This window comes from Coptis chinensis, chromosome 6, assembly GCF_015680905.1.
Source record: "Coptis chinensis isolate HL-2020 chromosome 6, ASM1568090v1, whole genome shotgun sequence".
Classification (NCBI taxonomy): domain Eukaryota; kingdom Viridiplantae; phylum Streptophyta; class Magnoliopsida; order Ranunculales; family Ranunculaceae; genus Coptis; species Coptis chinensis.
The window spans coordinates 23,007,121-23,151,299 of NC_141461.1; the positions used below are offsets into that span (position 1 = coordinate 23,007,121).

A 144,179-nucleotide genomic window follows, 5' to 3' on the forward strand; every position below is an offset into this window, starting at 1 on the left:
TTTTCGAGACATTTAAAAGGTGGAAAGCAATGGTTGAGAAACATACAGAAAGAAAGGTGAAAACTTTAAGGTCTGATAATGGCATTGAGTATACCTATGGTCCTTTCAAGGAGTTCTGTGCGCAATAGGGTATTACTAGACACTGGACAGTAATGAGCACGCCGCAGCAGGATGGGTTAACAGAAAGAATGAATCGCACGTTGCTTGAAAAAGTTAGGTGTTTGCTTTCCAATGCCAATCTTGGCAAAGAGTTCTGGGCAGATGCAGTAGCCATGGTGTGTTGTATAATAGATCACCAGTTCTGGCGATAGACTACAAGACACCGTATGAGGTGTGGACAGGGAAACCAGCTGAATTATGATACTTTGCACATGTTTGGATCTAGTGCTTACTACCACATGAAGGATAGTAAGCTTGATTCTAAAGCTAAGAAAGCTATATTCTTGGGTTATGCAAATGGAGGAAAGGGAGTTTGTTGTCTTGATAACCACAAGTTCCTGGTCAGCAGCGAGGTTACCTTTGATAAAACTTCGGTGCTATATTTTAGCAGCCTGGAGAAGGCTGGAGATAGTGGTGATATTATAAAATCTCAAGTGATTGAGATGGAAGAGTCAAAGGAAGCTATAGAGAGTGAGGTTCTTAATGAAAGAACTATTCAACAAGAAGTAGAGCTACAACAACCTGAGTAGCAAGCTTTGGCTAGATCAAAGCCAAAGAGAAGTGTGAAACAAGTTACGAAGTATGGGCATGATAAACCAGTGAAGCATTATGGTCGACCGGACTCGGTTGCCTACGCACTGAATATCAATGGTGATGAACCAAACAACTTCAAAGAAGTTGTTAGAGATGGTCATTGCAAAGATTGGTCGGTGTCGGTGAATATGTAGAAAATGGTGGAGGCTTGTGACAAGTTTTGTACTTGGGAATTTGTTTCATTGCCTAAGGGCAAGAGGGATTTGGGTTGTAGAAGGTTCTCTATGCAGTTGAGTTCCACCATTGGATAGAGTCACTCCACTTCTTATATTGTTGATTGATGCCCTTTCATAGGCATGACCCTTCGTGGGCATTATTGCTCTTTGTGAGCATGACTCTCTGTGAAGATAGCCCTTTGTGGGCAAGACTCTTTGTGGGTATGGCTTTTTGTGGGCAAGGTCCTTCAAGGATGTTGACGGCGAGTTCGAGATGTGGTTTGAAGACTAGTGATTCTTGGTGGATCTTGTATTTGGCTCGGTTTTATGTGTTAAAACCTCACCGAGGTCGAGAATGTTGTTTTGGTTGTTTCGGTGTTGTTCGTATAAAGAGAAAAGTGCACGCGCGCGCTCAAATATGCCTAGCCTAAAGGGCGCACGCGCCCCATACCATGGAAAAGAAGTTAGTTTTTTTCCCTTTTCACGAAACAACAGTACTGGAAGTCGGTCAAGAAGAGGGAGTGCGCGTGCTCCAATATGCCTTGCCCAAGGCGCGCACGCGCCCTAGCCTCTACACACCAAGTTCTGAGATTTTGCCAGTAAATCGAGATTGTATTTTCTACACTGAAATTTCAGCCCACTATAAAAAGAAGAGTTAGGGTTTTGACTTAGGTAACAATTTCTTTGTGAGATTGTTGAGATGAACTTTTTCTTTGTGAGATAGTTGGAGAACAATTTCTTTGTGAGATTGTTGGAGAGAACAATTTCTTGGTGAGATTGTTGAAGAGTAATCTTTTCTAAGTGAGAGAGATCTTGAGAGAACAAACAAGAGATTTGAGAGAGAACATTCTTTATGAGTGTTGAGTGAATCATTCTAAGTGAGTGAAGAGAAAGTTTCTCTTAGTAATCTTCTATCTAATTCATCCAATATATCATAGAGCTCGCCGGTGGACGTAGGCACATTGCCGAACCACATATATCTAGTCCTGTGTGTGAGTATATTATTTACCTTATTCTCTACTATTGATTATGTTTATCTTGTTGTTGATATTGTGTTGATCTTGGGTTGTTGCTTGGAGAGTTGTTGAATACTTTGTTGGTAGAAAGTTCAAACCTTTAAGGGTTAAGCTAGTTTGTTGTTGATAGCTTCCGCACTTTTTCTCTTGCATGTGTCTAGGATGAGGCTTGTGCTTAGGAACCCAGTGCTCTTCCGTCCGTGTGTCTAAGATGAGGCTTCTGTTGAACATATTCATTTTGTTCTCAATCCAATTGAGCGTCTTCCATTCCTTCTATGTTTCTTTCGTGTTTCAAAAGAATACCCTGAAGTAAAATTTTGAACGCAACATACAATGTTAGTCATGAATCTTGAGTATAATACAATAGATGAATACGAAATAGTATTGTTGTTACCAACATCGTAGGATGAACTAGTTTTAATTTAATCATATCTTATTGGGGAAAAAAACAAAAAGATTCTCACAATCCAGGTAAAAGGAAACAACAAAAGTTTAAACAAGTTTCTTTCATTGCGGTGCCTTCCGAACAAGGTAAAAATCAATCATAGGAGAAGGTAACTTCTTAATCATACTAGTAATCTTACAGTAAGAGTTTGAACAATTATCAAATCATATAATGCCTGTCTGATTCAAACTTTACCCGATAATATAAGCACAATGAGCCAATGAATATCGATCAAGGTCGAAACTGAAGAGAAACACAAAAAAAAACAGTCCATAGAAAAAGGAACTTGTTGTGGACTCATAGCACTGAAAACCGAAGCAGCTAGCAGACTCTTGTTATGTATGCAGAATAATGTCGATGTGCAACTTTCTCCAACTACATAAGAGTGTTTAGTGTGTGTATGTCGGCAGACTTACAAGTTGAGAGTTGCACTTTAGAACTTAAACACAAAAAAATAGTTGACATAAGAGAACGAACAATGCATACCTGATTAAAACTGATGGAGATAGTAAAATGATGAACGCTTGGGACGATTGGTGTGGCGATTTAATAGGAGTTTGACGTGAGTCCTAATTTAGATCACAACCGACCGTTTCCTAGTCTGGGCTCGCTATTGATCCAGGCCTATTAGCCCAAATAGAGTCCACTATACTCGGACAAACCGCCCTCATTTTAAGCGGCCTATCCAATCAATCAGCCTTTAAGGAAGTGGTTTTGAGTTTAATTTCTTTCTTGCGTAAAATATTAAAATTAGTGCCCAATTCCCTCCACCATATACGTACTCCTCTTTTGGTAAAAGATCCTCTCCAAAGTATACTAATATATATCCTCTTTTTGGGGTGGCCAGTGGGAGAAAGATCCTGGAGAGGTCCAAAGTATACTATATCACCATAACCCCTCTGTCCAATATATCACCATACTCTGTCCAATACGGCAATACATACCTACCTACCCAAAACAACAATATAATAATGCCTTAATCAATCATCACCACTTCCCTACCTCACTAATTATTTTAATAGTAATCATCATATCAACCTTAATTTTCACATTTTTCTTATCCCACACTAATCAAATCTTTCTATTTGTCATTACTCAATTAATACTTTGTGTTTCATTCATCAACTTAATAAACAGTTTCCTTTATGTATAACAAATCTTAAAAAACTCAAAAATCTAACATAAAATGTATGTCCATTTAAAGCATGGCACTACATTTAAAAACAAAACTAGTGGGGAACCTATTATTCCAACAAGGTCCTACTCCTATCCTCATGACAGCTGCTACTACAGTAGTACCTCTTCTTCTTCACTCCCTTCCTACTTCTTCTCACTTATCCTCACAAGTACAACTGACCATTTCTTCTTTCTTGGGAAAAAAAAATGTCTGAATATAAAGCTGCATTTTTAAATGATCAGTTATCAAAAAGAACTTCAATATTTGGACTTAGACTTTGGGTTGTTCTTGGGATATGTGTTGGAGCTGCTTTTGTTCTCATTCTCTTTTTAATCTCACTATGGTTCACCAACAACAACAAGAAGAACAAAAAACAGGTACCATCTCTTCAGAAGACTAAAATTCCAAATGTGTCAAAAGAAATTCAAGAAATTAGAGTTGATCATGTGGTGCTACACCAGACTGAAATTCAAGCAAACCCAACACCTGAAAGTGCTCAAAATTTTACTAAAACTGAAAAGCAAGCATTGCTTCTTCACCCTGAAGAAGATACACAACTTGGGGCACATAGAATTCATATTGAGATAGGGAAAGATCATCGAATTTTGTACCCCGAACGCGGGAATGGAGGCGGTGGTGGAGGGTCTTCACATGGAAGTGGAGAAAGTAGATTAATTGATCAAGCTCCAATGGTGGTACCTGAAGTGTCACATTTGGGTTGGGGACATTGGTATACTCTTAGAGAGCTTGAGGCTTCGACGAATGAGTTTGCAGACGAGAATGTTATAGGAGAAGGTGGATATGGTATTGTTTATCGCGGTGTTTTGCCTGATAATAGTATAGTTGCTGTGAAGAATTTGCTAAATAACAGGTACTTCTGCTTGAATTATATGCATTATATTTGGTGTTTGTAATTTGATAAGAATTTGAGCTGTAGTGTAATTTTGAAGAAAACCCAAGTTGGTATTGGGAATGGATATATTGGCATTGACTGTTATTGGAGTTTTTAGCATGAACTTATAATTCAGCTGATTGGGGTTTTGTTTTGATCAAGGGGACAAGCTGAGAGAGAGTTTAAGGTTGAAGTTGAAGCAATTGGGCGTGTTCGGCATAAGAATCTAGTGAGGTTACTTGGCTACTGTGCTGAAGGAGCTCATAGGTACATTATTCTGTTACTCAATGTCATTGCAGTCTCACATTTTCAGATCTTGGTAGTGTGCTAGGTAGAGTAGCTGTTTCTTTTTGTTTTTTGATGCATCTGTGCTCAAAGAGCTAGTCGCAATGTTAGATTGGCTTCAACTGCAACGAGAAAGGGCATTATTTGATGTACTTGTTTGATTCTCTCTTAGGATGCTTGTTTATGAGTATGTAGACAATGGAAATTTAGAACAGTGGCTTCATGGAGATGTAGGTCCTTACAGTCCTCTTACATGGGAAATTCGAATGAACATTATCCTTGGAACGGCAAAAGGGTACGATGCATAGTTGATCTACTAACGTCATTGCTGAGTTCCTTACATCATCCAAAACCTGCATTCTTGGTTACTGACATTATGAATTTAGGTTGACATATCTTCATGAGGGGCTTGAACCCAAGGTCGTCCATCGTGATGTTAAATCAAGCAATATTTTACTCGATAGACAATGGAACTCGAAGGTATCTGACTTTGGACTTGCAAAACTTTTGGGTTCAGAGAGCAGCTACGTTACGACCCGTGTAATGGGAACATTTGGGTAAATTTAACTCTCTTTTAATATAATAACTATACTTGCACTTTCTTAAAATGTTGATGTAACATCCTAGACTCCTTAATTGAAAATGAGGATGATCCGAGGTTGCATCAAAAGTCAGTTGGCATGCATGAATTTGGACCAAGAGGGGGTAATGATAAACTGAAAACATTCAATTTCTGTATTTTGTAGCTATGTAGCTCCGGAATATGCTAGTACAGGAATGTTGAACGAGCGCAGTGACGTATACAGTTTTGGTATTCTTATTATGGAGATAATTTCTGGCAGAAACCCAGTTGATTACAGCCGGCCTCCTGGAGAGGTATGTATAGTTAAGTATGAACATTTGTTGCTTCTAAGAAATAAAGACCAGATATTCTATCATAGCATAGCTTCTAAAAATTTTCTAGACGGTTTTTTTTTTTATCCTCAATTTCTCAGACATTAGTGGTTTTCAGGTCAATCTAGTTGAGTGGCTTAAAACGATGGTTGCAAACCGGAATGCAGAGGGAGTGTTGGATCCTAAGATGCTTGATAAACCTTCATCGAGGGCATTGAAGCGGGCTCTTTTAGTAGCTTTGAAGTGTGTAGACCCTGCTTCGCAGAAGAGGCCGAAAATGGGGCATGTGATACATATGCTTGAGGCAGATGATTTCCCTTTCAGAGATGTATGGCCACAATCTTTTTCTTTTCATTTCATTTCAGAAGTTCCTATTTTGTTTCTTAAATTCCATTTCCTTAAAATGATTTGCACTTTCACTTCTTCTCCACAACTTATAGATGCAGAAAAAAAAAACTTGTAATTGAAGTATAACCTACTGTCCTTTTCCTCACTCAGCTAAATTCAAGAAAATCATTATTGTGGGGCATGTGTTTGTTGTGTTGTCTTTTTATTATTGTAGGATGTGTTTTTCAAGCAAAAAACTGGTAATTGGAAGATAGCCTTGTACAACCAAATTATGCTGAATTGCTGATATATACACCGATTTTGGGCAATATAAGATTAGATGTCATCTTTTTCCTTGAAACAAATTTATTAACTGACTGATTCGTTGATAAGTCGCAAGTGTTACATAGCGAGAGTACCACTTGTACATGAAACACAGCATGTAGGAGTATTCTCTTGACAACCCATTGGCTGTCTTTTGTGTACAATTGGCAATTTATTTTTGGTCTTTGATGACTTCATGTTACTATCATGCTCCATATTGTTCCAACTCTTGTCCTGTCCTTATTGTTGTTTTCTCACTCTATTTTGTTCTTTCCCGAAGCAGGATCGTCGAGGTGGGCGAGACCCTGGACGTCCATATCGTGACAGTCTGAGGCGGACGACTGAGTCAGGTGACAGTAGTGGGTATGATAGCGGCACCCTAGCTAGTGGGGCAAGATGGAAAAAGCAAGAAAGCCAAGAAGAGCGTTAGAGCAATCCCAAACTCGAGCTAAAGGTGAATTAAAACTCATCTGCTTCTCTCCGTCCAGCTGGCTTTTGCATATATCATTTGTATTATCTGTAAATGTGACTCTTTTATGTGCTAGTGATAATATATCCAATTTTTGTAGCTTTTCTCCATGCTCTATATATCACCAATAATTATTTGATGCAGATAAATGCATTTAAAGTATTTTTTTAGAAGATAAGCCTTATAGCGTGAGTCGTAATTGTCTAAAATTTCCAAGGTTGTTAGGTTGAATTGTAACTCACAGAGAACAATTACTCATCAGTTCTTTCTGCTTACGCAGTTTTTGTATATCATGTTCTTCAGAAACCCTATGAATCTTCTTGAAACAGCACTCGATTAAATATTTGTACTGTGATGTACGATACTTGAATCATATGTAGTTGTAAAACATAATTGATGAACTCTCAAATGTATGGATGGTAGATGTATGTCATCTTCTTAAAATCAAAGAAACAAATCAAGTACGTGTCCATTCATTTATTATCGATTTCATCCAGTACTCCACATAAAGAAAAATGTTTGGAGTAACTTTTTTCTTGTTAGTTCCCTTTGACGGAAGGTGTTTCTGCATCTTAGGTGGGCCGGTATATTAAGATATGGACCCCTGCATGGCTGCAAGCCTGCAAGCATATGGGTGGTTAGAATTTGTTTTTTCTTAGCCTTGATGAGTGTTGGTGGTGACAGGAAGAACCTTCACAGCTGGGTATACTATAATTTGGGGACCTCTGGACCCCTTTGTAGATCAAGGTTTCAGGGGGGGAAAGCCATGAGGGGTTTCTCATTTGGAACTTGGTTGCTGTTTATGAGTTGAGGTTCACATCAATTCCCCTCTTAATGGGGTGTTTCTGGATTTTGTCTGTATTTAATTTTTGAAAGAGAGCAATTGATTGGTGGCTTGTGTTGATTCATTGAATGTGCTCAAACATCATAAAGACTCAGTCTTGGTAAGGAAACTTTTAGGTGGAGCTGGAGAACAAACCGTGAGAGCGACATATGGCGGTTTCTTAGGTACCAGCAGGGCAGGGAAACCTCCCCACATTGGAAAATATTTAGAGATCTTTGCAGTATACATAAGAACAATTAAGGTACTAAACATTTTCAGAAAATAGGATAAGATCTAAGATAATAAAGGGAAATTAGTAAAATGATAAGAAGTATCTTGCAAGCAGCTGAGCTACTAGTTTCACCGGTAAAGCAGTGTTAATGTATCGGTTTGAGTCGGATTCTGGAAAATCTGAATCTGAACCCAAACCAATAAAAAAATTGGAAATTCAAAACCGAATTAAACCGATAAAAAAAAATTAGAATCTGAACCCAAACCAATAAAAAAATTGGAAATTCAAAACCGAATTAAACCGATAAAAAAAAATTAGAATTCGAAACTGAACCGATAATAATATTACAAACTGAAACCAAACCGATCCGAACTGAAAATTATAAAATTAATTAAATCTAAAATTAAATCGATTAATTTCAGCCAACCAAACCGATGATAAATATATTAATTAAATCTAAAATTAATCATAAATATTGATAAATATATACAAAAATTAATCATAAATATTACTAAAATGTCATCTTATCAATTTGGGCTCATATTGATTAGGTAGAGAACAAATCCAAAACCAAACCAGTATCTTATCAGTTCAGTTCGGTTTCGAATCAGTAGAGACCAAACCAAATTATCAAAATCCAAACCGTTTTTTATCGATTTAGTTCGAATCGGTTATTGGGTTATCAAAACCATAGACAGCCCTAGTCATAGAGCATCGTTGAACAACCGGAGGCACAGACAGCCTAAAATAGGAGGAACAAGAAAAAATATTGGGCCCCCTCCCGTCATTGTGTGGTTCGAGACTTGGAAGCTTTGTACGATAGCACTCCAAAATCCAAACTTTTCAAGGGACAAACGTTAAGTTGTGGATAATTTTCCCACCAAAGTTATTGCAGTGGTTAGAGACTTAGAGTAAGGTAACACCAACGCTACAGATGACAATTTTAGTTTGGATAGACAAGTACATAAATGGAGGCAATGGAAAATCTACACACGCTGCTTTCTCAATAACTATTTATAATTTTCATTTAAATGAATAGAGTAAAAGAAAGATAAAACTATATAATCTCAATGACGTATCCCTATCAATTGTAATTTTAACTAAAAAAACAAAAAACTATAAAAAAGAAAAAAATAACTCTTCAATATGAACATGGAGCAATCCATACCACCAAACTAGAATAATAGCATAGTCATGGAAATTGTTCCAAGAAAGCTCAGAACTGGAAATAGTGTGCTGTATAAGGAAGTAGCACTGGAGTGATGTTTTCCAGACAAAGACGGCCCAAAATTTCCTTGTCCAGCAATCCCAGCATCACACGTTCCAATCACCGAGTTCGCCTATTCATTAGCCATAACAAACAACAAACAATTATCAACAATGTTGATCATATTTACATTGAATCTTTATGTTTAAACGAATTAGTACGTACGTACTTTTAGTATTACTAGTTTTAGAAGATAGTAATTCATATGCAACAGTAACATACCTCGCAGTTAATGATGCTGCTGCATCCGCAAGCTAGATGACCATTTGCCTCATCCACAGCTTCAAAAGCACCCCCTCCATCACTCCTCTGTAAACCACAACACAGTAAGAACCACTTTGTTATTTTTTGTATTCTCTAAAGTTGACATTGTTGGAAATACTAAATTGGATTTAGTAGGTTATGCTAAAAAACTAATGATATTTTTGGAAATACTCCGGAAAAAAGTTGAGATTTAAACTCATTGACCAAGAATTACCGGGCCATTCAGTCTAGAAGTGGTTCTAAAACAAAAACTTAAAAAGAACTTAAAAGAGGCATGAATGCTTGTTAGATCTTTTACTTTGGTGCCTTCAAATTAATCTTAAATTAAGGGAGGCTGTTGAAATTAGTAACTTTAGATCTAGCTATTTTAGTTAAATTGGAGTTGTAGGTTAATTAATTAGAAAGTGGTGTAATTAGCAAGTATGAATTGCTATTAAGAACCAAATTTATATTAACAATACAAGTAAGATTAGAATTGAGTTGTTATTAGAAATTTCTAATTAATAGTTTAGTAGAATTTAGTAATTAGAGAAAATATATATATATATATATATATATCGAGCAGGTTCTGTTTACCACACTTTTTATACCATAGTTTATATTATGCCCCACAACTTTATAACCTAATTTTTTGGATGTGTTCAACTAACCATGAAGATCACATCTACTAAATTTCAACTTATTTGATAATGTTTAACTATGTCAAAAGATGATTGCAAAATCGAAAAATCTGGGCCGTTTAAAAAAAATCAAAATTGAGAACAATTTTTAACTAGGTTAGAGGTTTCGAAATGCGACAAATTTTTGCGGATATGTTATCAATGGTTAGTAGATTATATCCAAAAATTATTAGCACTTAACTCATCTTGTAGGGGGATGTGGTATAAACTATGGTATAAAAAGTATGGTAAACGGAACCTGCTCGTCCTTATTATATCAATTAAACCACTTATATTAAACTTGATAAATAAAAGAACTTACCCCTTCATACCAATGCATCTGTTTTCAACAATGCATCTCTCTTATTATTCTTTCACTTATTCTTAAGCTATATATATATGGTATTGTTGAAGTGAAAGAATAATAAGAGAGATGCATTGTTGAAAACAGATGCACTGGTATGAAGGGGTAAGTTCTTTTATTTATCAAGTTTAATATAAGTGGTTTAATTGATATAATAAAGTTTATTTAGTTCAAGTTTGTATTCTACGCGTATTATTCGATTTTGTGTGTTTGAATCAAAGTTTTAGATTCTATATATGGTATCAGAGTTGTAGGTTTTAAAGATCCAATATAGAAGATGATATGTGGATGGTTCCAAAATATGAGAGATTATGAATTTTGGGCATTGGAATTTCCAGATGGAGATTGTGTTTAAGTATTTGAATGTATAGGATGGTTCCAAAATATGAGAGATTATGAATTTTGGGCATTGGAATTTCCAGATGGAGATTGTGTTTAAGTATTTGAATGTATAGGATGGTTCCAAAATGGGAAAAGATTATGAATTTTGGGCATTGGAGTTTCCAGATGGAGATTGTGTTTAAGTATTTGAATGTATAAGAAGTTATTGATCAAGGAATTGAAGAAATTGAAGATGGAGCATTATTGACGGAAGAAGAAAAAAAATATTCTAAAAAAAACAAAAGAAGAGATGGTATAGCATTGCGATGTATGCATAAGGGACTAGGTGCTTCAAATTACAAGAAAATTGTTTCCGCTCAAACTTCAAAAAATGCATGGGAGATTTTACATAGTTGTTTTGATATTGGTAATGGTGAAAATAAAAGGATTGACAAATGTAAAGTTCGGTGTTACAAGTGTGAAAAAAAAGAGTTAGTTGGTTTCAAAAATAGAAATTGAGAAAAATATAGAATCTTTTGATCCAGAAGAGTCAATTGTCAGTCTTGATTTTGTTGATGACGAACATGGCATACATGATGATGAAGAAGAAAAAGAAGCAGAAAGAGAAGAAAACGAAAAAGAAAAAGAGCCAACGACGGAAGAAGAAGAAGAAGAAAAAGAAGAAGAAAACATTGAAATAGTTCATGAAAAAGAAAATATGATCGTATTTATGATGGAGAAAATCCATAGAGATGAGAAAATTGAGGCAATGAAGTTTACTGAGTTTCTTTGTGACAAAACGATATTTGATGTCAAACAGGTGCAAAATGAAAAATACAAGCAAAAAAAGAAGGTGAATGATTTAAAATCAAAAGTGGTAGAAGAACTACACAAACAACATTATTACAAGCCAGAAAAGGAGAATAGTTGTTTAAGAGGTAAATTGGTACAAAAGACATATAAACAAAATAGAAAAAGATACAAGATTAAAAAGGGAAAAAGTTTTGTGAAAATTTTAATGGTACCAAGAGTATGCAAACAAGATGATAGAAGATCCAAACCAAACTTGAGAAGATACAAGAAGAGTTCGGTATTTCGTGGGAAAAGTAAAAGTGTAGAATGGGAGAATTCATCAAGATCCAGATTGGTTCCAAGTGTTTGTAAGAAAAATAAAAAATGGTACAAGTCAAAATTAAAGCGGTACAAGTCTAAACCAAAACGATACAAGAAGGTTTTGATATTTCATGGGAGGAGTAAACACACAGAAGTCAAGTGTAAGTACAACATTAATGTTGTAATGGAATTTCATAAACTAGGATGTCAAGTAGCATATATCATCATGGAGCCGCTGAAAGTCGAAGAATTTATCAAGCTGAAGACGTTCTTAGGAATGACGACGATCCAAAATCTCAATTTAAGGGAAGCTGTTAGAATTACTAAATTGAGATTTAGTACTTGTTGTTCGATCTTAAATTAAGAGAGACTATTGGAATTAGTAATTTTAGATCTAGCTATTTTGGTTAAATTGGAGTTGCAGGTTAATTAATTAAAAAGTTGTGTGATTAGTAAGTATGAATTGCTATTAGGAACCAAGTTGATATTGACTAGGGGTGTGCATGGGCACCCAATTACCCGAACCCGAATCGAAACTGGAACCATTTATAGCGGTTCTGGGTCCAAAAATGTTAGACCCATTTAAAGTGGGTCTTCAAGAACCGACCCGATAAAGGACCGAATAGTAAAAAACCGATGGGTACCCCAACCGAAACCAGAACCGATTAGTTTGATTTTGATATATAGAATTTAGTATTATATTATACTAAATAAAGACAAACCCAAACATTATTATTATATATAGTCTATATTTGTTAGGTGTAAAATTATACTAAATATATATAACATTTAGCATAATAGTGAATGTGTATTATTAAATGCATCTTTTATAATATTATATTAAATATGTGTATTATAAATATTAATAATAATATTTACGTGTCTAAGTCTACACGTATAGTCGTATACTATGAATTAACTAATGCACTGTCTATATTAACTAATGCATGAACGTATACGTTCTTGATATATTACATGTATATATATTAGATAACGAATACGTGCAATGTTAACTAACAATTGTGGTACATGTGGTATTTATTCTATATATGACGCATTACGTATAGTATAATATACATATGTTCGATTTAAAATATACACATGCGTATAATGTATGAGAATGTATTTAAAATTTTTAGATAACTTTCAAATATTATTATTGAATTTAGGACCATTACTTCTTATGAGAGGACAAAAATATCGATGACAAGTGTTATAGTCGGCGTAAACCAACTTTTATATCGGTTATATAACTAAAAAAAATAATTTTAGCAATAAAAATGTATAACCCGATAAGGAACCGGAATCGGAACCGACTTAATTAATGGGTATGGGTCTGGGTTTTCAAAATATAAGAAAGAACCCGAAAGAACCGAACCCGATAGGAACCGCTAAAAATAGACCCAAAATCGAAACCGATAAGAACCGACCCATGAACACCCCTAATATTGACAATACAAGTAAAATTATAATTGGGTTGGTATTAGAGGTTTCTAATTAATAGCTTAGTAGAAATTAATAATTGGAGAAACTATATATATGCGTGAGTGCCTAGACATTAGTTTAATAAGAAGTAAGAGAATAATAAGAGATATGCATTGTTGAAAATAGAAGCACTGGTACTGTAATATCCTGAACTAACTTTTTTCTTATAGTTTTTATTAGCATATAGTTATAATTGATGGTGTAAGGGTAATATAAGTTTTAAGAATATGAGGAAAACCTTAGTGGATTACACGTGAGTGAAGTGTTGCTAAAGAGTTGAACTAGTCTCAAGACTAAGAGTCTTAATAACTTGGGAGACTTCAAAACTTAACTGAAAAAGAATATGGGGTCATACATACAGGGTGTTAGTTAGAGAAAATATAGGAGAACTCAAAAAGATATAGATACTAGAAATATATCTCTAGTGTGGACGCACAATACACAAGGACTGTTTGTGGAAGCTTTCACAAGAAAGGGTTAGTTCATTTGCTCATGTTGTCAGCACTGCATATAAGCACTCTTGAAATCATCTTGCTGGTTTTGTAGTATCTATTGGTTTTGTAGTATCTATTGCTAGTATTGCCAAGGTGAATTCTACACCTTTCTTACTTTCAGTTACTTAGAAAGAATGTTACTTCTATCATTCTATATAGGTTCAAAGAATTATTTGGAATTGTAGTACTGCTGGCTTCATAATACAATTTCATTGTCATATCGGAAATACGATTTTCGACTGATAAAAGAGTATTTTTATAACTATGATTAATTTTCCGGATTTTAATACATTCACAAGGATGCATGGAATTTATGCAAAGTTGTATGTTATTTAACAAAATGTGTGAATATGGCTTTAAATTTTCTTTGGAAATTCATGGGTAAATGTTTTATTATTTCTTGATATGTGACCGGAATTGAGTTTATACTCGGAACTTAAGAAGGGTGTTGATATCCCTAGGGTGAAAGACCCAAAAGGAACACTGGATCCACGTGGTATTGACGTTAGTGCACACGTCAAGGAATGTTTGGTTGAGCAGATGCGAAAGTCGACCCAATAGTAACGTGGTTGTCAAGCGGTTAAGTCGATAGGGTGTTCACATTTTTTATAATAAAGATCTCATATAATAATTGTATGGTTTTTGCATATTATATGTTGTAAGGAAAATTGACGATTTCAATGTATTGTTATCCTTTCAATCCATGTTTTCTTTAGTAGTGATTCATTGGGCTTCTTGGAAGCTCACTCTTTTTTTCTTCTCCCTTTTTATTCTCTTTTTCAGATTAGTACGCTTTCACATTATGCTCGTGGGATTGTGGGATTCGTGGATAGCGGGAATTCAGAGTTGGACTTAGTAGGAATAGTAGTAGGTTTTTCTATTGATTCATTCATAGTTGGTTGTAAGAATAAACATTTTTATTTGGAGTTTATTTGGGTAATAATATCAATGTTTTGGGATTTAAGTTATGTTGAACCGTCATTATTTGAGTTATGATATTTGGAATAAATTATTAGACTTGGAGAATATTATTTGTGAAATGTCATGTCTCTTTATTTTTTGGATAGTGCATCTTGTGGTATGTTCTTTTGTTTATCAAGTTTAATATAAATGGTTGAATTGATATAATAAAATTTATTTAGTTCAAATTTGTATTCTACACATATCGATTTTGTGCATTTGAATCAAAGTTTTAGATTCTACATACATGATTACGAAAATATTATTTGGTCAATAATATCATCAAGCAGTATTTGTATTTGTATTTGTATTTAGTACCTTGTAAAAATCAACAGCAATGAAGTTGGGCCATCGCCCGCCCGCAGCTTTGTAGCATGTGTTCATCATCTCAATTAGCGGAGCTGAATTATCTTTGCAAGCTTCGGCAAAGTTTGCTAATGAGGGGAAATAGTTTTGAAGGACAAGTGATTTTGATGTTGTGTTCAATGGAAATGATTCGGCGCGTTGTGGACAAGACCCGGCCTTCATCCCATCATTGCCATCTGCAGAGGTATATTTCCTTAGCTCGCCATCAAAATTAGATTATTATACATAGGCTGTTGAAATACTAGCATAATTAGGCCATAACAAAATATTTCTTATTTAATCTCACAAACAAGTATATTTGAATATAGAAGCAATTGAGATTCTGATAAGGTTGGGCCATATATATATAGGGAAGTTAACCGATATACCACCATACAGCGGTAGGGAATAAGGAAACAAAGATATAGAGGAAAAGTGTTAAAATTTCATTTAGAAAGAGGAAGAACATACACTGATCAAAATTGTAGAGGCCATCAGATGTTGGCATGATGGGGCAAATTTCTTCAGATTGCTAACATGAACTATGTCAATCGTATCGTTTGAGAAGTGGTGGTCATAACAAATTTTCATCATTCAAAATTTCATATGTATGCTAAAATGACCGAAATTGATGCAGGATCTTGCAAATACATATATGGATGCATACGGTGATTTCTCATAGTTTGTTTGCTTTTAGTTGAAGGCGTGCACACTCTTGGTTTAGCTTTATGACAGGGGCGCACGCCCTCTGGGCTATTCGAATTGAAGTCGGGCCTTATTTTAAGTTGAAAGCGTGCATGCCCTTGGTTTAGTCTTCTGATGGGGGCGCACGCGCTCTAGGCTCTTCGAAGTCAGGCCTTTTGTTTTTCTGTAGAATCAGTCGGTGAACTTTAGAATCACCGCAGTCTTGATCTTTAGGTTTTAGACGCCTATTTAAGGGATCTTGAGGTTTTGTAATAGACATTCTTGAATTTTATCAATTTTATTCATCATTTCTTGGTTAAAGAACGATTCTTGATTGTTTGACGCTAACCCGCCAGGGCGCAGCCGTAACTCGGCCGACCGAACAACCACAAAATCGTGAACCATAGCTGGTGGAGGATGATTTTGAGGCAGAGGAAGCTAATCCCTTTGCCAACTTAGAAGAGGAAGAAAACTTTCCGCTTGTTCCACCGCCAAGGGAGAATAGACGTTGGGAATCTGGGTTAAAAATTGATTTGCCCGAATTTCATGGGGAGATTGGATTGGTACAGTGGAGGAGGTCATGGATTTCAAAGAAGTTCCAGAAGCCAAGCGGGTTGTTTTGGTGGCGACTAGGTTTCGTGGTCGTGCTATGGCTTGGTGGCAACAGTTGAAAGTTACACGCTCCAGAAAAGGTAAACCTAAACTTGTTGCGTGGGAGAAGCTTAAGAAACATCTACATGTAGACTTTTTACCATTTAATTACACTAGAGAATTGTATCAGCGTTAATCTAGAACTTACGTCAAGGTTCAAAGATGGTCGATGAATATACCAAAGAGTTTTATCAGCTTTTGGCTCAGGTAGACCTTAAGCTTACTGAATCTAGTGAGCAACTGGTAACACGTTATATTGGGGGTGTCCGAAATAACCTTCAGGATGCACTTAACTTGTTTGTTGTCTTTACTGTCTCTGAAGCGCATCAGCGCGCTTTGATCTTAGAGAAGCAACTTAACCGAAGGGGTAGTAGTACTTCCTACCACCCTCCTAATGCTCCTATTGCTAAACCGTTAATTGTGCAAGAGATTGTTGGTCGCAACCCTAATTCAGTTAAGTGTTTTCGTTGTGGTAAGGTCGGGCATTATGCTAACCGGTGTTCTAAGCCGCCAGCTCCTGGTAAGATTTTGTTTGCTGAAAATGAAGACATTGATGACTACCATCCATGTGGGTGATATTTTAGGCGCACCTATTTTTTATATTGGCCTTGATGACGTGCCTGAGGAGATTGTTCAAGGTACCAGGGGGGACCTTCTGGTTGTTAGGCGACTATGTTTTGCTCCTAAAGACACTGAGGGTGATGGGGGCTCCGCAATCATATCTTCCAGTCCACCTGTACCATTCAGGGAAAAGTCTGTAAATTGGTTATTGACTCTGGCAGTTATGAGAATGTGATTTATCTGAGGCAGTGCGTAAGCTTAATTTGCCGACGGAGAAACACCCAGCTCCTTACTCCTTGTCCTGGCTGAAGAAGGGAACTGAGGTTACTGTATCCAAACGTTGCTTGGTGGATTTTTCCATTGGTTCTAAGTATACAGATAAAGTGTGGTGTGACGTCGTCTCTATGGATGTCTGTCATTTATTATTGGGTTGACCCTGGCAGTTTGATCGCAGGGTATCCCATGATGGTTGGTGCAACACCTATAGTTTCTTGTTCAATGGTGTTAAGATCGTATTAGTTCCCAATCAAGAGCCAGCCCCAGTTCCGCCTTCGGAACCGAAGCCTTCTTGTTTAGCTATGTGTAGTTTTGAGACTGAGTTATTAGCTGCGGATCATGTGTTTATTTTGATGTGTGAGCCACATTCCTTAAATGCCACAGCCCTAGAGTGTGTGCAGGGTTTGTTAAAGGAATTTTCTGATCTTTTCCCCACTAACTTGATTGCCCGCTGGGTTCCCACCACATATGCGGGATATACAACACCAAATTGATTTGGTCCCTGGTTCCAAAATTCCAAATCGTCCGCACTATCGAATGTCTGAAAGAGCATGTTGAATTACAGAGACAGGTCACCGATTTGCTTGATAAGGGATTTACTCAGGAAAGTCTCAGTCCTTGTGTTGTGCCAGCATTATTAGTTCCAAAGAAAGATGGTACTTAGAGTATGTGTATCAACAGCTGGGCTATTAACAAGTTCTCTATGAAGTACCGTTTTCCCATTCCTCGGTTAGACGACCTCCTTGATCAGTTACATGGTGTTGTCGTGTTCACAAAGCTTGACTTGAAGTCTGGCTATTATCAGATTCGTATTCGTATTGGTGATGAGTGGAAGACGACTTTTAAAACAAAGGAGGGCATTTATAAGTGGCTAGTTATGTTGTTTGGCCTCTCTAATGCTCCTAGCACTTTTATGCGTATCATGAACCAGGTCCTGAAACCGTTCTTGGGCAAGTGTGTGGTGGTGTATTTTGACGACATTTTGGTTACAACAAAGACATCCAATCTCACCTCTAGGATCTCCGCAATGTATTGTATGTGTTACGTCAGGCTCAACTTTTTGCTGCGGTTCCTAAGTGTGTGTTCTGTACTAACTCAGTTTTATTTTTGGGTTATGTGGTTTCGAAAGAAAGAATTTTTGTTGATAATTCTAAAGTGGAGGTCGTTCGATCTTGGCCTAGCCTGACGACCCTCACTGAAGCACGCAGTTTTCATGGTTTTGCTTCTTTTTACCGCCGCTTTGTTCCTCACTTTAGTACTATTACTACACCTATTACTGATTGTTTGCGTAGTGGTAAATTATTTTAGTCTCAGGCTGCAGAGGAGAGTTTTCAAGTGCTCAAGACCAAGTTAATTTCAGCACCAATCCTTTAACTAACGGACTTCTCTTCTCCTTTTGAAGAATGTAATGATGCTTCTAAAGTTGGTATTGATGTTGTTCTTAGTCAGGGTACTCATCATGTTGCTTATTTTAGTAAGAAACTCACTGGGGTGAAATAGAATTATAATGCTTATGAGTTGGAGTTCTATGCCGTTGTTCAAACCCTTAAGCATTGGCGTCACTACCTGATTCACTCTGAGTTTGTTTTGTATTCTGACCATGAGGCCCTGAAACATATTGGGAATTAGGATAGCGTTAGTGCAAGACAGTTGCGGTGGTCTAGTTATCTCCAGGACTTTACTATTGTATTGCATCACAAGTTTGGCGTGCAGAATCGTGTGGCTGATGCCCTGAGTAGGCGATCTTTTCTTTTAGTGTCCTTACGCACCACGATGTTGGGTTTTGATTCGTTCCCTGGCCTCTACCAGAGTGATCCCTATTTTGCTCCTATTTTAGTTGTTATACAGGAGGGTCAATTATCAGAGTTTTCTTTACAGGAAGATTTGTTATTTAAGGGTCGTCGCCTATATGTTCCCGATTGTAGCCTTTGTCTACGCCTTCTTCTTGATTTGCATTGTGAAGGGCATTTTGGCTGTGACAAGACCCTGACGTTGGTATCTAATTCCTACTTTTGGCCGGGTTTAAGCAAGGATGTTCAAAAGTTTGTTGTGCGTTGCCAGATTTACCAGGTCCCTAAGGGGCAGGCTACGAATGCAGGTTTGTATCTGTCATTACCTGTGCCGAACCGACCTTGGTGTGCTATTAGTATAGATTTTGTTCTTGGTCTCCCTCGTACTCAACAGGGTTTCGATTCCATTTTTGTGGTGGTTGACAGATTCTCAAAGATGGCTCACTTTATTGCTTGCAAAAAGACCACCGATGCTGTTAATGTTGCTCAGTTATTTTTCCGTGATGTTTATCGCTTGCATGGTTTGCCTGACTCCATTGTTTCTGACATAAATACTCGGTTTTTGAGTCACTTTTGGCAGTCTTTGTGGAAGATGTTGCATACCAATTTGGAGTTTAGTAGTACTTATCACTCTCAGACTGATGGATAGACCGAAGTGGTTAATCGTTATTTGGGTAATTTACTGCGTAGTTTGGTTGGCACTAAGGTGAAGCAGTGGGATTCTTTTCTTGCGCAATTCGAATTTGCTTTTAACCGTTCGGTTAATCGGAGCTCTGGGTACAGTCCGTTCCAAGTTATTTATGGTTTTAACCCTCGGGTTGCTGCCGATCATTCTCTTATATCTGGTTTACGGCCTATTCATGCTATTGCCTCTGACATTGTTCAACATCTCCACGATATTCATACTGCTGTTCGCACGAATCTCTTAGAATCTAATGCCAAGTATAAGGCTGTTGCTAGTCGGCATCGCCGGTCTGTTGAGCTTGAGGTTGGCGATTTTGTTTGGGAGGTTCTCACTAAGGAGAGATTTCTTGTGGGTGCTTACAACAAGCTGGGCCCTCGAAAGATCGGTTCTGTTGAAGTGATTGAGAAGATTAATCCGACTGCTTATCGTCTACGATTACCCAATCATATTTGCACTTATGATGCTTTCAACGTGAAGCATCTCCTTCCTTACTTTGGTGACTCTTCCGATGATGATGACTCAAATTCGAGGACAAATTCTTTCCATCCAAGGGGGAATGATGCAGTACATTATCTTGCAGATACATATATGGATGCACATGGTGATGTCTCGGTGGTCTGATAGTTTGTCTGTTTTTAGTTGAAAGCGCGCACGCCCTTGGTTTAGCCTTCTGAGGGGGGCGCACGCACTCTGGGCTCTTCGAAATCAGGCTTTTTGTTTTTCTGTAGAATTAGTTGGTGAACTTTTGGATCACCGCTGTCTTGATCTTGAGGTTTTGTAATAGACATCCTTGGATTTTATTAATTTTATTCCTCGTTTCTTGGTTAAAGAATAATTATTGATTGTTTGCGAGCTAACGAACACTTCATTCATACATTATAAATGCATTAGATACGTGGCAAAAATGACTCACATTGGTTTTCCACAATGTAATTCCATTCATAAGCGATCCCCTCGGTAGCTTCTTTTTGTCGTTTTGAGGTGAAGACCAAAAGGCGCTGATTCTTCTGTATCATGTCATCAACTGTGGGCCAATCTCCACCATTTTTGGGCATTCGAGAGACAGGAAACCAGAATTCCCTAAGGCCGGCAGCATTAAAGACCTTTGTCAGACCCATGGGGGAGGTGACATAGTCTTCGATGATAATGGTTACTATTTCCGAAGGGTTTGCACTAAGAAAAACTTGAATCTCTTTCAGAACCTTTATAGCTGGTTTCTGCTCTCATACGTGATAAAAAAGATTGATAAGCTGAAGAGTAGTGCTGTCTTAGATACAATAACAAATTGAACATGATTGCACTTACAAATGCTGTGTTATTGAGGCAATGGCCGCCGAAGGAATGGCATAACCAAATGTCATTTTGGAAGTCATACATATCTAACATCAAACCTCTGACACCATTCTGCAAGAATCAGTAGAAACAATTTGTTGGCAAAAAATTACTCAAATTAGATGTACGATTGTAAGAGTGGGAAAATGTAAAAACAGATTACTTTCAAATTTTCACTCTAGATTTAAGCAAAAAGGCGATCTTACTCTAAATAGACATATTCGTTCTGGCCAATCGAAACTTAAATCTCTTGAGGAACTTCAAAACTATTTCTAACTATTATTTTACTTTCTTGTTAGATATATAGTGGCGAATGTACTAAGCATCAAGTGATTAGTTTAGCTCCCTGCCTTCAGCCCAAAGGATTTATTAAACACTTTGGATAAACTGTATACCTTGAATACTAGTATTGATCCAAAAAACCTAAGTGGGTGTTTGGTTCTCATTTTTTCAAAAAAATTATTTTTTCTTAAAAACACTTTTCTGCAAGTATTTATTCTAAAAAAATTTTTTGGCAAAAAATTTGGTTGTGACTTTAGAAGTAATTTTATCAAATCAGTTTCAACAGATTACTTTATATTTTCACTCTATATTTAAGCATAAATCACTAAAAGTCTAAAACATCCCATTCATTTGCCTTTAAACTTAAAAGTGTTTCCTTGAGGAAAAAAAAAACTTAACTTAAAAACAAGTTTTTACCTTTATCATAAAACAAGTTTTTGGGAAAAAACTAAGCATCAAGTGAAAAACTTTATTTTTTTTTAAATAAAACCAAACCCAAAGGATTTTTTAAAAACTTTTTTTAAACTAATAAACACTTTTTGACAATAAATAAATAGGATCCAAAACCCCTAAGCTTAATTATTTCATTTTGAGAAGTTTATTTAACGTTGCTAGGCAGAACTAAGGTACCTGTGCATCATAAGGAGTACGTAGTATACACGAATATGATCACTGGTGTGTTGTATGTTTCCCAATTAGCCAATTAGGTACGTAATACAGCCATCGGCGATTCATAATTTAATCAAAGTTAACGTATGGGGCGATCTCCTCACCTAGCACGATAATACCGTGAAGAATTACACCTTCCCCACGCTGTCCCCACAAGTTTAAGGAATAATTATGTCTAACAATCTTCTAATTAAGAACATAAGTAAATGGCGTTTTGTCATACTAATGAAATCAACACATTTTGTATGAAAATTTATGAGTTCAGCATGCTCCAAAGGGCGTTGTCAATGTCACAAGTTTGAAAGCACCTAACCTATTATTGCTTCAAACAGACAAAGATATCGTTTTCTTCTTATCACAAATGTGATCCCTGAAGTGTGAAGACTGTGAAGAAAGAAAATCCCAGATTCTTACGCCAAAAATCAGCTTCATAATCGGTTTCTCCGGAGAGATAAGAACCTCTATTTCCTACATTTTACTATAAACTAGTTGCATACATGCCACCTCACTAAAAGACACAGATTTTTTACATTGGATTTGGAATCCCAGGACAGTAAATGTAGTTTATGCTAGTATGCTACTAAATAATATCCAAAATCCTAACAAATCCTAAACTCAATGGGGGCGAGAGACCGCGAGAGTAGTATTACAATGGGCCAAGCCCCAAAATATCGAATTTGGTGAATATTTTAGATGTATTTAAAAACTGATATATATTAGATATATCAAAAATATAAGAGATATCTATTTTTTTTGTTGACCAGTCAAAATTTTATTTTATATATCGATATATCAGAAATATTATCGATTATATCAAAAATATTATCAATTATATCAATAAAAATCAATAATATTTAGTCAAAGTATCGGTCAAAATCAACAATTTATATCAGATATATTATATATATCGATCGATATATATTGTTATATCGAAAATTATAATATATATAAAAAAAATAGAATTCAATATTTGATTGAGATATATCAAATATATCTATATCGGTGTATCCAAAAAATAATATATATCTACAATATATCATATATATATCGGCAATATTTTAGGCCTGGGCGACCTCCTGGGTTGCACCCTTATGATAAAGGTTATCGAAAAAAAAAATAACATAGGTACACAAAAAGTATTCAATTAAGCATATAGGTAAGTATTCAATTAAGCATATAGGTTGTAGCTTGTAGGGGACAGTTAGATACGTGGGCTTCAAACTTCGTATGCCATCCAACCAAGACCACGTTTCATCAATCTCAGACTTAACGTATGGTTCATCAATCAATCTCAGCCTTAACGCATTGTTCATCCCAACACAGAACATCAACCTTAAGTCCTTAATAATAATGCATTAGTGGGCCCAAAGCCCCAAACAACCGCCTAAAATCCCTACTCTTCTATTGGCAAAAGTATTCGAGATCTTTACAACTGGGTACGGAGATCATTTCTGTAACCGTGTTATCTCGCCGTTGATCCGAATCCGAAATGTGTGTGTCACTTAATATCTGTGTATGTGCTCTAAGATGTATGTGTGCACGCCGAGATACTACGAGATGTGTGTGTGTGGTACAGAGATTACCCGGTTATATAGGAACCGGACTCTTGGCAAAATAAACAAGCTTGAACTTACAAAAAAGAACAAAAAGACGAGATGATCACAACTTACATTCAGCTGAGCAGTAATGGAATCTTGTTGATTGACAGGTGCAAGTATAATAGAGCCAGTATCTGATTTCACTCCCAAACGCGCAAACGCATTATGCGTTGTTAACCATGAATACCGGTTGAATGGCAATCCTTTCACCTGAAAACACAAAATGATCAATACATAAAACATAAAACATGCTTCTCTTGTCTTTCTTTTGAAAACATGCATACCTTTGATAGTGTTGAAAACATGCATACCTTTGATAGTGGATTGACTGGTTGAATTCTAGTACATCTTGGTCGTACATTTACATTTGTTACACAAGTTTCACAGTGTAAACCTTCGTCGCACTGTCGATTCGATATACATGTTTGTCCAACCTACTAAAGAAACAAAAGAACTAAGACTCTGATATAGAGCTGAAAAAACAATAAAAACAAACAGTTTAGAAGAAAAAAAAGAGTGTAATTAACCTTGAGTGCATAGGAGCAAGTGAAGAGCAAAGTTGAAATATAGACAAGATGAATGAAGTAACTCATTGAAGACGTGTTTTTGGTAGAGGAGAGATGAGAAGTGTTTTGAAAGATTAATTGAAAAAAACAGAGGAATAAAAAAGCAGGGGAATTGAAGAAGTAGTAGAATTATAAAGACTGAAGAAGCACAGAGGTACGTGCCATAATGTTTCTCTATAACTTCATTGTATTTTCATTATTTTGGTTGGGCAGCAGTTGGGCTATTATTGGTAAAAGATGGGCTTTTAATGTCAACCCTCACAAATGATATGACCCGCGTTTCCAAGAAAAAGTACCTTGTGCAGTTGTACCACCTAGGGAGTTTCCTGGCAACCAAAGAGCAAAGCATTGTATGCTTCGGATATCCGATATTTGAACGAAATATATCGGCCTATATGTAGGCCGTACCAAGGCCCAAAATATCGATATCGGTTAATATATCGGTGTACTCAAAAATTGATATATATCAAATATATCGGTTTTTTTTGTGACCAGTCCAAACTATCAGAAATATCGGATATATCGGTGGACATAATATCAACATTTATTTATCAAGAAAACCATAAAAAAATATTGACAAATAATTAATCACAATGTCATAATCTAATGTACTCAAAGTCTCAAATTACAAAATAAGATAAATAAGTTACATCAAGTCATCAATACATAAACGAAAGGCGTGGGTCAATTCAACTTCCATACCCGATTCTTGAATCCTAATTGCTTCACAATACCCTACCCAAGTGTATACAGAGTTATATCCACCGTCGGGAAATTGTCGAACATGCCACTCATATTTTTGTGTTGAAAATTCTAACATGATTCCAATTCGAAGAGCGTTGGTGTAACTATACATTGGGCGCAATGCAACAAATTCAGGTGCAGTTCCAACAAATTCATAACTTGGATAGAGTTGTCCATATGTTGGTTCAGGTTGTGGTGCGCCATAAGGTTGTTGATCAACCCCCATCCAATATCCATATGAAGAACCATATGACGCACTACTCGCAGGGTGATTGATCATGCCACTAGAAGAATCGATATATTTCGGATATTTCGGATATCTCGCCGATATATATCAGATATTTCAGAAATTTCAATATTAAAAATTGGTCAAAAAGTCAACCGATATATATTGATTATATCGGAAATATCGATTATATCGGCGATATAAAGTTTCATATCGGAAAAAAAAAGGTTCAATATTCGGTGGATATATGTCGGAAATATTGATATCGATGTACCAATTTACCGAGATATATCGGCAATATATCGGATATATCGGCGATATTTTGGGCCTTGGGCCGTACTGCCGTAGGCAGGAAAGATTTGGTCTTTGCCTCTTTGGTGAGTTTATTTCTGAGCGAATTGATCGAAATTTTGTGATATATTGGCGAGTTTCAATGATAAGACGAGTTTTGACTTTCGAGAGTGTAAATTGTGAGGGTCCGCTTGTTTAGCCCGGAGTTTGCATTATTCCAGGTGCTTGGTTGGGCCCAGTTGGGAATATTTTTGAAATGTATTAAATTATGGAAATAATTTTGCAATCTAAAACTAGCGACAACTTTCCAGAAACCCTTGGCCATTTTGTTCTTTGTCTTCTTCCTCACCATTGATCTCCATCTCCCAAAATTTAAACTACATCTCTATATTGAGATTCCACTTCCTCCTCCTCTCTCCAAGCGTTCTAAACCAAATTGATAAATAATCTTAAAACATTCAAAAAATAATCAACAAAATTTTACCAAATCTGAACAAATTTTATTTTGTGCAACTTTCCAAATCAAAACTTTCTAAAACAATAATTTCTACATTTGTTCTGTTTTGCATTTTACCAAGCAGACCCTGAATTGTGTATGAGTTTGGAAAATCTATGTGCGTAGCGTGTAATGGGCCAGTAAATACTGAAAACCAAAATACAAAGCGGGCCTGTATTTGTGCTACTTAAGGGCATCACCAATGTGGCCTGGATACGGGCCTTTACCTTCAAATATGACGAACTTTTTTAAAAAATAGCCTCCAACGCAGCCCCTAAATGGGCCTCCAATTTTATCATCATGTATATATGTACAGATTTTTTGAAGGAGCCCAAGCCCATAATTTCTTTTCATGACTCAACTTAAAAACTCACCTGACTTCAGTTGAATCAAATTTATGTTATTCTCACCGTTTTTAAAAGAGAAACGAGCATTTCGATTGGAACACCAAACTATTCCGAAGTTTAGCTCCTCTTTAATGCTTCTCATTCATCCAACGTGGCACTTCAAAAATCTGACATGGACCTGGGTTTTAGGGGCCTGCGTTGGTGATGCCCTAAGAGTGGGAGTTTCCTAAATCCCTCCTGGGGTAAATCTCCTTCACTTCCATTCTGTTTCAAAGAAATCCCACTCTGTTGCGCAATTTTGGTTTGCATACCAAATGTCAAATGTCCAAATTTCACTTTGCCTAGAAAACGATTATGCATTCAAATCTCAACTTCAGACTGAATAAATCTTTTTTTTAACTCAATTGTGAGATACTTTTTGAGTTTGGAAATAAGCCAATTTGAGTTGATCATTGGGGGTGAACATTTTTCGTCTCTTCCCACTCAAAATAATTTTTTGAGCAACTACGGACATGCTCTATAATGGTCATGTCCTTGTTATTTTCTAAACATACTCCAAATGATAAAATCATATATATATTTTTTTTTTTTGTTAAGATTTAATCTTTTATTAGACCAAACGTACTTTACATAATCCTAAGACATCATAAAGAACTTGCATATTTACAACCATTGGCGGCTGATGCCACCACACAGACGAGAAAGGCGGAAGGAAAGACAGGTCTCGAGCAGGTTCAGGTGAAAGGTGTACAGTTGATTGCCGTGACAAACGAAAGTTCTTTACTTGATCCGCTGCATGCGATGCCAACGCGTCTGCAGCACCATTTGCTTCCCGATAAACCCAACTGAAGTGCACTTCTTGGAAGTTACTCAGCACTATCTTAATCTGATAAATAATTCGAGCTAGTAACCAATGACAGTTCAAGTTCTCATCCTTTAAAACCTTATATAGCAATTGAGAATCTGTTTCTACCTCCACCTTCATATATCCCGCTTCTACCACAATTTGAAGTCCATATAATAGAGCTACAAATTCCGCCTCATTCTTTGGTTCTTGAAAAAAATTGGTATCGAAGCTCCCATTATAAAACAGCCCGCAGAATCCCTGAGAATACATCCTCCCCCTGCATGTCCTGGATTCCCAATCGAAGTCCCATCTGTATTCAGTTTAACCATGTCTTCATTTGGTGGAAACCATTTAATATAAACAAGCATTTTTTCCTTATGCTTCTGATGGAACATGACTTCCATAACCAAATTTGATGTTTTCAAGGCTCTGGCGATGTATCGAGATGGATGTAGGCGCTTATCTTGAAACCTTGTATCATTTCTCATGATCCAAATAATCCACAAAACCCCAACAAAATAGCAAAGATCTTTGCACTTCCCGTTTGCATTGTCCTCGATGTATTTTAATAAACTCGATGAATCGGGTCCTTAAAACTGCCAACATTCATATTCCTCTGATCAACGAGTCCACTAAAATTTGTTCCACACCAAATAGCTCTAGAAAAGGAACACTCAAAGAAAACATGAGTTTGAGTTTCAGGAAAGCTGTCACACATGGTGCATTCTGGATAAACTTGAAAATGATGAGATGCCAAAATATCCGCTGTTGGGACGACACCTTGCAAGCATTGCCATAAGAAAAATCTTTGTTTGAATGAGACTTTCATCTTCCAAACCTGTTTATAAAAATTGTTATCCTGATCCAAAATATCTGTTGCTGTAATCAACTGAATGCAACCATCATATGCAGACTTCACTGAATATTCGCCATTATCCTCCCATTTCCAGATCAAAGTATCCTTCTCATTTGGTGTTAAAGGTATGGAAACAATTCTCTCCACATATTCTACAGGACAAAATTCATTTAACCTCTCTCAATCCCATGTATTTGTATCCATGTCAATGAAGTCAGAAACAAAGTGAAAAGGACAGTCAAGTGGTTTCTGAGTAATTTCAGGCAATTCCTCAGAATGTGGAATCCATTTTTCCTCCCATGTCTTAATAGAAGTACCATTCCCCAGCTTCCAGACAGAACCAGCATTGATAGATAAAATCATATTCGAGTGTATGCAATGTTACTCAATTTTGAGATGCACTCGATTTTGAGTTTAGTGCACTAGAGAGCATAATTAGTAATTCATTGTACCACAAAAATTCGATGCAGATATTTGTGTATAATTCAAGGTCATGCACGAGTATTGATTTATAATTCGACATAAAAATTTGATAAATTCAATGTGGAAAATATTCGTGTAGAATTCGAGATCATACACACTAAAACATATATTCTACCTATAATAAAGACATATTTTGTTGCTTTAATTATTTGAAAACCCTATTTTGCTATATGAGAACTATTGGCTGATCATAGAAAACGAAAGATGTGTTTCTTTCTTATTTGTTTGGTGTTTAAAACGGTCAATACGTATATTAAACACAGATTATTTGGAGCATTACTAACTATATCTGTGCTGGTGTCCGGTGAGGCTAAACTATAAAATTCACCTTGAATATGTCAAGTATTTGACCTACCACTAGGACTTATTACTTCACATTACTTTACAACATTTGAAACTCAAAATTAAGGGTGTCGAAGGGTACCTGTTTAGCTGGAACTAGAACCGGAACAGTAGAAAAAATCATGGTTTCGGTTCTTATTTTTATTTTTAGAAAGTGTTTAAAAATGGGTACTAAAAAAACCATACCACATAAAACCAAAATCGAGCGGTTTTTTAAACAAAAAAATTGGATCAAAATCGAAACCGGACTGGAACCAAATGTTATCGTACTTTTAACATAAAAAATATCGAAATAAAGAATATAAAAACTCAAAACGGTTATTTATATATTACTCAATTTTATTTATTACTGTAATATATAGTTTTCAAAGTATTTAATGTTATAAATAATATAAAAATATAGCTTATAACCTTAAATATATTGTTTTATTTAACTTATTATTGAATGACATAATTACTTATATCAATATTTAAAAAAGTGACTCGTTCGTGTGGTATTTTTGTATTTTTAGTACACTTTTTTTTTTTAATAAAACTAATAAAAAAAGTGTATAAATAGTGAATATCTTAAGAACTGGAACTAGAAATACCCGCTAGGAACCGTTGGTTATAGGTATGGTTCCACAATTTTAAGAACCGTAAAGAACCAAAACTAGAATCGGAACCGTAAAATTAAATGGTTTTTGGTTATTACAAAACTAAAAACCGTACCAGAACCGGACCGTTGACATCCCTACTAGTCAAAATGTATCTCTAATTTGAGTTCTAAAATAGTTTTTTTTTTTTTGCAAAATGAACGGACAATTCACAACAGGAAATTCGGAATTTGAGAGCATTTTTGCTGCACTCCAAAGTCCAAACCAAAATTATCGTTTGAGTGAACCACGGGGGATCCGATACAAGGCCCAGTCAAACCAAAGTCATATACCATTGATCCAGCCCAAATAAGGTCAAAGAACAAAGAACTTTCCCGTTCCACTTATCCCAGAACCTCGTGCTTCACTGCTTGCCTTACGCCCAAGTGTCCAGCTAAGCAACTCTCTCTTTTCCAGTTTCAATAGCAAAGTCTCACATTGTGGGTCCCATTTTTCTCTTAACTTCCTCAGTTACAAGGGACCCACAAAGCTTGTCAGTGGCGCACTGTAGAAAAAAAAACACAAAAAAAGAGTAAAGACCTCTTTCATATTTCCATAAACAAACACACACACACTTCTCCACTTCACACTCTCTTAAACCTACTTCAAAGTTCAAAGTTTTGCTTTTGACACTTAACTCTTTATGCCTTCTCAAACCATGTTGGTTTCTAGCACAACTGTTTTGTTAAGTGTTTTAGTTCTTATTCAAATGCCGAAGATGACAATGGCAACAAGTAAGTAACTCTCTTTTTCTTTTCCTTTGAGTTTAAACTTTTTTTTAGCTTTATTATATTTGTTTTTTTAGCTTGTACTCAAGAAAGTGAAAAGCCCAAATGTGGAAATGTGAAGTATTTTTTTGTTTCTACTCATTTTTTGGCTCAATGTGTATTTATATTTGTCTGGTGCACTATTGCTAGGTTTAATTACTGGTGGGATTTTGTATGTAAGTTTCAAAAGGTGGTAGTTAAGAAAATTTGATATGTAATGGGCCTGAAATAAGTTTTCTGGATATTAGGAATGCTGCAATAATTCATAAGCATTGTGATAATGCTTCATGTTTTGTATACTTTAAAGGTTGAAACTTGAGAGTTTAGACCCATATTTGGGAATGTGAGGAGTTTTGATTCCGGTTGAAAACGGCCAAGTTGTTGTTATGAAGAGTTTGTTTGCTCGGGGTTTGGCTTTGCAGTACAGTATGCAAAACTATAAGCTGTTTGCTAAAGCTGAAAGAATGTGTTTGTTGTAACATATAGTCTGCTTTTTAATGATTTCAATGACTATACTATGGGAAAATTCTTGAGTAGAAACATATGATTGGACTTGCATTGGCGGAGCCAGGAGGCCATTTCATGGTGAGCAAGGTAACAATATTAAAAGAAAAAATGGCATAACTATATCGTATGATAAACACTCTATTTAGACCATACTGTAGACGTTCGATGCCAATAAAAGGATAATACTATTACAAAAAATTGAATATAAAAGTTGGAGAATTGTATGCCAAAATTGGACATGGAGGACAGACCAAACAATTTCTTTTCTTTTCTTTTTTCCTGTTTAAGTTGGAGAGAGGAACTTAGAAGTGAGGAAATTGGTATCTGTAGAAGATGGGCATCCAACTTAAAACCAGTTGGTGATAAGTAGAGAGGCCTAGGAATTTATATATTTTTATGCATGACTTAACATAACCCATATGGGACTAAACATCTCAACACACCCCCTCACGTGTGGCATTACTTGAGCCTAACACGTGGACAAATATGTTTGGGTGACAACACACCCTTTGGGCCAACAACTATAGTCCGCTCTGATACCATGTAAAGATGGGTATCTAACTTAAAACTAATTGGTGATAAGTAGAGAGGCCTAGGAATTTATATGTTTTTATGCAATGCTTAACATATCCCATGTTAGGCTAAACATCTCAACGATATCGTGTTACCTTGTGTAGGCTCATAAGTTGACCTTTGGAGTTATTGAGTATGGATTAGTGGACAGATTTAAGTAGGGGGCTTCTAGTGAGGCTAAGCTAATAGGGTGAGGCTAGTATGTTTGATAAAGTTTCCCTTTATTTTTTGACATGATAGTGTAGTACATTAGTACATGATCGTTTCCCCAAAACCCAGGATTAGCATGCCTCCACCCTCAAACTCATTGGCTCCGCCCCTGGGAACTTGTTGGACATTTGATTTGTTGAGTGTGCAATAACCTATTGTCTTTAGGAGTTCAAGAAATTCCTCACTTCGATTGATTGTTGTGTGCTTTGACTTTTAGTAGAGCAATTATAATTGATTGTTGTGCGCTTTGGCTTTTAGTAGAGCAATTATAATTGTTTGTTGTGTGATTTGACTTATTGGTTAGTAAATATGTACGTTGTTCTTAACTTGATCTTGAAAACTAGTTGGCTGTTTTATTGGTGAAGCTCTCTCTCTTCTTTGCAGATTGTCCACTGGACTTGAGTGGATCAAATTTTTCTTTGTTGGCCTCCGTGTGCTCTAATCAGGACGATAGAGGAAAATGTTGCCGGTATATCAATGCTTTTGTTGCAGTTTCTGTTTCTCGTTATGCGAATGCAACAACCAACCTCGGGGTGCCTCCAGAGTTATCAGAAACATGCTTTCATTCTGTAACAAAGATCTTAAACCTGTATGGAATACCGCCGAAGGTCACAATTTCCTGTGGACTTGGGACGAAAATTTCCTTTAATTACACATGCATGGGCAGTACAACTGTCATGCAAATGCTGCAGTCTCCAAAATTCCAAAACGTTTCCGAGAACTGCATGTTGCCACTTTCAGTGGAAAGTAGTTGTAGGAGGTGCTTAAATGCTGGAATTCTATTTCTTCGCCGCATTGTTGGAGCAGAAACGAATATGACCTTGAGTACTTGTCGAGATGCAACTTTTGTTGTTCTTGCAAGCAGGGGGGATAATGTGTCCGCCATTGACATGGCAAGCTGTTTTTTTGGGGTTCAAGGGCTTGGTGTTCCTCAAGGTCAAGGTATGTGTAAGTGCAAAAAGCAGGTTCTGAATTATTAGTTAACATTAAATATATGTCAATGATGAGAGTATGTTCTATTGTAGGAGTGGTATGTTTTAGTGAAAAAAGTGTCTCTTGAATTTAAAAAACACAAACATTCGTAACTCGCTTTAGTGAAATGAAATACATATGGATATGATGGCCTAGGATTTGTGAAGGATATGCTCTTAAAAATCCAACTCTTTAGCTGCAGTTGCATTGATTTATATAAACCAAATTTGTCGAAACAAATCAAATACAAGAAGATTTTGTTGAAAGAGCTCAAACCAGGTTTTGTGGAGTAACATGAACGAAGAGCCCCATGTAGGTGGAGCATCAACAAAAGTAGTCCTCCTCACAATCAAGGTTATCCACTTCCTACCTAAATGCAGTGATTTAAGGGGAATGTGTCTCAATACCGCAGATGTTGCAGGTGCTACCTAGCTTAGTTGTTAAAACCTTTGGGTAATGATACCAGAGGTCAGGGGGTTCGAACCCTCAAGCTTGACTTACCCAAGTTACTGATTTACTTTAAAAAAGGCGTTCCAAAAAAGAAAAAGAAAAATACCACATATGTTCTAAACATACACACAGATGATTATAGTCTCTTCGACAGGGGTTTGCTGATATTTCAATACTTTCCTTTTCCGCATAATGTCGAATGATGATTCTTGAATTAAATTGTTCTTTCGTATTACAACCGTTTCTGCATTAGACAACTATGATTTTATTTGCAATCACAGTCGTAACTCCGGAGCTATCGCCACCATTAATAACACCTGATGCCTCGCCAAGTCCTTTGTCTGCTGATAGTCCCAACCAGGTTGAAGTAGGTGTCAATTTTAAGGAGCATTATCATCCCTACCGCCTTACACTGATCTCAGCAATTGGAACTGCATTTATAGCATTTTCTGTCCTGCTGCTGGTTATTATGATACTTCTAATTCGTAAGAAAAGCAAAGAGCTTGAGAGTTCCTCGTTCTCTGATGGGAAAGCATATGGGCAAACAATTCGAAAATGCCGGGAAGGTTGGTTCATTTGGCTTCTTCAGGTGATATCTTTTGTGGTCCCGAATATATGAAATGTGGTATGTAATGTTGCAGGCCCCTCCTCCATGTTCAGGAAGTTCAGCTACCGGGAAACCAAGAAGGCAACAGACAACTTTTGCACAGTCATAGGACGAGGCGGTTTTGGTACTGTCTATAAGGCTCGTTTCAGTGATGGTTTTGTTGCGGCCGTGAAACGGATGGACAATGTCTCGGAACAAGCGGAGGATGAGTTCTGCCGTGAGATGGAACTTCTTGGGAGATTGCATCATCGTCATCTCGTTGCTCTAAGAGGCTTCTGTGCTGAGAAACACGAGAGGTAGTTCTTTATTTCATTTACTACCCATTTCATATATCGGAAAAGTCTAACGAACTTGTTCTGTTGAGCAGATTTCTGATATACGAGTACATGGAAAATGGAAGCCTAAAGGATCATCTTCACTGTATGTTTTTCCATTTAATTCGGTTACATAAATATTTCAACCTTGGTTTGTGTGTAGATACTTTGATTGAGAATCTTAGATTGATCTCCTATCTCTGCAGCTCAAGGGCGAACTCCACTAGGATGGCAAATTCGTATTCAAATCGCCATTGATGTTGCTAATGCTCTGGTAATTTTGACTATTGTTCTCACCAATCGGGTCTATTTTTTCCATAGGAAACAAATGTAGTTTAATTGCTATAAAACCTTTCAAGTTATGTCTTCTCGATTTAACGTAGTTGAAAACTTTTGTGATGGTTCAACTTACAGGAATACCTCCATTTCTATTGTGACCCTCCTCTTTGTCACAGAGACATAAAATCCAGCAACATTCTACTGGATGAGAATTTTGTTGCAAAGGTATTAAACTTGATTTGCTATTTGTTCATGAAAAAAATCAGCTCAACCTTGTCCACCCGTTAAATGATTCTTCTCCTATACTTCTACAGGTTGCCGATTTTGGACTTGCTCACGCATCAAGAAGTGGTACAATTAGCTTCGAGCCAGTGAACACAGATATCCGAGGAACTCCAGGTAAGGAGTGATTTCTCACACTTCGGAAATTGTTATTTAAATATCTTTGAGTGACCCAACAGTTTGGTTATTTACAGGTTATATGGACCCTGAATATGTAGTGACTCAGGAGCTGACAGAAAAGAGTGATATATATAGCTATGGGGTGCTTTTGTTGGAACTGTTGACCTCAAGACGCGCAATACAAGACAGCAAGAATCTAGTGGAGTGGTCCCAGACGTACATGGAAACTGAATCTAACCTTCCCGAACTAGTCGACCCTGCAATTAAGGAGTCCTTTGACATAGAACAGCTACAAACCTTAGTGACAGTTGTGCGCTGGTGCACCGAGCGGGAAGGAAGGTCAAGGCCTTCTATTAAGCAAGTTCTCAGATTGCTGTACGAGACTTCGGACCTGATGCACAGTGGCTTTGTCCAGGCCGTAGAAAATGAAGATTTTGAAGGCACGGAAAATGGGGAGAGACCTAGTAAAGGGAAGGCTGACAGGACTGAAGTGATCTTTCACAGTGGTGATGCAAGGTGTCTACCATCTTCATCTAGTACATCCAGGTCGTACTGTAGCAGAAGCTTCTTACTTGAAACTGGCTCCCCGCAGTCACTCTAATATACAGTTATACCTCACAAGCACCATCTTCTTCAGCCACGATTCCTTGATCATAAGCTCTAGGGTGCTGCATCTGGACTGAGCAGGGTCTTTAAGTTGTTGTTCATACAGCTCCTGATCCACTGGACTACTGGTATGTATGGTGCTGCGTTGTAATTTAGCATAGTATTTAAGTAATCTGGCATGTAATTTGTTTTGTTTTTGTTTTTGTTTTTGTTTTTTGTTGTAAATTATTAGTGTTATTGTCTTATTGATATTACTATTATTTTTTTGTGGACACTTAATTGGCAAAATGTATAAGTATAACGTACTATACATTATTTTGCAATTTAGATACTTTACTTTTATTTATTTTTGGCACTGCAGTACATTGTACACTAGCCAATTAGCCCGCCTGCGGCCGGGCCTGCTACATTGATAGTTCACAATGAATTGATTTTACTTTTATCAAACTATTAACAATTACAATACAACCATAGTCATTTCAATCTAAAATTGTGGAGTTTCATGAAATTCTATCTTTTGAACCATCCAATTGTTAATTACCATAATTAACCAATAATAATTAATACCCGACACTGTCCTAATTCTAGCACATGATGCAGGAGATTAAGTTACCAATCAATTAAAGTGAAACAGACTAATTAATAGCACGGAGGGATTTTTGCTTACACATTTGGAACAAACACCTACAATCGAAAGGTTTTCCTCAAGCTACATAACACATGACACTCAAGTAATAACTTTCTGTAAATAGTAGAATATATAAGAAGGATGTGGTTCTGTTCTTTAGTTCTTGAAGGTAGAGGTCAATTTTGGAAATAAAAAAAAATGCTAAGATTGAAGACCAAAATAGTTTCGAGACATCTCACTGTCAGTGTCTGATTCTTCTAAAATACTTTTTTGGGTGAGTTTCCAGGAGAAATGACTATTGCGAGAGACATAGCTTCAATCACCACGTCTGCTAGATCAAGAATGAAAGAAGAGGTGCACCCCAGTGTTGGCACTTGGCCCCAACTCTCAATGCCTGATCCAAGAGCCAATTCATTGTACTCCATGTCAATCTCTTCAAGATTCACTATGTGCTCACTTACAAAGCTGAAAGTCAAGATACAAAGGTTTTAGTATAAGCTAGGCTAATCATATTTTCTAGAGTAGAGGTCTCTCAATCAAGGACTCTTTAGATTTGTGAGGCTGCAAAGTATGCACCTTGAAGTAAGTCTCATGGCAAAGAAAGTTTAAGATTGAAAAAAGACGAAGCTATACATATATTTCTCAATCGCTATGAGCAAAACTATATTCAAAGAGTCGAGCTTTGTCAGAAAGACGACAAAATGGGTTATTCAGAACCATGACTAAGTTATGAATCAGAAAATCAAAGAGCTCAACAAAGAGCAATCAATCACTTGGCGGTGCTCCATAGGGTAGTGTTCGGGGTAATCAACTTGAAACTGAGAAGTTTCAGCATAAGAGTTTCTGTGAAAGCTGTTCACTTTTACAAATTTAAAAATTTAACAAAACTATAAAATTATTCGTACGGATAAGAGTTCATAGCTACGTGATTTCCATTGCACTTCTCATGAATGTTTTTTAAGACATTCCCATTCAAGACTGTCTGTCTACAACACTGTGCGACATCCATCATGTTAATACCTTCATGAATTTCCATTCTTAATAAATTCTTCCCACGACATATTATGTGGAACAAAAAAAAAAGTGCATCTCAGTTCAGAATTCATTTACATAAATCTATATACACTACTACCTAAAATATGTCTACTACTAATGTGCTTCAAAACCTTTGTTCTAGATATCGTGAATAATCTGATGCTTCAGAGTTAGGGGTGTCATACCAATTAGCCGTTAGGATAATGTGGTTCTTTGAAGTAGTCGTGTATGTGGGATGCGAGTGTATTTTATAAATAAATGATAGATGTACCTGGTGAACATCTATAAAAAGTAAGAATAAGTTAAACTGTTGAACATACACTCACACTTCATTAAAATTTGATATCTTTCAGTACCTCAGCTTTAGGAAGTGGTGGTTATAGCTACTTGATCCAGTTGACTGTAGTAAGATCTTTGAAGCATTAATAATAAAAAATGAGGTGTGATGTACAGAGTCATGTATATGAAAAAGAAACAGATCTATAAACAAAACTAAAATATCGAGAACATTACAAAGATAAAGGCTGCAAATTTACACCAATAATCTACATATACCATCATCATAAAGATATATCCACAAAATCAAGAACATATTACTCACGTGAGAGTCCTCCATCAACAAAAAGAAAGGTGTACACTCAAGGTTGCACATTAGAACTTAATATGAGTTGGGTACATGCACTTCTTAACATATTCTATGTGATTTTTTTTACGTGGGTCACTAGGAGCATTCTCAACTTTAATTTCATTCCAATTTGGATTGCAAGTCACAGTAATAAAAAGATCAGGTGGTCCTGCCCATCTACATATGGCAATAGCATCTTGGTAGGTCTGTATCATGTATCTAGGGCCTCCTGTAAATGTTGATGGAAGGATCAAACGTTTACCAATTGATGCTGCTGTAGTATCACTTGTGTTTATTTTAAAACGGGTTATTGATAGATTAAAACAAATTATAAGCTAATGGAAATAAAATTAAATAATTAAATAATATTACTTATATACCTGCGACCACTGCATCCATCACATTGCTGTATAAATCAGCCCTAATTTCTTCTTGGTGTGTCCGATACCAACACATTCTTTGATCTTATATACATGTATAACCATCAATAATGACTGTTTGACGTAAACGTCCACCTATCCAGAGTAGGCGACTTTCTAGTGTCCTTCTTTGTAGTCTAAAAGCCCAATATTGTCTCATACTAACCGTATCTCTTTTATGATCATCTATATTAAAAACTCTTTCATTTTCCTCACTATTAGGAAATCTTCTATAAGGAATCCTAGGTCTATAGCCATCTTCACCACGGGGAAACATTAAAGGATATTGCAAAGCCATGAATTTAGAATGCAATTCATTTATTCTCTCCAAACCTCCTCTAGTTTCAACAATTATGTCCCTAAAATCATTAACATTAAATCCATCCCCTTCAATTAAAGCTGCAACTTCATTGCCAGTTGGCAGATTGTATTGTCTTCCATCACTCCTGTATGCTCAGAGCACAATTTAAATTCAGAATAGGCTGATTGTGTTCCACATCTGCAGGCTGCAGCAAGAGAGCCAGTAATGGGAGATTAGTTTATTCGTTAGTAACATTAGCATATAACACTCACGCAAGTGGACCAAGGAAACCTTAACACAGTTCACCTGGGTCGCTCATAATGGATATGTCAAATATCTTCTGGTCTAGTCCCATGCTTCCAATGAATTTAACCATTGGGATCCAATCCATCTATACCCCCTAGTTCAGAGACACTACATATTACTGGGATGCCTCCTCCTAAAGTAAGATTCTTCACATCTAAAGAAGTAGAAGTCGACCTTGTAACCTTCTAATATATAAAAGTCGACTCTTCTTACTTTCAATATCTATTCCAGCTAATATACCTGGTTGTGTAACTTGTGTATGTAAAACTACAAACAAAACAAAGGAGTAATCAAAAGAGATGGAATTTATTAATAAACATTATTAGGATGTTAATAACAAAATTCACTGCATAAACTAAGAACATCAATATTAAGAATCACATTGTTTTCCTAACACTGGATCTTCCAATCGGTTGTGAATATTTACTCGGAATTCTTAGGTCGTCAATTTCCATATTTGGTCCGCCTATAAACAAGTATTCGTTTATTCCCTTTAAATAAGCATTATCTTTTTTCAATGCTTTAATCTACATATGAAGTTCTTCTACTTGAATATTTGCTTCGTAGAGCTCTTCACGTCTAGTCATGAGTTCGTTGTAGTTCACATCTAGTACTTCAAACTTGTATATCTGTTGTAGATAGCGTATGGCATTTCCTACAGCAATATTTTCTGAGTCGACTTTCTTGGTTTGATATGTTCCACATGATGTTTGTATGATAGGATGATTTGGATCTTTATGGTATTCTCTTAGTATAGGCACATTGACTGCGACATCCGCTGCGTACTGATAATTCTCAAATATTGAACTGTAAATTGGTTCTTCATAAATCTTTTCTTTTTTGAGAATTTCTGTAAGTGCACTCTTCAGTGAAACATTGTGTTTTGTTTCGTACTCCACAATCTTCTTGTTGTATGTTTGATTCTCCATGCGTTTTTTTTAATTATAGTAGTTTAATAAAAAACATATAGTGTTTGGTATATATATATTTCATAGGATGAAGAGTTCATTTTGTTTTGTAATTTGACTGTAATTAGAAGTCTTTTTAATTACATATGGAAAGTACGACTATCAGATAATGATACTATCCTAAAATATATAGTTATATGAATCTTATACGATTTTATTGCAAGGATTTTCTATGAAGATGAGTGTTCACAGGACAATAAGCTATCTCAGCAAGAGCTTCCGTTGTCCTGCCTTCAAATTGGTGATTGTGAAGACATGGAAATTTATCTTGACACTGTAGGATTGATGTATTGCAAAGAAATGAAGCAGAGGCTGATTAAGCAGAGCAATTTAAATTTGTGATGGACGCTGGACTTGGATTTGAAGAAGAGTTTTTCGAAAAAGCTTTTGATTATCTGAATGAGAATCACGTCGCTGCCAGAGGTTTCATTTCTAAACGTCCGCACATGCGAATTAAGTGGTTGACGAAATTTGCAAAGAAGTTGGATTTGCAAGGGAGGTGTTTATTACAATATATTACAATATAAACCATTAACATTTACATTTAATTAATTGCCAAAGTTAAGTTCATACTAAAACAGTTGAAGATTTTCAGAGGAACTCTCTCTACTTCACTATTAACACTTGTGACTCATCTACCGAAACAAAAAATGTATAAACGAACTAAGATACATTCTCCGGCATCTTGCCTGGCCGATTCATTACAGCACCCCTTCATTTTCCTTTGCAATTTTTCTGTCCAAGTTGCGTCCCTAATCAGCATTATATGACAATGCTAGCAAATGCCCTCATCTAAGGGCATTCACAAAAGCCAAAAGGGAATCTACATCTCTGTTCTCTGATGGGTACTTGATGGCTTGGGAGGAATGAAACGGAGTTTAGCAACTAAAGAAGTTCATGATCTTCCCATTGCTCTGTTGTAACATACCGAGGGTAAGCCTTCTTGGCCTCTTCAAGCTCAGCCAAGACTTGTGATGCATCAGTACATCCGAACATGGGGAGCTTCTCTTCTTTCAGTCTCTTTTTGACATTTAAAGAAATTGAAATTATCGTCTATAGCTCGTCGTGAGAATCCTCATCTTCTCCTTCTCTCGATCCAAAGACTTACATGCCCCACCAGATCTCTGGTAAACAGCAGTGATGATTGGGTTGCATACAGCTTCTACCTCCTTGAGCTTCTCATCATAATCATCCTTTTCAGCAGACTGGTTTTCATCGAGCCACTCGAGAGCCTCCTTGACAGCAGTCTCAATCTTTTCCTTCTCCAGATTCAAGCTTGTCTGCAAGCTTGTCCTTGTCGTTGATTTGGTTCTTCATGACGAAAAGGATTTATTTGATATTATGGATGACTGGTTACGTAGGGACCGTTTCGTTTTTGTAGGTTGGTCCGGTCTATTGCTCTTTCCTTGTGCCTATTTTGCTTTAGGGGGTTGGTTCACAGGTACAACCTTTGTAACTTCATGGTATACCCATAGTCGTTGGTGATGGTAATTTTCTCTGATTTGCCACCGGCCTTGTCCTCAGCCTTAACGTTCAGGACACCATTGGCATCAACCTCAAATGTCACTTCAATCTGTGGAGTTCCCCTGTTCAAATGAAAGGAAACTATTATTAGGTCATTATAGTACCTTGGTGTGTTACTGTACTCACGGGACACAAATCCTTTCTACAAACAGACAAAATTAAACAAATTTGTAAAAAGCTATCAAAGTTAATTAGCCTCATCCAAATTTTACTGCAAAGACAAAAAAATTATAAATAAGTATATACCAAGTCGAATTCCAAACAGGGGAACCCAATTGTTTTAAGAAGGTATTCAACTTCCTTGGCCAAAAACTCGGCTGAAAGTGGGGGCCTTTGGCAAATAAATCGAAGTAGCATCTCTAAGATAAGGTAGATATGGGGAGAGTTTTTGTTTTCTCTTCCTATTGGCCGAGTTTATTTTTGAAAGGGATGAAGGGAGAATTAACGGTATCATTCAATCGGGATCTGTAATCCATCGGTGGTCTATTACCCATTCTCTCATAGATCCAATTTTTTTCTCATTTATTATGATTATCCCTCCCCTCTTTATTAGTTTGATACATTATTTTATATTTGGGTTTTATTGGTTGGGTTTGATACATTATTTTATATTTGGGTTTTATTGGTTCTGTGAAGACTGTTCTAATAATTCCGTGCAGTTAATCGAAAAGCGATATTCAAATGGCTAGAAACCTCATACCTTCTTGAGCCTTGCGTTCCCTTCTTCCAGACGTGATACCTTGTTCTCCAGCTCATTTGTGTAAGCCTGTCAATAGAATTCAGCACGGTGACAATATTATCAAGCAACAACACAAAACAAAAGATCAACCTATATTCATTGCCATACTTTAAACAGGTTAAGTTCATCATCAACTCTATTCTCCTTACAAAGACGGTCAAGAATCATATTATAAATTTTCAAATCAGGCTTAATATAATCCTCCTTTTCCATTGTACTCATAACATTAAGTGCAACATCAGCATTCATAGTTTTACAAATCCCATTTATCATAACACCATAAGTAACTTTGTCCCGCGTAAAACCATACCCAAAGATTTTCTGAAACAAACTCACAGCTTCTTCTACTTTACCTTGTAAAAAAAACCAGTGAAGTAAAGTACTAAAAGTAACACCATCTAGCTCTAGCCCAAGTTTTAAAACAACACCAAGTATCGAAAAACCGTAATCTACTCTCCCAACATGACAATAAACATTAATCAAGATACTATACATAACAAATACTTTAATCAATTAAAGAACAGTATAATAACGTTTCATTTTAATCACAGTTCCTAATAACTGATTAAATGGATAAATTGTAGGCAGCACTGCAGCAGTAGTGTCTTTTCTGCAAAAACCCACTACTTGGTGAAATGGAAACACAAAAGATCACTCGCAATGATCCATGTCTGTGAGAGTGTGTGTGTGAAAGATGTCGTTCAATGGCGATTTTGATGTAGAGAATCTTCATATAAAACAAACTGGTAGAACAAAACGTTCAAATGGAGCTTCAGTTGGTAAAATTCTTACCATGAAGTACAGAAACGGAAAAAGTGAGGATATTGGCAAAGCTGAAAAGGCCAATTAACAGAGAAAAGCGTTAGGCTAGCTGCAAGTGCATTGGTCTCACAGGCGGAAATAAATTATAAGAAAGAGATACAACTTAAATGCATAAAATGAATGAAATACAACGCCGATCGAATGTTGGCACGGGGGCGTGATTAAGAAATTCAATTGACTTTTAAGTTGAACATGCTATACCTAATGTTTTACAAACTGTCCAGCAAATTAGACTTTTGAATAAAGAGCTCTAAATCCCAAGCTCACAAAAATGCTGATTCGATAATCATCTTGGCATTGCATAATATAATAAAGAGTTGCAACTACTAATGCACATTTCTTAAAGCAATGACTAATATACAGAGCCAAACCTATTATAACACCCCATGTTTTATTTCTTTTATTTTTCTAATAATAATAATAATAAAGATAATAATGAAAATAGATAATAGATAAAATATATATAGGATATCTAGCAGTTACGGACGGATAAAAGCCCGTAGATAAATGGATAAGTGTTGTCCTTGTTTTTCGGGGAGTTTTCTTACGTAGAGTTTTTGGGAAAAAAACACAGCAGGTTTTAGAAAAAAAATGGAGTTTTACTGAAAGAAGAAAAGGAAAGGTTTTTCTGGTAGCTGGCTGATAATCGGAGAGCGCTACAGGTGAGTAGAGTTAACTCTCACCACTACTAGAACTATGATTTTCGTCTGTTTAGAATTTTCGAATTTACTGTTAATATAAACTGTTATTGTGAGTAGTTTAGTTTCATTTTTAGTCGATACCCGGGAATAACTTTAACCTTACTGTATCAAAGTGTTGCCATCCGTTTTCTGCTCATTCCACTGTGGTTATTCTGCATATTGTCTGTCGTATGGTAAAGAAAACTTGGAGTATTGTTAAAACCGGTCGGTTATAGGGTGTTTGTTCATAATTACTAAAATCTATTGAACTGTTGGAGCTCTAAAGAAACTGTTAATGGCAGCCCAAATAAAATCGTCAGTCTACGTTTTTGGAATTTGTATTAGTTGGATTATGATGTTGTATTATTGTTGTTTGATTGAGGTTGGAATATCGATTTGGGCTGTTGGTTTACTGGGTTGATAAAAGCTTGGAATAACTGTGTTAATGGCATTACTGTGATACTGGGATTGGTTTTTATGCGTTTTTAAAACAGTTTTATTACATACTTCCAAAAGAAACAGACCTAACAAAACTAACGGATTGCTCCAGGCACGAATCCCAATCACACGCCGCGGTTCCACTGCCTTCCACCTGTGTTCCCAAGAACACACCCACGCTAAGCAAAACAAAGCAAACATGGGTTGACAAAATGGAATTTGCTGGTATGAGTAGACTAACCACATAAAACATTATCATACTTTAATTATTCAAACAATCACTTTATATTATCCCATAACTTAATCATTCACAGCTTGGAAGACAGGTAGTTCCATCATTTTAACCGGCATAATTTCTTCCCAAGCAAGACTTCCATTATATTAACTCATTCAAATAACTCGTTTTAATATCTAAATCATTTAATTAAAACTTACCGATATCCACTGCTATATAAGGGTAGGACCGCGTCCCTGCACAAAATGTTATTAAGTCTTACCCTCCTACAAAAAAAAGTTAGAACTTCTATATAACCTTTGTAAATATTATATTAGGCATTCAAAAGAAAACCCAAACACTCACATAATCAAATTAATACCACTAACCCGCAAGGCGAATACCTTAGTTCCTCTCTAGGGCAGTCCAAACAATCTGGTCATTCATGGCACATTCAATGAATACCCGGGTCATTCATGGCACATTCAATGAATACCCCTATATAACTCTAACGGGCCATTTATGGCACATTCAATAAATGTCCACCTAACATATGACATCATCAGTCATAAAACTCAAATCCAAAACTTGAGGCGTGGAGAATTCTAAAAGAGTGCGGTAAATTTTGTTTACGCATTATTGAAATTTATTGTATATATTATTTCAGAGAACGAAGGAATATCTTGATTCATGTATTTTTGGTTTACGCATTATTAATATACCGATGTCTAAGTGTCATAACGTTGTGTATAAAACTGAAATATCACATAGTAGTTAATACACATACACACGTATATTTAGAAAGGTCTTAGCCTAAAGCCAAACATGCTAATAGCCCTAGACCTATCCTAATAGTCCAAATCATAATCCGAGTTAAAATATCAAATTGGGTTAACTGGTCAAAGTCAACCCTGGTCAAAGTCAACTCTGGTCAAAGTCAAAGTCGACCTGCCAAGGGTCAACATCAGTCAACCAGTCTAAACTTATCTAACCCCAAAAGCCCAAAGTCTAATACAAAAATCCAAATTTGAAAATCTAAACTAAAGCCCATAACTGAGTTCGGCCCAAGCCCAACTACAAACTAAAAACGCACTGTTCATCTCCTTCCTCCCTCACAGCCTCCACCACCACCAAAACGTGCCGGCCACCCACTCCTCACTTCATCAAATCGGTTGTGATCCCCATCAAAAACCAAACAACATTAACAAAGGCAAAAACTCCATCCACCTACTCGATAACCCATCCTCAAAACTAGATCTACAATTTGGGATCACCATTAATGGTCGCTACAAACTTTCAACAGCCCCCATCCACATTCCAACATTTAAACATACATCAACAACCCACCAAATCAAACAAAAACAGTTTAAACTATTTTAAAAACGCATAAAAACCAATCCCAGTGTCACAGTAACGCCATTAACACAGTTATTCCAAGCTTTTATCAGCCCAGTAAACCAACAGCCCAAATCGATATTCCAACCTCAATCAAACAACAATAATACAACATCATAATCCAACTAATACAAATTCCAAAAACGTAGACTGGCGATTTTATTTGGGCCGCCATTAACAGTTTCTTTAGAGCTCCAACAGTTCAATAGATTTTAGTAATTATGAACAAACACCCTATAACCGACCGGTTTTAACAATACCAAGTTTTCTTTACCATATGACAGACAATACGCAGAATAACCACAGTGGAATGAGCAGAAAACGGACGGCAACACTTTGATACAATAAGGTTAAAGTTATTCCCGGGTATCGACTAAAAATGAAACTAAACTACTCACAATAACAGTTTATATGAACAGTAAATTCGAAAATTCTAAAATGCATTTAAAATCATAGTTCTAGTAGTGGTGAGAGTTAACTCTACTCACCTGTAGCGCTCTCCGATTATCAGCCAGCTACCAGAAAAACCTTTCCTTTTCTTCTTTCAGTAAAACTCCCATTTTTTTCTAAAACCTGCTGTGTTTTTTTCCCAAAAACTCTACGTGAGAAAACTCCCCGAAAAATAAGGACAACACTTATCCATTTATCTATGGGCTTTTATCCGTCCGTAACTGCTAGATATCCTATATCTGTTTTATCTATTATCTATTTTCATTATTATCTTTATTATTATTATTATTAGAAAAATAAAAGAAATAAAACACGGGGTGTTATAATATACACACCTTAAAAGGATCTCGTCCCGAGATTCAAAGTAGAGTGTAGATTAACCAAACAACCAGTATGTCAACCAATAAAAATGACACATACGTGTATACGCAAGTATACACACCTTAAAAGGAATAAACGTAATTAGTTTTCTTCAATTGCCAACACTTAATTAAAATCATTCTTTCACAGTTCAACAAATTCATATCATCAACGACTTATACTATGTCCACTATCACATAGGATCAAACACCTACAATGTGATGCATGCACACTGGCTCCCACACCAACGATATGCAAGTATACACTGGTTAACACACCAACGATGCATACTAACTCTCTACCATCACATAGGATCAAACACCAACAATGTGTGGTATGCACACTGGATCACACTCCAACGGTGTACATGTATACACTGGATCAAACTCCAACGATGCATACAGAGAGATGTTATGTATATTGGATCACACACCAACGATATACATAACTTGGACAATATATAAAAACTTTCAACTCCAACCTTTATCAAAAGGGTTTTCCTTATTCCTTGGGTAAATTCCAAATTACAAAAATATGAAATTTTAAAATAACACTTTCTTCTTTAACCAATACTTACTTAAAATCGAAAACTCCGTTAGGAAAACAACACTATAACATGCTGAACAATTTCAATTATAAATTTCATAAGAAACTAACCATTAAAGCAACAAGCATTTTATTTTCATAATCATACGATAATTCCTTACATGCTAAGTACCAATAAAGGAACTAGTAAACAACAAATTCAAACATACCTAACATTAACCAGTGCAGTTCTTAGCATAGTGTCCCAACTGTCCACATTTATAATACTTGCCTACTAGTTCATTTGGTTTAGGACATCTTCGAATAGTATGCCCAACCTCCCTGTAGTTCAAACAATTACCATCAAATCTCTTTAGCGAAGCACTTGCATCCTTATCGACATGCTTACTTGTTTGCCTATTATATGGGTGATGCTGACTTTTTCTCTGCCCTTGACGTGGCTGACTAGAAATAAGGTGTAAGCTGGGTTTGTTTTTTGGGGCATTCTCTTTAATCTTATCATCTTTGGGTTTATTATCCAATTGTTCATATCTTAATGCCAAATCTAACACACGATCGAAAAAGTTTCAAATCAAAGGGTATCAAATAACTTCGATAGATATGGCTCTAGTCCACGGATGAACTTCGGTTCTTCTTTACTTGGGTATCCACTAGATAAGGAGCATACGTCGATAGTTCATTAAACTTAGTCACGTGATTCGTAGAATAGTTTTTCCTCCTTGGGTCGGATGAAAGAATTCCTCGGTTAATTGCTCCTTAACAAAGATTAGGAACAAACCTTCCCTCAAAATCTTACCCGAAATCCTCCCAAGTCATAGTTCCCACATCCACATTATCCTTGATAGACCTCCACCAAAATAAAGTCACCCTCTAACTGGTGAGAAGCCAACTCTTGCTTCTGCACCTCAGTGAGTTGCATCTTAGCAAACACGGACTCACACATAGTAACCCATTTCTCAGCATCAATGGCCCCCTTCTCTCCCTTGAACTTCTGACCTCCTAAAGTAGCAAAATCCTTGTTTCTCCTAGCAAAAGAATCCCTTAGATTAGCATGTTGACCCCTCTGAATAGTTTGCACCAACTGAGTTAATATTGATCCCAAATCAGCAGATATGGTATTACTTCCAGTACCAGTAACGTCATTGTCATCTCCAGCCATCACCTAACAAAACTAACTTCTATTAGTACTTCAAACATTTTAAACTCAAACACACCCAATCACCACATTTCGAGGATCACCTAGACCTTCACTATCTAGGCTAACCTAAGCTCTGATACCAAAAATGTCACATAGTAGTTAATACACATACACACGTATATTTAGAAAGGTCTTAGCCTAAAGCCAAGCATGCTAATAGCCCTAGACCTATCCTAATAGCCCAAATCATAATCCGAGTTAAAATATCAAATTGGGTTAACTGGTCAAAGTCAACCCTAGTCAAAGTCAACTCTAGTCAAAGTCAAAGTCGACCTGCCAAGGGTCAACAGCAGTCAACCAGTCTAAACTTATCTAACCCCAAAGGCCCAAAGCCTAAAGCCCAAAGTCTAATACAAAAATCCAAATTTGAAAATCTAAACTAAAGCCCATAACTGAGTTCGGCCCAAGCCCAACTACAAACCAAAAAAGCTTTTTCATCTCATTTTCCTCCCTCACGACCTCCACCACCAAAAAAAACGCTACACCCACTCCTCACTTCATCAAATCGGTTGTGATCCCCATCAAAAACCAAACAACATTAACAAAGGCAAAAACTCCATCCACCTACTCGATAAGCCATCCTCAAAACTAGATTTACAATTTCGGACCGCCATTAATGGCTGCTACAAGCTTTCAACGGCCCCCATCCACATTCCAACATTTAAACATACATCAACAACCCACCAAATCAAACAAAAACAGTTTAAACTATTTTAAAACGCGTAAAACCAATCCCAAAGTATCCGCAAGAATGCCATTAACACAGTTATTCCAAGCTTTTATCAGCCCAGTAAACCAACAACCCAAATCGATATTCCAACCTCAATCAAACAACAATAATACAACATCATAATCCAACTAATACAAATTCCAAAAATGTAGACTGGCGATTTTATTTGGGCCGCCATTAATAGTTTCTTTAGAGCTCCAACAGTTCAATAGATTTTAGTAATTATGAACAAACACCCTATAACCGACCGGGTTTTAACAATACTCAAGTTTTCTTTACCATCTGACGGACAATATATGTAGAATAACCACGATGGAATGAATTTAAAACGGACGGCAACACTTTGATACTGAAGGTTAAAGTTATTCCGGGTATCGACTAAAAATGAAACTAAACTACTCACAATAACAGTTTATATGAACAGTAAATTCGAAAATTCTAAACAGACGAAAATCATAGTTCTAGTAGTGGTGAGAGTTAACTCTACTCACCTGTAGCGCTCTCCGATTATCAGCCAGCTACCAGAAAAACCTTTCCTTTTCTTCTTTCAGTAAAACTCCCATTTTTTTTCTAAAACCTGCTGTGTTTTTTTCCCAAAAACTCTACGTGAGAAAACTCTCCGAAAAACATGGACAACACTTATCCATTTATCTACGGGCTTTTATCCGTCCGTAACTGCTAGATATCCTATATCTGTTTTATCTATTATCTATTTTCATTATTATCTTTATTATTATTATTATTAGAAAAATAAAAGAAATAAAACACGGGGTGTTATACCTATACAATGTATAATTTCATGTTATAACTCAATTCTCAAGCAAGTTTAAACATCTATAAAGCATAAAAGAATTAATGGGGCAAAAATTTAAACCATAAAAGAATCGTAAACAAAAGAAACTCAGAGATTATTTACAGTAAACAAAGATAAGTAATGAAAGATTTTCACCAATGGGGTTTGGAGTTGATAGTTATACCTTGTTCAGAAGGTCAAAGCGTAAAATCAAAAGTGTTGTGATTTGCTAGCGTGCTGTAGCAGAAAGGCCATCGTAATTTATCAGGTGAGCATTTTTTTCATCATCTGCACGCAATATGGTTGGAAAGATTTCAAAATAGTTACTTTGCATATACGCTCTTTAAAACCAAAGATAATACAACTACCACCTTCCCTTTCTTTGGAATAAGTAGCACAACGTTTTGACCATTAGTATAGCTCTCAGTCATAGAAAAGTTTTCAACATCTTTTTGAATTTTAGACTGAATCTCAATAATCAGAACATAGACAATTCAATCTCCACCACTTACGTATTTCGTTCAGATGCAACAATATCATTTACAATTTTACCTTCAAAATAGAAAGTGACTTTTTAATCTTCGAGGAAGAGAAATTGCATGTATAGGGAAAGAGAGTATGTACTTGGGTCTCTGACGGTGGCATGAACCATGTAACCTTTAGATAGGAGCAACTTGATGAGACACGATGCTTGATACCCTCCACCTCATCATCCATACTCTTTCCTTCTCCATCATTATCTATTTCTCTGTTTTTCCCAGCTTTTTGCTGAAAAGCATTTATGATTTGCTAACAGTCTTTGCGGCTTTATCGCGGGAAGACCCATGACCAGGAAATCTTCGAGAGTCATCTCACCGAGAGTGAGTGGCTTCTCCTGAGCTTTATCCTCTTAATTACTGCTAGGCTTTCATTCTTAAGAGGGGTCTGGATTATTTTTCCAGGAAGCACTCCAAAAACCTGTTAGAGCAGTATCTTTTTGTAACTCTGGACTATCACATGTCGTGTTTAAGGTTTCTTTTTGTTTAAGAATGGAGATAAGATTTAAGAATGGAGAATGGAGATAAGATTTAAGAATGGGGTTTTTATCTATTTTGAGTTACGAACAATTGAAATCTACAAAAAAGGGCGTATATTTACTTTTTTTAAGAAAAATCTGATGTGTCAGTCTTAGAGAAAAAAGGGGGGCTGACGTGGGTCACTGGGAGCATTCTCAACTACTCAGTATTAATGGTCTTTGATGTCATTTTTCTTTGCTACTGTGGCACATGTCATGTCACTATTTGGTATGCTACAACATCTAAAAACACCACATGAGAGGCACGGGATCCCATTTTTACTCTCCTTCCCTATTTATTTTTCCGGCCCACAACAATTTCTAACTTTGTATGAAAATTAAAAATGGGTATGACTGAAAAGACAATTTACCACCATTCTTTTATTATGTTTGTTTTGTTTATGCAAGTAGAGAATGAAATTTTTTAAATAGAGTTTATGTGAACACCACCACGTGCATTAAATGCCACCAAAATTCATTTACACCCAAACCCCCTTCTATTTGCGATCTTGAATCATGAGAAACATTTTTGTGATGTTGATTATAGTTTGCAAACTTCTTTTTCTAATACTCTCGTAATTCAATTAACAGTTTTCATTGAAGCTTTACTAGAATTTCATTGGCTGAAGAGGAATTGATTGAAGTGTTGTTGTGGTGTTTGAAGTCAGGCTTGGGTTTGTGTGTCCTGTTCTAGGTTTAGTTTTCGTGTGTTCTATTTTAATTTCACAGTCAACTCATGTTTTAATTTAATAGTCAAGATTTATTATGTTTGTTTCGTTTATGCAAGTGAAGAATGGAAATTTTTAATTAGGGTTTATGTGATTATTATGTTTGTTTTGTTTATGCAAGTAGAGAACGAAATTTTTTAAATAGAGTTTATGTGAACAAGTTTTGTAGAGAAGAAGTTGTGAATTTTGGTATTTAATTTTTTTTTTTTTAAGAAAAAAAAAAAAAAAAAAAAAAAAAAAAAAAAAAAAAACCCAATATCATGTGCTTCTCACGTGCATTATTAATGCCACCTAATGAAATGAAAGGACGTGTTGTGTATTCCGGTGGCTACATCAACGTTGACTGATTAGAATTGAGTCGGTCTCAGAGTGCAAAAAAAATTAATTGTACAAAGTACAGCAGTACCAAAAAATAAGTCAAGTATCTGAATTGCAAAAAAATGTATATTACGTTGCACATTTTGCCTATTAAGTGTTTTGTGGAAGTATTTATGTTGACGAAATTGAGATGCAAAATAGAAACTCCGTTTGGGGTACTTCTCTGTTTTTGTGGTCAAGGTAAAGTAAGGCCCTAGTTTTTTTTGGAAAACTTTTCTAATTTAAATATATATATATATATATATATATATATATATATATATATATATATATATATATATATTTCTTATATATTTCTTGTTCCGCATTGGAAGCTCCATTCATGTTTCTTCCAAAAGCAACAATCTTTTGGCATGAGGCTACCGTGGTAACAAAAATTAACAAGCAACAAAATTTGAAAAATTTGTTTTTAGCTTAAGATAATGACTTGCAAATTACAATAGTTGTGAAATGCCCTCGTCAGTCGTCACCAAGTGATGGTAATTGCTTAGTCTGCCTCCTGATGACAACATAACTTCAATGTTTGTAGTAAAAGGTAGTTATGGCATTAGACGGTAATAGTGACTACAGGACTTGTTACAACATGATTATGTTGATCAATCCATTTGAGATAGCTCTAGTTCGAGCTTTGGTCGTTGTCATCAATCTCCACACTCACTACAAAACTTTGTTTTTGGCCTTTGCTGGTAATTAAATGTTGAGTTTTAGGCTATTATTCCACTAGGGACCTTCCAAATTGCTTGACAGATGGAATCGTCATCTCCAATGTTTGTCACAGCCCTGGTGAAAATACATTACGATTGGATAAGTTGTAGCTTTTGAGGCAATAACAACAAAAGAAGGGGAATTTAGATCAGATGGGTTGTCTCGGCAACTCCATTGGCTTCTTCTAATGACACAACTTATCCGCTGGTTTACTGCACAGGTACTCAAGGAAATCCTGGAAGTCCATATATCATAGATGAGCTCAGCCGCCAGGGTTCATAGTTTTTTATCGATAGCACAAATTTTTATGAGTATCCTTTTTGCGTTGATCTAATCATAGGTTCCCATTTTGGGAAGTTACAAAACCTTTTTATGCCTTAGTCATTATAGCAACTTTGTATGTTTTTCCTCTCTAAGGTGGCGAACTGTCTGTTACTTAGTAGTTAATTCAGTGCTTTTAGTTTGTGAATGATTCTAGAAATATATTCACCTGAAACCTTCACTGATTATAAGTAATAAAACAGATAGATAATACTTACTATTGCCTACCAAAAAAAATAATATTTACATATCCTATTGTAATTTCATCCATGGTTTGGGATCTACATCAGAATTTGTGTATTCTTCTTCTTATTCTTTTCTGTTCATCACTGCCGGCTAATAAACAGATGTCAGATGCTTAAAAGTTATGCTCAAAGAATCAGGACCTTCGATCTTAAGATTGGTAACCTGGGTCTTCAATTTCACTAAAACCTGACTTCATATAATCCTTATGCTTTCTGTCCTCTATACTATCTCCAGTTATTGTTGTGTCATGGTGAGTCATGGATATGGACCATCCAGAGGAATTTAGCTCTACAATTTTAGTGTGTGTTCCCTTAGTAGTTAGCATCAATCAGTATGAGACAAACTATTGGAAAACATTGGAATCAGAGGATATCAAAGAAGATGGTGGCCTTATTAGCCTCTTTTAAGACAATTAAGTATAGAGGCCGGCTGGGGAAATACTATTGTTATCTGTTCGAAATATATATATAATCAGGACCTAGGTACATAGCAATCAAGGGAAAAGTCTTGAACAGCAAGGGGAGATGGATGTTAGAATTGTGACATCCTCCTATTCACTCCTTTATGCATGGCTCCTCTTTACTCTCCTCCTTGGACACACACTAGGGGAGAGATCCACGTACATTGTCCACATGGACAAGTCTGTCATGCCTGAGACTTTTGCTAGCCATCAAGATTGGTACTCAGCCATACTCAGTTCACTAACGGATGCTGGTCCAACTGTATCCGCCGTAGTTAGATCAGTATCTCGGGTTCTATACTCGTATGATAATGCTATTCATGGTTTTAGCGTCGTTCTATCTCTAGATGAACTGCAGACCTTGCAACAGTCGCACGGTTTCATCTCTGCGTACCCAGATAGGATTGTCAAGCATGATACAACACACACCCTTGAGTTCCTCTCGCTCAATAATGTCACTGGGCTCTGGCCAGCATCACACTATGGAGAAGATGTTATAGTCGGTGTTATCGACACTGGTGTGTGGCCAGAAAGTGATAGCTTCAAAGATGATGGTATGGGCGAGATCCCCGCTAGGTGGAAAGGATTATCGCGAACCAGGTGTTCAGTTTGATTCCTCCCTGTGCAATAAGAAGCTCATTGGTGCCCGCTACTTCAACAAGGGACTGATTTCTGCCAATCCAAATGTCAATATCAGCATGAACTCTACAAGGGACACAGAAGGACATGGAACACACACTTCATCCACTGCTGCTGGGAACTATGTTGAAGGTGTGTCATTCTTTGGTTATGCTGAGGGTACTGCACGAGGAGTTGCCCCTCGTGCAAGGGTGGCCATGTACAAGGTTCTTTGGGATGAAGGAGGCTATGCTTCTGATATTCTTGCTGGTATTGATCAAGCAATTGCTGATGGTGTTGATGTGATTTCCATTTCAATGGGTTTGGACGGGGTCACATTGTACCAGGATCCAATAGCCATAGCATCCTTTGCAGCCATGGAGAAAGGTATATTGTTTTCTTCTTCAGCTGGGAATGATGGTCCAGAACTAGGAACCCTTCACAATGGAGTTCCATGGCTGTTGACTTCTGGAGCAAGCACTATAGATCGTCTGTTTGCTGGAACTGTGACTCTTGGTAATGGTTTAACCATTGTTGGTTATTCCTTGTTCCCCCAGAGTGCATTGATTGAGAACATGCCACTAATATATAATGAGACCCTTCTAGCATGCGACTCATCTGCTTTATTGTCGGAGAATACCTATGGGATTGTAATATGCAAGGGCAACGGGAGTATCTTCCGGCAGATGAGACAGATATCTGTGTCAAAAATCTCTGGAGCTATAATTTTGTCGAATGACTCATTTTCCATTGACGTAGCTGACTTTTCTTCTCCAGTAGTTATGATTGATCCAAGCCATGCTTCTGCAGTGATTAACTATGCAAAATCAAGTCCAAGCTCAACAGTGTCAATGATATTCCAACAGACCCTCCTGGGAACGAAGCCCGCACCAGCAGTTGCTGTGTACACTTCAAGAGGTCCTTCTCCAAGTTATCCAGGAATTTTGAAGCCAGATTTAATGGCACCTGGATCAAGAGTGTTGGCAGCATGGGCACCGAATGTTCCCGCTGCCGAAATAGGCTCTGGATTACTCTTGTCGAGTGACTACAATATAATCTCTGGGACATCCATGGCATGTCCTCATTCATCAGGTGTGGCTGCACTCTTAAAGGCGGCACACCCAGAGTGGAGTCCTGCTGCTATTCGATCTGCAATGATGACTACAGCTGATCCGTGGGATAACACACTAAATCCAATTCGAGATAATGGGTATGATTTGAAACCTGCTACTCCTCTTGCTATGGGTTCTGGCCAAGTTAATCCTAACAGGGCCCTCGACCCTGGACTAATTTATGATGCAGCTGCGCAAGACTACGTGAATCTTCTTTGTTCCATGAACTATACGCGGGAGCAGATCATCACCATTACTAGATCATCCAACTACAGTTGCTCGAACCCATCGTCAGATCTTAATTACCCTTCTTTCATTTCTTTCTTTAGTAACACAACATCGACCAGTCAAGAATTTCGAAGGACGGTCACTAATGTTGGGGATGGTGCATCAGCTTACAAACCTAGAATCATAGCCCCTACAGGGTCCTCGGTGACCATCAGTCCCACTACACTGGTCTTTAAGGAAAAATTTGAGAAACAGAGCTTTTCCATAACTATAAGTTATAGTGGTCAAAATAAAGGGGAAGTTTCTTATGGTTCCCTAATGTGGGTTGATGAGGGCAGGAGGCGCACCGTCAGGAGCCCTATTGTTGTTATAATGGAATGATGGCCAGTATTCTCTTCGGAAATAATGTGGATTTTACGAACATTTTCTATGTAATCTCAACATACATTTCTATGTTTTCCATTAGACTTAATATGTTCCTTACTACGCTTGGTCAAAACCATTATTAGTCGGCCTCAATAATGCCACTTCTGCCCCCATTAACGGAACATACAACACTTGAAAATCTTTCTATTACTTTGCTTTCTGATAGTGAAATAACACCTTTTGCAACCACATGTATTTGTCATCTGTTAATGAAGTAAAGCATTTGACCTCGTCAATTTCACCTACAAATTCATTATTTAGCTTTGTTCTTATGGATGTTTATGCTCTACTTAGACAGTCCACCATCCCTTCATAGATGTTCCAACATTCTCACATCTAAATCTTGTTAGTCCTTCCGATCCAGTATTCGATAAGGGATCGTCGCTGAGATGTCTTCCAAGTTCCAACATCTCATTATCTTTATTGAATAATATCCATAAGTTTTTCAATTAAATATGCGTTATATAATTTTAATGAGAATCTGCGTAAACTTTTAGACGAGTTGGTATGCCAAAATAGTACAATATTGTTGGTGTTATCCCTCACATGAAGAGAGAAACAGAGCTGGAGAGAAACGGAGCTGATTCGGCGTTGAGATGTCGAGCTGCCTGGCTCGAGGAGGCGACTCGCGCTTCGTGCCTTTGGATCGATTAAATTTGAGGCGACCAGCTTAGATGGGCGCACCAGCCATAGCTCCAGTGTTTGAAGCGACCCGCGCCAGTCTCCCGTGTTTTTGGCGACCAGCATCAAAGCGAGCCGCTCCGCCGTGTCTAATTTCGTGGTCTTATTTCTGATAAGAATCACGAAATTTGGTTTTGGAGATAAAACCAAAATCAAGGTTTGGAAAACCTAACCAAACGAAGTCAGAAGGATTGGAATTAGACTAAAACAAAAGAGAGAGAAACCCAATCTTGAAAGCTATTAAGATTGAGAGATAACCTTTACTGAGATACAACCCTCAGAAAGAGATAAGAGTGATCTAGTAAGGTGAGAGACCGAAGGAGAGATTGTAATCTTCCTTCCCACTTTATAAAGAACTCTCTTGTGGAAGTAGGCATCATTGGCGAACCACGGTAAATCTTTGTGTTGTGGTTTTGCCTTTACCGCTTTGCATTATTATTTGTTGTTGATAGTTGTTTTAATGAGTTGGGCATGTTAGTATAGGCTCGTAGTTGATATTTAGATTTTGTCCGGAGTTGAATTGTGTTCAAATACATGTTATCCGGTGTAGTGGGGAATCGATTGGTATTGATATAATCCCCAACAAGTGGTATCGAGCCTTGGTTAGAATAGCCTGGGTGTTATCCGAATCTTTGTCGAGGAAGGTGTTTGACGAAATACCCGAGAGAAGATTTGAGGTTAAATAACTTGTAGAGATGGACCATTCCGTGAACACTTTCGCATGATGAGTCCGAATAGGAAGAACTACACCATCCGGAAAGCCAAGATGGAAGACTTGCTATCTTCGCAAAGGACTTGGCACTTCCCATTGAGAATGATGGAGTAAAACCGTAAAAGAATGAGGCCGAGTGGAAAAAGCTTGACGAAAAGCAATTGGATACATTCGACGGTGGATTGACGCGGTGTCTTTCACCATGTGTCCCCGAGACTACGACCTTGATGCGTGGAAAGAAACTTCGAGACACTGTATGAGAGGAAGTCGGTGGAAACAAAGTGCTAGTCGTTAAGAAGTTTGCGGACACAAAGTACCAAGAAGGTTCTTCAATGTCCGAGCATCTTAATGAAGTCTGAGAATATCATCAATCGATGCATTTGATGAAGATCAATTTGGGAGACGAAGTTGAGGCTTTGTTTCTATTAGGCTCTCTACCCGAAAGTTGGGAGACATTAGCGGTTTCTCTACATGGAGCGACCAAGGATGAAATTGTTACCATAGAGATGGCTACCACGCCTTTGTTGAAGAAGACTAGAAGGAGTGCAAGCGGCTCCTCTCACTCGAGAGATCCTTTTCCGCGGAAACGGGGGAGAGGTCGAAACGAGAAAACCATCTCGTTCTAGAGGTGATGGCGAAGTAAATCTAGGGGTGAAGCTAGAACTCCTAAAAGCGAGAGGCAATGTTACTATTGTGCCACCAAAGGCCACTTCGGATATGAGTCAGAACACCGGGAGGGATGAGAAGAATAACCGTGTACATGAAGACATGGTGCAAAAAGAACGGAAACACGCGAGATACTACCGCGACTAGTCGGACGACCTAGTGGGGAATTGTGTCGGTTGTGGTGTGTCTTTGTCTTAGTACCTCATGTTAGGATACAAAATGGGTGATAGATCACGGGAGCATCCTATCCGCGTCACCGCCGCCGCGGGGATTCTTCACTACCTACGGTGGTGAATATGGTGAAGTAAGGATGGGTAACGATGGTGTCTCGAAGATTATAGGCATTGGAGATGTTCATGTAGAAACCAATGTCGGCTACACCTTGACACTCAAGGATGTAAGACATGTCCCATCACATACGGCTAAGCCTAATTTAATTTGGGAAATTAGATGGCGATGGCTTTGTAAACTCGTTTGGTAATGGGGTATGGAACCGAAAGCAGAGGTTCCATTGTAGCGAGCCAGAGGAAAGAAAACTTGCTCTCTTTACAAAACCACAAAGGCTAGTTTGTGTAAAAGCGAAACAAATCTTGCGAGAAGAAGAAGCTTCATCTGAACTGTGGCACAAGAGACTATGTCACATGGGCATAAAAGGGATGGAAGTTCTTGCTAAGCAAAAGGCCGTGCCAGACATTAAAGGTGCACATTTAGATACATGTACTCACTGTTTGGTAGGAAAGCAACACAGGGTGTCTTTCCAAAGATTCCCGTCTCACAAAAAGGACATTGTCCTTGAACTAGTGCACACAGACTTATGTGGTCCTATGAGAGTGAAGTCCCACCAGGGAGCTTCCTACTTCTTGACATTCATTGATGATGCGTCAAGAAAGATATGGGCCTATAGTCTGAAGACCAAGGATGAAGTACTTGGCGTATTTGAGAAATTCCAGAGCATGGTGGAAAGAGAGACTGGGAAGTTGTTGAAGTGTATTCGCTCAGATAATGGGGGTGAGTACATTGGGCCATTTGAAGAGTATTGCGAGTCATGGGATTAAGTCATGAACGGACCGTTCCCAAGACACCGCAAACGAATGGAATAGCGAGAGAATGAACCGTACCATTGTAGAGAGGATGAGATGCATGTTATCTCACTCTAAGCTACCTAGAAGCTCTTGGTAGTAGAAATGCGCGTCTGGCCGCATGTGATCAACCGTCGCCCGGCAAAAAGCCTCGAATAGTGATTATCCGAGAGTATGGTCGGTCAGAGATGTTGATTATAGATACTTGAGGGTATTTGGGTGCGGGGCATTTGTGCATATTCCGAAGGATGAGAGATCCAAGCTTGATGACAAAGCCAAGCGGTGCATTTTTCTGGGTTATGGAGATGAAAAGTTTGGTTACAAACTCTATGATCCGATTAACAAGAAGGTAATCCAAGTCGAGATGTTGTGTTCTTAGAAGACCAAACCATAGCAGACTTTGAGGAGGGTGAAAGCTTCTGAGGCTTTCACCAATGATCTTGTTGATTGAAACCGAAGTTACTATCGTGGAACGCAGAAGCATTGAGAATCACAGAGAACCATGAGTTTGAAGCTCATGATGAGAATCCTATTGCTCATGATGGGATAGAACCTATTGGTATAGAAGATGCATGAGATGCATGAACCACCACCAGAGCAAGCAGAAATGCAACCTCCTGAGGCACCAGCAGATGGGGCAAGGAGGTCTGACAGAGGGAGACTAGCTTCAACCAGGTACCCACCACATACGTATGTGCTACTATCGGATGGTGGAGAACCTATGTACTATCAAGAGGCACTTGAAGGTACAGACAAAGAAAAGTGGTTGAAGGCCATGCATGACGAGATGGATTCTTTGCATAAGAATCACACTTATGAGTTAGTTGAGAAACCCACAGGGAGAAAAGTTCTCAAGAATAAGTGGATATACAAAGTCAAGCATGAGGAGAACAATCCTCACCCAAGGCACAAAGCTCGCCTTGTTGTGAAAGGATTCGGTCAAAGGAAAGAGATTGACTTTGATGAGATTTTCTCTCCTGTAGTGAAGATGACTTCTATCCGGGTGGTATTGGGTATGGCCGCAAGTATGAACCTAGAGGTTGAGCAGCTAGATGTTAAGATAGCTTTTCTTCATGGAGACCTTGAAGAAGATGTCTACATAGACCAGCCAGAGGGGTTTGAGGTCAAAGGCAAGGAGCACCTAGTATGCAAGCTGATAAAGAGCTTGTATGGGTTGAAGCAAGCACCGAGACAGTGGTACATAAAGTTTGACTCCTTTATGGCGAAGCAAGGATACAAGAAGTCTGCTTCCGATCATTATGCGTTTGTTCAGAGATTTTCAGATGGGGATTTCATAGTGCTATTGCTGTATGTGGATGATATGTTGATAGTTGGCCCAAACATCAACAAGATATCCAAGCTGAAGAAAGACTTGAGCAAGTCCTTTGAGATTAAGGATTTGGGTCAAGCAAAGTAGATACTTGGGATGCGGATCACTCGTGATGGAAAGAGTGGAAAGTTGTGGCTTTCTCAAGAAAGCTACATTGAGAAGGTGTTGAAGAGATTCAACATGGATCAAGCGAAGCCAATCAGTTGTCCGCTTGGTGGCCAGTTCCGCATGACCAAAGAGATGTGTCCTAAGGGTGAGCATAAGCAGAGTCAGATGGAAAAGATTCCTTATGCATCTGCAGTGGGCAGTTTGATGTATGTCATGGTGTGTACTAGACCGGATATTGCTTTCGCCGTTGGTGTTGTAAGCATATTTCTGTCAAATCCGGGTAAAGAACATTGGGAAGGTGTTAAGTGGATATTGAGATATCTCAAGGGCCCTTCCAAATCATATTTGTGCTTTGGTGGAAGTAAGCCCTTACTTGAAGGCTACACTTATGCAGATATGGCAGGTGATATTGACTCGATGAAGTCCACCTCCGGTTATCTGGTTACTTTTGCAAGGGGAGCAGTCTCTTGGCAATCTAAGTTGCAAAAGTGTGTTGCCCTCTCCACTACAGAAGCCGAGTATATTGCAGCCACTGAGTATTGCAAAGAGATGCTATGGATGAAGAGGTTCTTCGACGAACTAGGGCTAAAGCAGAAACAGTTTGTAGTTCTATGTGACAGTCAGAGCGCCATCCACTTGAGCAAGAATCCGAGTTTTCATTATAGATCCAAACACATACACGTGCGTTATCATTGGATTAGAGAAGTACTCGAAGACAAGCATTTGTGTATCGAGAAGATCCATACCGACAAGAACGGGTCGGATATGATGACCAAAGTCTTATCGAAAGGTAAGTTTGATATTTGTTGTGCTACCGCCGGAATGGTAGCAGACTCCTCTTGTTGATTTGGAAATTGCATGGAGGTATTTCCCCCTCACTGTTCGGGAGGGGGAGATTGTTGGTGTTATCCCTCACATGAGGAGAGAAACAGAGTGGAAGAGAAACGAGTCGGTGTTGGTGTTGAGATGTCGAGCGCTGCGCTTCGAGGAGGCGCCTGGCGCGTGCCTTTGGATCAGCCCAGATTTCAGAGCGCGACCCGCGCTTAGATGGGGCGCACCTGCGCTCATAGCTTCAGTGTTTGGGAGCGACCCGCGCTCGATCTCGATGTTTTGGCGACCGACCAAGAAGCGCACCAGCCGTGTCTAATTTCGTGGGCTTCGCCGAGAATCAGCGAAATTTGGTTTTTGGAGATAAAACCAAAATCAAGGTTTGGAAAACCTAACCAAACGAAGTCAGAAGGATTGGAATCCAGACTAAAACAAAGAGAGAGAAACCCAATCTTGGAAGCTATCAAGATTGAGAGATAACTTTTACAGAGATACAACCCTGTAAAGAGATAAGAGTGATATAGTAAGGTGAGAGACTGAAAGGAGAGATTGTAATCTTCCTTCCCACTTTATAAAGAACTGGCTCTTGTGGAAGTAGGCATCATTGGCCGGACCACGGTAAATCTTTGTGTTGTGGTTTGCCTTTACTGCTTTGCATTATTATTTGTTGTTAAGATGAGATATGTGAGAAAATGTGGAACCTTAAAGTCTGAATAACAAAACTTTATTTATTTGAGATGAAAGTCTAAGAGAAGGAAACTGATTCATACGAGGCTCTCCTCTTTCTACTGGAAGAGACAGCCTAATATATAGGACTCAATACTAGTAGTGGGCATTCCCACTATGAACTTCTAAACTGAAATACAGAACTACATGCTCTAAAATAGCTAACAACTAAATACTAAGTCAAACATGACACATGGCAGAAACATCTACCTAGCAGACTAACAAATATACTTGCATCAATTCTCATCACTCTTCCTTGATGCAAATGCCGCAACACCTAGAGAAGATCTGAACTCAACAAACTTTGGATATGATAGTGCCTTGGTAAGTCCATCAGCTACCTGTTCATCCGTTGGAACATACTTCATAGTGATAATTCCTTTTTCAACCATGTCTCGAATAAAATGATGACATATCTCTATGTGTTTTGTCCTCCCATGGAAGACGGGGTTCTTTGTCATACAAATTGCAGAGTTGTTGTCGCAATAGATCGTTGTTGCCTCTCTTTGAGTCTGGTGAAAATCTTCCAATATCCTTCTCATCCATTTTGCTTGACTAGATGCGGATGCTGCTGCAACATATTCAGCTTCTGACGATGACAGTGCAACAGTGTCTTGCTCTTTTTGAACTCCACGAGACAACTCCTGAACCAAGACTAAACACTAGACCACTAGTGCTTTTCCTATCATCTACAAAACCAGCCCAATCACTATCACTGAAACCAATCAAGTCAAACTTAGTAACTGGTTTGTTCCAAATTCCATAGTTGCTAGTTGACCTGACATAACGGAGAATCCTCTTTGCTGCTCCAATATGATGTACGGAAGGACTATGCATAAATCTGGAAATTAAACTCACAGAGTACATAATATCTGGGCGAGAGTTTGTCAAGTACATGAGTCCACCAACCAAACTTCTAAAATAACTTTCATCAGCCTTCACAGTCCCATCATTAATAGACAACTTCTCACTGGTGTTCATCGGTGTAGAAGACGTCTTACAGTTCACCATATTGAATTTCTTAAGTAAATCCACAGCATATTTCTCTTGAGAAATAAAAATGCCGTCAGGAGTCTGCTGAATTTGAAGACCCAGAAAATAATGCAACAAACCCAAGTCGGACATATCAAACTCATGCATCATACTATCCTTGAACTCTTTGATAAGACTGCTAGAACTGCCAGTGTATATAATGTCGTCCACATAAACACAAACAATAAGAGTTTCAGTACCTTTGACCTTCACGTATAAGGTTGGCTCACTTTTACTTCGGTTGAAACCATGTCTTTCAAAATAAGAATCGAGTCTGCTGTACCACGCTCTTGGCGCTTGCTTAAGCCCATAAAGTGCCTTTGTAAGTTTGTACACTTTCTCTTCCTTTCCTTTGACAATGAACCCTTGTGGCTGTTGAACATATACCTCTTCATTCAAATAACCATTGAGAAAAGCTGATTTGACATCAAATTGATATACACGCCATGTCATTTGAGCTGCTACTGCGAGAACAAATCTAACAGTTTCAAACCGAGCAACCGGAGAGTAAGTGTCGAAGAAATCTACTCCGTATTGTTGCACATACCCTTTAGCCACGAGCCTTGCTTTGAATTTTTGCACTGTCCCATCAGCATTGTACTTAACTTTGTAGACCCATTTCACCCCAATTGCATTTTTTTCGTGGTGGCAAATCCACAAGAACCCATGTCTTATTTTTTTTTCAATGGCTGCCATTTTAGTCTTGCATAGATCGCTCCCCACTCTTCTATTCCTTCCGCTTCTTCATAGCGCGTGGGTTCTGCAGCTATAAGAGCAAAAGTTGTATCATAAATATCCTTGATGCATTTAAACTTACGCGGAGGTGTGTCAGTATCAAGTGTAGGATCATATAGATTGCTGTCTTTTCTACTTGAATTCCTTGAACTTCGAGTTAGTTGACGAGATGAACTTGAAGAAGGAGGACTCATATGCACGGAGAAGAATGCTTTGGTGAATTCAAAGGAGAAACTTCGAAGAGGTGTCTTTGGAACCACTCGTCTCCTTTAAGCGATCCGGCTCGACTTGGTCCTCAACAAATGGAACATTCGGTTCTGTCCTTTGCTTCCCAATCCCAGAAACTTTTCTCATCAAATATAACATCTCGACGAATAATAAGTTTCTTAGATTCGGGATTATAAAGTCTATAGCCCTTCGTATTAGCACAATACCCCACAAAAATGCACTTCTCACTTTTCTTGTCAAGTTTGCTACGAGAACTTGAATCAATCAAAGAATAAGCTATACATCCGAAAACTTTTAAATAACTCACATTTGGTTTACGATCCCACCATGCTTCATAAGGAGTCATGTCGCGCACTGCCTTTGTCGGAGAAATATTCAATAGAAACACGGAGGAGGACACCGCTTCTGCCCAAAAAATATTAGGCAGCTGTTTTTCAGTTAACATACTTCGAGCCATCTCTACCACAGTCCTATTCTTCCTTTCCGCGACCCCATTCTGTTCTGGAGTTCTCCGTACTGTGAGTTGTCGTCGTATACCATGTTGCTTGCAGAAATTCTCAAACTCATCGGATAGAAATTCTCCTCCTCTGTCGGTTCTAAGAGCTTTGATCACGTGGCCACTTTCTTTCTCCACCAAAGCTTTAAACTCCTTAAACTTGTCAAATGCTTCTGACTTATAAGAAAGAAAATACACCCAGCTCATATGAGTAAAATCATCCGTAAAGAGCAGAAAATATCGACTTTTGCTGAGGGAATGAGTACGTGTCGGGCCACAAATATCTGCATGGAGTAGTTCTAACGACATGTTTGCTCGCCAAGCTTTACCTACTAGAAATGGAAGACGGTGCTGTTTCCCGTATATACAACCTTCACATACATCGTCAACACAAGTAATAGATGGCAAACCAAACACGAACTTCTTCTGACTTAATAATTTCAGCCCATTAAAATGGAGGTGTCCATACCGTAAGTGCCACAATCTGGAATCATCATTAGCATGAGCAACAAGTGCAAAATCATCAATACAAGATAGCTCAAGAGGAGACATCTTGTTCTTCGTCATGGGGATCGTAAACATAGGCTTTTCAGACTGCTTCTTTCTGATTTCACATGTATCATCATGAAATAAGACTGAAAAACCTCTTTGAATTAATTGACCAACACTTAGCAAGTTATTAGCTAAACCAGGTATATAATAAACATCGTGAATAAGTCTATCAATACCTGACTTAGTCTTAACTTCTATACTCCCCTTACCTTCAATTTGAACTTGTTTATCATCACCAAGGCGGACCTGCAACTTCACAGATTCATCTATGCTTCTGAAAAAGGTCTTTTCACCTGTCATGTGATTGCTACAGCCACTATCCAAAAACCACACATCGTTCTTACTATCTTTCGGAAGTAGATAAGTAAGAAATAGGTTACCTTCTTGTTTTTCTTCAGTGAAATTGGCTTCTTGTTGTCTAGCCTTTGCAAAGCAATACGGTTCTGTGTGTCCGACCTTGTTGCAAAAATTGCACTGCTTTTCCCTATAGTCCTTATAGTTCTGCCTATAGCCGCCTCTATCACCATTTTCTGACCTTCCACGACCAAAATTAGACCTGCCTCGGCCTCTTCCACGACCACGATACCCACTATTTCCTCTTCCACGGCTTGAATACTTATGTCCAGAACCAACTTCCCCATTCTTATCTTTATTACTAATCTCTACTTTGGACTGAAATGCCTGCTCAGTATTCTTTTCTGCCGACCTATTCATCCGTTCTTCATGTGCTAAAAGGGAACCCATCAATTCATTAAGGGTGTACACCGACAAATCCTTAGACTCTTCAATAGCTGTGACTACATGATCAAACTTGGAAGGCAGGCTTCTTAGCACCTTCTCTACAACCTTCTGGTCAACAATTTTCTCACCAAAAGTTTTCATTTGATTCACAATCACTGAAAGTCTACAAAGAAAATCTTGTACCGACTCACTAGCTTTCATTAGAAGTGTTTCGAATTCTCTACGAAGAGTCTGCGGTTTTATAGTGGTTACCTTGTCGTCACCATGAAATTCACTGCTTCGAGAATTTTCCAAGCTTCTTTTCGATTTGGTTGCACTTGCTAGTCGAGGGAAAATGGAATCCGACCGACCCTCTTTGTAATAATAAAATAAAGCCTTCCCATCCTTCTTGCGAAGCTCCTTCAGTCGATTGTTTCCTTAGATCTACGTAACCACACTCAACAAGATCCCAAAGGTCTTGTGAAATAAAAAGTCCTCATCTTTATACTCCAAAACTCATAATTTTCACCTTTAAAAATGGGCACAAGGGATTGGGAGAGGTTTAGGGTAGTCGAATTAGACGGCGTCATGAATTACCCAAAACAAATAAAGAAATACCTCTCTCAGTGAAGATTTTGCTACAACAATTCAATTCTCCACAAAACACTAGAAAACTTCAATTGAAAGAACACGAGGCTCAGATACCACAATGTTGGTTTAAAGATGAGATATGTGAAAAATGTGGAACCTTAAAGTCCTGAATAACAAAACTTTATTTATTTGAGATGAAAGTCTAAGAGAAGGAAACCGATTCATCACGAGGCTCTCCTCTTTCTCTTTGGAAGAGACCTAATATATAGGACTCAATACTAGTAGTGGGCATTCCCACTATGAACTTCTAAACTAAAATACAGAACTACATGCTCTAAAATAGCTAACAACTAAATACTAAGTCAAACATGACACATGGCAGAAACATCTACCTAGCAGACTAACAAATATACTTGCATCAATTCTCATCAGTTTAGCGAGTTGGGCATGTTAGTATAGGCTGTAGTTGATATTTAGATTTTGTCCGGAGTTGAATTGTGTTCAAATACAAATTATCTGTGTAGTGGGGGAATCGATTGGTATTGATATAATCCCCAACAAGCAATATTTGGTAAACTTTTGGCATATTTACCTCTTCTTTTGTCACTCAGGTAGAAGAGTTTGCTTTAAAATATCAGTCATCAATATATTACACCTATATTTTTCAACTGCTTAGTGTTAGTCTCATTCCGTATCTAACAGACTTACATTTTAATAATTTCTTTCTAATTGATACGTATGAATAAAATGCTTTGATCATCAACATATCCACTGGAAAAGAAAAAGAAAACAGAATAAAAGGAACAATTGATCACTACACCAAGATTCAACATTAACTGTAGCTAATGCTAAAAATCTGGTCAAGATTAAAAGAAACTCAGTAGAGCTTTCGCATGTCCTACACTTAGTGTAGTGTGATCAAGCAAGCAATGGACCAATCGAAAAACAGATTAGACACCTTGATGATTTTATCAAGAAGTTTGGGACGGTGCTTATGGCAGCACCAAGGGCTGTGGAGAGCGATCTAGATTCTAGGAGACCATGCAGGAGGCGGTGCAACTCTACCTGAGAAATAAAAAATCCAGACTTATAAAAGATTAATTAGTATGATGTATGAAGTCGTAGGGGATTATATTCCAAGTGTTTGCTGGATATCGTTTACGCTTGAAGCCTGTAAAATTGAGTTGCAATGTATTCCTGGGGCCTCCCTTTTATGTTTAATATATCATGGGGAGGGATTGTAGCTGTGTTTTGATTCAGCAAATTATTAATGCAAGGTAGGGTCTTCCTTAAACCCAGCTAAATGCTTAAGATAAAAAAAGAAGAAGCTCGCTCATGTAGATACAATTATCGTTCTGTTGCTTTTCAAGTTTTTCATGTGGACGTACTCTTCTATATGCCCGAGAATAGTATGTTCATGTAATATTCTTTAAGTTCGTACATTACAATGTCTCCACCATGTCTGACTAATGTTGCCTTCATTATATTAATTCTTCATCCTATTTGACTTATGTCGCCTGCAATTATATATTTCTGACCGTTGTCATTATTTACTGTACAAGTCTTGTTGCAAAGTAATTGTTTCCATCGTTTGTTTGTTCTTCCTTGTATTCACCTAAAGAAAATGAGAAGTATTAGCTGTAAGATCCTCACTGTAACGGAACAAATTATGCCTGATGACAATTCCAAGACATTTTCTTTTCAAAAAACACATATATAGCAGGACTAATCTGTACTCTATGCCGTGACATAGCTCGCTGCGAAGATTAAATGAGGGTTGTAAACATGACTCTGTCCCTGATTTTTGCTGCATGGATTGTCACTGCATTCCATGTTGAAATCGCAGTTGCGGATAGGTCGACATATATAATCCACATGGACAAGTCATTTATGCCAAAGACTTTTGCAAGTCATCATGAATGGTACTCGGCTACGGTCAGTTCACTTGACCTCACTGATAAAACCAGCTCCGAAACGGCTAAATCAACGCCAGAACTTCTATACGCTTATGACAATGCGATGCATGGATTTAGTGCAGTCCTCTCTTTTGAAGAATTGCAGGAATTACAGAAGTCCACTGGCTTTGTCACTGCTTACCCAGACAAGGTTGTCACACTTGATACAACCCATACATTTGAGTTCCTCTCTCTCAATACAGAATCTGGCCTCTGGCCAGCATCAAACTATGGAAAGGATGTAATAGTTGGTATGATAGATAGTGGCATATGGCCAGAGAGTCAGAGCTTTAATGATGATGGGATGACCGAGGTCCCCGCTCGTTGGAAAGGAGTTTGCCAGGCTGGTGACAGTTTTAATTCTTCAATGTGCAACCGGAAGCTTGTTGGTGCTCGCTATTTCAGTAGAGGTAGTCAAGCTGCTAACCCACAGGCTTCAAGAGATGGGAACTCCCCGAGGGATACATTTGGCCATGGCACACACACCTCAAGCACCGTAGCTGGAAACTACGTTGAAGGTGTATCCTTCTTCGGTTATGCCAAAGGAACTGCAAGAGGAATTGCACCTCGTGCTAGGGTCGCCATGTACAAGGTCACTGGATCGTCAGGCATTGGTTCTGACATCCTCGCTGGAATGGATCAAGCGATTGCAGATGGCGTGGACTTGATTTCCATTTCTATGGGAATTAATAGGACTCCTCTATATGAGGATCCAATAGCCATTGCCGCCTTTGCAGCTATGGAAAAGGGTGTGTTAGTCTCATCATCAGCTGGTAATGAAGGTCCAGATCCAATGTCACTACACAATGGAACTCCGTGGATGTTGACAGTTGGAGCTAGCACCATCGATCGTCAATTCTCAGCAATTTTGACACTAGGGAATGGGGTGTCCATCATTGCTTGGTCTCAGTTTCCTGCAAATGCATTGCTTGTGGACGTGCCATTGGTCTACAATGAGACCCTCCTGGCATGCAATTCATCTGAGTTGTTTACAGAAGCCACTGGTAAGATTGTTATCTGTAATGATGAATTTGGCGACCTTCGTACTCAAATAGATCAAGTTACATCGTCAGAAGCTGCCGGAGCTATATTTATTTCCAACAATTCGCAATATACAGAAGTCGGTGATCTTCCTTGTCCAGGGATTGTTACTAATCCAATCTACACAGCAATGCTCATTAACTATGCAAAATCTACAGTTAATCCAACAGTAACAATGAAGTTCCAACAAGACTTCCTAGGAGCAAAGCCAGCCCCAACTGTTGCATTTTACAGTTCAAGAGGACCATCTCCTTCCTATCCTTCCATACTGAAGCCAGATTTAATTGCTCCCGGATCTAAAGTACTGGCAGCTTGGGCTCCAATAACTCCTGCTGCAAGTATTGGATCCAACTTGGATTTGTCAAGCGACTATAATGCAATCTCTGGGACTTCCATGGCTTGTCCTCATGCATCTGGTGTGGCTGCACTTCTGAAGGGTGCACACCCAGAATGGAGCCCTGCAGCTATTAGGTCAGCCATGATGACTACTGCAAGTCAGTTAGACAACACTTACGGTCAAATTCGAGACAACGGCAACAGTTTGACATATGCCACACCTCTAGCCATGGGAGCAGGTCAAATTGATCCTAACAAAGCACTTGATCCAGGTCTTATTTACGACACAAGCGCCCAAGACTACGTGAATCACCTCTGCTCCATGAATTTCTCTAGTAAACAGATATTGGCTATCACTAGATCATCTAACTACATTTGCTCAAACGTATCAACTGATCTCAACTACCCATCCTTCATGGCTTTCTTCAACAACAACACTCCGTCAACTGTTCACGAGTTTCGCAGGACAGTTACTAATTTTGGAGATGGCGCTGCAACTTATAGAGCAAAGCTGACAGTACCTCCAGGAACCTTAATCAGTGTAACACCGGATACACTTACTTTCAGCGATAAGTATGAGAGCCTTAGCTTCAGTTTATCTATAGACAGCCACCAGATGAAAGGGACTACCTCATTTGGTTCTCTGGTTTGGGAAGATGATGGAGCTAAGCATACAGTGAGGAGTCCCATTGTGGCTTATAAAATGGTTTAGGAAATGGTTCTGTACGGATGACAGTGATTCAAGTGGAAGACTATTGTAGTATTGACTATTGATGATTAGTCTAGACGTACATACTCGTGTACTACGCCAAATATAAAAACGAATGTGAATTCGTAGGGAACAAATAATATAACCATGTGGAAGTACTTTTTTTGGTCGGTCACAGGAAAGTATTGTGTTGCTTACTTGCTTATGAGCCCATAATAATATTTTGGCATGCAATTATAAATTATTAGGGCTGTTCTCGACTTCTCAGTCCAGTTTCTACCGACTCCAGAAAACCGAATCGGTTTTCTAAAAATCTAAACCGAAACCGAACTAAATTTGAACAAATTCGAGATGAAACCAAACCGAATGTTCAGTTTCAATTTCGATTTGGTTGTCGGTTTGAGCTTTTTATCAAGCTTCAAATCAAAACCTATATGGCATACCCAGTCAAGTGAATTTTAATAAATTTGTTAGATAGTATTAATGTCAATTTAGACTTGTTGACAAGTTATAACGCCAATTATAAGAAAAAGTATTCAAGTGCTCAGTAACATGAACCATTTAACCCAAAAACAAAAACAAAAAATAATAAAAAATAAAAAACTCAAAAATTTCAATATATATATCTAAGCACCCTGATCAATTCGGTTTATATCGGTTAACCAAGCACCAAATCAAAATCGGACCTAACCAATCGGTTTTACCTTTTGAGAACTAGTGGCCCGAATTGAAAAAATAAAAAACTGTTAATTTCACCCAATTCGGTTTGGTTTTTCGGTTCCCTACTTTTTGAACAGCCTAATTTTTTGCAATTCTAAAGTTGTGGACAAATGTAAACATGAATGCACTCGGTACAAAATATCAATTTCTGAAATTGGTGATATACTGGCATACCGCTACGGGGAAATTTTAACAAATTTATATATAAGAATATCATCAAATTTCCGACACATGGAGGCATTGAAAATTGATATATCGGAATATTTCAAAAATATCAGCAAGGTATAAAAGGGCCAGTATCTAAAACTTTTCGAGGAACAATGTCAAATGTGTAGTTATGAAATGAGACTTGTAACAAAGGTTTCAAGATCGGCCGGGAGCGTTGTGGTTGCCAAGAACACTTACTTCCAATTAGTATTCTTAGTTCACACAATTATAGATGAAATATGAAGGAAAGCGATGTGTTTATTGATTGATGATAAAGTTTGTTACAATTTCTCTCTAGCTCACTCTTTCTCTCTCCTGTTTATACAGTTTTTTGTAATCTGAATTGAATAAATCTTTTCTTCCTCATCCAGCCTTTTTATAGTCTTCCCAAATGCCTTTGACCCAACCTGCTTTCGCCACGTGTCCCTCCTTTTTCTATTCTCTTTTCTGCCTTTTGCCTGCAAAACATTTCAAATATCCTGACATTTATCGAGATATTGGCCCTTATGCCAAAATCTCAAGTTTTAAAATACTGAAAGAAACATCTCTATGAGTACGATATTTGCCCACTACATCGCCCCCTTTCGAAATCTCGAAATTTTAATTTGAAATTTCAACTTTTTAAGAAGAGGTTTATATCAGATAACGGATATGAAAAACTATCGGGCCCAAATAACCACCCGGTCCAATGTTTCACTATTATAAATTTAAACCTGAACCGTTTCTCCCTCTTTAGCTTCTATAGTACGCTTCCAAACAAACACTCTGGTCTTCTTCTTCTTCAACTTTCCAGAAAGCTAATCTCGTTCTCTTGAAAACCCATCACTCTTGCAACCCATAAGGTATGTTTTTTCGTCCTGCACTTCGTTAATCTTTCTAAAATATGCATTGAAATACTTACTTTAGTAATAATATATACGACAATTTCTTTTAACCTTAGTTTTCAATTTGAATCCCTTAAATCTGCATGTGTTTGTGTGTTAATGCTTATGCAATGACATATATTACTATTTTAAACTTTAAAACATGTAAAAGTTTGAAACTTTTTATTCATAGCATTATTTGCATCTTCTTGTTTATTATGTCTTAACTATCGGCATATATCATGATATTTCTGATAATCCAACCCTATGTTATTCCGATATATATCTATACATCAGTATTTCCAATGATTTAACTTTTATATCGATATTGTCGATACTCTAATATCATGCTGCTAATAACGCTTTATAAATCTTGAATTGACGATATGAAAAATACCTTTGTCATTCCTTCTTTGTATATAGTCGTTTCAATGGCCAGTGAAGATACCCTCTCTGATGCTAGTCTCCATTCTGAGGACACCATATCGGATGATATCCTTTCTGATGATATACTTTCTGATGATAGACCTTATAGCCAAAACTTTGCTTCGACTTCCACCAATAAAACTCGGCCCCAGATTTTGTGGGACATACCTTATGTTGTAGAAGGCGTTCCCTGCCATCCCTTTGAAACCACTAACTCTGAATCTGAGCGTGATACTATAGAAGATACCAGCCGATGGAGCGACGGCCTTTGCGGTTTTTTCATTAAGTGACCAAACCTAGCTTTAGTTCAAACCGCCTATCAAATTCCCTCCACCCTTTATTTACAACATTATGCTGGTACTCGGACTTTTACTCAATGTTAGAGTGGTATCAATAATGGAATCAATGTTACTGTCGGCTAGCTCACCGCTGGATTGAGATTTCCTTTATTCAACCTCGATCGTGAAGTATTTAACCATCTGAACATTTCCCCTAGTCAGGGTACGGGTAACTTCTGGAGGTTAATGTTTGTCTGTAATTACTACAATAGCCACCTCTCTCCCGATAGATATGAAGCCGACCGGATTAGGCTATCCGATATTCTTATGCACTATAGATTTTGTGAAAAGATTATCGGATATTTTTATCCCAAAAAACATACCCATAGAAACATTAGGGGTATTCTTCGAAAAAACCAAAATAGCGACAAACAGTGGACCCAGTATCCGATTGTTATTATAGGTAATTGGGAAAGCGCCGATATCCCAGCAAACCCTCCGTTGAAGCATCAAGTCTTCAACTCTTCAGGTATATCCTCATTTTGATTTATTTTCTATCTTCAGAATATCAGAATTCCTACATAAACTTAGTCTTCTTTGTGTCTTTTCAGTTCTTCTTCCTCATTTTACGAAAAGCCGCAGAAATTCAGACAGAGTACTGAGGCTTTTAGAGGGGACTGAAGCAGATGTCAATATTAAAACTGGGGCTGATAAAGAAGGGAATCCAAAAATTACTGTTCCCCTTCATGATATCTCAAACTATCGCGCACCTCTTTATGTACTCAAACACCAAGCTTTTCAAAAAATGGGCCAGTCTCCAACTTCCACTCAATCTCCTTTAAACAATTCCTCAGACGATATTTCCTTTCTCGTATCTTCCTTTGCCTCGCATTGCTTGCCTCCTAAACTTCCCCAAAGTTTCTATGACTATTTAGATAACAAATGTACCATGTCTCCCAATCTTTTTCCTAAGATTAAAGAAGAGGTTCCTGACTTTTATGACTATCCGATTTTACAAAATATATTTAATGAGCATCTTTTATTGTATACAAACATGGCTCCTCGAATGCCGATAAATGCCAACGTTGGTTGCTACTTATCTGAAAAAGGGAAAAAGAAAGCATCTGAGCCCTCCTCAGCACCAACTGCTGCTGATAAACAAGCTGCTCCTTCTTCCATTCCTACTAAGCCTACTTCTGCTGCCCCTAAGGATAAGCTTCCTGCTTCTTCTCAGCAAAACACCTCCGTCCCCCCTTCAACTACTACTGTCCCTTTTAAGAGAAGAAAAACTCATTCATGTGGTGAGAGTGGTCTTGCTGATGGGCAAACCCTTAATTCTCTTTCGTCAGCTGATGCCAGCCAACGCTTCAGACCTGCATTTCGCCTTACTAATGGCAACGATGTCCCTTTAACCGCCTCGCTTTTTGAAGATACTCATAAAGACGAGTTGGGCGTCGCCTTGGCTAGCAGCTGTGTTCTTCCCAAAGACAAGCTTGTCGCCATCAACATTAATCCCACTGATCACCTTACCCAATATTGCGATCACATGGAGAGGGTACTTATGTCTTGTCTTCTCTCATTTTATCCTGATTTCACCTTTCACTTTGTGTTTATCTATTTTTGATATCTTTATAGGCCAAAGTGCTTGCCATGGCTCAGTTTGATCTGCTTCATAAACAAGAGTGCGAGATTGGACGTCTTAGCAAAACACTGACATCTCAACAATCCGAATTTGATAGATTAATCTGAGAGAATAACGACTTCAAGAAAGAAGTCGATCAATTGAAGACTGATATGAAGCAGCAATTTGAAGAAGCTGAGAAGATTCTATCTGATAAACAGGCTGAACATGCCGAAATTGTGAAGAAGATGCTTGAAGAGTTTGCTGCCGAACGAAAGAAATATGAAGAAACCGCCGAAGCTGCTGATGCTGAGTACAATACTGTCATGGCGGCTGTAAATTCTCTAGGCGATAAATTGGATATTTGTAAACCTTTTGTTCCACATAACATTCTTGTGGAAAATGATATGATTTCTGATGATGAGGAAGGAGATGTAGCTCCCTCTAATCCTCCTGTGGCTGATACCACCACCTCGCAGCTTACTCCTGATGCTGCTCTGTCTGATGTGGATGCCCTTATCAACAATCCTCCTCTTTAAACTACCATCTCTTTCACTCCAAATGTTGTATTCTCCGAACAATTAATACTTTTTGATTGATATAATTTCTAACTTCCATTGGTTTTTTGCCATGACTGTTTGCCATTATTTATATTTTTCCCTTGTTTGTACTTACAACCATCGAAAATCACATTTTTCGCTACCCTCACCAAGGAGAGAGTATCAGCAATTTAATTTAACAGAAAATCATATTTTTGATATCCTCAATCAAGAGAGAGTTTGCTGATACTTAGACTTGTATCAAAAGAAAATATAATTTTCGATACCCTCAACCAAAAAAAGAGTGTCGGCGATACTTAGACTTGTATCAAAAAAAGAAAATAAAATATAATTTTCGATACCCTCAACCAAAAAGAAAGTATCGGGGATACTTAGACTTGTATTAAAAAGAAAAGAAAATATAATTTTTGATACCTTCAACCAAAAAGAAAGTATCGGCGATACTTAGACTTGTATTAAAAATAAAAGAAAATATAATTTTCGATACCCTCAACCAAAAAGAGAGTATGGGCGATACTTAGACTTATATCAAAAAGACTTATATCAAAAACCAAAAAATATATAATTTATCAAAAAAAAAAAAGAAAATATAATTTTCGACCAAAAAAGAGAGTATCGGCGATACTTAGACTTGTATCAAAAAGAAAATAAAATATAATTTTCGATACCCTCAACCAAAAAGAGAGTATCGGCGATACTTAGACTTGTATCAAAAAAATAATATAATTTTTGATACCCTCAACCAAAAAGAGAACATCGGCGATACTTAGACTTGTATCAATCTGACACTTTAATTTTACCTTAGTTAATATTAACAAACCTAAAGCATTACAACATACCTTTATTATCGAATGATCTTTAATGCCTCATCCTTTGCTGATATCTTGCTTGATATTATAATTTATGTATTTCTATGAACTTTTCATGCCTGATATCTGCCCCTGTTTTTTATATCAGGACTTTTTGACAATATGTATGATATCAACATTTCTGTTAATCTCATGACTTTTTATGCTTGATATCTGCCACTGTTTTTTATATCAGGACTTTTTGACAATATGTCCAATATCAACACGTCTATCGATATCATGACTTCTTATGTCTAATATCAACATTTCTATCAATACTAGGACTTTTGACAATATGCCTGATACTAACACGTCTGTTGAGACTAGGACTTCTTACGCCTGATGTCAATATTTCTATCGACACCAGGACTTCTTACGCCTGATATCTGTCATTGTTTATGATATCAGGACTTTTTGACAATATGCATGATATCAACATTTCTATCGATACCAGGACTTTTTATGTCTGATATCTGCCGTTGTTTCTAATATCAGGACTTTTTGCCGATATGCCTGATATCAATATTTCTATAGATACCAGGACTTTTTATGCCTGATATCTGCCACTGCTTATGATATCAGGACTTTTTGCCGATATGTTTGATATTAATATTTCTATCGATACCAGGGCTTTTTATGCCTGATATCTGCTACTGTTTCTGATATCAGGACTTTTTGCCGATATGCCTGATATCAATATTTCTATCGATGCCAGGACTTCTTATGCTTAATATCTGTCACTGCTTCTGATATCAGGACTTTTTGCCGATATGCATGATATCAATATTTCTATCGATACCAGGACTTTTTATCATATAATAACACCATATATTTTTACACGAAAATTGAAATTTGAAACTTGAATCCCTTTATATTGAATTGAAAATTCATGCTACACATCTTAATTTACCATAAAATTTGAAAAATACATTATTGATATAATACCTTCAGATTATTGACATTCTGAGGCTTCGCTAGCAATTCCACATCACTCTTCTTTAGATAGTACGCTCCATTTATCCCCACCTTGTGGACAATATATGGGCCTTCCCAATTTGCCAATAACTTTCCAGCTCCCTTTTCTTTTGTCACCTGTGTAACCTCTTTCATCACCAGGTCACCTTCTTGGAAATTTATTTCTTTAACTTTTTTATTGAATGCTTTTCTGAGTTGCCTATGATAAGAATCAAGCTTCATTCTTGCTTGCTCCCTTCTCTCTTCCAAATTCAAGACTTCTGCCTGCATCCCCTGGTTATTCAACCCTTTTTCTACAAGCATTGTCCTTGATGTCGATACTACCATCTCAGCTGGAGTTACTGCTTCCATACCATAAACTAGGGTAAATGGTGATTCCCCCGTTGCTACTCTTGGAGTTGTTCTGTATGCCCACAACACACTGTTTAACTCATCAACCCATAAACTTTCCTTATCATCCAGCTTCTTTTTAATGTTGTCCATAATGGTCTTATTTGTTCCTTCAGCTTGCCCATTCCCTTGAGCATAATAAGGCACCGATGTAAAGTGCTTAATCATGTACGATTCTAAAAAAATCTTTCACTTTACCACCAATGAATTGAGAACCATTATCTGATATGATCGCATATGACAATCCGTATCGGCAAACCACTATTTCAAACAGAAAACCGATGATGTCCTGCTCTTTGACATGTTGCAAGGCTATCACTTCTACCCACTTAGTGAAATAGTCAGTTACTGCTAACATGAATCTTTTCTTCCCTTTTCCAAGTACCAGAGGACCCACGATGTCCATCCCCCATAATGCGAATGGCCATGGGTTCGAGACACAATGTAACTCCTCTGCTGGCACATGAATGGCATGTCCATGCTTTTGACATTGGATACACTTTTTTGCATATCGCAAACAATCCCTCCACATTTGTGGCTAGAAATATCCCTACCTTGCAATCTTACTCGCCAACGATCTTCCTGCCGAATGATTCCCACATTCCCCTTCATGCATTTCTACAATAATTTTCTGAGAATCTTCTGTCGATATACGTTTTAAATGTGGTCCTCCCAGATTTTTTCGATACAATTGATCATCTATTAATATATATCTTTCAGCTCCTCCTTTTATCCTTCTAGCCTCAATCTTATCTGCTAGCAACTTTCCTTCCGATAAAAACAACATATAATCGCTCAACCATGACACCCCTAGCGTGTCTATTTCCATCACTTCTGTATGTTTTATATTAATACTTAGAGTTTGCTGAACACCGATATGCAACAGACGACCTTCCTCATTTTCAAGCATTGCAGCTATATATGCCAATGCATCGGCATGCATGTCGATTTTCTCCCCTGTCGAGATGCTGAAAAATAATCTTCCTAAAATCTTTGAGCTTTACTCTTACCAAATTCAAGTAATCTATTATGTTATCGCATTTAGCCAAATATCCTCCATTGATTTGGCTTATCACCAACTGAGAATCACTGAAAACTGATAAATCTTTGATGTTTAATGATTTAGCCATCTCTAAACCTGTTATTAGAGCCTCATATTCAGCTTTATTGTTAGAAGCATGAAAACCTAAAGTAATAATTTATCTCAAGTCTCTGTTTTTTGGAGTTATCGAAAAAAAAAAAAAGTACTTTTCGGGAATAAAAGTAACCCTTTCTAAATTTTAATCAATCTCTTTGATATATTCTCTCATAGCATGTATCCATTTTCTTCCCAAAATAGCATTATGGTCTGAATGATGCTTTATGACTATAAATTTAGTCATAATAGTGCGGGCCCAACCTTTCATCGGCAACTTCGATTTCCCTCGCCGGTCTTGTTGATGTTCCATTGAAACCAAACAGATTAAATTGTGGTTCTTTTAAATGGGATTCATCAAATCCGATACCTGTATATGCTTTCCAAAATAGAATATTGACGAAACTACCACAATCCACCAATATCTTTTGCACATCATAACCTGATATTCTTAATGTAATCAACAGAGCATTATCATGAGGTAGCATTACCTTTGACAGATCGTCAGGTACAAACATAATAGCTCCAGGTATACTTGCCGATATGAGAGCAGGGTCTACTGGTATCGGCTCCACATTTACCTCCAGCACCTCCTTGACTGTCGATATCTTTTGAATTTTATCCCTTATGATTTTCTTCTGTGGGATAACCCCCTTATATATCATATTAATCACCTCTAACGGCTTATCATTCATCACCGCCGCTACCTCTAGTCTAGCATCAGCTCTAAACTCCCTGAGTTTTCCATCTCTCATTAATCGATCTACTTCCCTGACCAATTGAAGACACTTGTTCGTCTCATGATTCTTTACCTTGTGAAAATTACAGAAAGGTTTGTCTTCTATCTCCCGAGGCTTGTGAGTCGGATGTTGGAAATATTCCAACCTTCCTCAAGATATCTTCCAATGTAGTACTAATAGCAACATAATTGGATGGATCCAACTCCTTTCTTAATGACCTTTCAAATTTCTTCTTCTATGAAGGTTGACCCTCATATTTCGAATAAGACTCATTCAACTTCCTCTTATCGGATTTATGATGGGTCTCTTCTTTTGCCGAGTTACTTGCCTCAGACACTTGTAACACCAGTTGAACTAAAGCTGATAGAACACCCTCTTCGACTTGCACGTTTTTCTCGCTTTATCATAAAGCTCTCTCAGAGTCTTAATATCCTTTCGAAGCATATACTTGTGCATATCGGATGCAGGAATGAGCCCTGTTTGAAATGTCATTACTGCTGTCATCTCTGACTCATCCAAATGTTCTACTAACTGCGCTTTTGCCTTGAATTGCGACAAGAAACCTTTAAGAGATTCCTTATTCCCTTGCTTCAGTTGGAACAAAGCCGACACCTGCTTTGGTTTCACCCGTTGATGCCCATAATTGGTCAGATTTTTTTTTCAATCTCCCTATAACCTAATATTGATCCATCTTGTAAAGAACATAACCACTTTAATGCCTTCCCCTTCAGACTTGAAGAAAAGGACTTGCATAACAATGAATCTAGATATGTAGTTTCCTTATATATCGAAAACTGATGCCGATATGCAAAGAGATGGTCCATCGGATCCGATGGGCCATCATATTGAGTGAATTTAGGCAATTTAAACTTCGGCGGAACAAGCATCATTTCGATACTTTGATGTATCAGATTCCTACTAACATCATCCGCCAACTTCCTTATTGACGCTGAAGTCTTCTCGAGCACTTGATTTCCCAATTGTTTTAGCATCATTTCTTGTATCATTTCTTTAGTGATGGGCTGTGGTGTCGGCATTTCAGCTACTGGTGATACTTCAGCACCTTTCTCATTTCTTATTGATGCCTTTCCCCTATTATGACTACCCAATTTCGAACTACATTCCTCCTCATCTTCCTCTTGAAAATCCCTAACCACATTACTTGGACCTCCCTTATTCAATCCTGATTCTCCTTTAGCAAAATCGCATTCTGCCTCTCTACTTCTTTCAATCTTTTTAACATTTCCTGAAGCGACACCTCCACATTCATATTTGTTTCCATCTCCCCTCAGCTTACTGAAGCTCTTGTGTTTATTGTATCCGATTGATTATCATTCTCCATTCTTTTGCTGTTTGCTTTCTTCCTATGAGCCATTGTAAGCGAATTCACACTCTTCTATCACACTTCCTTCACTCAAATCTGTAAAAAACTCTGGATTCTAGATCGTAGAAGAAGAAAATCGAACAAATTTTTTTGTTCTAGATCCACAGACGGCGCCAATGTGGTTGCCAAGAATACTTACTTCCAATTAGTATTCTTAGTTCACACAATTATAGATGAAAGATAAAGGAAAACGATGTGTTTATTGATTAATGATAAAGTTTGTTACAATTTCTCTCTAGCTCACTCTTTCTCTCTCCTGTTTATGTAGTTTTTTGTAATCTGAATTGAATGAATCATTTCTTCCTCATTCAGTCTTTTTATAGTCTTTCCAAATGCTTTTGACCCAACATGCTTTCGCCAGGTGTCCATCCTTTTTCTATTCCCTTTCCCGCTTTATGCCTGCAAAATATTTCAAATATCCTGACATATATCGAGATATTGGCCCTTATGCAAATATCTTTTTAAAATAATGAAAGAAACATCTCTATGACTCCTATGAGTACGATATTTGCCCACTACAAGCGTGGATATGCTTTGGTTAAACCAGAAATGCGATGTAAGAAAATTTTGCATTGGCTTGTTGGCGCCATATTAATGTGAGTATCCGCCCCTTACTGTTTTTGCCTTGTTCAAATTATTTAAAAGTTTTTTGTGGTATATAGAATGGAAAAGAATGCTTTTACTGTTTATATATATTTTTTACTTGGGAGTTGTTAAAAGTTTTGACTGGATTAATCACCATTGATGGGTTTATTTTGATATGAAATTTCGCTCCAGTTATATTGCGTCGCCCCTGGAATTCTTTAGATCCTAGATCCTAGTCTTATGCCATTTTCAATTATGTTAAGATTAACCTTAATTTTCATCGTTTACAGTTCTTTATTATAAACAATAGTTGTTGAAAAAACAAACAATTGTATCAGTTGAAGTATTAGCTGTACAATTGAAAAACGGCAAAATAGACAAAAAGCTCCCAGTATATTGTCTGCTGGAGTGGACATTTCGAGGTCCCTATGTTTAAATGTATATATATAATAGGCTCTAGGAACTAGGATAGATCATATGTAGTCATCAAGCTACCAGCTTCGTTTCCAGGACAAAATGAAAATGGTGAGCATGCGTCATAGCTCATTGTTCTTCCTTGTGTGGATTCTCATTGCCTTTCAGATTAGATCCACACTAGCAGATAGGTCAACGTATATTGTGCATATGGACAAATTTGCAATGCCAAAGGCTTTTGCAACCCCTCATGATTGGTACTTGGCGACTATAAATTCTCTCAAGGTCCCTGGTGCAACGAACTCCGACAAACTCAAATCCATGCCAAGAATTCTTTATACCTACGACATTGCTATCCATGGTTTTAGTGTGGTCCTGTCTTTTGAAGAACTGAATAGCCTGCAGAAGTCCCCTGGGTTTGTTACGGCCTACCCAGACAAGGTTGTCAAGCTTCATACCACCCATACACCCGAATTCCTTTCTCTGAATAATATATCTGGTCTTTGGCCAGCATCCGATTATGGTACAGATGTAATTATAGGTATGATGGATAGCGGAGTTTGGCCAGAGAGTAAAAGCTTTAACGACGATGGTATGACAGAAGTCCCCAAAAGGTGGAAAGGAATTTGCCAGGAGGCAGGTGATTTTAATTCTTCCATGTGCAACCGGAAGCTTATTGGTGCTCGCTCTTACCAAAGTGGTGCTGTTGCTGCTAATCTACGTGCTGAATCAGACGGGGACTCACCAAGGGACGCAAATGGGCATGGAACACACACGTCAACTACGGCGGCTGGGAACTATGTTGAAGGTGTGTCATTCTTTGGCTATGCTAAGGGCACTGCAAGAGGGATTGCACCTCGTGCTCGAGTAGCCATGTATAGCGTCTCTGGGTCTGTTGGTGCTGGTTCTGACCTCCTCGCTGGAATGGACCAGGCAATTGCTGATGGCGTGGATGTAATTTCAGTCTCAATGGGCGTTGGATGGACCCCTTTATACGAGGATCCGATAGCCATTGCCGGCTTTGCTGCCATGGAAAAGGGTGTATTTGTCTCAACATCGGCAGGAAATGCTGGGCCAGGTCCAAAGATGGTGGAAAATGGAGTTCCTTGGTTGTTGACAGTTGGAGCGAGCACCATTGATCGTCAAAGCTCTGCAATATTGACTTTAGGAAATGGGATGACCACCATTGGTTGGTCTGAGTTTCCTGTAAATGCTTTGCTTGAAGGTGTGCAAGTGGTTTACAATGAGACACTCCTAGCATGCAATTCATCGGAACTCTTATCAGAAGCTAGTACCGGTAAAGTTGTCATTTGCAATGATGATTCTTGGGAGCTTGCCACTCAAATACAAGTGGTGACAAATTCCAACGTCGCAGGAGCAATATTTATTTCCAACAATACCGAGTATATGGAAACACGATCTCTTCCATGTCCAGGTATTGTAATCAGACTTGCCCAAATTCCAGGGCTGATCAGTTACGTGACGTCTACAACCAACCCAACTGTTACTATTAAGTTCCAACAAAGTGAACTAGGAGCACGGCCTGCCCCAGCTGTTTCATATTTCAGTTCAAGAGGGCCTTCTTCGACGTATCCTCCCATCCTGAAGCCAGATTTAATTGCACCAGGGTCTAAAGTCTTGGCAGCTTGGATCCCAATTTCACCTTCCGCTTTTCTAGAATCCAACATTGTATTATCAAGTAGTTACATATTAAATTCTGGTACTTCAATGGCATGCCCCCATGCATCTGGAGTGGCTGCACTTCTCAAGGGTGCAAACCCTGATTGGAGTCCTGCAGCTATCAGGTCGGCCATGATGACTACTGCAAGCCATATTGGTAATGATTACAGTCCTATTCGAGACAATGGCAAAAGTTTGAGGTATGCCACTCCCCTAGACATGGGATCTGGTCAAATCGATCCTAACAAGGCACTTGATCCGGGTCTTATATACGACGCAGATGCCCAAGACTATGTGAATCATCTTTGCTTGATGAATTTCACTAGGAAGCAAATCCTAATGATTACTAGATCGACAAAGTACAACTGCTCTAATGCAGCCGATCTCAATTACCCATCTTTCATGACTTTCTTTAACAAAACACCATTGACTGTTCATCGATTTCGCAGGACAGTAACCAATGTCGGAAACAATAATTCAGCTTATGAAGCCAATTTAAAAGTACCACGAGGAACCACAATCACTATATGGCCGGATACTCTTTCTTTTAGTCAGAAGTATCAGAAGCTCAGCTTCAGGTTATCTGTATACATTAAAGACATGAATACGTCGAAGTCATATGGTTCTTTGGTCTGGAAAGAAGTTGGTGGAAACCATACAGTTAGAAGTCCCATTGTGGTGTATAGAATTGTCTAGTGCAAGGGCATCATAGTTTGTCCATTGTCATGAGGTTTGGAAGACAATAAATAAAGTTGGTATTGTCAAGGGACCCACACTGAGTTCCTCTGCGAAGACACCACTCTTCAAGGGAAACTGTGAAGCTGCCTTCTTTATCTCCACTTTTAGAAATGTCGTAAGGGAAGTACGAGAATGTTTCTGGTTCACTCATTTGTGCCGATGAAGGAGGAAGTACACAATTAGGAGATCTATTGCTGTAGTTTCTCAGCAGGGGATTGATGATCAATGTAGTTTACTTTGTGTTAAATTAATGAAAGAAAAGATTATTTGTATGAGGCATCTCCAGTAGGACGCATCTAACTCATGTACAACCTCAATCAATTGATTTGTCTGATTTCTGTAGTTGTATACTAAAGCTTATATTTTGGACATTCTTTCCTTTCTTAGGTGGTCTTCTCCATATTAAGGTGACTTCAATGCTTGCCAAATATATCCATTCCTTCTAAGATCTATGTTATAAGGTGAAATTTTGTCAGATAACACAACAGTAATTGTAACGACCCGCCCCATCCTAACACGCCGATATTGTCCCCACTTAACTACTGCGGGACCTCCGACAGCATGGGGGTTTTTACTCCCGCCTGAGCACGCTTAACTTTGGATATCCTTTCCTTTCTTAGGTGGCCTTCTCCATATTAAGGTCACTTCAATGCTTGCCAAATATATCTATTCCCTTTAAGATCTATGTTATAAGGTGAAATTTTGTCAGATAAACAACAATAATTGTAACAACCGGCCCCATCTTAACATGCCGTTATTGTCCCACTTAGCCACTGCGGGACCTCCGATAGCGAGGTGGTTTTTACTCCCGCCTGAGCACGCTTAACTGTGGAGTTCTCACCAACCCTACTACCAATTGTGCTTGAAAAGGCCTCGACGTTAGGATTTGGAGGTTTTTCATAACCAGGATCTTGGACAGCCGCCTAAGCAATGTGGGATCACACCATGGCGCAACCACCACCCGTCATAGGGCTAGGCGCCTTTCTATCATACCCGTCCTCGGGCCACTGCCACGGGGTATCACAATAATGCTCACATGTGGTGATGGATTAAATTATTTGGTCTTTGGTGCAATTCTAGCACCAAAAAATTAAGCATAATTTCAATTATAATTCTTTCTGTAGTAGGAATCAGTGAAGTACAAGCCTCAGTTGAAATTTTTAATGGGACATGCAATGCTAGGCATGTGTTCATGTCATGTATTACAGTTAGTTCAATTGATTTATTTTCCAATTTAACCATTGAGTATGTAGACCAATTAAATGTGGCTCTGTATTTAAAGTTTGCCATCCCTCGTTTTAGATTGGAATTTGGAAATATACTTAAAAAGTTGAAAAAACCATGTAATGGAAATCAGGAAATGTTTCTATACCCTCTATATTATTACAATGGTTATTGATATTTGACATGGCTATGAAGTCTTAGACACTTTGGTCCCAAAAATTCTGAAATAAAGATAGTCTCGGCTGCCTCTGTATATTTTCTGAAGTGATTATTTTCAGTTTTCACTATTTCAGGTGAACTTGTTATAACTTTGTGGGTTTATCTACATGAGGAGTATCTCTTTTCGAGTCTGGTCCTGGACATCTCACTACTTCAATGGAGTATTCTTCTTCCTGTTTATGACCATTTAGTTCTGTAAGTGAGCAAAATTCTTGTATTTAAATATCTCGTAAAACTTCACTGGGAAACTGAGCCATTTTTTTATGAAATCCATTTGCTTGATATTAAATTATTCAACTTTGGCAAACACATATAGCATATAAAGACTTAATTAGGGGTTAGTAATACCATCAGAAATATTTAGAGTATCTCCAATCAGGGTGTGAATTTACATCCCATACATTTCACACCCACACAGGAATCAGGATATGCTCTGAGAAGATCGTTTTAAACCCAATGTTGCGAAGAAGTTTATTCAGGGATTTCTATTACGAATCTATACGCATTTCGTTTGAGACTTTGGAATTCTTTGCCAATTTGATGCCGTTTACTATTTGTCAGTAGAAGAGTTAACAATTTTGCATTTTAGAGGGGTCGAAATTGCATTATCTTTACATACCTGTCTATTCTTGTGTCAGCTTGTATTGAATTTGAAGAAGGCCTGTGTGTGGCCGGTTAATTGGAAGCCAAATGGAATGATATTGGTGGCATTGGAGATGAAATGCCTATGTTGTGTCCGCTTCTTTGGCCAACTAAGGTCCAACCTTGATCGAGAATTCTGTAATGCACTTGAGTGAGTTTTCTGCTATTATCTTTGTCACGTTCTACTTAATAACCGTCAGAATAAATTTTGAGGCCTCTTATTTGAAACATGCATAGAGCAAGGTGCAAACTCAATGGTTCTCCAACTGACTTTCATACATTTCTTCCACCAGATTTCAATGTATGTGACTTCCTTACCATTCCTTGTTTCTAGTTTCCTTTTCTTTATTTTATATAACAATAATACTGGTATAGTAAATTGGTTTGAAGGGTGTAGACCTTTTTCTGGCTCTGAATATGTTCTTGTTGTTTTAGATATTGTTCAATGGTGTTAATGTGAACTAGAATATGCTTATTTGCAGAAAAATTTATATGAATAAAGTGACGTCTTACTTTCATTTCTCTATTAATATCTAACCGTTTTATTATATTTCAGTTTGTTACATAAAATCTGGACTTCAGTTATCAGCAGTTAATTCACAATTTGGCTAGCATATTATGAAACAAATGAGAGTGGGAAAGAACTAGAATTGAACATATAAGAGAATACATACTTATAATATCTGTCACTATCGACTTGTTTACTCCTACATAAAACTTCATTAAAATTTTGCAATGCTTAGATCCTCACTCCCTCGGTACCTTTTTCAATGATATTATCATCGCTCTTTGCATCCTTTGCAAGTCTTTAATCAAAATGTGCTGTTCTCAATAGTTATCTGCTCTCTCTTGTTAAAATCAAAGGACGAAAATTTTAATAAGAAGTATTAGCTGTAAGATCCAAAAGTTTATCAGGTGGAGTGGACATATCAAGGTCCTATTTGCTAAAAACAAAACATACTAGGCTCTAGGCTATTTAGTCCTGAAGCTAAAAGCTTCCTTTCCAGGACGATTAGGCGATGGGAAAGATGCCACATCTCTCCTGGTTCTTCCAAGCTTGGATTCTGATTGCCATTCACACTGATTTTACACTAGCAGATAGGTCAACATATATAGTCCATATGGACAAATCTGCAATGCCCAAGGCTTTTGCAATCCATCACGATTGGTACTTGGCGACCATAAATTCGCTCAAGGTCGCCGGTACAAACTCTGACACACTCAAATCCATGCCGAGACTTCTCTATACCTATGACAATGCTATCCATGGTTTTAGTGCGGTCCTCTCTTTCGAAGAATTGCTGAATCTGCAGAACTCCCCTGGCTTTGTTACAGCATACCCAGACAAGATTGTCAAGCTTCATACCACCCATACACCCGAGTTCCTTTCTCTCAATACTATATCTGGTGTTTGGCCGGCATCTGACTATGGCAAAGATGTAATTATTGGCATGATGGACAGTGGAGTTTGGCCTGAGAGTAAAAGCTTCAATGACGATGGTATGACTGAGGTCCCCATTAAGTGGAAAGGAATTTGTCAGGCAGGAGGCGATTTTAATTCCTCCATGTGCAACCGGAAGCTTATTGGTGCTCGCTCTTACCAAAGTGGTGCTCTTGCTGCTAATTTAAATGGGGAAAGATACCGGGACTCACCAAGGGATGCAAATGGGCATGGGACACACACCTCATCTACGGCTGCTGGTAACTATGTAGAAGGTGTGTCATTCTTTGGCTATGCTGAGGGCACTGCAAGAGGGATTGCACCTCGCGCTCGAGTCGCCATGTACAGTGTCTCTGGGTCTGTTGGCGCTGGGTCAGATCTTCTCGCTGGGATGGACCAGGCAATTGAAGATGGTGTGGATGTAATTTCAGTTTCTATGGGGGCTGGAAGGATTCCTTTGTATGAGAATCCAATAGCTATTGCAGGCTTCGCAGCCATGGAAAAGGGTGTGTTTGTCTCGACATTGGCGGGAAACGATGGTCCATATCCAATGTCTGTGGAAAATGGGGTTCCATGGTTGTTGACAGTTGGAGCGAGCACCATTGATCGTCAAAACTCTGCAATATTGACTTTAGGAAATGGGATGTCCACCTTTGGTTGGTCTGAGTTTCCTGTAAATGCACTGCTAGAAAATGTGCCAGTGATCTACAATGAGACACTCTTAGCATGCGATTCTGCCGAACTATTATCAGCAGAAGCCACTGGGAAAATTGTCATTTGTAGTGATTACTCTGGATACCTTGCCAGTCAAATACATGAGACAGTTTTATACTCCAACGTTGCAGGAGCGATATTTATATCCAACAGTACCAAGTATATGGAAGTAAAAGATCTACCCTGTCCTGCTATGGTGATTACACCTGTCCAAAGTCCAGGGCTGATCAATTATGTAACATCTACAACCAATCCAACCGTAACAATGAAGTTCCAACTGGAAGTACTAGGATCAAAGCCAGCCCCAGCTGTTTCGTGTTACAGTTCAAGAGGGCCTTCATCCTCATATCCTAGCATCATGAAGCCAGATTTAATCGCTCCAGGGTCTAAAGTCCTGGCAGCTTGGATCCCAATTTCACCTTCTGCTTTTCTAGGATCCAACGTTGTATTATCAAGTAGTTACACATTAAAATCTGGTACTTCAATGGCATGTCCCCATGCATCTGGAGTGGCTGCACTTCTCAAGGGTGCAAACCCTGATTGGAGTCCTGCAGCTATCAGGTCGGCCATGATGACTACTGCAAGCCATATTGGTAATGACTACAGTCCTATTCAAGACAATGGCAAAAGTTTGAGGTATGCCACTCCCCTAGACATGGGATCTGGTCAAATCGATCCTAACAAGGCACTTGATCCAGGTCTTATATACGACGCAGATTCCCAAGACTATGTGAATCATCTTTGCTTCATGAATTTCACTAAGAAGCAAATCTTAACCATTACTAGATCGTCAAAGTACGATTGTTCTACTGCTGCGGATCTCAATTACCCGTCTTTCATGGCTTTCTTTAACAACACATCGTTGACTGTTCATAAATTTCACAGGACCGTTACCAATGTTGGACAGAAATCTTCGAGTTATAAAGTCAATTTGAAAGTACCGCGAGGAACCTCGATCACTGTAATGCCGGATACACTTTCTTTTACTCGGAGGTATCAGAAGGTGAGCTTCAACGTATCTGTGGACATTAAACAGATGAATACTTTGAAGTCGTATGGTTCGCTAGTCTGGAAAGAAGTTGGTGGAAACCACACAGTTAGGAGCCCCATTGTGGTGTATAGGATGGTTTAGTGCAAGGGCATCCTGGTGTCATTTCTGTCTTTGACCATTTAAAAACTCGTGAATGGAATTTTCATTCTTCTTTGCCTAAAGAATTATACATCAGACCAAACTTGTTCTCTTGAATTTCGTATTATATACTCTTCTAGCAGTTTAATTGTAAAATCACGTCTATTCTGGAAGAGCTCAGACTTTATCGGTGAATTGAAGAGTCTCCCATTCTTCCTAAATGACAAAATGGGAGACATGAGTTTTGAGATTGAATAGTATCACAATGTACATACGGTGAAACTCAACACATTGACCTTATGGTCTTTGCTTGTTCAAAACGTTAGTCACTCTCAACAATGCCACTTTACTTTCTGACTTCCATTCTTCGTACTCTGGACATGACTGATCTGAATGTTTCATATTTTTTCCAGGAAGGACATGGGTAAGAGTCCATAACACTTAAGTCATGATTTTTACAATATCAGAATTCATTGGTCTAAAGTTGTTATTGTTAGGCTGATTTTAACTATGAAAATCTATTAATTCTCTCATATGAATAATGTAATATAGTTAGTATAGACGACCGGAATATTTTCAAGTATCTTATGTTAAGGACAAAATTTTTGTAAGCATCTTAAATTGGACACAACATTTCTTTCAATTCTCCCTGAAAGTGAATTGCCCATGTTCATCTGCAAGGTAAAAATGTTGATACCCTAAAAACAGTTTTCTTTTTGTTAATGAAGTTTCCGTAGTTTCCTCCACATGTATTCTCCTATACCTATTGTTACTGAATTTGCATATTATGAATTCGATTGCCTTATGTCCCTTCCTGTATTTTGCCAAAGAGAGAATATCCTCCCTTCGAGATGTCTTTACATCTCAAAGGCTCGATCGCTTAAGTTTTAGTTTGGCTACTTGGTTAACTAGTAAAGTTTTGTGTATTAACGCAGAACATTATAAATACTAAAAGTGTGCAGAATTAGGCATTTCTCTCTTCTTCAATCCTTGTCTAGTGCTTTTGGTGTGTACTCTAAGGAGTAAGATTACACTGTCATTTAGAAACTTTCTAATTTTCTAATACTACGTTAGTCTCATTCCTCCATTAGCTTGTAAAAGATATAAACGTTTAGTTTATTCTTTTGCAAATGTTTATTCCTCTATTAGTGCTTAATGTTTGTAGTCCAACATGTAGGGCATAAAATCTGAAAGAGAAAGAAGAATGATGTCTTAATATGATTACAATGGTTTGATAATCTAATTGATGTGGACATCTAGTCGAGTCCAAGCCCATGGGTCGTGAGCCTACTAGTTTAGTTGTTGCTTTATTGTTATTAGTATAAATAAGGGCTTGTATTTAGGTTTGGGGTAGTTGTGTTTGTGTTTATGAACTATTGAGTGATTATGAATACAGGTGAGACTTTTAGGGTTCTATAAAGTGTAGATTTTGATTAAGTGTTGTTTCCGCCACTTCAGTCTATATTATTTGGCATCAGAGCAGGTTGTTTTTTGGGAGATTTGTGTAGAAACACTGTTCACAGCACTGTTCACCGTGAATCCAATTTTATTCTTGCAAATCAAGATATGTCTACAATGTCCGAGATGAAGAATTCATGGAGAACTAATAGATTTATATTAACGCCTAGAGTACGGGTTGCTCAATTAGAATAGTGGAGAGAAGCCTTGATGCAAAACAGGTTTGATCGATTAGAAGAAGCGACTAGTCGACTTAGGGAGGCTATGGTGGAGCTTTTGCAGCCCAAACCCCCTATCGTTGGTGGAGCTTCTATAGCCCAACATAAAACACCGGTTGTTGTCGATGACAACAAAGAGAAGGAAGGAATTTATGAAGCTGTTGTGTCATGTTTTGAGCGTGATAACAAACGAAATCAGCAAGTTCATCACCTTCTTTTTCAACAAAGACGTCCTGCTGACTAGATCTATGAAGGTCTTGTTCCTCCAATTCAGCAAGCACAAAGTGGTGGTTATATTGATCCTTTTCTAACCAATTTTGAGAAGGTTTTTGCTCGCAACCACAAAGCACTTCAATGCATACTTCGTGACTTCCAGTATCCATTGTGTTTTAAGAAATGAGTACTAGCAGCATTGTGGTGCCATGTTATTCGTTTGAGCAGATATTTGGGCAAAATTCGAAGTCGAATTCCTCAGAACCACGGGAGGGTGACGTATACAAGTTTGATGTTTGGAGAGCTTTTGCATATTGGTGAGTTTTCATGTCAACAAGCTTGTGGTCAAGCTTCATCAACCTGGAGAGTGTGATGTGGACATCTAGTCGAGTCCAAGCCCATGGGTCGTGAGCCCACTAGTTTAGTTGCTGATTTATTGTTATTAGTATAAATAAGAGCTTGTATTTAGGTTTGGGGGTAATTGTGTTTGTGTTTGTGAACTATTGAGTGATTATGAATAAAGGTAAGACTTTTAGGGTTCTATAAAGTGTAGATTTTGATTAAGTGTTGCTTCTGCCACTTCAATCTACATTACTAATTGTCAAAGATTATAAAAGAAAGCCAGAAAAGGAAAAAGGAATAGAAAAAGAACACACAAACACAATTGATAACTGAGATGATGACTTGTACAAATGTGCTCAGATGGTTTGGATTACAAAGTATCCATCTTTCTGATTATGTTACCTGCAGTATATTAATCGTTCCCCCTTTTTGTCATTGTGGCCTACATTTACAAAATCCCTCTTGTCATCCTTTGAAGTTTTCGTTATAAACCAAGTGTTTCCACAGATGTTTGTTCTCTATAGTATTCATCACACAAAGTAGTTCTTTAGAAAAATCTGCATTAATAGCTTCTCCTAAAAAACTACGATCATATATATGCCAGAACCTAAACAATATAGTCGCCAAGGCTTTCTGAGAAGATAATATGAGGGTTGTAAATGTAACAAGCATGATCTTTCTTGCATGGATTCTCGCTGCCCTCTATGTTGGAACCACAGCGGCTGATAGGTCTACATGTATAATCCACATGGGCAAATTTTCCATGCCAAAGGCCTTTGCAAATCATCATGAATGGTATTCAGCTTCCATTAACTCACTGGAGGTCACTGATGCAACCAACTCGGAAACGGCTAAATCGACATCAATAATTATATACACTTATGACAATGCCATCCATGGCTTTAGTGCAGTCCTCTCTTTGGAAGAAGTTCAGGAGCTAAAGAAGTCGCATGGCTTTGTGAGTGCTTACCCAGATAAGATTGTCAAACTTGATACCACCCATACTTTTGTATTCCTTTCCCTCAATACTGAATTTGGCCTCTGGCCACAGACAAATTATGGAAAGGATGTTATTATCGGTATGATGGACACTGGGGTCTGGTCAGACAGCAGGAGCTTTAATGATGATGGGATGACTGAGGTCCCAACTAGGTGGAAAGGAATTTGCCAGGCTGGTGACAATTTCAATTCTTTGATGTGCAACAGGAAGCTCATTGGTGCTCGCTATTTCAGCAGAGGCGCTGAGACTGCTAGCCTGTCTTCAACAGGTGTGAACACCCCGAGAGATAGATTTGGGCATGGGACACATACCTTGAGCACCGTAGCTGGGAACTATGTTGAAGGGGTATCCTTCTTTGGCTATGCCAAGGGCACCACAAGGGGGATTGCGCCTCGTGCTAGGTTGGCCATGTACAGAGTCACTGGGTCTGTAGGCTATGGTTCTGATCTCCTTGCTGGAATGGACCAAGCGATTGCAGATGGCGTGGACATAATTTCCATTTCTATGGGACTACTGAATGCTTATCCCATATATGAGGACCCGATAGCCATTGCTGCCTTTGCAGCCATGGAAAAAGGTGTGTTAGTCTCCTCATCAGCTGGTAATAATGATACGAGTGATCTGTACAAAATGGAGCTCCGTGGATGTTGACAGTTGGAGCCAGCACCTTTGATTGTCGGTTCTCTGCAACTTTCACTCTAGGGAATGGGATGTCCACCACTTCCTGGTCTCAGTTTCCTGAAAACGCATTGCTTGTGGACATGCCATTGGTCTACAATGAGACCCTCCTTGCTGCAACTCGTCTTATCAGAGGCCATTGCTAAGATTGTTATCTGTGTTGACGAATTTGGGGAACTCCAGAGTCTAATCAATGAAGTCACTCTATCAAAAGCCGCTGGAGCAATATTTATTTCCAATGACTCACAATATATAGAAGTTGGGGGTCTTCCTTGTCCAGGGGTAGTGATTAATCCAATCCACGCTCCAGCACTGATTGATTATGTGAAATCTACAACAAATCCAACAGTAACACTGAAGTTTCAACAAGACTTGTTAGGAGCAAAGCCCGCACCAACAGTTGCTTTTTACAGCTCGAGAGGACCTTCTCGCTCATATCTTTCCATCTTAAAACCAGATTTAATTGCTCCGGGATCAAAAGTAGTGGCAGCTTGGGTTCCAGCTTCACCTTTTGTCAATCTTGGGTCCAACTTGGTCTTGTCAACGAACTACAATGCAATTTCTGGGACGTCCTCATGCATCTGGTGTGGCTGCTCTTCTAAAGGCTGTAAACCCTGATTGGAGCCCTGCTGCTATTAGGTCTGCCATGATGACCACTGCAAGCCAGTTAGATAACAATTACTGTCTTATCCGAGACAACGGGGCCAATTTGACATACGCCACTCCTCTGGCCATGGGAGCAGGTCAAATTGATCCAAACAGGCACTTGATCCAGGTCTTATATATGACATAGATGCCCAAGACTACGTGAGTCACCTCTGCTTCATGAACTTCACTAAGGATCAAATCTTAGCAATCACTAGATCGTCCAACTACAATTGCTCAAAAGCTTCGGCTGATCTCAACTATCTGACTTTTATGGCTTTCTTCAACAACACTCCCTCAACTGTTCACGAGTTTCGTAGGACAGCAACTAATGTTGGAAACGGCGTGTCGACTTATAAAGCTAAGGTGACAGAACCTCTAGGAACATCAATCAGTGTGACACCAGATACACTTGTTTTCACTGATAAGTATGAGAAGCTTAGCTTCAATGTTTCTATAGACATTCAGCAGATGAAAGAGGCAAGCTCATTTGGTTCTCTAGTGTGGGAAGATGATGGGGCTAAGCATATAGTGAGGAGCCTCATTGTGGTTTATAGAGTGGTTTAGGCCATATGGTATGCGTCGTCTTTGTTGCCCTTGTAAAATTTGTCATATGAAAGTTACACACGCAACTTTTAATATGAAGTTAACAACTAACAAATTTGAAAGTGACCACATTTCTTTTTCTGCATCAAGTCTGTTTCTAGGTTCCATTCTCTGATCCTCCGTTGCTTCTGATCTAATTCAATGTGGTGAAATAGTAAGAACGTAAAATTAAAGTCACAAGTTAGCAATTCCCGAAACGATTGAGCTTTATCAGCGGTTTTGACAGCAATTTATAAAAGTCGGCTGTTAACTCCTATAGCATCCGTTGAGTTTCTCGTGGTTCATGCAATGTCATGCATGTGCCCATTCGGTTTGATAAATGTACACTTGAAATTTGTCAAGGAAGGAATAGGCTAATGGTTGGATGGGATAGTCATTTTAGATTCCAGTTATAAGGCTTAGGTGTTTTCGTTCCATGTTTATGGGAATTCAAAAATTGGGGATGATCCATTCAATCCAATTTTCATCTGAGGATATGATGGAAATTATAAGCTTCCTATTTTCGTCTGAAGATATGATGGAAATCATAAGTTTCTTTTTTCTATGCTAAGTAGAAGATCTTTGGTTTTGAAGGTTCATTTACATCAGGCATGAATCGCTTCATAGTTGGACTTACTTTAACGGTTTAACCTACATTGGCATGCATACTTCTTTCACCAAGTCTGTAATCATTGAGTTCCAAGTTCATACTGCATTCTTTGGCTCACAGTGCGTTGTTAATGCTACTAGCAAAAATGCTCTGTCGGGTCTAACAATAATCCTTTGTAGTGTTTATCCTTAATCATGCACATTTTTGATAGAGATGAATTATGAAAGCAAGAGATGAAAAGCAGCAGTTGGGTAGCATTATTGGTGGAGATAGGAAATGCTTTATTTGACCACCTTTGTCTCCACCTAAAGGATGCAGGAACCACTTGTTCTTCTACTTGGGGATTGTGATTCTGACCAACATGGTTATTTAGACACAAAGTTGGTTATTAAGCTTCACTTTTGTATTTACACACCAAATTCCGTAAGAATTTTTGGTTCCAACATGATTCACAAAGCTGGTCCCCATTGTGAAGCAATGGGGCTTATCAACTCTAGTGCTTTTGTTAACAGTTTGTTCAGTTAATTTATTATGCAATTTTACCATTTAGTGGAACTGTTAGTTGGATGGATCTGAAGCTTACCACCCTTAATTCTTGATTGGCAATACCAGTAAAATTTTGATGGATCTTTCTCAAACAAAATGTTTCAGCTGCCTCTGTAGCAGCTAGTGCTACAGTTGTCATGTATTGTTTGACAAAGCTATGAAGTTTAAGACAGTTGATCCTAAGAAGAGTAAACGAATTCGTTCTGAAGTGCGTTTCAGTATATTCACATCAGCTGGTTATACCTTCCACCATTTCATGTATCTAACTAAGGGATTAAACGAATTTTGACAAAAAGTTTGAGTCTTGTCCACCATTTCACATGAAAATGTGGCTTTTCAAGTCTGGTCTCCCACATCTCATTGCTTCATCTTAAACTACTTCCCTAGCTAGTTTCACCGTCTCAACTCAACAAATGTGCAAAACTGTTTGAGTAGGAGATTCAAAGAGTTTTTTTAACAGTGTGCACGTGTGCATGGCAAGGAAGTACATGCAAAAAAATTATATGACTAATGAAATTGTTTGGGTAAGAACTCGCCCAAACACACCAATGGTTTCGTAAGGGATGTTGTTGTAATGAATTGTTGAGACTGTACCTTCAATGGCTGCCTACGTATCCAAATCGTTCTCTGGAATCAAGTCTCTCAAATGAACGTAGTTCTTTGTTTCAAAGGAATGAGGTATTTATAGGATAATAATGAGAAATATCATTTCTTTAATTGCTAGAAAATCTTATGTAATTATGTAAAGTCTTAATATGGAAGCATATCTTGACAAATATGTTTTCTAAATCTAAACATGCTATATCTAGCTTATGGCGCCATAATTTTGGGCAGGGCCGGCACGCCATAATTTTGGGCAGGACAAACACGCCATAATTTTGGGCGGCGTTGGTATGCCATAATCTTGGGCATCGTGCCTAGTAGTGAGTGACACTATAATGGTACCCAACGATAGTTGTTTATAAGGGTGCAGATATGGTGGCACATACACCGCCCCCTCTTTGCTGGATGGAATTAGTTCCTTGTGGTGAAGAATAATAACAAAAACTGGTTAAAAAAGGATGCGACAGTGGAAATTATAAACAAAGGTGAAGATTGTGAAAAGAAAGCAACTAAATGTTGTTTGCTTGGCATGAATGCCTAAGGCTGTTTGTATGACCATGAAATTGATCGTTGTTTTTGTTCACTTGCTTAGTTCGAGCAACACACTGGTATGAAAACACTTTCAATACTAATGAGATGGAGAAATTTTTGGAAACTAAACATATCGCGATGCCCCCCAATTGTTGGCATTTCAATTTGGAGAAACAACCATATTCTACGACAGTTGGATAGATATTCCAACTATTCAATGTCAACCAATGCTTACCCCCAGTTTTAAGTTGTGTATAAAATATTGGTGAAACTTGAGCTTTGTTGTAAAATTTAAGCTTTTGTGGTGCATGGATTGCAAATGCAAACTCTACGACTTTGTGGCGCATGGAAAGAGGTGTTGCAAACGCAAACTCCATGACTTTTTTGTACATTGAGAGAGGTGTTGTAAACGCAAACTCCATGATTTGGTGATGCACGGACTTTTTGGTGTATGGATAGAGATGTTGAAAATGCAAACTCCATGGCTTGGTGATGCACGGAGTAACAGCAAACGCAAACTCCATGACTTTTTGGTGCATGGAGAGAGGTGTTGAAAACGCAAACTCTATGACTTTTTGGTGCATGGAGAGAGGTTGAAAACGCAAACTCCATGACTTTTTGGTGCATGGAGAGATGTATTGAAAACGCAAACTCCATGACTTTTTGGTGCATGGATAGAGGTATTGAAAATGCAAACTCCATGATTTTTTGGTGCATGGAGAGAGGTGTTGCAAACGCAAACTCCTTGACTTTTGAATTTGTATATGTTTTGTATAATTGAGCCTTCATATCAACTGTTTGCCTTTAAGAATGGTAACTGAGTAATTGATATATATTATTTTTGACTAACTAATTGAATGAAAATATAGAACTATGGAATAATGTATTTTATTGATGATTGATAATTTGAAAAACAAAAGAAGATTACTTCAAGGACCAGTTCTAAAGAACTGTCGACCCAAACTACTAATTGTCTGGCTTGATAAAAACACATCCTAATCTAGAGCCGGATTTGTTGTGTGAGCCGTCCGTGTAAACCATCTATGAATCGGGTGATGGGGCCGTAAGATTTGTTGGGCCTTCCTCGCCCCCAACTGCTAGCGTTTCACTAGAGATGCCTTCGTCTTGGTTGACTTCAGGGATGAAATCGCCGATAGGGAAATCTGCCATTTGGGATGCAAGTGCATGACTCTTTTCTGAAACGCAAGGTTCAAAATTGATGCTATAAGCACTTAAGTAGATGTCCCATTCTGCGAGTCTACTTGATTCCTGGACACTTCGGAAAACTTTGCGTAGAGGATATTCCGTGTATACTTTGACTAGTCTCCCTTGGAAATACGGCTTGAGGCGTCTGACAGCATGAACCAACGCTAGAACAATTTTTTCAATTCTCGAATATCTGATTTCCGCCCCTGTTAGTGTTTTACTAATGAAGAAGATCGGACGACCGCCTTCTCTATCGATGAACAGGACTGCACTTACTGCAGTATCTGTAGCGGCCAAGTAAGCTCCAACAGGTTGCCCTATAGCTGGGCTGGCCAAGATTGGTGACGAGACCAGGTAGTTCTTGATTGATTGAAAGGCATTTTCACAATCATCATTCCACCTTGCTGAGTTTAACGTCTAAAAGAAAGGACGACACCGGTCCGAGTACTTAGAGATGAAACGATTTAGTGCTGCTAAGCGACCTGTGAGCTATTGAATCTCCTTTTTTGTTTTTGGAGAGGGCATGGCTTGAATGGATCGGATCTGTTCTGGGTTAACTTCAATGCCTGACGAGTCATCAAATACCTTAGAAATTTCCCTGATATCAGTCCGCAGCACATTTTAAAGGATTTAGCCGCATGTTGAATTCATCAATTCTGTCAAAAACTGATTGTAAGTCGGAGATGTGATCTCCACTGTGTTTGGATTTTACAACCATGTCATCAATATAAGCCTCCATTGTCTTGCCCAACATATCTTTGAATATGGTGTCGATCATCCTCTGGTACGTAGCCCCTACGTTTTTTAAACCGAAATGCATAACTTGGTAACAAAAAATCCCTTGGTGGGTTATGAATCACGGTTTGCTTCTTGGTCCTTCACAGCTAGTGGGATCTGGTGGTAACCCGAATACGCATCTATAAATGATAATCGTGGGTAGCTAGACGTAGCATCCACCAATTCCAATATTCGTGGGAGAAGGTAGGGATGAATCGGGCAAGCTTTGTTAAGGTTTGTGAAATCAATGCACACTCTCATATTACCCTCTTTCTTGGGTACTGCAACCACATTAGACAACCACTGCGGATATGAAATTGGCCGTATAAACTTAGTTGAGAGTAAACGATCAATTTCCTCTCTGACTTTGAGTTTTCTTTCTGGGGCCATGCGCCTAGGATTCTACCGAACTGGCTTGATGGTAGGATCAATGTCAAGTGTGTGGCATGCAACTTCTGAGCTAATTCATGACATCTACTCGACTGACCAAGCAAAAATCTTTTTGTTCTTTCTGAGGAGTGCTACCATTTCCTTTTGTTCATTTTCCGTCAGTTCTGCCGATATGAAAGTTGTTTCTCCGCCTAAATTCCCAATCTGAACTTCTAAGAGGCGGTCTATGGTCGGCGGTCCTTCATTTCTTGAACTAGCAGTGTAAATATTGTGTGGGATTGATTCTGATTTAGATACTTGTTGCGAATTACTGAGAATTGTATTTCCCCGCATATCCGACTGACGATATTCCTCCAAGACCTTTTCGTGGATACCGGGAAGTCATCGTCGCCACAAGACCTTACAAATTCAGTCCTATGAGAACTTTATTATGCGGTGAAATGTAGAGACTCTTCGCCCATCTTTGTGGAGCCGATCCCTTCCTAGGATTGCATTGTAAAGGATTTGCAATTCATCGGAAGGAATTCAATGTCGATTGACTTGTCCATTAAGCGTGGTCGGTAAAGAGGCTCTTCCTATTGGGGTTGTTCTTTGTTCGTCAAACCCAATGATTGGATTATTTTCTGCAATAATTAAATTTTTCTCGACAAATTTGCATGTTCTTGTAGCAACCAAAAAAAACGACCGATAGAACTTCCGATTACCTATCATGATCGCTACCGAACTTCGCCATAATCCAACGAAAGTCGAGATGACGACAACATCATAATGAGGATGATGGGCCTTGATTAGATCTTTATCACTAAAACATAGGGGACCGGGCTCGTAGTTTTTTCGAACAATTCCTTGAACAAAATCAATGTTATTGATGTGATAAAATTCACGCAAGAAACCGAACTTAGCTCGTTGTTCACACTTTTGCCCTTGCTTTCGTGAAATGTCATTGATTTTGGCATGGCCGACTAGTATGACATTGTGGCTAGTCATTGCTAAATTTTGCTTCCACGGTTTTTGAAAGCAAAACTTCGTCTAATTGTCCCTTGTCGACTAGTCTTTGTATTTTTCCCTTAAGGGATCTACACTCTTCTGTTTCATGGCCGAAATTATTGTGGAAGTGACACCAAAGATTTTTGTCACGTTTAGACTTAGTGTGTTCAGGTAAGGGCATTGGAGGAAAAAGTAAGTTGCGTCCCTTGATCTTCTCATATATCACATCATACTTGGCATTTAATGGAGTAAGCTTCATTTCCTCACGAACTGTGTTAACATTTTCAGATTTTTGTTGTTGCCCTTCCGATATGTTTTGCTTATGTTTTCCTTTACCTTCGTTTGAGTCTTTACTCCGAAAGTCTTTATCTTTGGAAGCTTTTGATCTAACATCTTCCTTCACATTAATGAACTGTTGCGTTCGTGCAAACAAATCGGACTTTGATTGTAGGGGGTCCCGTACAAGGGAGTTGTAGATTTCGTTTTTATCGAAATGAGCTCCTTCCTTGAATGCATGAATGATCATTACGTCAGGGACATCGGTGACCTCTGCTTGTACTTGGCGGAAACGAATTCTTAACTTTGCCGGTCTTCATCCTTTTCTTTGCTTGGTGTTAAGCAAGATGTTAACATCCTTAGGACGTGTCCAATTATGCTTAAACCGATCTGGGGAACTAGTTTGCTAATTCCTGGAATGACGCGATAGATTGAGCTGGCAAGCTGGAAAGCCAACGTAGAGCTTCTCCTTTTAACGTAGACGGAAAAAGTTTGCATAAGAGGGGGTCATCTCTGCGCCGAAGAATTAGCCTACTTTTAAACTCCATAATATGATCGTTCGGGTCACCTCCTGCTTCTTTGAACGTAGGAAGTTTTGGTTGTTTGAATCCTTCCTGATGCTCTGCATTTTGTATCTTTAGGGAAAATCTCCCGACGACATCTTCGTTCACTGCAAGGTCTTTCCATCGTGCATCAGCGACACCCATATTGGTTATTGTTTTCTTGACAATGTCTTTGATTTGTTGTTTCGTGAATGGTGCGCCTGTGACTTCTAGATTTCCGATTTGAGGAGTAATTTCACCACGTTGCATCTCACGGTGTTGTCGTCCCCAACTATTGCTTGCTTCTATATTTGGCTGGTTCCTTGGGCTGCGAGACTTATGCCGATAAAAAGGGCTAAGCTGTCAAACTAGGGAGTCGCTTCTTTGGTGTCGCCGTACTCTAGGCTGACCTTTGTTAACTTGTCTGTATCGGTTTGCTGCATTCAAGCCATATCTAAGGTCATGTTGCAATTCGTCTCTGAGGTCCTGATCTTGGCGTCCAGCATTGCGTCTTATGGTGGATGTTGTCCACCTTTCTGATGCGCTATGATCAACATTCAATGATCTTGTCATGTTATGACCACTGCTACGCCTAGTGTTGTTGGTATTTCTAGATTTGGATCGCCTTCTTGAATGGGATGAATGTCTGCTTGACTTTGAGTGATCCTGATGATGCTCAGGGATAGGCTCCAATGGATGGGATGTACCATAATTAAATTGTAGTCGGTTGAATACATTCCGATTTTCACCAGATCTGGGGGCTCTTGCCGGTGTGGAAGATGCAGCATCGGCGCCATCCCTTTGTACTTGCTTCCCTTTATCCAGTTGCTTTTGTAAGTAGTTGTTATGTTCTTTCTCTCTTTTGAATCTCTGACGCAGCACTTTAAAGGCACATCTTCATCTCCTATCTCCATATTCTCTGAATCCGCTTTGTTTGCCTCTAGATCTTGAGAATGAGTTATTGGAGCCCTAAGTCGGTAATGCCTCTAGATCTGCTTTGTCGGGCACCCGAGGTTTGAAGGTCGAGCTTGTAGATCCGGAGCGGCCGGGTTGATTCATCAAGGTCTGACTAGTTGGAACTTCGGGATTGGGTAAGTTGTTTTCTTCTTCTTGTTGTAATCTTGCGTTCTTGCGTTCTTGCTCACTTGAGATCTTGTTGTTTTTGCCATTACCGAATCTTGGAAGAAAGAACGTGGACGAAAGTTCGTTGGTAAGAACCATAGACGGCGCCAATTATGTTTGGGTAAGAACTCGCCCAAACACACCAATGGTTTAAAGTAAGGGGTTGTTGTTGTAATGAATTGTTGAGACTGTACCTTCAATGGCTGCCTACGTATCCAAATCGTTCTCTGGAATCAAGTCTCTCAAATGAACGTAGTTCTTTGTTTCAAAGGAATGAGGTATTTATAGGATAATAATGAGAAATATAATTTCCTTAATTGCTAGAAAATCTTATGTAATTATGTAAAGTCTTAATATGGAAACATATCTTGACAAATATGTTTTCTAAATCTAAACCTGCTATATCTAGCTTATGGCGCCATAATTTTGGGCAGCGCAGGCACGCCATAATTTTGGGCAGCGCAGACACGCCATAATTTTGGGCATCGTGCCTAGTAGTGAGTGACACTTTAATAGTACCCAACGATGGTTGTTTATAAGGGTGCAGATATGGTGGCACATACAGAAATAAAATATTATGACTTGTATATCTGTTTCTACAATGCTAATGCTGTGTTGTATATTGGTTTCTGCAGAATTTGATCTAAAAAGGAATGTGCTTCTTGCAGGAAATTTTTGGTGAACAGAGTGATGACTTAGCTTCATTTCCTTATCAATATCCAACAGGTTTAAGTTCTTGCATTAAATTAAATTTAACTGAACTTAATTTGTATTTATCAAAAGTGTAACTCACAATACGCCTTATATATGATATTGATTTCATTACATTGATTGCAAAAGCTTAGATCCTAACTCCCTCTGTGTCATTTTCAATGATGTTATCATCACCCATTTTATCCTTAACAAGCCTTTAGTCCAAACATGTCGTTTTCAATAGTTGCCTGTTCTCTCTCGTTAAAATGAAAGAAAACGGGTATTAACTGTGATATCTAGAGCATAAAACTAAGCTAGATCTTTGTCAGCGGGAGTGGACATTTCAAGGTCCCATTAGTTCGAAATATAATCTGCTTTTGGATATTTATTCATCAAGCTAAAAGGTTCCCTTCCAAGACGAAATGAGCTCGACAAACATGCAGCATCTTGCAATGGTCATCCTTGCCTTGATTTTCATTGCTTTTCACACTGAAACCATACTAGCAGATAGGTCAACGTATATAGTCCACATGGACAAATCAGCAATGCCTAAGGCATTTGCAACCCATCATGGTTGGTACTTGGTGGCGGTAAATTCGCTCAAGGCCGCAGGTGCAACCAACTCCGATACACTAAAGTCGACACCGAGACTTCTCTATACCTATGACAGTGCCATCCATGGTTTTAGTGCGGTCCTTTTGAGGAATTGCAGAACTTGCAGACGTCCTCTGGGTTTGTTACATCCTACCTTGACAAGATCGTCAAGCTTCATACCACCCATACAACCGACTTCCTTTCTCTAAATAGTGTATCAGGCCTTTGGCCGGCATCTGATTATGGGACAGATGTAATTATCGGCATGATGGATAGTGGAGTTTGACCAGAGAGTAAGAGTTTTACTGATGATGGTATGACTGAGGTCCCCACAAGGTGGAAAGGAATTTGCCAGACGAGATGATTTTAATTCTATGATGTGCAACAGAAAGCTTATAGGTGCTTGCTCATACATAAGTGGTGCTTTTGCTGCTAACCTTCATGCCGAAACACATGGGGATTCGCCAAGGGATGGATTTGGGCATGGGACACCCACCTCAACCATAGCCGCTGGGAACTTTGTGAAAGGTGTTTCATTCTTCGGCTATGCTGAGGGCACTGCAAGAGGGGTTGCACCTTGTTCTCGAGTGGCCATGTACAAAGTCTCTGGGACGGTGGGTGCCGGTTCTGACCTCCTCGTGGGATTGGACCAGGCAATTGCAGACGGTGTGGATGTGATTTCAATCTCTATGGGTGTAGGTCCAACCCCATTGTATGAGGATCCAGTAACCATTGCAGGCTTTGTGGCCATGGAGAAGGGTGTCTTTGTCTCAACTGTGGCCGGAAACGATGGGCCATATCCAATGAGGGTTGAAAATGGAGCTCCGTGGTTGTTAACAGTTGGAGCAAGCATCATTGATCGTCAAAACTCTGCAATATTGACATTAGGAAATGGGATGGCCGCCACTGGTTGGTCCGAGTTTCCTGTAAATGCTTTGCTGGAAGATGCGCCAGTGGTCTACAATGCAACACTCCTAGCATGCGATTCATCAAAACTGTTTTCAGCAGCTAGTACTGGTAAAATTGTCATTTGTAGTGAAGAATTTGGGTACCTTGCCAGTCAAATACAAGAAGTTACAAACTCTGACGTAGCAGGAGCTATATTTATTTCTAACAATAGCCGGTGTATGGAAGTTAAGGACCTTCCTTGTCCAGGTATTGTGATTGAACTTGTCCAAAGTCAATTGCTGATCAAGTACATGACATCTACAACCAATCCAACAGCAACACTGAAGTTCCAACAGGCGTGCTAGGAGAAAAGCCTGCCCCCAGCTGTTTCATACTTCAGTTCAAGAGGGCCTTTTTTTATATATCCTACTGTCCTGAAGCTAGATTTAATCGCTCCAGGGTCTAAAGTCTTAGCAGCTTGGGTTCCAATTACACCTGCTTTTCTTGGGTCCAACACCGTATTATCGAGTAGTTGCACATTACTTTCTGGGACTTCCATGGCTTGTCCTCGTGCATCTGGAGTGGCTGCACTTCTTAAGGGTGCACACTGCACCCTGAATGGAGTCCTGCTGCTATTAAGTCGGCGATGATGACTACTGCAAGACATATTGGCAATGACAACAGTCCTCTTCGAGACAATGACAAAAATTTGACCTATGCCACTCCTCTAGACGTGGGATCTGGTCAAATCGATCCTAACAAGGCACTTGATCCAGGTCTTATATGTATTCGATGCAGACTCCCAAGATTACATCAACCATCTCTGCTTCATGAATTTCACTAGGAAGCAAATCTTAACCATTACTAGGTCGTCAAAGTACAACTGCTCTGGTGCTGCCGATCTTAATTATCCATCTTTCATGGCTTTCTTTAACAACACATCATTGACTTCTTATGAATTTCGCACGACAGTTACGAATGTTGGAAACATGCTTTTGACTTACAAAGCCATTTTGAAAGTACCTAAGGGAGCCTCAGTCACTGTAACTCCAGATAAACTTTCTTTTAGTCAGAAGTACCAGAAGGTGGGAGTCAACTTATCCATAGACATCAAATGGATGAACAGGTTGGAGTCATATGGTTCTCTGGTTTGGAAAGAAGTTGGTGGAAACCATACTGTTAGGAGTCCCATTGTGGTGTATAGGATGGTTTAATGCAAGGGCATCGTAGTGTCATTCTGCCTTAGACTACAGAACATTCCTAAATGGAATTCCTAATCCTTTTTTGGCCTAAGGAATTCTACATTATACCAAATTGCGGTTTCCTCTGTTTCTATTTTCCACACCTGGAGGCAGTTAGAGCTGAAATCACCTCAACAATGGAAGAGCTCCTAAACAGGCATGTATCTAAGTATTGAAGATTCTTGTACTTTTTTGGTGCAGCGCGCGCTCATCCTATTGTTGTAAATAAACATCTTCAGGTCCAAAAGTCTTATTGTTCTACGCCCAAGTAGATACCCTTTGTGCCAGGCCTTCCTCATGAACTTAGAAATCCTAATCTAATTTTTCCTTTTCATTTTTCCTTTTTAACAAATGTGTTTATGGTTTGATGAAAATAACGGAGCTGATATCAGCATTGAGCCAAACTTTGCTACTACTGAACTTACTAGTCTTTTGACGGGCATATCAGTTGTCTGTCGACCTTAAGAATTTGTGAGTGCAAACTTCATCATGGAATAAAGACTACACAAAGTGCAGTGGTCCTTAATATCTTATAATTGACAGCATTGGGGTCGTTGGAGGTGAGATGTGACTTAGTAGTGGTTTGTTTTTTTTAGTTTTCAGCATTCAGTGTCGCTGAATTGTTAGTTTTTACTTTTTATCACTAAACCTTTCAAATCAAAAAGTTGTTTGTTTTTTATTTGACTTTAGCGTCAAGTGTCAATAAAATCCTATACTACCCTTTTCTCTTTCGGCTTCAAGCGAAGAACTCATTCACCAAAAAAAAAAAGGCAAAAAACTCAAGAATCCATCTGTTTTTGTTACCTCGCCATCAATTATTGACGAACCCATCCTCTTCATTTAACTTTAACTTCTTAAATTTTTGTCTAGTAATTTGAGATGGAGTATGAGGTTTTTTGATCCAGGTTGAAAGAGATGGAGTGTGGGGTTTTTATGAGACGATGGGTAATGGGTTTGTTTGTAAAAATAAGACTTTGATGTCTTACTTGACATCCTTATCCAATGCTCACTTTCATATATGGTGCCACAACTAAACAATGTGCTGATGTGCAAATATATTATACTTAAATTGTATTTTCTTATTTAAAATGTGAGTTTTTATTTTATAATATCCTATATACTTAAAATTCGTATGTAAGAAAAAAAAATTGATGACATTAATTATTGCTTTTATATATTACTATACATTTTTAACAATATTAGTTTGCACTATTTAGTCCAACTTTTTATTTTTATTATTCATAAAACAATTTTTTAAAATGTTGACAATAATATATTATTTTCAAACAAAATATAAAGATTATGTTAGTAAAAAAAAAAAAAAAAATAATTCCAAAGGGCAAAATGGTCCAAATAACTTATATTCAACATTTAGCACAAAAAAACAAACAAACAAACAAAGCTTTAGGGGTGTTTGGATCCTATTTATTTATTGCCAAAAAGTGTTTATTAGTGAAAAAATATTTTTTGAAAAAATAAATGTGTTTGGTCTCTATTTAAAAAAAAAAGATAGTTTTTCATCCAAAAAACACGTTTTGGTCCCAAAAACTTGTTTTATGATAATTAGGTAAAATTTGTTTTTCAGTTAAAAAATTGTTTTTCTTTGAAGGAAACATTTTGGGTGCTCAAGGCAAATGAACACTCTCGATCTGATTTGATAAAATAGCTTTTAAGAAAAATCACAACCAAACATGTTTATTGAAAAACTGTTTTTAGAATAAATATTTTTCATAAAAATGCTTTTTAAGAAAAAATAATTTTTTGAAAAAATGATAACCAAAACCCACTTAGAGTTCAGCATTCACGATCCCTTATTATTCTATTTAAGGATTACAGCTGGAAAAATGATCCCCATAACATCTTAATCCTTAAACTCAAACTGCCACAGTAAATGTACGAGCTTAACGATTTGAGAAGAAATATACAAATGTTAGTGTTGACTTTAATCTCTACATGTGATTGACATTGATGTTTAGACATTAGTTCATAGGCTATTTTTGTTGTTATATTGTTGAAGATATGTGAAAGCAAGGAGACCTGCTATAGAGATTTATCAAGAAACCACCAAGTCCCCTTTCTAAAGGGCTGTCAAGATTCAGAGTGGCGCACACGCACCATGTCGAAGGGGATGGGGATTTTTTTTCCTTGTACCCTCAGCTTCTTATCCATATCTTGAGGAAATTAAAACTTCTATTTGTGTATGGTCTAAACAGTTTATCTTAGCAACAATTTCATATCAGTCACACACCTTGGTTGAGACCATTTTGGTGATAAGGAATGGACTCCACTTAGGCCGCCCTGTAGAAGTCACAGACTCACAGGAACATGTTTTCTCGTCTTATATAACAAAAAGGGAAAAGGGTACGGTAGAAAGGGAGCCCTTGTGACTTGTGAGCATTTATGGAGGTTTCTCACTAGTGGATTTCGGAATTTGTGTTCTTAGAATAGATCAAATATTTATACAATGAGAAGTATGCTGTACTGGTGCAAATCTTCCAAATTTGCTACTATAGATTTGAAATAGAATGAGAATTCACCGAATTTTCTGCAACATTCACAAAGTTGTGATTGTCAGTCTATGCCCCATGGTGAGAATGCATATGGGATGGTCCATAACTAACACTGATTCATGAATGGGGCAAAACTATATTGGCACTTGCTAGATGTGCTTTCCAACAAAAGTATGTGAAAGTCAATTATCCCTTAATCTAAGGCCCCATTATTTGCCAGTCAGGGGATGTTCTTCACATTTAAATTTGTAGTCACTATCAAATATTGATGAAGAATAATGAAAACTATAAAAAAAAAAAAAAAAAAAAAATGAAGAATAATGAATCAGTAAAACCTTCATAAATGTATCAGAATATGCGCTTTTTAATAAGAGCTTTTTTTTCTCGTTAATGTCTTCACGTGGTTTGATAGAATTCCAATAGGTTTATCAGAAGAATAAATAGTAAAAACCAAAATCAGTATGTATATTTATTTTTTTATTTTGGTAATTAAGCAAAACATTCAATAAAACTCTAGATATTGAATGGAAAATGATTACATGAAGAATGTCAATCCAATTAACACTAAATAGATGCATCTATTTTCATTTTCTTAATCTCAAGTTTAAGTTTTGTTTCGATTTCCCTCTATTGGATAGAGGTTTATCAGTGAACCTTGTTGCACGGTTTGACCTCAATCACAGGCATGCATCATAGAGATGGAGGGACCTTTTCCAAGCCTCCACAGAAAGAAATGGACAAGTTGACAAAGTTAGCATTCTTTAGTTAGCACCCATGCCTTTGGCTTCTTTATAAATACAGTTATACAACATATTTATGCAACTCACAAGTTACGTCCCTCTTCACACACTGTTTCATTCATGGCAAGTCCAACACCCTTATATCTGTGGCTCTGCCTAATTACTGTATTCCAATTGAACTCCATTTGGTCACAAACACACACATATATCATTCACATGGACTTATCAGCTATGCCGGAGTCCATCTCTGACCACCATAGTTGGTATGCCCAAACCCTTTCATCCGTATCAGATGTCCATCAAACTAGTCCCTCCTCCTCGAAGCTTCTCTACACTTATAGTAATGCCATTCATGGTTTTAGTGCCAGACTTTCTTCATCGGAGTTACTATCTCTAGAAAACTCACTTGGCTATATTTCTTCTACTCAAGATGTAATGGTTACAATTGACACGACTCACACATCCGAATTTTTACACTTAAATACTATCTCTGGTGCATGGCCTGTATCAAACTATGGTGAGGATATCATAATTGGATTGGTTGACACTGGAATTTGGCCGGAGAGTGACAGTTATAAAGATGATGGTATGAGTGAAGTTCCATCAAGATGGAAAGGAGAGTGTGAGACTGGAACAGCCTTCAGTTCATCCTTGTGCAACAAGAAGCTCATTGGAGCTCGGTACTTCAACAAGGGTCTGGTCGCTAACAAGCCAAATATGACCATATCGATGAATTCTACTCGTGATATTGATGGTCATGGGACGCATACTTCTTCCACTGCCGCAGGTCGTTACGTCAAAGGGGTATCGTACTTCGATTATGCTACTGGGACTGCTGTAGGAATGGCGCCTCAGGCACGAGTGGCCATGTACAAGGCCCTCTGGGAGGAGGGCTCTTATACATCAGATATCCTAGCTGCAATTGACCAAGCAATTGATGATGGAGTGGATGTCATGTCCTTATCCCTTGGGCTGGATGGGGTTCCCTTATATCAGGACCCTGTTGCCATAGCAACATTTGCAGCAATGGAGAAGGGCATTTTTGTAGCTACTTCAGCAGGAAACGAAGGACCTTGGTATGGCGTCCTCCACAATGGCATACCATGGGTGCTAACGGTAGCCGCCGGTACTGTCGACCGTGAATTTGAGGGAATTGTTACTCTTGAGAATGGAGAAACAATTCTTGGCGCATCTTTGTTCCCTGGAAATTCATCGCTAACTCGACTGCCCATAGTGCTAATGGACTCGTGCAATAGTTCAAAGGCTATAAAGAAGATCGGCAGCAAGATTGTTGTGTGTGTAGACACCGATGAATCAGTAGGCTTTCAAGTCAATAACGTTAAAGCTGCTCAAGTAAGTGGGGGCCTCTTCATATCCAACAGCTCTAGGCTAAATTTCTTTATTGGAACCTCTTTTCCGTCAGTTTTCCTCACTCTTGAAAATGGCCAAATTATGCTAGACTACATTAAGAACGCCTCAGACCCGAGCGCAAGTATGGAATTTAAAAAGACACAACTTGGAACAAAACCAGCACCAAGGGTAGCTCATTATAGCTCTAGAGGTCCATCTTCAAGCTGTCCTAAGGTTCTGAAACCCGATCTTATGGCTCCAGGAACATTTGTCCTAGCAGCTTGGCCACAAACTACTCCAGTAACAGACCTCGGATCACATTCATTATATAGCAATTACAATCTTTTATCAGGGACATCCATGTCTTGCCCACATACGGCGGGACTAGCAGCACTTACTAAAGCAGCACATCCCGAATGGAGTCCAGCTGCTATTCGGTCTGCTATGATGACCACAGCCGATGCATTGGATAACACTGACGACACCATCAAAGACATTGGGGACAATTACCGTGCCGCAAGTCCTCTAGCTATGGGAGCTGGTCATGTTAACCCTAACAATGCACTAGAACCTGGACTAATTTACGATGCAAATGCAGAAGACTATGTTAACCTCCTTTGTTCCTTAAATTACACCATGAAGCAAATTCAAACAATTACTAGGACCTCTACTTATAATTGTTTGAACAGTTCATCTGACCTGAACTACCCTTCTTTCATTGCCTTCTTCAATGAAAATGTTACATCCTCAGATACTAAAATTGTGAAATTTCGAAGGACGGTGACTAATGTGGGGGGTGACACGTCGACTTATACTGTTACATTGACACCCTTGGATGGGTTTAAGGTAACTGTCATGCCAGACACGTTAAAGTTCACAGAGAAGAATCAGAAGTTAAGTTACACAGTTACTATTGAAGGCCCAAGAATGATGAAAGAGACTGTGGTTCATGGTGCTCTTACTTGGAAGGATATTGAAGGCAAATATGTGGTTAGGAGCCCCATCGTGGCAACTAGACTTGATTCAGTGCCATTATCCAGTAAGAGATATGTTTAGAGACATGTTTAGTCTATTTTCATTAAACTTGAGCTTTAATTTGTTGCTCAATTAAGGATACTGATTTCCATAATTCCATCTGTTGGAATGATGTGTTTGCATGTAGTAATCACGACTTATACGTACATCAAGGAAATAAAGAAGTTCGCTTAACAAAGAAATTGGTTTGTCATGTACAAAAAGCATCAGTAGTGCAAATGTGCAATACTTCTTTTTTCCCCCTGTAATGAGTGTAGTTTCTGTCCAACGCATTACCACAAGGGACCAGTGGTAACATGGTTTTTCGTAAGATAAGTGGAATAGTGGATGCAAAATGTGAATTGATTAGATTGAGACATGGATTTTGGATTCTGCGTATTGGTGAAATATACGGTAAATATAAACTCTTTACAAATAAGTTAATATTTCAAATTCAGATGATTCAATAAAATCTATTAATTAGAGATGGAGATGCAAAAGTTCAGTTAGTTTGGCTTCCTACCAATTTACTGTATATTTTGAGGCAACAATTTGATAGCTTCATTTTGCCAAGGACATCAACGCCTTTGTTATATTTGTTGCGACACATCAGCAAAAAAAAACATAGTTGAAATTGCTAAAAGTCAGTTGTGTTTGAACGCAAATCGTCAAAATTGCTATTTTTAAGTTCGGACGGTTAAACGTTAGCAGTCCGAACCAATTTTTCCCTCCACTTTTCTGGTGCCAAATCCTGTTATATTACGAAAGAAATCGATCCGTTTGATTAAAAAAAAGATTGGGACGGATTGGAATTGTGACGGCTACCGTTTCTATAAATTTTACAAAAATCGTTTTGATTTTGACTATTGTTGTGATAGCGATAGGTTTTTGGCAGCGCCTTGGAGGATGTTTTTGTTAAAATTATTGCTATACCTGTCACATTTGGCAACGACTTATAACAACGCGTTGATGATTACCCTATCCCTTATATGTACTCTTTTTTTAGGAAGTAAGTACTCTATCTCTTGCATATGTACTCTTCTGCATAGAAAATTGAATTTATTTTAATTTTAAAATCACCGAATACATAGGTGTTGCGTTTTAGATATACCTGAAAAACTTGGCTCATACACTACTAGCTGAAATATACAGTATGTGAAAAACAAATAAGTTTCCAATAAAAAAGATACATACAAACCAATACTCATTGTGGCTAACTGTGCATTCAAATTTCTGGTTCTGTGAAGTCTAGATTGAAGAGCTTAATTGAATTCTAGCTCTATCTCTGGTCTCTGTGACACTTGGATGAGTTCTTCCTTCATCTAACACAATTTTTGTACTACTATACGTTGACTGGGACTTGTTCCATTTAGAGTAGTGGCACAATCTTGAAATATTATGACTCCTTTCTTGTGGGATCTATAAACCACGAAATGACCATACCACCTTAGTCCAGTTCAACACTTCAACCTATATATAAATTGAAAGGACGACCATTCTTGTACTGTACGCCTTCGAGCTTGCATCTACAGATCTACCCACCCCACTTAAAGAAAAACACACTTTTGGTCTTGGGGATTTATGCAACTCACAAGTGCATTTTTTGCTAACATTCCCTGTTCTTTATTGTCATTTATGGAATTCTTAACTTTCGAACAGCAATGTAAAACGTTTCTAGCCATTTCCAGTGGTTAATCCAATTGAATAAAATAAAAGCTAGAGACAGTCATCCAATTGATTCAGTGGTTAATCCATAAGAGAATAGATATTTCATTGAAAGAACAAGACAATGCAAGATCACCTACAAGCCATTTGCAGTCGCCAGCCAGGGTGTAGCAACTAGCAATCGACATTACCTCTTAGAAGGGGCAATCCACGCGCTGATCATGTACTAATAAGGTCTAAGGGCTCTGATTAAATTTTTTGCTCAACTAACATATGTGCCCCAAGGCATAAGGCAGCCTCTACACGAGGTGTCCTCATGTGTATCCCATTGTGCTTGCATTAATTCTGTAAAAAAAATCATTATAAAAAAAATGTTGGTTGCCAAAGAAGCGGCATTCTGGAGGGTGGAGGAACTCTGACTGTGATGAGTGCGGAGAATTGCCACTAGGCACTTTGGCAAGCGTATCCTAGTATCAGAAGCTATGGGAAATTTCTAGTGTTAAAGTTTTACGAGACACTCGATCATTTTCATTCTCCTTTTTTTTTGGATAAACCTCGTCACCCAAGCAAGAAAAAAAATTTGATGTTAACGATATTCTTGTTTATACTCTATCCAAAGTTTTGGGACTAACATAGTCGATCCCATGGTGGGAATGATTACGTAGTGTGTTGGCCACAATCCAGAAGACTACTCCCATACTTTTGGGTATAAAAACCCGTGAAACCCATACCATCAGAGGCCAATTTAAAACTTTACATTTCCCCATTTCTGAAGGATGAGCAGTCTTATATTGTCTTATTTAAGTCATATGTCTTGATGTATACACAAGTTTCTCAAACTTCGAATTATGAAATGCATCTAAAACGTGAGCTAGTGCTTTTGGACAAAATTATCTTGAGAAAGGTGATTTTCTTTTTCCATGTTGATAGTCTTACTATTTTAAGCTTGTTGTTACAAAATTCTCGTGCTATTCCGCATTATGTTTTTTTTTTTTTTTTGTGATAATTCCGCATTATGTTTTTTTGTGTGATAATTCACATTATGTAATACTATTCATTGTTAGATATTATTCTTGTTAGAGTGTGTGGACCGAAAAAAAGAATAGTCCCACATGGAATAAGAATGAAGTTTATCATGGGTTGATAAAGTGGGAAGCTCACTAACTAGTATTGAGGGGCGGTGTTTTCAAATAAAACCCCACACCCATGACCAAATTGTGGTTAAGTGGGAGACTACTAGTTATGAGTCACTTTCTTCCTACTAAAATAGAAGGATAATAGTTATGGGTCACTTTCTTCCTACTAAAATAGAAGGATAAGAGATTAAGAGACCTCTAAGAGAAATGGGTCACTTTCTTCCTACTAAAAGGTTCCAGACATAACAATGGCAACTGTTTATCTTTTTGGTAAAATCCTCAGCTTCTTGAGTCTCTAAGTTTAGGATATGCTATTTCCCTTGGTTTTGGTAAAATCCTCGTTTCTTGAGTTTAAAAAAAGGAAAATTTCATCATCTTAAGATGGCGCGACGACTCAAATAGTTCGCTAGAGTGGATAAGAAGTCTTTCGAGTTTGAGAAGGGGTGAAATTTGGCGGAAGATCTCAAGATGTTGAAAAGTTCTCTCGATCCCATAATCCCAACCTTGCTATAAACAATCCCTTGGAGTTCCCCAACCTACCAGAAGATGTTGTCTCACATAAGGTGAAGGTGTCAATTAGATCAACAGGTATGGTTACCAATGCCAGTTGGTGGATCAATGCAGCTACATGTCATGCGTCTTTCGGAGACGTGGATTGGGGGTGGGTTGGCAACAAGATCAAAGACCACCTTGGTTCTTCTGAGCTTAGAATCGTGGACAAGAAAAGAGCAGTTGTTTTTTTTTAGTCGGAAGAGAAAGTTCAGAAACTTATTAAGTTGGGCATTTTGTGGTATAGCTAGACCTCAATGAATTTTAAAGCATGGAGGCAAGATTGGCTATCTTTGGATGCGTCTTTACTAGAGAAGAAGTGGATGGTCTCTTTAATTGGAATTCCCCCTCATCTGATGGCGAAGCACACTGCAGAGAGAGTTGTTAAGCAATTTGGACAAAATTTTCAGAGATTAAGGAGCGTACTCTTGTCTTTGGGTCTTCAATCATAAAAGTTAGTTTAAACAATGTGAAACTCTCTCATATCTCTAGGTTGATCATATTGGAAAAGAAGGGGTACAATTTTTCGATCAGAATCGAAGTCATCGAGAGGGACAACTCCGACCGGAATTCGGCCACATCTCAGTGTGACTCCGTATGTCCGGATATAGGTGGGTCACCAGATCACATTTCTCTTGCCTCTATTGCTCAAATGGCGAATAATGTGACATCACCCTCATCTACTTCACTGCCACCTGGTTTTGATAACAAACAAGAAATGGCCACGTTGTATGTTCAAAATTCAAATCTACCTCGTATAGATTGGAGGATAGATATTTCACAGGAGGCACAACAGTCAGATGGTCAAAATGACAGTAACATTTCTGTGGAGAATCCAGCTGTATTTCTTCATAATTCTTTTCAAGCGCTAGAACCAATAGAAGAGTGCACTAAAGCAGGTATGTCATTAAGTCCGATCCCAGGATCCTCAAACCCAGCACCCCATTTACATACGAAAATGAGCGGTATACAGGGCCCACTAGCCCACAACAGACGCACATGACAAATGGGAGGTCCAATAGTAAAAAGAGGAATGAGGCAGGACCAATAGGCCTATTTCCTTGGTCAAATATTGCTTTAAGGTGGGCTCACATGGCAAGACAAGCACATAGGCCTAAACCAAAAAGAAGGCACCATCATAGGCCCATGTCAAACCCAAGTTCTGGAGAGGAACAGATTCATCTTGGGTATATGGGAATGCTCAAACCCAAGTCCATACCGGCTCAGGTATATGGGATGCTCCTCTTTCTCAACAGGTGAACATGTTAGAGTTCTCCAGTACTTCAACCCCTGCTCTGGCTTTCAATTCAAGTGACGACAACAATCATGAGGTCTCTTCCGCTCCTGATTCTTCTAGTCGAGGTAGATACGTACCTTCTCCATTATGCTCACATGAGGTGTCTTTATCACATATTGCCAATAGTATTCATAGAAATGAGAATGAATAGGACATTAGTAATTGGATTCAGTGGCTGGCAATTCCTTTAGCTGAGCAGCTTGGGTTAACTGAGGAACGAGGGAGACAAGCTCTTTTTAATTCTTTCATGGCCCTTGATAAAACAAACAGATAAAATCATGTTACAGATGCTACACTGGCTTTTAATCAGGAAAGCTCAGATACGGAGAGGCTTAGCAATAGTGATGTTGGGGTTGACGACGTTCTTAATGACGATTAAAATTGCTTCGTGGAATGCAAGGGGAGTGGGAAACCTGATAGCTTGTAACAGCATTAGGAGGTTGAGATCAAAACACACGCCGGATATTATTGTTATTCAAGAAACTAGGTTACAAGATGGAAACATCACTGAGTTTCATGCCTTTTGGAGACACCCTTGGTGACTTGTTTTGGTTCCTTCTTTGGGTTTTTCTAGTGGGATTGCTTTTGCGTGGAACTCAAGCAAAATTACAGTGGAGGATACGCTATGCGGAGCATATTCAGTTTCGGTAGTGTGCACAAACTCTAATGATAGTTTTAAATGGATGTTTACTGGGGTATTTGGTCCTCCACAAGCTAGGTGGAAGGATCATTTTTGGGAGGAGTTGGAGAATGTAGAGCATGGTCCCAACTTCCTTGGTGTCTTGGTGGCGATTTTAACGATATTCGGTTCCCTCATGAAAGAAAAAGGGGTGGAAGGTTCGATGCAGGCATGCATGAATTTGGTGAGTTTATTAATAGCTATGCTCTTATAGACTATCCTATGAATGACGCCTTTTTCACATGGTCAGATGGACGAGAAGAACCCCGAATATCAAGGGTTGACCGATTTTTAACTTAAACTGCTTGGGATGAACACTACCGCCATGCTTCTCAAAGACCACTTTCAAAATACTCCTCGGATCATCGGGCAATTATGTTACTGTGCGAAGATCGATTAAGTGGTCCTATTCCCTTTCGGTTCGAATTAATGTGGTTTGAAGACCAAACTCTTGTGACTAAGATCGAGGTATGGTGGAATTCTTTTCACTTTGAAGGAAGGCCTAGTACTATTTGGCGGCGTAAAATGAAGGCACTTAAAGAAAGGCTTAAGACATGGAATAAATAGGTCTTTGGCCGGGTGGATGTGCAAATTGATGATCTGCTATGTCGTACCGAGGTCCTTGAAAATAAGGAAGAAACCATGCCACTCTCACAAGAGGAATTCTGTAACAAAATTATTTTGAAGCAATCACTTAAAAGTTTACTCAAGAAAGAAGAAATTAATTGGAGAGTCAAGTCCAAAAGCAAGTGGCGCTTTGAAGGGGATGAATGCACTAAGTTCTTTCATGGCGTAGCAAATGCAAGAAATAAAGTCAAAAGCCTCAAGAGGATGGTCATAGAAGGTGTGGAGGTTAGTGATTCGCAAGCTATCAAAGATCATGTGATTCAATTCTATGAAGACCTGTTCACAAAAACGATGGAGGGTAGACCGAAGTTAGATGCATTAGAATTTGGCTGCATTTCGGAGGACACAAGGACACATCTTGAAAGAAGTTTCATTGAGGAGGTCAAGCTTGCTCTCGACAACCTGGGAGGTGAAAAGTCCCCAGGTCCAGATGGGTTTCATATGGCGGTGTTCAAGAAATGTTGGCACATTTTAAAGGACAACATTATGGCGGTCATCAAAGATTTTCAGGATATAGGATTTCTGGACAGTAGAAATAATTCCACCTTCCTAACCCTGATACCAAAAAAAGATGGGTGTCTAACATTATCAGATTACATACCTATTAGCCTTATTGATGGAATCTACAAGATCATCGCAAAAGTACTTTCTAGAGGACTGAAATTGGCACTCCTAGAGATCATCTCCATTTCTCAAGGCGCCTCGGTAGATTGAAGACAAATACTAGATAGCTCATTCATTGCAAATGAACTTATTGATTCAAGATTGACATCTAAGGCATCGAGTGATATGCAAGCTGGATATCACCAAAGCTTTCGACCACATCAATTGGACGTTTTTGGACTACTTGTTGGAAAGAATGGGTTTTGATATTGTGTGGAGAATGTGGATTCATACCTGCATATCAACAACCTCTTTTCCAATCATATTGAATGGTACACCAGCTAGTTTCTTCAAAAGCAAGAGGGGACTTCGACAAGGTGACCCTCTTTCACCTCTTTTATTCACTATTGTCATGGAAGCTCTCACTAGGCTATTCCATAGAGCCATGTCCTTAGGGTATATCAAAGGCTTTCAAGTGGCACAAAACTCTCCTGAAGTTGGTATTCTACAATATGCCGATGATACTCTATTCCTTCTTGAACCGTCTAGTTCTCACTCTTCGTGCTCAAAGCTATTTTGTTAATGTTTGAAGCAGTTTCTGGTCTAAGAACTAATCTGGCAAAATCGTCCTTGCTGGAAGTAGGATAGGTGGATAATATGGAATACTTGGCTTCTATTTTGGACTGTAAAACTGGTACGCTACCTTGCAAATACCTGGGCCTTCCTTTTGGCGCTTCTTATAAGAAGAAGGAATCATGGGACTTAGTGATAGAGCACTTTCATAAAAGGCTAGATGGGTGGCAATGTAATTACTTGTCTAAGGGCGGAAAACTTACATTTATAAAGAGTACTTTATCCAACCTTCCGGTGTACCAACTTTCACTTCTCACTATCCCGGTGAGTGTCGCCAAATTGTTAGATAGACTAGTCCGAAATTTTCTTTGGGGGATGACGGAAAATAGGCGCAAAATTCATATGGTCTCTTAGGAACAACTATGTTTTCCTAAACTGTATGGGGGTCTTGGCATTCGCTCTTTGACGATCTTTAATAAAGCTCTCCTGGGTAAATGGATATGGCGATATGGCATGGAAACTGGTGGTCTTTGGAAAACAATTATTGAAGCGAAATATGGGGTAGATGAGTCGGGATGGTGGCCTAAAACAATTTCTCAACCACATGGATGTAGCCTATGGAAAGGTATTTTGGCCTCTTTGCCGCAATTCAGAGGCAGTATAAGGTACAAGGCTGGTACCGAAAACAGAATTCGGTTCTGGCATGATGCCTGGTGTGGTGATTCACCTCTTTGTACAAGATTTCCTACTATTTTCAGATTTGCTTCCAAGAAAACAGGTGTGATTTCAGACCACTACAGTCCAGCAAACTTACAAGTAGTTTGGAACCTCCACTTACGAAGGGCTCCTCATGATTGGGAGTTGCCTGTCATTGCCGAATTGCTTAGTATGATCCATGGGGTAACATTTTCAAATGAGGAAGACGAGTGGGTATGGAGATGGTCGCTAAATGGTTCTTTTAGCGTTGGCAGTTTCTATGATCATTTAGAAGCGGCTAGAAGGCAAGAAAGATAGGATACAATTCAACCATTCCCTTACACTTTAGTTTGGTCAATCCCAATACCTTCTAAAGTTAAATTCTTCTTTTGGTGTGCCTTACTCAACAAGATTCAAACTAGAGAGCAGCTCACCTCACGAGGTATGGACGTGTCAACTAAATGTCCTCTATATGGTAACTTTGAGGAAACAACTTCTCACCTATTTCTCGTTTGCGACATGACAAAATTTGTTTGGACCAAATCTAGTGGGCAGCATCTTTGATCTCATTGAGGTGCTGTCAAATACATACTCTTTAGAAAACTTACTTCAACAGTGGCCTCAAGTGAGAGAGGGAACTTTGGGAAAAAGATTTGGAGAATTCTGTCGTACGCAACTACTTTGATCATATGGACTACTAGAAATGAGGTGGTCTTCAAGCAGAAACATGTTAGGAGGGATCGCATGTGCACATTTGTAAAGGCTTTGGCATGGTACTGGGTTGGCAGAGCGATCAGAAATTGGGAGTATCGGTTTGAAGACTTAATGATACACTGGGATTCACTTCTTAGAGCGTCCTGATGACTTGTATATTGTTGTCATGTTATGTATTGGTGTGAGCAACTCTCTCACCTAATTTGTAATTTTGCCTCCTATGGCTTCATCAATAAAATTTAACTTATAAAAAAAAAAAATATATATCGGTATTAGTTATCTTATGGTCCAATACTAGTTATCTCATGGGTGTCAAGAAAGTTGTCACAATTCACAAGTTTGATTTGATAACTAGTTTTTTAAAATTATTATTGATGCATTTTTCCCAAATAGTAATAATTCACATTGAGTAATTACTTTTTTTTAAAAAAAATAAGCTACTAACAACCAACAAGTGCCAACATATGGTGATTTAAAGTTTAAACAAGTTAAATGAGTTTTCTTCTGATGTTATTACGGTTGGTCGATTTGGAATCGGAGTTCCTTCTCTACACCGTGTCTATTCTTCCACCTTAAAGGAAGATAATAGGGGCCATGTTGATTGGATCCGAAAGACGAGCAAGCTCAAGGTTGCCCGATACATTACCTATAGAATAACCACCAAAGAGTGATTCCCTATAAAATAGTAGTGCTCAATATGCTCGGCCCATGATGATTGGGTCCGAAAGACTAAACTTAAGGTTGCAGACTTGTAGCAAACGTTAGGCTAGCCTATGCTGTCAGATCCAAATATCGAATTGGGCTGGTGAACACTCTTGGTCCAGCTCTAGAATCTTGTTACAGGCATTTTGCTTGGGAAGGAGAAAACAAAATGTAGGATCCTCTGAAACCATGGGCAGCTTCCTCATGAAAATTTCAACTAGGAATATTAGTTGTTGCATCAAATTGCCATGTTCTATCTTTTTATTGACGTAGCAGCAAATGGTGTCAGCTAAAGACATAGTAGAATGGGTCACCGCTGCATACACGATTACACGCTCATCACAAGATAGTCTGAACCAAGCTAGTTACTATTTTATTTTATTTTATTATCTAAAAAAAAGCTAGTTACTATTTTCAATTTGTTGGTCCATAAACTATGTTGGAGTGAACCTAGCGAGCTAGTGGCTACTTCCCCATTGGAGAAACTCGCCTGGGCTTGGGAAGACGACTTACAATAACTTCCGCAGTTCCGCTTGAATTTTGACCATACCTTCGCTTCGCTATGAATTTTGCCACGCTGATAGTCTGTTCACCCGTTAGATTTCAAGCAAAATGTGTGGTTCTCCACGTGAGTGACTTTATGTGTCAAAAATATGTCTCCCGAACGCCTCCCTTTTCTTTAACTTAAATAGTGTACTGTATTCAAAAACCTAATATTGGGGTCGAGTTAAGCTCAATTGGACCTATCTAGACCGCAGCATTGAATTTCTCAAGATAAATGCTCTCACTTTTTTCTTAGGAGTTTTGACAGACCAAGCTGAATAATGGTTTCCTAACTCCTTGTTAGCAATTCGGGATACATGAATTATTTGGTACGAAAATAATTCGAATTTCATTCGTTTACATGCTAGAACAATTCGGTCAAAAATTCGTAATACATTAATAATACGTAGTATGTTTTATAGAAATATTAAACGTTTTGAAATAAAAATTTGTACACTTAAAAGAGGAATTGTAATATATATTTAACAATATAATTAAAATGTTTTACAACTTTAATTTTACTCTATATAAACTCCAATAATCCATATATACAACAACCAATGATTATATAACTGCCACTCACAATTCACAAACATTTGTCTTGTTAACTGCTTTTAAAAAATTGACCATGTTGTCCAGCAGGTTCATTAGAAATTGAACATTTGTATTAGTTGAGTCAAGCTAGAGTCTAGTATTTGACTCGCCCAAGCATTAATCATTTTTTTCTCCTACACTTGTCTATCTCTTTTGTACTCATATTTATTTTAGAATATAGATTTGCAAATTATAGAGAGAAATAAAAATTAGAAACAACACATCCATGTCTCTATATTAGTTTATTCTTTTTAATTGCATAAAATAAAATAAAAAATGCCCTTCATTGATATACAAAAGCTTTTAAGCTTCTAAGAATGTCTTTCATAGTTTACCTTCTTGTTTATGTATCTTCATGCTACTCATCCTTACAAGAATTTGGTTTTTCATTTTTTTATTATTATATAAAGTATTTTTTTTAATAATTCGGAAATTCGTGTTTTATATGTTTATAGTGAAAAAAAAACCGTGAATTATTTTGAATTATTGAAAAGTGCAAAATATTAAATGTTTAGGCCTTCAAAAATTCGATTCATGTATTATTCGCGAATTATTCAGAAAATTACTAAGAAGGACCTAACTCTGGAGTCTGGATTAGTATGGTTTGATTGGTGTCCATTTCAATTGACCGATCCGATCATAGAGGCCTGGTGAAAGTTTTGGCCCGCTTAATCGGGCGATTTCCGATTAATCCCGGTCTAACAAAAAGCCGCTTAATTGTTTTTCAGTTTTGTGTTTGTGACAAATGTGACACAAACTTTAGTCCACAAAAAGCCCAAAACAAAAAAAACCCACGAATCAATATTGAATTTCATTGAAAACGTTTCGCTCACCGAGAAACACAATCAAAACAAAAGAGAAGTGAAAACCCACAAAAAAACCCTCCACCACTCCGCCAGTTTCTGCTTTGCTCGGGTGAGTCTTTTACTTCTTCTTTTCTTTCTTCTTATTCTTCTTTTTCTTTCATATTTGCTTAGGAAGTTTTTGTATAATTGAGTGGTTGTGTACTGTTTTTCTTATTAGTGATTGAGTGTCCTATTTTTTTTATGATCTTTAGCTACAATGTCGAATATTGCTGCCAATAATGCTGCTCCCGCTTCTACTACTGCCGCCACCTCCGCCTCTCCCACCCCATACACAAGAAAGTCTAATGATCCATTTTGGCAGTATGGTGAGTGTAGGGACTCCAATGCAAATAATGTTTGGTGCAAGTTGTGTAACAAGAAGTTGTCGGGGGGGATATTTCGCTTAAAGAAACATTTGGCTCATGAGAAAGGAGATGTTACTGGATGCCCAAGTGTCCCTATCGATGTTCAAAAGAATGCTGCTGAGATGTTGTATTCAATAAGACAGAAAAAGCAAGATAGTTCTTGCTTCTGATGAAGACCTTGATCACCTTGATGATGATGTAGTTGAAGAAGAAACATTTTAAGTGGTGGCAATGGGAATAGCCAAAGGGGTTTATTCAAGCTAAGAAAAGAAAGGCGAATAATACTAGAGGCCCCCTCGATTATTGATTTCCATTGATGTTGAAAAGATGAAGCAAGCCAATTTGGATAGAAATAACCCGCACAAAAAAGCTTTAAAGAAAAAAACATGGATCAAGATAGCAAAGTGGGCGTATGAAGTTGGTTTACCTTTTAATGCCGTGCGCACGTCAAGCTTCAAGGATGCTGTCCATGCCATTGGAGAATATGGAAGATGTAATTGGTTTACAACTTTTACCTACTTATTTATTTATAAGACTTTGAGAAGTATATATATGATTAATTATTATGTTATTGATCGAGTTATTGTAATTTTTTTAGGTATGTCCCTTTACTTATCATCATATCATGACTCTATTGAAGGAGGTGTACAATGAAACAAAAGCATTTGTTGATTCGTTTAAACCACATTGGGAGCTTTATGGATGTTCCATCATGTCGGACTTTTGGACAGACGGAAAACAAAGGTCTTTGATTAATTTCATGGTGAATTGTCCAAAAGGTACTGTTTTCCTTAAGTCTCTTGATGCTTCCGAGCATATTAAAAGAAAGCGAGAACTCATTGTGGAAATGATAAACGAGGTGATAGCATTGGGGTTAAGAATATAGTTTCGATTTGAAAACCGTTTGATTTAACTTAAATTTATAAATTGTAAATTTGTTAATGATTTTTTTTATTATTAGTTTGTGTGACAATGGATCCAACTACAAGCTAGCGGGCGAACTTTTGGAGAATGAACATGCTACAATGTTCGATTCCTTCACTAATTTAATGCTTTATGATATTGGGAGTAATCCGGACACTGCATTGCCAAATAGTAAGTCTGTAATTCTTTGAAGCTAAAGTGGTGGTGTCCTACATTTTACGACCATGGGAGAGTGTTAAATTGGTTACGAAAGTTGACGAAGCAGAGAGAGTTGCACAAATCTTGTGTAACTAGGTTTGCAACTTCATTCTATACATTGAATAGCTTGTGGGAGAATAGAAGCCATGTGCAGGTTTTGTTTGTGTCGGAATTTTGGAGAAAGAGTGATTTTGTAAAAAAAGCTATTGGAAAGAGAGTTGAGAGAATAGTGGCAAATGAATCTTTTTGGAATGATATATATTTCACTTGTCAAGTGATGGCCCCATTAGTTGATGTGCTAAGAATTGTGGATACAGAAGAGAAGCCGTGCATGGGATATATATATGAGGCTATGAAAAGGGCTGAGGATCAGATTGAGAAGAACTTGGGCGATAATGTATTGACATGGGTAAAAGTGAAAAAAATTATCCAGAAAAGATGGGAAACTCAGCTTCATCGTCCATTGCATGCAGGTACTAAGTTGCTTTCATTTTTCAATTTTGAGTCTAATATAGCTTGAATTAAACACTAACTAGAAATGTTTTTGTGTTGAAGCTGGATATTACTTGAACCCGAAAATATATTTTAGTGAAACCAAAGCTAAAATGGAGTTAAATAAGACCATCAAGTCTGGGTTATTTCAAGCTGTGGCCAAACTTATACCTGAATCTGATATACAAAAAGCAATGGATGAGTTGAAGCACTATAGGGATGCGGAGGGGTCATTTGGAATGAAAGCTGCCATCGTATCGAGAGATACTATGCAACCTCGTAAGTTATATAATTTAATTTTAACTTGTAAAGTTATACACTACATTACTACTTTCATTTAATTATTTCTAAGTTCTCACTACAACTTACAAATATAGATGAATGGTGGTTGCAATATGGGAGTGATGGCCCTACCCTAGCAAAATTTATGGTTAAGGTTTTAAGCGAAACTTGTAGTGCATCACCATGTGAGCGCAAACCGAGTGTGTTTGATAATGTAAGTTTTACTTATCTTTAAATATGTAACTAAGCGTTTATGTATAATTGTATCAATTTAGTTATTTATTCAAGATCTTGATCATTTTATTCTTTTGATATTACAGTTGCATTCAAAGAAAAGGAATTGTCTTCTCCAATCAAAATTGAATGATCTTGTTTACATTCAATATAACCAAAGGCTAGAGAAGCGATTCAAAGAAAGGTTGGCTAATGGTGAGAGCGACCCCATTATTTTGAAGGAAGTCCATGAGAATGACGCTTGGATCATTCCAAATGAAGAGCAGCTTGAAGAGTTTGTGAGGGAAGGTGATGATCTCTCTTGGGACCAAGTTCTAGCGGCAAGAGGAGTTGGTGGTGCAACAACTCCTAGTACAAGGAGTGAAACTGGAACTTCATTTAGAATTTTGGATGAGGAGGACGAAGACATTGATATTGAAATTGGGGATTAGTAGCACTTAAGAGTTTAGTTTGTCACTCTGTCATGGAGCAACATTTTGGTTTGTTTTATTCACTTCAGACTTTAGAGACTAGTATAGTCTGTCACTTAGTCATGGAATCCATATTTTGGTGGTGTGTTTTATACTTGTATTCACTTTAGACTTTTAGAAACTAGTAGTCTGTGACGGAGTCAACATTTTGGTATGTTTTGTTAATACTTTAACTTATGCAGACAGACTGACAGAAGACAATGTTCAAATGGGGCTATATTTATTATTTTTTTGTTAAAAGCTATGCTTGATTGTTTATAGTTTTTTTTTCTTACTTTCTTTTGTTTTAGGTTGTTATATGGGAGTATGGGATATATATATTATAGATTAACTAAGGCGATTAATTCCGATTAATACGATTAATCGCTATAAGTTCCTGGAGCGACTTGCTCCCGATTAGCGCTTAAACTGCACAGCTCTGGAGTCTGGATTAGTATGGTTTGATTGGTGTCCATTTCAATACATCTATAGAATGGTGAAAGTGTGAAACCAAACTTTTCCATTTCCCTTGGGCACAAACAGTTGGAACAAACTTTTTCTTACTCCAGCAACCAAAATTTCTTTTTAGACTTTCCTACTTCCTACCACATGGGTCACATGTTTAAAGTGAAGCCCCTTCTCAGAAACCAGCCCGGCAACCCGCGAATTTGATCCAACACAATCTACTCTGCAAATTTTTAACGAGTACCTAGTACCTACAAAACACACAGCAATGTTCCTTTCTGTCTCCATAAATAAGTACAAAAAAAAGTTAGTAATTTATTCACCGAAAATGAATTTGATTTCCATTATTCCCTTTTACCAGTTAGCACCTTCTTCTCAGTCTTTTTTTTTTTTGGTATTAAATTTGTGCTAAACTAATTTACATAATGATGATATTAGCATAGGCAACCAATATGTGAAAATATGATCATCTAATTCGTTGGATCATCTCTGACCCATGATATGATCATATGATATCATTTTCACATTTGCATCTAGACAATATCATGTCTACGATAACGTATCATCTCCTTTATTCAACTTGAAGAAAACGTTTTTCCTTTATGCCTTAGCGTTGGTGCTCCATCACTATTCACTAGTGTTTTATTAGAATTTTGAAAGATATACATTCTCGATTACAGGAACTGTTAAATTTTATATTAGTAGTGATACTAGGAGAGTTATTACGTTGTTATGAGAGAAACCAAGAAGAAGATGAGTTTAGAAGAATAGAGGTTTGAATAATTAGGTTAGAGAGAGAGTTCTTATGTTACTCTACCTGTCACAGCCCAATTTTCTAAACAATTAAAAATAATGAATATTTGAAATATAAATATCTCAAATATCATTATGTTCAATTGTCTAAAACCTAAATGGCGACGGGTGGATCAACACATGTCAAAACCTAAAAACCCACATCATAAAGAATCTTAACCACAAATTCAATCTCCAAAATTCTCTTTATTACTTTATAAAAATCTATCTTCCGTCCCAATAAAACATCAAACCACTCTAAGAATAACAGGTCTTCAACATCGTATTTTCATGTCATATGAAAAGAAAACTACGCTTATTACATCCTTTCAATAAGAATCGGACCTAATAAAGAACTAACGGATTGCTTTCAGGCAAGAATCCAAATCAAACGCCCGGCGTTCCATCGCTTTCCACCTATGTTCCCAAGAACACACCCACGCTATAAAACAAAGCAAACATGGGTCAAATAAAATTGAATTTGCTAGTATGAGTAGACTAACCACATATAAACATTATCATACTTTAATTATCCAAACAATCACTTTATATTTTCCCATAACTTAATCATTCTCAGCTTGGAAGACAGGTAGTTCCGTCATTTCAACCGGCATAGTTTCTTCCCAAGCAAAACTTCCATTATATTAACTCATTCAAATCACTCGTTTTAATATCTAAATCATTGCATTAAAACTTACCGATATCCACTGCTGTATAAGGGTAGGATCGCGTTCCTGCACAAAAATATTATTAAGTCCTACCCTCCTGCAAAAGAAAGTTAGCAATTTTATATAATATGTGTAGATATCCTATAGGTATTCCAATGCAAGCCCAAATACACTCGCATAATCAAAGAAATTTCTCTTATTAATTAATCAATTACTTTTCTTATACACATATTTCACAACCTATGTACCTTAGGTTATTCCCGTCACATTCAAGGAATACCTAACCTTACATTGCCGTACACTCAAGGAATACAACTAACCCGCAAGGCGAATACGTTAGTTCCTCTCTAGGGTAGTCCAAACAATCTGGTCATTCATGGCACATTCAATGAATACCCGGGTCATTCATGGCACATTCAATGAATACCCATAGATAACGCTAACGGGCCATTTATGGCACATTCAATAAATGCCCACCTAACCTATGACATCAACAGTCATAAAACTCAATTACAAAACTTGAGGCGTGGAGAGTTCTAAAAGAGTGCGGTAAATTTGTTTACACATTGAAATTTATTATATATATTATTTAGAGAACGAAGGAGTATCTTGATTCATGTATTTTTTTGGTTACGCGTTATTAATTAGATTGATGTCTAAGTGTCATAACGTCGTATATAAAATTGAAATATCACATAGTATTTAATGCACGTACACACGTATATATAAAGGGTCTTAGCCTAAAGCCAAGCATGCTAATAGCCCTAGACATATCTTAATATCCCAAATCATAATCCGAGTTAAAAGGTCAAATTGGGTCAACTGGTCAAAGTCAACCCTGGTCAACATTCAACTCTGGTCAAAATCAACACGTCATTGTCAAAGTAAAACTGTCGTTTCCATATTCGACAGGTTCAGGGTCATAGCCATGGTTCATGGCTAAGGTCAAAATGCATGGCTCATGGGCTCATGACTAAGGTAGTGGTTCGGACCCAACTGGCCAAGCCCAAACCTTAGAACCGAAAGTCTCAAACCAACTTATTTATTATACCCAATTGGGATCTATATTAAGTCCTATGGACTGGCCCCAAGCAATATCAGAAACTGGCCCAAAAACTTTAGACTGAACTGGCCCAAAACATAACTGAGTTCGGCCCGAAAATTTAACTAAAATCGGCCCAATCAAAACAAAATAGAACTGGTCCAAGCTTAACAAAACTGGTATGGCCCAACAACTAGAACTAAAGCCCAACCATCTAAAATAGAATCCGGGCCCAAACAAAACAACCAAGGCCCAAAGACTGAACTCGGCCCAAGCCCAAACCCGGTCAATGATCCTTCTTCCACCACCAATTCTCTCCTCCACCAGCCACCAAATCGCGCCGGCCACCCACTCCTCACTTCATCAAACCGATTTTATCCCAACTCCAAAACCAAACAACATTAACAAAGGCAACAACCTCAAAAGATAAAATTCAAACTTCACCAAAATAGATCTACAAATTTCGGCCACCATTAATGGTTTCCGCCACCTTTCAACAGTCCCCATCCAAATTCCAACCTTCAAACATACATCAACAACCCACAACATCAACCAAAAACAGTTCAAACACGAAAATAAATACAAATCTCAAAACCTTCAGTAACACAGTAATGGCAGTAATGCCATTAACGATTTCTCCAAGCTCCCGCAGCACCTTCAAGTGTTAACAACCTCACCCAAACAACAACATCCTAACAGTCCCAACAACAAGTTCCAAGCAAACCATGGGGACGTTTTTTCTGTTTCGTTTTGGCGACGCCATTAGCGCCTGTTCAAAGCGTGAACAGAGCTTCCACAGGCGATTCTAAACCCACATCAAAACAAAACAACATAATCTATGGGCAGTACAATTCATGGGCTAGCGCCTCCATGAACCCCTATTCATAGCTTCAACAGTTCAAACAAAACAGAAAAAATATGTTTTCTTTATCTTGGCTCGAGACGCCATTTACGGCCTCCGGAGTTCGAGCAGTCCAACAGAGTTTCAAAAGATAGTTTAACCAATTTTAACGATGACAGGCCGATTAATAATAACCGAATAATGAATCGAAAACATGGGCAGAAATCTTTAACAGTAAAATTTATACGTGAAATAGAAAACTAATCTACTCACCTGCAGCGCTCTCCGATTATCAGCCAGCTACCATAAAAACCTTCATTTTCTTCTTTTAATAAAACCATTTCTTTTTTTCTGTATAAAGTTTTTCTGTGTTTTTCTCCGAAAACTCTACGTGAGAAAACTCACCGAAAAACAAGGACAACTCTTATCTATTTTTTGTTCTGTTCAAAACAAAACTCCCAAAATAGGGAAGAAGGTTTATCCCATAAACCCACGTCTCCTATTTCCACTAACACTTATCCTATTTTATTTTATCTATTATCTATTATTATTATTATTATTAGGAAAATAAAAGAATTAAAACACAGAGTGTTATACTACCCAAAATTACATATTTATACTTAACCTACTTTGGGTATGAAGTTTCACAAAACAACAACTACTAATTATGTATCCACACTTATAGAAACGTGGGATATTTTACATATATACTGAATATGTATATGGGGCGCACGCCCTCATACTCCAACACTCCCCTTCAAGCTGTAATGACGCAAACTATGCAAATTACAGCTTGAATTGCAGAGATAAAAGATAAGAATAATGCTCCCTCTGAATACTGAAGTTGTCCCACAGGCACAAACTGGAAATATGAGTGCAGTTTAGGCGTGACTGCAACCTGAGATCGAGATGAATTATGAATAGTGCAGTGATGACGTGACTGCAACCTAAGAGATTAAAACTGAATAATAGTGCAGTTATGGTGTAACTACAACATGAGTAAGTCGTGGAAAGCTCGAGCTTTTCAGCCAAAGAGCTCAACAAGAGGTAGTAAAAGTTAATGAAACACCTGAGTATTTGGCACCACTGCAGCATAAAAGGAATCAAAACCTAAAAACTTGAACCATCAATGACAACAACATATGATAAGCTCCTCAATAAGAAGGCTAAAACAAAAAGCCGGTGAAACATCATAGAACTCGGTACTATGACATAAAAAGCGTGAACAGTAAACGGTGAACAATACAGTAGTTATGAACAGTGATGGTGAATAGTGATGATGAACAATATTGTGGATAAGAACGATGAACAATAGTTGTGAACAGTGATGGTGAACAGTACTCCCAAGAGCATAAAAAGAATAGAATCAATAAGAACACCACCATATTTGCTCGCCGGAAAAGAAAATTTCCAACTTTTATAAATAATACCACAAAAAAAAAAAAAAAAAAAACTTTAGCCTTGTCAGCCAAAAAGCTTTAAAAAGATCCATCTAGAGAAAGAGAAGACTAAATAAACAAACACCAGCGGAAACGTGCTTTTTTAGACAGATGAGCGTGTGCCTATTATTCGAAATGATTCGAAACAAAAGAACTTCTTCTTGTGAGAAAGATTGAAACTGGAATTGAATACTGAAAACTGAAAAAGAATTGATTTTTTTTTTGTATATTGATTTTGAGGATATCTCTCCTAACATACCACTAAACTTAGATTTGAACCCGATGATCCGATACCATCTTAAATTCCATGTTAGTAGTGATGCTAGGAGAATTGTTACATTGTTGTTATGAGATAAACCAAGAAGAAGTCGAGTTGAAAAGAATAGAGGCTTGAATAATTGGGTTAGAGAGAGAGTTCTTATGTTACTCTACCCAAAGTTACATATTTATACTTAACCTACCATGGGTGTGAAGTTACACAAAATAGCAACTACTAATTACACATCCACACTTATAGAAACATGGGATATTTTACATATTAACTATGTATACGGAGCACACGCCCTCATACAAAGAGCAAATAAGGTGCACACGCCCTCATACTCCAATAGGAACCATAACAAACAACGATATTAAAATTTAAAACTAAAATTCACAATTTCCTTTTGGGCCCATCTACTATCTATATACTAAAGGAGAGACCTCTAAATTAGATTTTTCTCTCTCCTAGGTGGCACTCTAATATGAGATATAACCTTTTTTCTCTCCTAGGTGACACTCTAATATGTGAGATATCATTTTCTCTCTTCTATGTAGCTTTTACCTATGCAAGTGCAATTTTTACAAGTCCAGAATTTGCTAAATAATAGGTCTAAAAAACTCTGTGATCCACACACTATATAGAGTCTAATTTACACACTATGTATAACACCCCGTTTATTTTCTTTATATTTTTTCCCTATTTATTAGGGTTTAAAAAGTAATAATAATAATAATAATAATAATAATAATATATATATATATATATATATATATAATATATAAATATATAAATATAAAAATATATATATATATATATATATATATATATATATAAAAGATAAAGAAAAAAGAAAAAAGAAAAAAAAGGAAAAGATGATAAAGATAAAGATAAAATATGATAAGATAAAAATGTGGGAGAGTTAGAGGGGTTTGGTTACAACCGAACCCTCCATTTTTTTTTTTTTTTTTTCTTTCTGATTTTTGAAATACAAGAGAAAAATAGAGAGAGACGTACAAGAGAAAAAGAGAAGAAGTGTTTACTGCTTGAAAGTGCTTAAGTGAGAGAGACATAGATAAAAGCTGGAGGAAGAATGAAGAAGCTAAGGAGTATCGGCGCGACATCGTTTTTCGGTTTTCTTTAGTAGATACGATCCCCAGTTTTGTGATATCGGTGAGTAGATCTAGTTCCAAAATTTAATTTTTGATTTCGCATTTGACACCTATTTATCTATAATGGGTCTTTCTCTATGTTGCTGTAAAACTTTTCTGTATATTATTTGTAACGATATGTGAATATAGACTATAAAAGATATAACGTAAATTGTATGAGTACCTAATGGCTTTATACACTAGTCTGACTTGTGTTCCTATGTAATGTAATGTTACTAGTCTTTTGGTGTGGTATTCTAGAGTTCTTGATGCATGTTTAGGAGCATGATTAGTATTGTTATTATCATACTTTTTCCTTCCTTAATTATATTATAGATCGTGCATGTCTTTCTGACGTACTCACATTATACTTTCCAAGCTTATGTCAGACACCACCACTTAAACACATAAACACTTGCTTAAAATAGTGAGGACATGCTACACATTATTAATTTCTATTTTTAGATGCTTAAATAGTACTAGGACTTATTGATTGGTTCATGAAGTTTTGTCTATACAAAGGGCCTACATTAAATTGTTGTTCGGTTATGAAACTATGACTTGATCACGATGGTTTGTGAAGGAAATATTGCTTATGATATGGATAGTATATATATGACAATATTAATGGTCATGACTTTAGTATGTAGAAATATAGGTAGCAAAAAAATATGTGAAACTCTTGTCTGTGTACTGTTGGTGTTGTTTTGTTCCTATTCAAGTCAGGAATTTGGTCTGATTTTGGAGACGATTTTCAGTGTCTTTAGAAATTGATATAGGTTTTGACTAAAGCATGTTAAGTAATTTTTAGCTGTCCTCTTTCAAACTCAAAGAAGCTCCATAGCATTTCGGTTTACGTTGAAGGAGTTACATCCTTCGGAAGTTTGCACGTCAGAATTTTTTGACTATAGAAATCCGGTCTGTGCCTGGTTTGGAATTGAGTTTTCACATAGTTAGAGTTAGATTCAAACTCTCACTAAAACATAAAAAAGTGAGTTTTTTAAGTCTTCTTTCCAACCCAATTTGCTTCGTTACATTCTGAGGTCTGTGTAGATAGATATAATGTCTGGAAGTTTGGTTGACAGAAAACAGTGCATCAGAAATCAGTTTCTGGGTACTATGTTCAAGTCCAGTTTTAAAATAGTTAGGGTGGGAGTTAGAATTTTTATAAAACATAAAAGAGTAAGATCTGGAAGTCTGATTTTATTCCAATTGGCCTCATCACATTTGAAGGCCCGTGGAATTAATTATGACGTCTGGAAGTTTGACTGGCAGAAAATAGTGCGTCAGAAATCAGTTTCTGCACACTATGTTCGAACCTAGTTTTCGTACATTTAGAATGAGATTGAGTATTTTTGTAAAACATAAGAAAATAAGTTCTGTGTGTTATTTTTTTAACGCAAAAAGCTTAAAGCATTTGGACACCTGTGGAAAGCGTTGCGTCATTCAGAAGATAGTCCGTCAGAAATATAGTTTGCTGAAAATTAGGATTTTTACCGTTTTCAACCTAATGTTTCTTCTAGATGGGCTGAGGTTGGGACTTTGAGTTCTACATGAAGAAGTAAGTATACCTATCCTAGTTTTCAAATAATTAAGTGGTGTATCATTTGGATGACTATAGAAAAAGTTATTGTTTTGACAAGTTGGCTAGAAAATCTACCGTATTATCCTTTATGTGCATGAACCTATTTTGGGAAATATGTCTAGTAATGAACTAAGAGTCTCTTAAACTCTTCTTGGGTGTTTTATATAGTGTTTGTAGTTTACTTTTAGACTGTGGTTTTATTTGGAACCGACATGGTTCATAAGATCGTTTTTTTAGAATCAAAAGTAGATAAATATATGATTGTGAGTTTTTGGATTTAAAGGTTTATAGTGTATCTCTAGGTATGAAACTTTACGTATATGATTGTAGGAGTATTTGAAACTTATTGTATGTGATTATATATAGTATAAATTGTTGTTGTCCTTAAAGGTACATACAAGGATGTTGAGATTTATTGGTTAAGAGCTACGTAAGGCTTGATTCTAATCTCGAAAGATTGGATACATAGGTAGCCTTATATACAGGTGCAACCACTATATTATATATTATATATTAGTTTTTGAGATAAATATATGTGTATAATATTAGTATTTAATTGTGTACGTGATTGTGGATGTTTGAATTGTATTTGATTGATGGCCATTTGTGTTGCATTCAATGATATTTAATTGTGTGATTGATTTGCATTGATGTGTGAAAATAACTTTCTACACGTGTGATCAATTGTTGTGCATGATTAATGCTAGTACAATGATAAGTGAGCTAAGAATAATATTTTCAACGAGTCGACCACACCTTTAGAACTCTCCATGCCTCAGGATTTGGTAATGATATATTATGATTTGAGATGTCATGTGATAGGAAGGTATTCATTAAATGTGCCATGAATAACTTGTTAGTGTTATGATGGGTATTCCTTAAATGTGGTGGGAATGACCCAAGGTATTCATTGAATGTGCCATGAATGACCTATTAGTGTATGATGGGTGTTCCTTGAATGTGGCGGGAATGACCCAAAGTATTCATTGAATGTGCCAAGAATGACCTGAGATATTGAATGCCCATAAGAGGCTGTGATTATGTGAATGAAAAGCCCAGAGATGGCTATGACTCACAAGTTACGAGTTTGCAAGATGTAAATATGTTCCTGGAGCAATATCTCCGCTTGGGACATATGTCTTGTAGTGGTACTCAGTGTGAGAGAGGCACACGGGTATGTGTGATTTGGCAAATGTGTGAAGTGCAAATTGTAGAGTAGGAACTAAAGGTGAGGTCAGTAAATAAATGATTAATAAACCATATACATTGTGGAATTGAATGAACTAAAAGTATGTGAATTTGTGTGATGTTATGGGTGTGAAGTGTGACTGTGAATACTATTAGTGAATGCTTGTGATCTTTTATGTGATTGTGAAATGACTATAACTTGATATGTTATTACAAAAATATTAATGACTTGTGATAGTCTGAGATCTATGGTTATGCACGCAGAAACTTTATGACGTAATGATGTAATGTAAATGACTACCCTTGATATAGGTATTATGATAAATGATATTTTCCAAATATGCGGGACGAACCAAGTTGTATAAATTAGACTTAAATGTCTTAAATGAGGTTTGATTATGAATGGGAATTTGACTGGCTGATATAAATCATTTTATTGTGATGTCTAACTTTGTTTTGCAGGAGGTATGATTTATTAATCTTTTATGTAGGGACGTAAATATCCTACCCTAAGACGACGTGTTGGCTTAAAGGTAAGGTGTTTGAAACTCATATTTAATTAGGTTATCATATGTGCATTTAATAAGTGGAATATAAGTGGTAATTATTTTGGAAAGTGGGAATGATGAGTTATATGAGATTTTTGGAATTGTATATTGGGGTGAAATATTACTTGGGAAGAAATTAAATACCGTTTTGAGAAAACAGAACTAACTTGTCTTCCAAGTTGAAATGATTGTAATAGTATATTATTTTATTTGAAATATTGAACATGTTGTTTTTATTTTAGTCTTACTCATACCATTAAATTCAATTTGCTGACCCATGTTTGCTTTGTTTTGCAACGTGGATGTGTTCTTGGAAACATATATGGTGGAGTATAGTGGATGAGGACATGTGATTTGGATTTGCTCTTGGAGTCTTCTGGTTTAAGTTTTTCTAAAGTGTATGGTGTTGTTTTTGAGACAGATGTAATAGAGTTGGTTAGTTTCTTTGTAGTTTAATAATGTGATTGAAAGATTATTCCTTTTGGTTTTAAATTTGATCTCAGATTTTTAATATCGTAGTTGATAATATATTATTAGGGTTTCGTTTCACCCTGGGTTTTCAGATGATTGAATAGGGTGGCGACTGAGATATTTATATTTTGAAAAAAATTCCCTATTTTAATTGTTTGGAAATTTGGGGTGTGACATTATGAAAGCTTGTCTTTTTTTTAGGAACTATATAAGAGTCCTGCTAAAAAATAGGTCTAAAAAACTCCGTGATCCGCATACTATACAGAGTCTAATCCGCACACTATGAAAGCTTGCCTATTTTTCAAGAACTATATGAGAGTCCAAATCGTAGTAGATATCTACTATCTAATGTGATATCTCAACAAATGGAGGTATCATTTATAAGCAGTCTAAAAGGAGTTATTGAGTGACATTTGAAGATTCCAACGCATATAACTTAACGATTGATTGCCCTGTCCATGGACGACGCCCCCGACTTAAGCAATCTCTTTTTGATAGCCCAAATAGTCCTGAATATAACACGAGTCATGCTGTGCGTGGATGGAGTCGGGGTAGAAATGCAAGAGTTGGTATTATTGGAGGTCGACCTGATGCCCTGATGAGCATACCCTTTGCATGTCATCGAATGGCTAAGGATCTCGCATTAGGTAAAGCCAAAGACAAGAATTTTGTGTTCTCTCCATGTTCCATTCAACTTGCACTGAGTGTTTTTAACAAATGGTTCCAGTGGCTCCACCTTGAAGGAATTGCTCGAGTTTCTAGATGCTAAAAACTTGGATGATCTCAACTCTATTGCTATGAAATTTATTGAGATACTCACCGGATCCACTGATGGTGGACCTATTTTATCTTTTGTTGGTGGTGTTTGGGTTGACCATTCTTGCACTCTGAAACCAACTTTCATGACTGTTGCTGAAGAGATATACAAAACCAAGGCTGAAAGCGTAGATTTCCAAAGCAAGGTGAGCTATTTTCTTTTAATTTGATCTAAATTTTTCTTAGAACAATGTTTTTAAATTGATCTAATTTTTTTTAATAGCTCAAAAAAAGGTTTTGAAATATTATAGTACTCAATAATCAATACTAACCAGCTTTCTTTAGCAAAATGCATTAAGTTGAATGAAAAATTATGGAAATTTATGTTTATCCTAAAACATGTTGAAGTATTAGAAGAAAACAGTAGTCTGAATATGTAATTATAGAAATTTAATTTTAATCGAAAAGATATACAGTAATTAGTTGGATTAATTAATTTGATGTTGTGGATGAAGGCAATCGAGATAACTGAGGAAGTGAACAAATTAATGGGCAGAAGAGGCAACAAATGGACTCATCAAGTCTGTTATACCCAATCATTTGACTCTGGCTACGGTATTTGTGCTCGCAAATGCACTCTATTTCAAAGGAAGATGGAGGGAACCCTTTGATAAGTCCGCGACAAAGGACTCAAAATTTATCCTTCTTGATTGCAATTCTATGGAAATTCCTTTCATGACTAGCCCGACTAGGTAGCGCGGATTGATACTTTCGAAGATTTTAAAGTTCTTGGACTACCATATGAGAGGAGTAAGGATAACAAAGCAACTTTTTCCATGTATATCATACTTCCTAACAAGGTAGATGGTTTGTGGTATGTTATTGAGCAGGTAGGTTTTGATCCCCTATTCTTGGAAAAGTATGTAAGGTTGTATCTATCCAAAGCTACTATATATCTACTATCTAATATGATCATAGTAAAGATTCTCCTTCATCCATGCCTCTTAGGCAGTATACATTATCCATTTGGAGTCCCCAACTAAGAGCAATACGTGCAGGAGCAATATGTGCATGAGTCTTCATGCCAACAATTTCTTTGACACCATACTTAATCTTAGATGCTTACTTACAATACTCTTTAGCCTTGCTGAACCAGAAAACCTAATGGTGAATATCCTTGCAAAGCGAAGGCCATGAGATATGGAAAAAAGCTCTGCAAATTAAATAGGGGTATAATATTAAAGTTAGAAACTTAAGTTCCTTAAAACTTATAACTCATGGATGGGTGTACTCTGTTCAATTGGCAAAAAACACACAACTAAGACTGTTGCCTAGCTGGGTGACATTCCACCGACAATGCAAGCAAGGACACTTGAAACTTTCAAAAACTCTCCCAACTTCTTTAACAAAAAAATTCTAACACCAATAGCACAAAACTTGCCAAAATCATAAAGACCATCTACTGCTTTCCAAGGTACCAGAAAATTCAGGTTGGAAATTCATGTGAATCTATTACAGTTTTTCACACATGGGCAATTGTATGTGGCGGTTTTAAGACGTCAGTAATGATTTGACCTTATTTTGGATGTAGAAACTGGAGCATGTATACTGATTACTCAAAGCAACATACATGCAAATATACAATGATATACACTAATATAGTGATACACAATTACACATGACTAAGTACAATAAAAATTGGAGAACACAATTTTCTTTATCTAATATAATAGGTCCACATAGGAACATAAACAACTTATCTGGCCTATTAGTTTAAAAATCTCAACAAAAAAAAAGAATGAGCTTCTCAGAACATCCCATAGCATCAGTGTTACTTAACCAATTCAACAACCGAACCGTTACTTATATCACATTACTGTGAACTAAAATACTGGACAAGTTAAAGAAGTGCTGAGGTGGGATGGCCAACGAAGTAGTATATTTCCAAGGAAACAATAAACAATGCAACAATATACTATACATTACTACAGATTTAATAAATTACCAATTCTCTAGAATGGATTTACTCATTGCACTAAAAATGTATTTAAAAACAAATATATCAAATAAATACCTGTAATAACACTGTCAAGAACGAAGAAGAACAAAACCGATGAAGAACATAAATTAAAGGAATTTAAAAATCCAAAAAGAATATAATCCAAATTAATTCAAAGAGAAATGAAGTAATAACTTCATTCTCAGTTTCAAGTTTCAACTAAAAAATTGGACACGGGTTTCACAAAAAAAGGTCGAAATAGGAGACACAAAGGCCACATGCTCTAACTCAAGAGGCACGTACTCTTCACTCTAATAACAACTAAGTTTGGACCAATTACAATAGCAAAACCCAAAGCCTATTAAAGTACCAACTATTAAAGTCGGTTTATATGTAAGTCGAATCTAGTATGCCTCTCAATAGTCTCAATTTCAAAAGTATGAAACAAGTTGGCAGTACTAACAAAACTGCAATTGGAACAATATATATATGTGCAATGTTTTTGGGGTTTGGCGTAAAAAGAGAGATGACATATTTAGTTGCAGACTATCTTTCCAAGCAAAACAAGTCACAAGAATAAGTATAATAGTTTTGAATTTTTTTTTTTGTAAACTCTATTATTTCAACTTGAATATAATTGAAAACTTCAAGTGATAATAATAAAATTAGTATTGGGTCACTGCCTCATTGGTCAGGTTAGTTATTTATACTCCTAGAAGTCTTACGCGAAAGAGCCATACACATTTTGTGCTTGAATTATACTATAAATTTTTTAAATAAAAAAACTATTATTATAAAGAATTTTTTTTACATCACGAAAGATACCTAAAAAAATCCCGGGCATAGTCTACTATCTATATACTAAAGCAGAGACCTTTAAAAGAGGATTTTCTCTCTCCTATGTGGCACTCTAATATGAGAGTTAGCCTTTTCTCTATCATATATGGCAATATGAAATATAGTATTTTCTAATAGCCTATAATTCCACGTACATGGAACCTCTTTGGAGAGTTTGAGTGTATTTCTAATTCTTATATTTGGAGAGTTTGAGTGTATTTCCAATTTTTATATATTTGATCAAATAAAAAAAATGCTAAAAATAAATAATTTGTAGAAAATAATTTCCTATTACGAATCAAACACTTTTAGTGTTCCAATTCTTATATATTTGATCAAATAAAAAAAATTGCTAAAAAATAGGTGATTTGTAAAAACTAATTCTCTATTACAAATCATACAATTTTAGTGTCTATGATAAAGCACTGACTTATTTCAAATATATCCTTAACACAGCATCAAAACATAGTTAAAAACAATTATACAAAAAATAACATCACAAAATATATAATAGAAAATGAAAATAATAATAATAATAACGGCAAAATAATAATGACAAATATTTTAAAATATGTATAATATGAATAAAACTAACGTCAAAAAAACAATTAATGGGGAACCAAAACTGGATGCAAATATATCGAACTAATCTCAAATAATATTTAACTAAAAAATCGAAACCGAATGTAAATGCAATCATTAAACAAATCTTAAAAGTAATTAATAGAAAATCTAAATATGGATACAATTGCATTAAACTAACCTCAAATAATAATTAATGGAAAATCAAAATTTGGATGCAAATACATCAAACTAACATCAAAAATAATTGTCGGAAAATCGAAAACTGGATGCAAATGCATTGAGCTAACCCTCAAAGATTAAATTAACGAAAATCGAAACTAGATGCAACTGCATTAAACTAACCTCAAAGAAAAATTAATTATAAATTGGAAACATAATGCAAGTCGTGGAACTAATCTTAAAAAAATAATTATCGGTGAAATCAAAACCGGATGCAATTGCATTGAACTAATCTCAAAAAATACACTAGATGCAAAAATCAGAAACTGGATGCAATTGTATTGAACTTATTTCAAAAAATAAATAACTTGGAATAGAAAATTGGATGCAACTGCATTGAACTAACCTCAAAATATAAATAATGGAAAATCAGAAACTGTATGCAAATGCATTGAACTAACCTCAAAATATAAATAATGGAAAATCAAAAAATGTATGCAAATGCATTGAACTAACCTCAAAATATAGTTGGGTTATATGTTATTATCTCGATAAGTATAGTTTTGTATTTAAAATGATGTTTATATTATGTCTTTCCGTTATGATTGAGAACTCCTTGCTATTCGAGTAGCTTCAATATATATTAACTTTTTCTTATTAGACAATCTCATAAAACTTTAATCAAACTTCTATTATTAAACAACAAAATGAAGTTGAAGGGTTTTATCAAAGGCGAGTTATGTTTTTTTTAATGGAGAGTGAGATTTTTCACGCTATAAAAAAATTTGGTTGAGTGATCAATATAATATCAATATATAATAGTTTTATATATTTACAAATATTTTTCAGAATAATTAATATAACAGCACCCGTTCGTAGATAATCTTTGAAGATTTCACATAATGAGTCATGCATAATTTAAAGAATAATTAACTGGAAATCGGGAACTGGATAATCTTCGATGATCCCACATAGTAAATTAAACATAATTTATTTTTTATGTCATATTTGCAAGGACACTACAAATGGATCAATTTGTATTACACACCACATTGATAATTATAAGAAAATCCTGGATTCAAATACATAACCGAATTAATGAGTAATTAATGGGAAATCGGAAACTTTATGCAAATTGCATTAAACTAATAACAAGAATAACTAACGGAAATTATAAATTGGATGCAAATCTTTGAAAAATATTTAACGGAAAATCAGAAATGGTATGCAAATACATCAAAAACCTCAAATAATAATTAATGGGAAACCGAAATTGGATGCAAATGTATTGAACTTAATTCAAAAAATAATTAACATAAAATCAAAACAAAATCTGAACCGCATTGAACTAACCTCATAGAATAATTGGTGGGAAATCGAAACTAAATGCAAATGCATTGAAATAACTTTAAAAGAATAGTTAGCGGAAATCAAACCGAATATAATTGTATCGAACTAACCTCAAATAATTAGAAACTAGATGCGGATGTATTGGACTAACCTTAAAGAGTTATTAATGAAATCGAAAACTAGATCTAAATGCAATGAACTAATTTCAAAGACTAATTAATGAAACATTGAAAAATGGATGAAACTCAAGACCTAACTAACCTAAATGAATAATTAACGGTAAATTATAAATTTGATGTAACTGTATTAAACTAACTTCAAAAAATAATTAACGAAAATCAAAAACTTGATACAAATGCATTGAACTAACCTCAAAGAACAATTAACATAAAATCTAAAATTGGATGCAACCGCATTGAACTAACCTCAAAAATAATTAAAAAACCAAAAACTGGATGCAACCAAGATTAAACTAAAATAAGAAATTAACTAACGGAAATCGAAATTAGATGCAAATGCATTGAAATAATCTAAAAAATAGTTAACTAGAAATCGAAGTCGGATGTAATCAAGATCGCGACCGACCTCAAAGCATAAATGTCCACTTTTTAGCCTTCTCACATTAGCAATTACGAAAGTAATTAGGAACCCAAAACGAAAGTGAGTTTATAAAACAGACTCTTACATGTATGCAAACAAATTATAAACCATCGAACTAACCTAGAAAAGCAATTAACGGAAATCGAAACCTGGATGCGATGTATTGAACTAACCTCAAAGAGTAATTAACGGGATATTGGAACCCGGATGCAAATGCAATGAACTAATCTCAAAGACTAATTAATGAAACATCGAAAACTTGATGCAACCGTATCTAAATTAACCTTAATGGATAACTAACGGAAATTATAAATAAGTAGATGCAATTGCACTAAACTAACCTCAAATAATAATTAACGGAAATTGAAACTTGATTTGCATTGAACTAACCTCAAAATAATAATTAATGAGAAATTGGAAACCGGATGCAACGCATATACATTAAACTAACCTCAAAGAATAATTAATGGAAAATAAAAACTTGATGCAAATGCATTGAACTAATAATCCTAAAACATATTTGTATTATATGTAGGAGAATAAATGTCTCAATAAATATAGTTTTGCATTTTAAATAGTTTTTTATTATAATTCTTTTATTGCAATTGGGAATGTCTTGCTATTCAAGTAGCTTCAATATTATCTTCGGCCATATTGGACATTCTCACAAAGCTTCAATCAAACTTCTATTATTAAACCTAACAATAAAAAGAAGTCGATAAGTTTTATCAAGGCTTGGTGCTTCCTTTTTATAAGAGTGGTTAAGAAATTTAAATGAGTAATTAGTATAATTTTCATATCTCATAATGCATAGTTGCTAATATTTTTAGAATAATTTAATATAATGACACCCGCCTCGTAGGACACGCTCATGTGAAAAATCTTTTAAGTGGGAGTAGTGTATTCTTTGAGGATATGGAAACAATCAACTGTTTTAGTGATTTGTACACATTACGTAGTTTAATGGTGATGATTTACCGCTAAATCACCATAAATCTAATAAAACTATTATACAAGCTAGATCGAGTTTAAAATAATTTTATTTAAAAATTACGGATTAATATTCTAAACCACAATGTGAAGAGGCTATCTCAATTTGATCCCTTAGTTTCCAAGTCTTTATGACTATAATCGTTGCTCACTAACGATTTCCATTTTCAATAAAAATATATTTTATTTGAAAATGCCGCTAAATCACCATAAATCTAAGAAAATTATTATACAAAGATAGAGTTTAAGATAATTATATTTGAAAATTACTATTAATATCCTAAACCAAAAGTGAAGAGGCTATCTTCCCTTAGTTTCCAAGAACTTATGCACCATAATCACAATTAACGATTTCTATTTATTTTTAATAAAAATATATTCCTCAAAAATTTGTGTGAGACATTTTGTAAAGCCTTTTCAGCACACAAAATATTTAATAGATCCCGAGCGTATGCCCGGTCCAAAATCTAGTACATACTAATTCAGCGTCCATCTGTTAGTGGGTCCAGAAGATTGTATGTGTTTTTTTGATGGTGTAGATTGGATATTTGGATGTTTCAATCACTTGGAAGTTGGAACTATTGTAATGTTAAATCCCAGCCCACTACTTAGTCCTCAACTCCTTACTGTTGCTGATCGGCTGATCCTAGCCCGATCAAAAAGAGATCTCAAATTCTGACAACAGTTAACAGTATTTTGAATTTGAAATACCGACAATAGCTGGAGATGTAGCATGATTTTCCTTTCGCAAATACTCCTGGTTATTGTAATTTTAGTTCTCAATTCTAATAGATATCAGACCTTGGCACGTACCAAAACATTTCAAAGGTCGAAAAGTATAACGAAAATATATCTTTTGACAAAAACAAAATTAAACTTTTTTCTGTCTTTTAATGAAATTATACGTTTAATACACACACAAAGAGCCCAAAAATGCATTCTCTCATAAAAACTCCCCTTACACAAACTCGTAAGTCTTAACAACCTAACGGCATGCACATTTACTCATTTTGAGAAAACTATTAGGGATGTTTTAACTGTTTGCAATTGTTCCAGATCCCAAATGAATTCCATCCAGAGCCATCAGTTCCAACTTCCAACTGAATTAATCAAAGGGAAATTTTACAACTTCAGTTTTTCAGGAATTCGACACTGACATCTCGTGTCCTCCAACTCAAGTTTACCGAAACCCGTCGAAAAGTCTCGGAATACATCTGAAATTGATGGTTTTGACTGGTAGAAATTTGACTGACACCTAAATTCTTTGCCATCAGTACAATTTACGCGTTTACAGTCAGAATCCCTCAAGTCCGAAGTCCAGTCTATAATACAACTGTATGAGTGTGTAGCTCATTTCTCTAATTCTCTTCTCACTAACTCTAAACGACTTTACTTGTTTCTTTAGATAACAAGAAGTAAAAAACATAACACAGATCAAGGAAAAAATGCACGCCAAGACAGATTCAGAGGTAACAAGTCTAGCACCATCATCACCAACAAGATCACCTCGT

The 144,179-nt window shown here is 37.4% G+C and overlaps 5 protein-coding genes, 1 long non-coding RNA gene and 8 pseudogenes across 15 annotated transcripts in view; 12 read left to right on the top strand and 2 right to left on the bottom strand.

Moving 5' to 3' along the window:
• The first annotated feature begins 3,595 nt into the window (after positions 1–3,595).
• LOC147492152 (putative serine/threonine-protein kinase At1g01540) lies at positions 3,596–6,907 on the top strand. Of its 2 annotated transcripts, none has more exons than XM_086565824.1 (7): positions 3,596–4,417; positions 4,601–4,705; positions 4,896–5,018; positions 5,110–5,280; positions 5,470–5,599; positions 5,736–5,945; positions 6,549–6,907. In XM_086565824.1, exons 1-7 carry the CDS (start codon positions 3,753–3,755, stop codon positions 6,696–6,698), a joined length of 1,554 nt encoding a protein of 517 aa, XP_086421950.1. In that variant the 5' UTR covers positions 3,596–3,752; the 3' UTR covers positions 6,699–6,907. The 2 variants fall into 2 exon arrangements, with proteins under 2 accessions (XP_086421950.1, XP_086421951.1); XM_086565825.1 differs by having other exon boundaries at positions 6,552–6,907.
• Positions 6,908–8,791: 1,884 nt separating this feature from the next.
• Positions 8,792–24,378, bottom strand: LOC147492153 (PI-PLC X domain-containing protein At5g67130-like). Its single transcript, XM_086566949.1, has 8 exons — positions 24,120–24,378; positions 23,904–24,026; positions 23,665–23,802; positions 21,017–21,115; positions 20,625–20,928; positions 15,038–15,261; positions 9,282–9,368; positions 8,792–9,132 (listed from the first exon to the last, which is right to left on the bottom strand). Exons 1-8 carry the CDS (start codon positions 24,183–24,185, stop codon positions 8,968–8,970), a joined length of 1,206 nt encoding a protein of 401 aa, XP_086423075.1. The 5' UTR covers positions 24,186–24,378; the 3' UTR covers positions 8,792–8,967.
• A 5,570-nt stretch (positions 24,379–29,948) lies between these two features.
• Positions 29,949–36,392, top strand: LOC147492154 (Protein kinase superfamily protein). Of its 2 annotated transcripts, XR_015199335.1 has the most exons (10): positions 29,949–30,159; positions 31,867–32,424; positions 33,186–33,470; positions 33,546–33,807; positions 33,879–33,931; positions 34,032–34,099; positions 34,240–34,329; positions 34,419–34,503; positions 34,581–35,240; positions 36,027–36,392. XR_015199335.1 is itself a non-coding variant. In XM_086566985.1 (9 exons), the coding sequence occupies exons 1-9, from the start codon at positions 30,069–30,071 to the stop codon at positions 35,105–35,107; spliced, it is 2,019 nt and encodes a 672-aa protein (XP_086423111.1). In that variant the 5' UTR covers positions 29,949–30,068; the 3' UTR covers positions 35,108–35,435. The 2 variants fall into 2 exon arrangements, 1 of the variants encoding a protein (XP_086423111.1); XM_086566985.1 differs by lacking the exon at positions 36,027–36,392 and having other exon boundaries at positions 34,581–35,435.
• A 4,118-nt stretch (positions 36,393–40,510) lies between these two features.
• LOC147492155 (uncharacterized) lies at positions 40,511–49,689 on the bottom strand. Its single transcript, XR_015198862.1, has 4 exons — positions 49,468–49,689; positions 42,450–42,490; positions 41,619–41,684; positions 40,511–40,980 (listed from the first exon to the last, which is right to left on the bottom strand). It is a non-coding gene; the product is annotated as an uncharacterized LOC147492155 (long non-coding RNA).
• A 3,511-nt stretch (positions 49,690–53,200) lies between these two features.
• LOC147492156 (subtilisin-like protease SBT3 pseudogene) lies at positions 53,201–55,748 on the top strand (annotated as a pseudogene). The gene has a single exon (XR_015198403.1). The product of XR_015198403.1 is annotated as a subtilisin-like protease SBT3 pseudogene (transcript).
• A 12,039-nt stretch (positions 55,749–67,787) lies between these two features.
• Positions 67,788–70,328, top strand: LOC147492157 (subtilisin-like protease SBT3 pseudogene; annotated as a pseudogene). The gene has a single exon (XR_015198821.1). The product of XR_015198821.1 is annotated as a subtilisin-like protease SBT3 pseudogene (transcript).
• A 10,198-nt stretch (positions 70,329–80,526) lies between these two features.
• LOC147492158 (subtilisin-like protease SBT3 pseudogene) lies at positions 80,527–105,235 on the top strand (annotated as a pseudogene). The gene is made up of 5 exons (XR_015198131.1): positions 80,527–80,827; positions 85,166–85,286; positions 85,730–85,884; positions 85,971–86,034; positions 102,415–105,235. The product of XR_015198131.1 is annotated as a subtilisin-like protease SBT3 pseudogene (transcript).
• Positions 81,285–84,022, top strand: LOC147492159 (subtilisin-like protease SBT3 pseudogene; annotated as a pseudogene). Its single transcript, XR_015198129.1, has one exon. The product of XR_015198129.1 is annotated as a subtilisin-like protease SBT3 pseudogene (transcript).
• Positions 86,703–89,130, top strand: LOC147492160 (subtilisin-like protease SBT3 pseudogene; annotated as a pseudogene). Its single transcript, XR_015198130.1, has one exon. The product of XR_015198130.1 is annotated as a subtilisin-like protease SBT3 pseudogene (transcript).
• Positions 89,451–96,420, top strand: LOC147492161 (subtilisin-like protease SBT3 pseudogene; annotated as a pseudogene). The gene has a single exon (XR_015198132.1). The product of XR_015198132.1 is annotated as a subtilisin-like protease SBT3 pseudogene (transcript).
• Positions 104,287–105,235, top strand: LOC147492162 (subtilisin-like protease SBT3 pseudogene; annotated as a pseudogene).
• A 3,191-nt stretch (positions 105,236–108,426) lies between these two features.
• LOC147492163 (subtilisin-like protease SBT3 pseudogene) lies at positions 108,427–110,979 on the top strand (annotated as a pseudogene). The gene has a single exon (XR_015198476.1). The product of XR_015198476.1 is annotated as a subtilisin-like protease SBT3 pseudogene (transcript).
• An 11,712-nt stretch (positions 110,980–122,691) lies between these two features.
• LOC147492164 (uncharacterized) lies at positions 122,692–124,925 on the top strand. Its single transcript, XM_086567429.1, has 6 exons — positions 122,692–122,857; positions 123,144–123,223; positions 123,482–123,959; positions 124,042–124,257; positions 124,356–124,474; positions 124,581–124,925. Exons 1-6 carry the CDS (start codon positions 122,692–122,694, stop codon positions 124,923–124,925), a joined length of 1,404 nt encoding a protein of 467 aa, XP_086423555.1.
• A 19,015-nt stretch (positions 124,926–143,940) lies between these two features.
• Positions 143,941–144,179, top strand: part of LOC147492165 (NDR1/HIN1-like protein 13) — a 1,614-nt gene continuing 1,375 nt past the window's right edge. Inside the window, exon 1 of the mRNA XM_086566185.1 lies at positions 143,941–144,179. This exon is cut by the window's right edge and continues 420 nt beyond it. Coding sequence (XP_086422311.1) covers positions 144,114–144,179 — 66 coding nt within the window. The 5' untranslated portion in view covers positions 143,941–144,113.

Bases quoted from the DNA above. Each gene is read 5' to 3' on its own strand.
- LOC147492154 (XM_086566985.1), top strand. From the start codon at position 30,069: ATGCCTTCTCAAACCATGTTGGTTTCTAGCACAACTGTTTTGTTAAGT. The intron at 34,330-34,418 runs GTATTAAACTTG...ATACTTCTACAG, and splicing joins ATGAGAATTTTGTTGCAAAG to GTTGCCGATTTTGGACTTGC. The intron at 34,504-34,580 runs GTAAGGAGTGAT...GGTTATTTACAG, and splicing joins AGATATCCGAGGAACTCCAG to GTTATATGGACCCTGAATAT.
- LOC147492164 (XM_086567429.1), top strand. From the start codon at position 122,692: ATGAAGCAAGCCAATTTGGATAGAAATAACCCGCACAAAAAAGCTTTA. The intron at 124,258-124,355 runs GTAAGTTATATA...TTACAAATATAG, and splicing joins GAGAGATACTATGCAACCTC to ATGAATGGTGGTTGCAATAT. The intron at 124,475-124,580 runs GTAAGTTTTACT...TTGATATTACAG, and splicing joins AACCGAGTGTGTTTGATAAT to TTGCATTCAAAGAAAAGGAA.
- LOC147492152 (XM_086565824.1), top strand. From the start codon at position 3,753: ATGTCTGAATATAAAGCTGCATTTTTAAATGATCAGTTATCAAAAAGA. The intron at 4,418-4,600 runs GTACTTCTGCTT...GTTTTGATCAAG, and splicing joins AAGAATTTGCTAAATAACAG to GGGACAAGCTGAGAGAGAGT. The intron at 5,281-5,469 runs GTAAATTTAACT...TGTATTTTGTAG, and splicing joins CGTGTAATGGGAACATTTGG to CTATGTAGCTCCGGAATATG.
- LOC147492153 (XM_086566949.1), bottom strand. From the start codon at position 24,185: ATGAGTTACTTCATTCATCTTGTCTATATTTCAACTTTGCTCTTCACT. The intron at 21,116-23,664 runs GTAAGTTGTGAT...TGATTCTTGCAG, and splicing joins CCATTACTGCTCAGCTGAAT to AATGGTGTCAGAGGTTTGAT. The intron at 9,133-9,281 runs GTATGTTACTGT...GCTAATGAATAG, and splicing joins GCAGCATCATTAACTGCGAG to GCGAACTCGGTGATTGGAAC.